Below are 144179 nucleotides of genomic sequence, written 5' to 3' on the forward strand. Positions count from 1 at the left end.
AATGATGGGAGGAAGTTAGGGTTCCCCCAAATGGGGAGATAAGGAGTGACACATGGATCCGACTGTAAATTTTTATGAATAGATACCCAGGCCTTGTAGGTGTCATAGAATAGGATATTGGACCTAATCTCTCTCGGGATATCTCTCAGGCGGGTGTGTAGGAGTGCAGCCGGAGAATATGGGGAGAAAAGAGCTTCCTCCAGGAGGAGGTTGACATAAGATGTTTGGTTGAGGATCCAGTCCGAGGCATATCGGAATAAGGCTGCTCTAGCGAATATTTGGACATTAGGGACACTGAGTCCTCCCCTATGCTTAGGAAGGAATGTGCGAGATTTTGGCATGCGTGGTTTTCCATTCTTCCAAATAAATTTGGAAAAAATTCTGGAGCATGTTAAGGCGTCTGACCTAGGTATTGTTACAGGTAGCATTTGGATTAAATATGCTAATTTTGGGAAGGTCACTGATTTCACCACTGCGGTCCCACCCAGTACGGAGAGGGGGAGGTCAATCCAGTTTTCCAATTGGCGCTTTATTTTCTGGATGATTGGCGTAAAATTACAAGTATAAATTTGAGAGGTTTGTGTGGGGATATTGATTCCTAAATATTTTAATGAAACCATGTTAAGTTTAAGACGAGGTGCAAGGTTCGTGAGATCTAATGAAGTCGATTGGGGACCTATAGGGAGTAAGTCGGATTTGTCAATATTCACTCTGTATCCTGCAAACGATCCGAATTTAGCTATAGTGTTGAATATGGCTGGGATAGATGTTAGTGGGTCTCGCACAAATAAGAGCATATCGTCAGCGAATAAACTTAATTTATTGTGTACATCGCCTACTACAACACCTGAGAAGGAACGAAGATGCCGAAGCGCGATAGCCAGGGGTTCCAGAGCTAGCGCAAATAAGAGGGGGGAAAGTGGGCAACCCTGTCTTGTACCTCTTTGAGTAAGGAAGGAATCGGATAGGAATTTGTTAGCGAAGATTTGAGTGAGGGGTTCGTGATAGAGGGCCTGCAGCGTGGAAATAAAAGTGGGGGGGAATCCAAACCTCCGGAGAGTCTCGAACAAGTGATCCCACGTAACCAAATCAAAGGCCTTTTCGGCATCTAATGAAAGCAGGAAAGCAGGACCATTCACCCGAGAGGACTCCAGGGCCTGCATAATAGTAAGAACTTTCCTAATATTTGTTACCGAATGCCTCCCCCACACAAAGCCAGTTTGATCTTCATGAATAAGCTGTGGGATCATTGTTTTTATCCTATTTGACAAAAGTTTGGTAAATATTTTATAATCTACGTTAAGTAGCGCTATAGGTCTGTATGAGGAAGGCAGCAGCAGGTCTCGCCCTGGTTTGGGCAGTACTCTAATGGAGGCTGAATTAAAATACTGTGGGATCTTGTGAAGGGAGTAAATGGAGTTGTACAGGGATGCTAGGGGGGTGCTAATTCTTGTCTCAAGAATCTTATAGAATTCTGCGGACAATCCGTCAGGACCTGGGGATTTAAGGTTTTTAAGAGAATGGATGGTGTCTTGTACTTCCTGTACGGTGATAGGGGCCACGAGTGAATCTGAGTGTGTGTGGCTGAGTTGGGGCAACTCCATCTCCTTCCAAAAGTTTTGTTTAGCCGTAATGTCGATTGGGTCCTGGGAGTACAGATTTTTATAAAAGGTATGTAGAATGTCAGCTATCTTATTTCCCTGGAAGTGACACTTCCCCTCTTCATCCTTCAAGGCCGTTATGTGGCGTGGGCCAGTATCCGCCCTAAGGAGACTAGACAATAGTTTTCCAGATTTATTGCCAAATCGGAATATATTATGTCTACCTGCCCCCAGAAATTTGTTAGATATTTGCGTAAGGACTTGATCAAAATGTTGTTTAGCCTTAGTGTAAATTAATTTTCTATCCAATGTAGGGGATGCTTTAAATTCTTGAAAGGAGGAAGTAAGCTTGGATTGGGCAGCACGATATGTGGAGTTCATTTCTTTTTTAAATTTAGCGACGAATGCTATAATCTCTCCCCTCAGCACCGCCTTGGCAGTTTGCCAAAACAGAGCCGGGTTCGATTCATGTGCCGAGTTATTAAGGCAATACGAATCCCAGGCGGCAATTAACTTATCTTGAAAGTGTTGGGATCCCGCCAGACGAGCGGGAAACCTCCACTGAGAGGAGGCGCCTAGTACGTACTTAGTTTGGAGCGTAATGGAGATGGGTGCATGGTCTGAGATCAATATTGGTTCTATGCTAGTATCTGTGATTTTGTCTGATAGTGTGTCAGAAACGAAAAAGTAGTCTAAGCGAGAGAAGGAATTGAAGGTAGCGGAGTAGTACGTGTAATCAAGTTCTATAGGGTTATGAAGTCTCCAAATGTCAACCAGACCCAGCTGATTAGACATATATGTCAGATTAGTCTTTGGAAGAGCATATTTGCAAGAGGAAGTTGTTTTCCTATCTAGCACTACAGACGAGACTAGATTCATGTCGCCTCCTAGAATAATAGGCGTGTCCGTGTAAGGTCGCAATAGGTTGATGAGTTTTATGTAGAACGACCTATCATAGTTAGTGGGGGCATAGATGTTACAAAGTATGTATCTAGATCCTTCCAACGTAATGTCTAAAATGATAAATCTGCCTTGTGTGTCAATTTTCTGGCTATGTATCTCATAAGAGATCCCTTTGCGGATAAGGATAGCTACCCCTCTCGCTTTCGATGTGTAAGAAGACGAAGCAACCATCTTCTGGCGAAGCATGGAGAGCTTTAAGTGTTCATCTGGAGTCAGATGTGTCTCCTGTAACAGGATTATATCGGCCTTTACTTTGTTCATGTAAGTAAGTATTCGTCTACGTTTGACAGGGGAATGTATACCTCTTACGTTCCATGAGTAAATTTTTAGATGGTCAGCCATGATCGAAGAAAGGAGGTGGAAGAAGTGTCACAATAATTGAAAGGCCACATTTGTAGTGTACATCATCAATAAGGAACATTGGCATATACATACATAACGGTGTCAATAGTACAACTGTAATGGGTGTATTCCTCCAGCTCCCTAGAGGGAAAAAGACAGGGAAGGGGAAAAAGAAAAGATAGACAGAGTAGAGAACATAGTAAAATATCAAAGAAATGAAACGGCGGTGAGGCAAATACATCACAACCATAACATAACTGTCTGCGGCAACCGTGGACACTCCCCAATTACAGGAGTGGGGGATATAAGATCAAACAGTGTGACCTCACCATCCTCTGATTGTAGTAGGAGCCCCAATATTCGGAGACCTTATTAGGGGAAGGTGTGGACCTATCAAGAATTAACTAGAAAATACACCTACAAGTATTACATAGTAAACTCTATGTGAGCAATCAAATATTCGCAATAGCAAAAGAACATAATATATAAGCCTATAACATAATAATAATAACACAGCCTATGTAAACGGGTATAGGCCAGCAGCATGGGAAAGTGGAGGAGTGTACCCCCAAGACTATACTAACTCGTGGTAGCCAGACAATTGACCCACTCAATGGGCCCTAAAGATCTTCATGAGTTTTGACCTCCTATCTATCTAATACATGTTACGACATATATTAAAAGAGGACAAGACCCTGGGTTATGAGGTGGTAATCAGAGTTTATCGTCCTGAGCAAGTAATCATTCATTGTCGTCCATCGCATTGGATTCCGGGGAATCCATTTCCCTTGATACGAATGCCTTTGCGTCATCCACATTGGTAAAGTCCTTCGGGCCTTGGGGTGAGAATATACGTAGGCGGGCCGGATAGAGTAATGCAAACTTCGTGCCCGATTGTATCAGTTGTGAACAGACAGTAGACATTTCGCGGCGGGCTCTGGATACTTCCGCGGAATAGTCTTGGAAAAGGAATATTCTTTGGTCTTCCCACTTTAGTGTGCCCCTGGATCTTGCCGCGGACCAAATCAGTTCCTTGTGGCGGAAGTTTAAACACCGAAATATTACCGGACGGGGTCGTGCTTGATTGGATTCCCTCGGTGGTCCCAGTCGGTGTGCCCTCTCTATTTCTAAGGAGGATAATTCTTCCGGAATTCCAAGTAGGACGGGCAGATCTGAAAGCAGGAATTTGAGTAGGTCGGGACCTTTAACAGATTCTCTGAGGCCCACTATCCTCAAATTATTTCGTCTCGAACGATTTTCGAGATCATCTAGTTTGGACATCATATGCTGCCGAGACGATGACAAGTGTGACACTTGTTGTTTTAGGTCCGCGATCTCCTGAAAGTTAGCTCCTATGCGGTTTTCATTAATAGAAATTTTCCTCGACATGGAATGTAATTCCGATTTAATATCAGAGACTGCCGACATGAGCTTGTCGGCTTGTGTCTGAAGTAAGGGTTCCACTGTTTCCTTGATAGCCTTCACAATCTCCGCGTAGGAGGGAGGAGTGGGGGGTGCTTTTGGTGGCATGGTGTCCAACACCTCAGATTGTAGTATAGAGATGTCGCAAGGCTCCGGAGGGGAGGGTATAGCCGGAGAATGAGCAAATCTTTTAGCTCCGCCTCTGAGACGTTGAGGTTGAGGGGCCGACAAGGTAATAAATTTGTCCATAACACATCCAAGGAGCTCAATTAATTACAATCTGACAGGACGGAGGACGATCGGTATCACTCCCCGCAAGAGAGGCATCCACGGCTACCGCTAGATGAAAGACATTATTCCATATGTATCACGTCAGGGTGAGGAGAGGGATACATAATGTATACACCACTGCGTGCAGGACCATGCGGTAGAGCGTATATAGCTACAAGGGTAGCGACCCGTCCAGCAGCGCCGCTTCAGACCCAGAGAGACTAATATACTCTTGACTTTGGAGGAAATATAGCACAAAACAGGGTGGGTGGGGGGGGGTGTGAAGGTGGTATCACACTATGGCGTATGGTATACGGCTGGCATCAACTAAAGCCCTACATAAAAGTTGGGAGCAATGCAAATTGCAAAAAGAGATGAAATAAGGTCTTTTATGAGATGGCAGGCTCAGTATAATCTATTTAGGCAGCTCTGTTATTAATATAATTGCCCTGGGGATCAGAGGGCCTGTAGCATCAAATAGAGAAGATGAATGATGTACTTAGCTGAATTTATGTATTTGAGTAGCCAGGAGTTAGGTTAGGTTAGAGGGGAGAACGTCCTGTCAGCCAGACAGAGTCCCCAGATGCTGGGCTTATAATGGCACCTCACACTGCAGTACCCAAGATGGCTGCCTCCTCCATGTACTCACAGCTTGAGGCGGCTCTCGTTATTCCCAGCCACCAGAGGAGTGTCCAGGTAGGGCATAGGCTCAATGCAGGGAGCCCAGATCGTCAGACCGTCCCCACAGGTGGGTTCCGCAGCCCGCATGTGTTCTCGGCGTCCGGTCCGGATGTCTCTAAAATCGAGGCCCCGGCTTCACTCAGAAGGGAGGGCCGCAATCCGCAGACTCGGACAGAGCCTCGTCCCGGTTCCGCGGCGCTCTCCCCTCGACACTGGAGCTCCGGATGATGAGCTGGGGCTCTGATGTTTGTGCTCACCTCCCTCGCCGCCGCAGGATGGAAAGTGCGGCCCCGCGGGTCTCTCCGTCTCCTCTCCGCTCGGGCGCCAGGCAGCAGCAGGGCTTGGACACCGCACCGGTCCTGTCACAGAGGGGGTCCCAGTAGTCTCGCGACACACGAGGGCGAGGTGGATCCACACTCTCCGGCCGTTGTAGGTCGATCCGGTTCTCTCTCCGCCCACGAAGTCTCCCGGCGTGCCCTGGTCAAAAATCTAGCCCGCGGCTCCGGCACCCGGCACAGGCCCCAACCCGCAAAGACCGCAAAAGCGGTCTCCCGGCTCCGCGACCAAGCGCCTAGGTAACCAGAGCACCAGGGGGGATTGCAGGGGCAGGAATGGGGCAGCCAAGAGGATTATAGCAGGGGAATTTGAATGATTTTAGCAGGAGCTCTGCTTCCCTGCTTCCAGCCGTCTCTCCAGTCAGGCCACGCCCCCGTTTTGCTGACCACTTGATTTATTGCCCATTAGCCATCTATATACCTGATGGTGTTCATAATCAAGGGTCACTTTAGATAATTTCTCTCGTTTATATTTCAGCACATCTCTTTTGTAAATGGTAAGTTGATTGCCCAATTTATTCAACCAGTCATTATCAGGGTCAGTTTGCAAGCAAGAGATGAATTTAGACTCAAATGTTGCAATTTTGCTCTGGATATTGGAATGTTCTTTTTTTGACTGTTCCACAACGAGTAACATTAAGTCAAAGGAGCATTTGTTCAGTATATTAATCCATTTTTTGCAAAAGCTGGGGTCAAAGCGCCCGATTGTAGGGCAATTGCGAACTCTGAACCCCCTTGGGATCTGCTTAGCGCGAAAATAATCACTCAATGATACTGCATGTAGATGGAAATCAATCTCCTTCTTTCTCAGGTTAAGTAAATCCCTATAGATTATCTCATTGGGTAAACCTTCAGATTGATCCACCATATGTTCATGATGTAAAATGCACTCTGTTTCTGATTCAGAATAGCTAAAGGTATCATGTAGTGGGACTAGCAGTGGGTTAAAATGTTCCTCATTAAGATCAGCTGACTCTGCCATGATAGTCACCAGTAACCGTTCAATCCACCAACCACAAAACAGTATGTGCAAATAGTGCAATAAATATAAAAAAATGCAGTGTAAAAAACAACAAATAACTTCCTAGAAAGTCAATAGGTCAACAGCAAATGTTCCATAGAAGATAATGATAGTAAATGGCGAGGGTGCCCTGGCTAGTTGGTGTATAAACACACAAACCAATATTCACTGAGCAATGTACCCGGCACTCCACCTTGAAACAATCTGGTTCTGGTGCCCTCATAAAGGGAATATAGGCAAGCAAACGATGCGGCACTCACGAACACTTGATAAGAATCACAGACACCGGCAAAGGTAACTTCAACGTTTCAATCCTTTAAGGATTTTCGTCAGGAGCAAATACAATACAAAATAAGACCAATAAACTCACCTTATATCCCCACCAAACATAAGTGACCCACGTGTGGAAAGCTGCATGCTCCGGCGCGAAGGGCCGCCCGACGAGCACTAGTGAACAACCTGTAACGCGACATTTTCTATTGGCTAAACACCCACTAAATAGCTTGAGATATAGAATGATCGACCACATTCCCCCGCTACGTAGGGGTGGTGATCGTTATGCCCTGCTGCTAAAAAGAGAGGCCGAATGGATTTTTCGCTTAAATGTGATTAGCCCTAAAGGTTTGAACGATGCTATTACCTTCTCTACGTTTTCTTAAAACACTGTGGTTGTTTTATATTACCATGAGGAATTCTGTTGTGTGTTATTTTCTCGACAGTGGCACTTATATATATATATAACTGTTTGCCACACATTGAGATTTCTCCTACTCGATTAGTATACTGTCATCTCTCTGGTCTGATTAACATGGTGTCGATTGAGCGGCACTGCTAGATCGTGCTATAATGCCTAAGATATTAATTTACTCTGTCAATTTGTGTTTAGAACTGCTATACCTGGTTGACGATATATATATATTGCTTTTGTAACCTGTGTATTTTTTGACTCTGTATTCATGGATTGTGTATGTATCTTCACGGCTGTGGGACTACTATGCTCTGTTTGTTTACAGTGACCGGGTTTCTATGACAACACTGACGTGCATCGCGCTGATGCGCGATGACGTCACCACTCTGCGCCAGTGCTCGTCGGGCGGTCCTTCGCGCCGGAGCATGCAGCTTTCCACACGTGGGTCACTTATGTTTGGTGGGGATATAAGGTGAGTTTATTGGTCTTATTTTGTATTGTATTTGCTCCTGACGAAAATCCTTAAAGGATTGAAACGTTGAAGTTACCTTTGCCGGTGTCTGTGATTCTTATCAAGTGTTCGTGAGTGCCGCATCGTTTGCTTGCCTATATTCCCTTTATGAGGGCACCAGAACCAGATTGTTTCAAGGTGGAGTGCCGGGTACATTGCTCAGTGAATATTGGTTTGTGCGTTTATACACCAACTAGCCAGGGCACCCTCGCCATTTACTATCATTATCTTCTATGGAACATTTGCTGTTGACCTATTGACTTTCTAGGAAGTTATTTGTTGTTTTTTACACTGCATTTTTTTATATTTATTGCACTATTTGCACATACTGTTTTGTGGTTGGTGGATTGAACTGTTACTGGTGACTATCATGGCAGAGTCAGCTGATCTTAATGAGGAACATTTTAACCCACTGCTAGTCCCACTACATGATACCTTTAGCTATTCTGAATCAGAAACAGAGTGCATTTTACATCATGAACATATGGTGGATCAATCTGAAGGTTTACCCAATGAGATAATCTATAGGGATTTACTTAACCTGAGAAAGAAGGAGATTGATTTCCATCTACATGCAGTATCATTGAGTGATTATTTTCGCGCTAAGCAGATCCCAAGGGGGTTCAGAGTTCGCAATTGCCCTACAATCGGGCGCTTTGACCCCAGCTTTTGCAAAAAATGGATTAATATACTGAACAAATGCTCCTTTGACTTAATGTTACTCGTTGTGGAACAGTCAAAAAAAGAACATTCCAATATCCAGAGCAAAATTGCAACATTTGAGTCTAAATTCATCTCTTGCTTGCAAACTGACCCTGATAATGACTGGTTGAATAAATTGGGCAATCAACTTACCATTTACAAAAGAGATGTGCTGAAATATAAACGAGAGAAATTATCTAAAGTGACCCTTGATTATGAACACCATCAGGTATATAGATGGCTAATGGGCAATAAATCAAGTGGTCAGCAAAACAAGGAACGCAAACCTTTCTTTCGCAGAAATCGGTATCCGAAAGGCAACTTGGATACAGAATCCTCTCAGGAGGGTAACAGCACGGCGAGTGAGGTTGATAAACCCAAGTCATACCGCAGAAAAAATAAGGAATTCATCCCTTTAGCGGCAGCAACCAGGAACAGGGGAAGAAGAGAGCCAGAAGATTCAATAGGCGAGGGGGCCAGAATAGAAGACAAAAACCTGAGCACCAAACCACCGGCACAATCAAGGAAGAAATAGTCTTCAATCTGTCATCATATGACCTCAGCCCTAGTGAAACAAGCCTTCTTTCAAAGGGACTATCATTCATCCCATCTACTGGCTTTAATGCCTTCAATTGGCAAATGGAAAAATTCTGTTTACAGAAACAATTAAAAATCAAAGAATTTTTCCATAAGAAGGAGGCCTCCTGTACCACATCTACACAAATCCCTATACCACCACAACTTAAATGTTTACAAAAAGGTTCTAGTTTTGATCCACCCTCCAATAATGCCTCAATCAAGACCTTCATTCGTTTACTTGATCATGATGTGATGTCTGATGTTGGGGTGAAGAATTCATCACACCTCAATCTAACGAAATTGGAACGTGAAGCTATTACATCTTTATCTTCCAACCAATCATTGGTGATCCGCCCGGCGGATAAAGGGGGTGGAGTGGTTTTGCAGGATCTACAGGATTATAAGATGGAAATTTACCGACAGCTTGAAGATGATAAAGTCTATCAACCACTCAAGAATAATCCTACTACCGCTTTTTCCACTGAGCTCCGTGAGGTGTTGGTGCATGCTAAAGATATCAAGTTGATTGATGAGCGTATTTTTGATATTTTATTACCTAAATATCCTATCACTCCATTGCTTTATACACCTCCTAAGATCCATAAAAGTTTGACTTTCCCCCCCGGTCGCCCTATTGTATCGGCGAGGGGCTCATTATTCCAACCTATATCGATCTTTTTAGATTCTGTGTTGCAACCAATAGTTCAACAACACCGTAACTTTTTATTGGATACCACCTCATTATTGAATAAATTGGAAGCCCTTGGGCCAATCCCGCCATCTGCATGGCTGGTTACGGCTGATGTATCTAGCCTTTACACTGTGATCCCCCATGTGGAAGGGATTGCTGCAGTTAAAGGCTTGTTATTGCAACACAATGAACACTCTGAGATACATGTTGATTGTTTGTTACAAATGCTGGAATTGGTCTTAAAGAGAAATTTCTTCATGTTTGATAATAAGTTTTTTCTTCAAATAACTGGGTGTGCCATGGGATCTTCTGTGGCCCCCAGTTATGCTAATACCTTTATGTTTGATGTGGAAAAGTCATTATTTTTTGATAATCCTGTTGTTGCTGAGAAAATTATGCTATACACAAGATTTATTGACGACCTGTTGTTGATCTGGTTGGGGTCCGAAATTGAGTTGAGATCACTGTTTGAGGCCCACAATATCTCTGACTCACCGGTTAAATTAACATTTGAGATGAGTCAGGCCGATATTAAATTTCTTGATGTTAAAATCAGTATACAAGAAGGTAATATCACGACCACCCTATTTTCTAAAGATACCGACAGGAATTCTCTCCTTCATTTCCAAAGTTGTCACCCAGTGAACCTAAAAATGGGACTCCCTTTTTCTCAGATGGTCCGCATTATGAGAATTAACAGTGATTTATCAAAAGCATCTGATCAAATTGATTGGTTAATTGATACATTTTTAAATAGGGGTTATCATCTGAAGTCGTTACTTACGGCAAAAAATAAAGCGATGTCTTTAGATAGACATAAACTATTATTGAAACAGACTTCCAAACAGAACCCTAATAGACTACATTGGGTCAATAAATTTAATACCCATTCATCTAAAGTTAATCAAGTCTCCAAAAAATTGTGGCCAATCATTACATCAGATACAGATTTAGGGCTGACAAACACTTCATTAATGACATGTTACTCACGTCCAAAAAATCTGAGAGATTTACTTGTTAAAACAGATATTGCTGTTAATAATATCAGTGAGAGTAGGAATTTTCTGGCTAAGAGACAGAATGGGTGCTTCAAGTGTCCTTGCACTACATGTAGCTTCCTTATCACGGGGGACACGTTTTGTCACCCACATTTGGGCACTAGATATAAGATTCGCTTTCACTTGACCTGTGAAAGCTCTTATGTCGTTTACCAACTACTCTGTCCTTGCGGGTTATCCTATATAGGAAAAACACAGAGGAAATTTAAAGAAAGGATGGGGGCACATCGCTCTGCCATACGCCTTGCCATTAATAGCGGCTCTAGTGAACAACCTGTGGCGCGACATTTTCTATTGGCTAAACACCCACTAAATAGCTTGAGATATAGAATGATCGACCACATTCCCCCGCTACGTAGGGGTGGTGATCGTAATGCCCTGCTGCTAAAAAGAGAGGCCGAATGGATTTTTCGCTTAAATGTGATTAGCCCTAAAGGTTTGAACGATGCTATTACCCTCTCTACGTTTTCTTAAAACACTGTGGTTGTTTTATATTACCATGAGGAATTCTGTTGTGTGTTATTTTCTCGACAGTGGCACTTATATATATATATATAACTGTTTGCCACACATTGAGATTTCTCCTACTCGATTAGTATACTGTCATCTCTCTGGTCTGATTAACATGGTGTCGATTGAGCGGCACTGCTAGATCGTGCTATAATGCCTAAGATATTAATTTACTCTGTCAATTTGTGTTTAGAACTGCTATACCTGGTTGACGATATATATATATTGCTTTTGTAACCTGTGTATTTTTTGACTCTGTATTCATGGATTGTGTATGTATCTTCACGGCTGTGGGACTACTATGCTCTGTTTGTTTACAGTGACCGGGTTTCTATGACAACACTGACGTGCATCGCGCTGATGCGCGATGACGTCACCACTCTGTGCCAGTGCTCGTCGGGCGGTCCTTCGCGCCGGAGCATGCAGCTTTCCACACGTGGGTCACTTATGTTTGGTGGGGATATAAGGTGAGTTTATTGGTCTTATTTTGTATTGTATTTGCTCCTGACGAAAATCCTTAAAGGATTGAAACGTTGAAGTTACCTTTGCCGGTGTCTGTGATTCTTATCAAGTGTTCGTGAGTGCCGCATCGTTTGCTTGCCTATATATATATATATATATATATATATATATATATATATATATATATATATATATATATATATATACATACATACATACATACATACATACATACATACATATATATATATATATATATATATATATATATATATATATATATATATATATATATATATATATAAGAAATATGTCTGGCACTCTCCCGTGGGCTAATAGAGCAAGGCTCACGCTCCGGTGCCCTCCCAAGCAGACCCGATGGTCTGTATATATAGGATGAAAGAACGAGGCGGCACTCTGGAGACTTTGGTGAAGCGGTGAACTTTGTCAGGTGAGACTTTATCAACGTTTCGGGGTGCAAGCCCCCGTCATATACACACACACACTATCTCAGAAATACCATAATATATGATTTCCTTCCTTTCAAATCAAGGGGGCAACGTTGGCGTATCTAAATTTATTTTGGGGTAAAAGGTAAAAAAGTTCCCTGACCCCTGCAGTACAGCATGATTTGAAAGCACGAACAGCAGTAGCTAGCAACAAGTAACATATAATGCATATAGATTGTGCACTAAATCAACTACACAAGCTTCAGAGGCTGGTAGGATAAGTGCTGTATACCCTGGCTCATGGGAGTTACAGATGGAGCCACGCTCATCTATACCATCTATGACATTTGTGCCGTTCACGGAGTGCAGTGTGCCTGGTCACAAGGCAACATGCTGTGAGATGAACTAACAAATTCACACATAAAAGTAAAATGTCCATTGACCATGGGGATAATGAAATAGGCTAATTTCTGCCACTACTTTGCAACACCTTATGACCGAGTTACTGATATATTTGCCAGATTCACGTGTGAGGACTTTGGTATAAAGAAGTGTCCATTATTACCAGCCTTGTGTTCCTATGTTGGGATCCGTATCAATGGTGTCTGAATGCCGCTAGACACCACGCAATAGTAGTTGGTATCCTGGTCCACAGATGGCTTGGAAAGCTTGGAAATGGAACCGGATTGATGTATTACCGGAAAAGTCCTCTCGAATCTTGTAAGAGCAGCAGTAAACTCCAGGTCTTTCTTGGTGTGATGATGTAGGTGGCAGTAAGTTCTCCTGACGCGTTTCGCTACTCTAGGTAGCTTTATACCAACACAAGGCTGGTAATAATGGACACTTCTTTATACCAAAGTCCTCACACGTGAATCTGGCAAATATATCAGTAACTCGGTCATAAGGTGTTGCAAAGTAGTGGCAGAAATTAGCCTATTTCATTATCCCCATGGTCAATGGACATTTTACTTTTATGTGTGATTTTTAGTTCAATTGAATTTTAAAGTTGTCTTTTAACACTAATATATTAACTGTGTTTAGGAATTTGACACTAGCGCTGTTTTTCTGTTTTTTACTTTATGCATATGTAAGGAGACTGACTATCTCTCCATAGAGCAGCTAGAGAAACATCCCATTCTAGCGCCCGACTATATACCTTGGTATATTCCTTTAACATGCTGTGAGATGCCTGGCATGAGTGAGCCGTCGGTTCCCAGGTAGCTCTGTTAACATCTGGTATCTTTTTTTTTTTTTTTTGTGTAAATGTGTCTTATACGCATCACTATGTGAATAGTATGTGTGTAAGAAGCTGCTTCTGCTGATATGTGGCATGCCTATATTGAGTGAGAGACTGTGGCTGTATCTGCTTAAGAAATTCTGTGTTTTCCTGGAAATCACTGAACTGTAGCATACACACTTGTATATCATTATAAAAATTAGCATCCACAGCTTGTGAGACTTGTGATTTCAAGGACTGGGTGTACTGCTAAGTAAATGACAAACACACCACCAGTACACTATTTAAATGAATGGCTCATGCTTGCTTTGGTTGGAGGAAAGGAAACCAAAAGGCACAGAATGCATGTTCATTTGTAGTAAATGCGTCTTATACGCATCGCTATGTGAATAGGATATACAGAAACCTTTTGATGTACATATCCCACTCGTAGGAGGTTAGTCAAAAGGTGCGAACCTTGGAAAAACCGTGGAGTGGAAAAGATTGAAGAATTTTTGGTGATCCAAGAAATTTGAACAGAATTACCAAGACTGAGATCAATCTATATTAGTTGACTAATAACCTGTAGCGCTTGTGAACCACCCCACATTTTGTATAGGATATACAGTACATACAAGCTGCTTCTGCTACATAAAATGATATGCAGCATGCCTATATTGAGTGCGAGACTGTGGCTGTATAGGTTTAAGAAATTCAAAGTTACAGTGTTTTACTCAGCCAGTTTGTAATGAAAACTGATCTTTTCCTGTGTTCATAATTCTATTACTGTAAGGTTCTTAAATGCAGGAATGTAAAAAAACAACAACAACCATGTAGTAAAAAATAAATTAAAAAAATTGGCATTCGCTCTTCCAAGGATTCAAACCCAGGTCTGTGAGGATGGGGCCTGGAACACCTCACCGCTAGGCCACGACACCTGGTGATACATACGCAAATTCGTGTTAATATAAGCAGTTATCCCTTTCAATTGGTTTTGCTTATGCTGTGTTGTCTACGGGACTTGGACGCTCACATAACTCTAACGGACCATTGCTTTAACCATACCTCCCAACATGACCCTCTCCAGGAGGGACAGAATGCTCTGCTCCTGGACTTCAGTCTTAATCTATGATTGCCATCACCTGTGGTGAAACACCTTTCTTATCCATTAACCTGTTCAACACAGGTGCCGGCAATCATACAGTAAGAGGGAAGTCCAGAAGCAGAGCATTGTGTCCCTCCTGGAGAGAGTAATGTTGGGAGCTATGCTTTAACACATAAGTTTGCATCTGTATACACTTTTTTATTTTATTAGTAAATCATGGTATCAAATCTTACAGTACGCTATACTGTACTCTTCAAGTTCATGATTGACTCTCTCAATCTAACTGTTGGGCTGTGTATAACATTACAGTTTTCACTGCCCATTTGCCAGGCCAACCTAAGAGTACATTATTACAGTACGATTATTGTACTGTATATCCATCCGCCGCTATTCTCTCTATAGGACTGGATTAGTGGAGCATTAGCCACCCAGTGGTGAAGATGTGTATTGCATGCTGTGTATGTTGTTGCACCCTAACATGCCTTTCCATGCAACACCTCAACAACCTGAGCTATAGCTAAGGCTCGACAAATACTCCTTTTGGGCGGAGAAACTACAATGATGAGGGAGGCTCTATCTGTATACAGGGAGACTAGATCCGGCTCCTGAGACTTGCTGTGGCAGGCTTGTGCAACAATGGCTGTTGAGCGTCACACTGGGGGAGGAGGGTAGAAGTAACAGCTCAAAAGGCGTGAAAATCGTCAAAGGAATCACACCCTGGGCAGGGGCTAATGGGGAGAGCTCACCTCTCCTATGCTGACATAACCCCCCAGGGCTGTCCCAGCCTTTACAAGTGTCTCCCAAAACCAGACACATATTATAGCCCTGGTGGTCTAGCAAATGAGAGTGAACCAGTCCCCACCATCAATGCCACCGGTGGTCTCAGTCACCAGAGGCTAATGGCCACTGTGGACTGTAGTACACGTGATTCCCTTCAAGCAGGGATTCACCTTACCTGTTCCCCTGTATGTCCAGCTGCGGCCTGGGTCCAGAAGGAGCTGTTTGCTAGGAAGATCCAGCCGGTGCCCGCCGAGATCACTGGCCTAGTCATCAGTGTCACGGTACTAGCAGGGTTTGCTGGAGCAGTAACGCAGGTGCCCTATGGGACGTCCCTGCTACCTGCTCTGACGATCAAATAACTAAAAAGTAAAGAAAATCATAAAAGAAAGCATGGAGCTCCTAACAGCAGCTCCCCTGTGTCTTAAGGTGCATCCTGTTGCTATAATATCTCTTTAACCCGGGACACCTATGATTTACACAGGCTCTGGGGCGGATTAAAACCAGGTGAAATGCAGATTTGAATTTAGCCAGCCACAGAACCTGTGTAATTCGTGTCCTGAATTAAATGGATATTATGGCAACCCTATTTTTAAGTCATATGCAATTTGTGTGATTGTATTGGCCATAGGCATCATAGACCATTCGCCTTATCTTGCTGTGTGAGGCAATAGTCAGGTCCAGTAGCTTATCACCTGGTAGGTTGTCAGGGGAGTGTATGCCAGCCCATGGTCTTGGCTTGCAGTGTTGAATAGTCTGACTAGCCTGGACATTTCTTTCCTCAATGGATTCATGCCCTCAAACTCTCTTCAAAGTTCTTCTCAACATAATGGTACATTATGGTAGTGACCAAGCCACAATCGAGAGCGAAACGCGTTTTCCGAGCAGCAGTGACAGTAGCGGCGGCAGGTCCGGCTCTATTATCCATTCCGAGCAGCAGTGACAGTAGCGTGCCCTCTCCGTGTCCAGGCCGAGATGGCCGCTCCTTTCTGCACGTGCAGCACACTCCATTGAGGCCCTGAGAAGCGGCTATTTCCCGTAGCTCCATTACAAGTTCTCCTATGAGAATACCGGGAGTAGTAACCGTATACTCACCCTGTCTCTTGTCTCAAATATGCCTGATTTTGAATGACTTGTACACAAATGATCATATGTTGACACAACTTTTTTCTGCACTATAGTGCCTTTTTCTTGGTGTACTTTACAGATACCTCTATATCTTCAGTGTATATTTTTACATATGTCACCTGGCTATCACTAATTAGAAACTTGGTTTCAGCTCCACTAGCTGATTACAGCATTCTGTGATAGGACAGTTTAATTATTCTTGATACACAGTATCATTGTAGCACTTTTTTGAACTAGTACTTTGGCCATAATGGCATTCAGATTATTAGCCACATAAGGTCTCAGTGGCAACACTGTTTCTGATTATAGTAATCCTTGTGTATATCTGTTTTGACTACAATTATATCTAGTTCTCTGTCTAAGGGCCTAATTCAGATCTGTTCGCTCGCTAGCTATTTTTTTGCAGCGCTGCGAACAGATAGTCTCCGCCTATAGGGGAGTGTATTTTAGCTTTGCAAGTGTGCGAACGCTTTTGCAGCCGCCCTGTACAAAAACAGCTTGTGCAGTTTCTGAGTAGCTCTGACCTTACTCAGCCGCTGCGATCACTTAAGCCTATTCGAGCCCGGAATTGATGTCAGACACCCGCCGTGCAAACACTTTGACACGCCTGCGTTTTTCCAACCACTCCCAGAAAACGGTCAGTTGCCCCCCACAAAAACACTCTCTACCTGTCAATCTCCTTGCGAACGGCTGTGCGAATGGTTTAGTCGCTAGAACCAGTGCACAACAACGATCCGCTTCGTAACCGCACAGCGCACCTGCGCCTTGCAGTGCATGCGCAGTAGTTACCTGATCGCTGCGCAGCGAAAAATGCTAGCGAGCGAACAGATCTGAATTAGGCCCTACGTGAGACAGAGAACCACTATACGGTTTTGGATTACAGTTAACTATATATTGTGCAACAGTGATCCTTAGGGTAGTTTGTATTTATGCACATGTAAAACAAGCTGTACAGAGTTGTATATAGGTATTGACCTTGAATTCCTCGCCACATATTGCCCAATGAGGGGCGTAAAAATATGATTTTTGCACACTGTGCAATAATGGCTACTATATAGATTTTAAATTCCTTCTACTTTTGTGTGCTTTGCTCATTGTTGGTTTAATCTGTGTACCTGTTACACTATACTCCCACAACACCATTTAAATCTGTATGTGTTTTATGAACAAATTAGTTTAACTCCAGAACTTAATCTACCTATTTATTTCCAATTTCCGGACTCTCATTGGTTATTCAGTGATTATTTCCCACGGCAGTTTTCCAACTGGTGGGAATTATCCTTTCACTGTCTAATGCCAAAAGCAGACCCATCTTTACTGCTTCTTCCTCTATCCTTCTATCTTTCTGAACTCTCCTCAACGATTCAGGAGTGGTGCACATCAGTGACCTACTATCATACCATACTGCATATGCCCAACCCCGTCCAATCTTGGAAGCCATTCAGTATAGGGCCGAGCCAGTGGGTGGTATTCATGTGACCGGCGGTCTGCTGACCGACAGTCACATGACCTCCTCCACCATCCCGCCCGCTCAGTATCCCGATGGTCGGCATGCCGACCAACAGGGACTATTTCCACTCGTGGGTGTCCACGACACCCATAGAGTGGGAATAGAACCTGAGCCCGCAGCGTGGCGAGCCCGCAAGGGGCTTGCTGAACTCGCCCCTCCCCGCCGGGATCCCGGCATCGGTATGCTGCCGGGATCCCGGCGTCGGTAAGCTGACCGGCGGTCAGCCATACTACACCCGAGCCAGTATCTGGTGGGAGACCCCCAGTGAATACTCTGTAGTAGGTTAACATCCAGTCTAATGTTGACAGCAGATTCACTTTTTGGTTCTATTGTTATTCTTCAGCCACTCTAGGCTACACTTACCAGTCACATGTTGTTTGTGAGTTCAGGAGAATTATACATTGTACATTAACTTTTATCAGGACAGCATCATTTGACGTCAAATAAAGCAGGTGTGCAGATTATGGTAGAAGGATCTATCTAGATTCTACTGTTGATTATTGCCCAATGAGGGGCACAAGAATGTGATACATGTTATCCCAATTCTCCGTTTACTGCCTAGATTGATTTTATTCTTTAGGAGACATTATTTTAAAGTAATAAGTAAAAGTTATGCTTTAATATCTTTAATCAGACATATTATATTGTTCTTTTTAAGAGTGCACCAAAAAAGGAGTCTTTTTACTTTTCCCTTTTGATCTTTGTACACAGTAAGCAATTACTGACTTCTTGGTGCACCACCAACAGTGGGAATGTAGGGATTTGTACCCCATTATTTCACAAATGTTGGTTTATACTAATTATTTCCAAAAAAATACTAATAACCAGTGCGGAAGCAAACCTGCTTTTTTCTTAACTTATGGAACTTGCCTGCTGTCTGTCTTATGCCTAAAGCTGGGTACGCACTGGAGTGATGTCAGGCCAATTTGCCATTTCATGATGACAAATCCCCTACATCGCTCAGTGTGTACGGCTGATTGCACGCTCCCTAGCAACGGACGCTAGGTTTGATATGCTGCATATCAAACCTAGCGATATCCATCCTTCATTAAAGTCGTCCCAGTGTGTACACAGAATCTGGGCTCAAGAGCATTTTTTCCAATGTTGGAATGAATGCCCATCTCTCCAATGTGCACCCAGCTTTAGTTCAAGTTCACTACCTACTGAGTCGGCATTATCCAACAAACTTAAATACTGGGGGCTCACTACTGGTTGTCTCTAGTTGGGCCTGGATCAGAAGAAACTGGGTCCGAGAACAAATCCAGGCAGAGTCCTGGCTTTCAACCACAAAATGTCAGTGTGACATCAGTGCTGGTCTCTGCCAACTGCACTGAACGGTTCTAGGAAAATCCTGGTTCGTGATCTGCCTTTTGCAGTATTAAAAACACTGACAGAACAAATAGGCGACTATATTTGTACATACTCATACAGATCAGACAAAGTTTTTGGTAATATATTTATTATAGGCAAAGATAATACATCTGAAGATTCCAGAGGTACAGATTATAAGGACTGAAGGCTTCTGATGGTAGATTTACCCTCCCCACCATCACATTGGAGTGTTTGCTGTAAGGAGCAGGGTGCTTACACACACTCCGTATAGGAAATGAATGAGGCGGAGAAGCCCGACACCGCAAGAGGATGCTGTTTGATCACATCACATTCAAATATAAAATAAATATGAAAAGTTAGGACAGGTGAAGAGGCACAGGCAGGAGGCAGACCCACAGCTGGACACACGCAACCTCTCTACCGGAGCAACATGCAGGTCTTCTCATTAAAAGCTTTTTATATTCCCTGTCCATTGCTCGTATACATGTATAATGTAGTCTCCACAGCAACAGATTCATTTACTTTGGCAGTTATAACATTTTTCACATTTGTTTTTATAATTTATACTTAAATTCATACAAAGACATTGAGTGGTTTGTACCAGTAGAGATGAAGTGCAACAGACAGACCAGTGCTCCGGCAGAGAGGAGATCACTTCTCCAGAATCAATCCCCCCCACAAAAGGCAAATTCTTAAAAGGTGACCTGGGTTATGGCTTTGGGTGCCAGTTCCAACTAGCTGCATGGAACTTGCATGGCTCATATCGGCAGATGGCACAGTTACAGGCTGCCGGTCTGGTAAGTATTCATAGCATGCTAGGCAGTCTCATTGCAACCGGTATAAGCCGATTTTTTAATGTGAAGAAAAATATTTTCTAGAGAAAAATAGCTGGCTAATTATTGTTAGAAAATAAACTATATCATATCTTTCTGGTTATATAACCTGAAGAAATAGACTACAATACAGTATGTAATGCAGCATCTGGCTGATTGGCTGGAGATTGGTTCCACAATGGGACTGACCCACTGAATCTTTTGTTGCTAAATTAAAATGTACAGTTCATTCACCTAAATCACAGACTGGGGTTTCTCCAGAAAGCATCACAGGTACCACAAAGCATCATGGGATAAAAGCAGGGATCTTACTGCAGGTGAAGCCCACAGGAGACACGGGGGAGATACATCTATTTGTGACCCATGCCCTGCAGACCCTTCTTTGGATGAAGGGGGTTACTAGAATGAAAGTAAACCATTTCTTTTTGGCACATTCTGCAGGGTGACAGGATCCGGATATGTCGGCGGTGGCTCTCTGCCAGGACCAACTTCTCATCGCGTTTCCCTCACACACCGGCTGCATGAGTTGGGGTACTGGGTTGTTTTAGGCCCATAGTAGAACAGAGCCATCCAGCAAAATCCACCTCTTCCAACTCTGCGGTCTTAATGAAACTGTGAACCTGAGAGTGGGGAAATGCATAGAATGAAAGGCAAAAATGAACTTTGTTTACGCACAAAATCAATAAAACCTATGACAATAACAATATGGCAAGTAGGAAAGTGAAGCCGTACAATATCAACAAGTGATACATTAATCCACTTATTGTCCTGGATTCTGTTCTTCCCTTTCCTTCATTGTAGTGCAGGTACAAAAGTGCACTGAACATGGGACCTAATTCAGACCTGATCGCAGCAGCAAATTTGTTTGCTAATGGGCAAAACCATGTGCACTGCAGGGGGTCAGATATAACACGTGCAGAGAGAGTTAGATTTGGGTAGGTTATATTGTTTCCGTGCAGGGTAAATACTGGCTGCTTTATTTTGACACTGCAATTTAGATTTCGGTTTTAACACACCCCACCCAAATCTAACTCTCTCTGCACATGTTATATCTGCCCCCCCCCCCCCTTCTTCAGCTGTCAATGAGTGGCCATCAATGCCACTTAGATCCCTTAGAATCCCTAAGAATGTAAGCTCTCACGAGTAGGGCCCTCTTCCCTCATGTGCTTATACTATTCTTACTTTAATAATCCTCAACTGCCCAGATCCCGCAGTTTTTTGGCCACCTGGAACTTATCTCATGTTTACTGGTGTAGTTATGCTTAGTTACCCTGTACTTGTCCTATATTGTCTTCAACTGTAAGTCACTGTTTTCCTGTTTTGATTATGTGCGTATGTACTCTGTAATTGGGCGATGCAGAACCCTTGTGGCGCCATATAAATAAAGGATAATAATAATAATAATAATAATAATAATAATGCAGATGTTCAGTGTAAGGTGAAAAGAAAATTTAGTTTTTATTTTTTTCTGCAGAGAATGGTGGGTTCATATATTTTACACTTGTAACAAATCCCATTGAACTGGTTCTAGCACTTGCTGGAATGTGACATTCTATTACCTGAAGGAAGAGGATCACATGACTGTAATAGGTGCAGATCCCTACATTCAGTTCTGTGGTCCTGCTAACTAGGGGTAGGAGTAAATATTCAGCTAACCAAACCTTTTCTTTCACAAGCTGCTATATTTTTCTATTAAATAAGGATTGTGTAAGCTAGGCAGAGCTGATTATATACACCAGTTTTCAGACATCTCATGTTACTGGTATAAAGCTGCTGCAATGTTGCTTGGATAATGATGGGTATAAAACCAAGCATACAGATGGGAACGCTGCGGCTGTATACACAATGCAAGTCACTGCAATGGCCCCGAAGGTGTTTGAGGTTAGTGTCCCTATAGAAGAATGCACTGCCTTTCAGAAATCAATGGAAAAAAGGTTATTACCATAAGCTGTTTGAGATCCGCTCTATCTGCTGGATTTTTCACCAAGCTGGAAAATTAAAAACAACACCACTGATTACAAGACTGTAAGCTTAAATAAAATGTCCACTAGTTTTAGTTTCATTTGTATCTTGCAAAAGATGAACTTAAACTTCTCTGCAGCCCTATGGCTGGAATTACAGATCGCCCCTAAGCTGCAATGCATCTATCACTATGGGAGTGATGAGGCTCTGCAGATGCCTAGCTGATTGCCCTCTATGCGGACGACCTGCTGCTGTTTTTGCAAGACTATACTGTGTCCATGCCACAACTTCTACAGGTGAAAGAGGAGTTTGGTAGATTTCCTGGCCTTCTCATAAATTGGTCCAAGTCATTTATAATGCCAGTCATTGGCTCCCCTCCTGCTGCTCCAAAAATGTCCTTGCCCTTGTGCTGGACTAGCCAATTTAAATACCTCGGCATACAGATCACTAATGATCCCTCCGATTTCATCCCCTTTAAATCTCGACCCATTAACGCAACAAATTATACGTAAATTTAAATCATGGTGTAAACGTCCATTGGCGGTTACCGGCAGGGTCAACCTTGTTAAAATGATATTGCTGCCCAAGATTCTGTATATACTCTTGCAATCTCTTGTCTATATATTTCCCTCATTCTTTAGGAAACTGAATAGTATTCTCTCTTCACTGATTTGGGACAACGGGTGACCCCGACTGCAGATAGATATTCTCACCAGACCTAGGGCGGAAGGTGGACTAGCGCTCCCCAACTTCCAACTATATTATTATGCTGCTCAGTTTACGCACCTCAGGCTTTGGCTACAGGACACTGATGTGCAGTCCTTGCAGCTACTTCCCTGATTTTTCACCTGTGCATGTTTTGCCGAGCGGGAATTTATCCCCCTTCTCTCCTCCCATTGTTTTTCAGGCTGCAAAAATTTGGCAGGCGTTGCGAGTGCTCACTAAGTTTGATGGTTTTGATCCGGATACTCCCCTCTGGTACTCTCGCTGGCTCCCTGAGCTAAAGTCTCTTGCTGGGCGTGGTGCATGGGCCCCCAAATCTGTGATTTCTTTGTCCCAACTCTATAGTGGTGGTACACTGAAATCCTTCCAGCAATTGTGGGATGAGTTTGGTTTGCCAACTCGTATTTCTACCGTTTCCTCCAGCTTTGTCACGTACTGCGGACTCAGTTCGGGAACTCTCCTCCTGCAATTCTCCCGTTTGTAATTAAGACTTTTGTATTTAATCTTAGCCACAATAGGACAAGTTCCCTCTCCTACCTACATCTCCTTGCCTTGCATCACACTGGCCCACTCTCTCGCTTACGTGCGAAGCTGGAGGTCGACCTGGGCACGGTGGATGAGAAGGAATGGGAACTTGCTATGGCATACCCACGTGCCGTTACCAAATCTCTTAGGTTTCAGCAGATACAGGTTTTCATATTTCATAGGACTTATACGACACCAGTTGGACTTGCTGGGTTTGTAGGTGGGCGCTCTGACGCCTGCCCTAAATGCGCAATTGCCCAGGGTACTTTCTGGCATCTTGTATGGACATGTCCTATTATACAGTCCTTTTGGTCTCAGGTCAGGTCGGTTCTGGAAAATACTGGGATACCCCTGAGAGTATTAACCCCTAAATTGCGTGTACTGGGAATAGTGGGCTCTGTTTCCCTTTCAAGTAGGGAGGAATTATAGGTTCATAATGTCTGTGCTTTGGCCAAGGTGTGTATTACACGACTTTGGATGGATCCTAAAGGACACACTTTTTCCTCCTTCAGGGCACTGGTGAATGACTATCTCTAAGGAACATTTTGTTTACATGCAACATAATGCCAGTTCTAAATTTGGGAAAATATGGTCTCCCTGGCAAGAATCTTTATAACCTTTTTAGCCTTCTTTGAACCTGTAGCAACGTCCTTGGGTTTGGTTCTTTGGAGCTTGTTCTTCCCAATTACTCTCGTTATACTTGCAGTACACTTTTCCCTCTGTACCTTCCATACGTTTGTGTTTCTATATATGTTTTGGTTTTTTTTTCCTTGTAGGCATTTGCCTGCTTTATTTGGTTAGGTTGTGTTTTAAAAGTATATTGCACCCGATGATATATTTGTGTACAGATTTGATATATCATTTATTGTTATTGCAAGTATCCTAGTACTATACATATGTTTCTGACATGCTTTCTATGAAAATGATGACGCACTGTAATGTATGTGTACCACGCGACTTGTAACATGTTTGGTTGTTTATGCCATCTATCATCTGTACCTGACACTTTTCAGTGAATAAAAAAAAAGTTTGCTCTATTAAGGTACTGTATCATGAAACCATATTTTAATGGGCATGCAATACTGATTTTAAGCAGCAGGTGGCACTTACGTAAAAACTACATTATGCATGTGTGTCCTCTGATTAGCAAACATCGTGAACTGCACATACAGCTCATTACATAAACCGTACATACATCAGAAGTTGCACATATATATTCAATTTGAAATGTGTACCATGTAATAAAAATGTATTATAAATGGTCAGCGTGCCCTCTCCCCAAATCCCTAACAAGTCCCAGCAAAAGACAGGTCAAGCAGAATTTTATATTCGGAGACCCCATCAAGCATGAGGTTCCTCTGCTTCAATATAGACCAGTCTAATCACAAATAATGTCCAAGAAGTGTTCTCCCCAGACTACCAGCTCAAACCTAAACCGAGCTGGGTGTCTACCCACCCCTCGTTCCCTGGATGCTGGGGTAATTGCTACTCTGTATTGCTATCCCAGTATTACATGTGTATTCTCACGAACATGCACTAAACTGTACCGGTCTTTGGCTGATTAGCCAGCAAACATCTCACCCCCATCTCTTAGCTAATATTTGTACATGGATCAGTCCCTATAGACCGTTATTCCGTTTTCTGCTTAGAAATAGATGAGCAACATCATTTACACCTCTAGCTAAATGGGTATCTATGATTAGATACTGGAATATGGAGTACCATCTGGATGCTAGAAATAATTCACTTGCATAAGTAACACAGCACAGGGCACACTGCCAGCCCTCCTTCATGCACTCTTGCATAATATGAGCGGCATGTGGTGGTGAAACTCACCATTTATTCACAAAGTCCTGGAACTCTGCTCCAAACACTCTGATAGGCAACTTGGGAGGAGGCTGTAGATGGAGAAATACAAGGCACACGCAATGATCATCATATTGTAACAACACTGCAACATGAAACGACTGTAAAACAAGTACATGAGACTGTAGCACACAGCAATAGAGGGACTGCACCAGATGTCTTCACTCTGACACATCTGAACTTCCATTATTTAGAGAGATGTCAGGTAAAGAAAGTCCTTTTTAGCAGTAACAAATATACACTACATTTTTAAAACACAAGCAGGTGTAGGCAGATAACTAGAAAACGAACTTTATGGTAAGAACTTACCTTTGTTAAAACTTTCTGCGAGGTACACTGGGCTCCACAAGGAAAGACATAGGGGTGTAGAGTAGGATCTTGATCCGAGGCACCAACAGGCTCAAAAGCTTTGACAGTTCCCAGAATGCATAGCGCCGCCTCCTCTATAACCCCGCCTCCCTGCACAGGAGCTCAGTTTTTAGTTAACCAGCCCAATGCAGTAGCAGGCAAAATAGACGACAACGGTTAGTAGCCACATACACCACACTCTCACGACAGGAGAAGTGTCAGCGGCTAATGCCATACCAACCCAAAGACGCTAAGTGCATCAGGGTGGCCGCCTTGTGGAGCCCAGTGTACCTCGCAGAAAGAGTTTTAACAAAGGTAAGTTCTTACCATAAAACTTGTTTTCTGCTGCGGGGTACACTGGGCTCCACAAGGAAAGACATTGGGGATTTCCTAAAGCAGTTCCTTATGGGAGGGGACGCACTGTAGCGGGCACAAGAACCCGGCATCCAAAGGAAGCATCCTGGGAAGCGGCAGTATCGAAGGCATAGAACCTTATGAACGTGTTCACTGAGGACCACGTAGTCGCCTTGCACTATTGTTCAAGGGTCGCACCACGGCGGGCCGCCCAAGAAGGTCAAACAGAGAATGGGCCGTAATGTGAGCAGGAGCTGATAGACCAGCCTTCACATAAGCATGTGCAATCACCATTCTAATCCATCTGGCCAAAGTTTGCTTGTGAGCAGGCCAGCCCCGTTTGTGAAATCCAAACAGCACAAAGAGAGAATCAGATTTCCTAATAGAAGCAGTTCTCTTCACATAGATACGGAGAGCCCGTACCACAACCAAAGACCGCTCTTTGGGAGACAGATCAGGAGAAACAAGTGCCGGAACCACAATCTCCTGGTTAAGGTGGAACGAAGAAACCACCTTAGGCAAATAACCGGGACGAGTCCTAAGAATTGCCCGGTCACGGTGAAATATCAGATATGGGGAACTACAAGACAAGGCACCCAAATCCGACACTCTTCTAGCTGAAGCAATAGCCAGCAGAAACACCACCTTAAGGGAAAGCCACTTAAGATCAGCTGAACCAAGAGGTTCAAACGGAGACTCTTGTAACGGCTCCAAAACCACCAACAAGTCCCAAGGAGCCACAAGCGTGACATAGGGAGGTTGGATACACAAAACACCCTGAGTGAAGGTATGCACATCAGGTAAGGTCGCACTCTCTCTGAAACCACACCGACAAGGCAGATATTTGAACCTTGAGGTAGGCCAGACGCAGGCCTAAGTCCAGGCCCTGCTGAAGAAAGGCCAATAGCTTGGCTATACTAAACTTGGAAGTGTCATAATCGTTAGATGCGCACCAAACAAAGTAAGAATGCCAGACCCTATAGTAAATCCGAGCAGAAGCCAGTTTCCGGGCCCGCAACATAGTTTGAATGACCGCCTCAGAAAACCCTTTAGCCCTCAAGACGGAAGCTTCAAGAGCCACGCCGTCAAAGACAGCCGGGCTAGGTCCTGGTAGACACAGGGGCCTTGAACGAGGAGGTCTGGGCGTTGTGGAAGTAGAATTGGACACTCGGACGATAGGCCCTGCAGGTCTGAGAACCAGTGCCTTCTGGGCCACGCTGGAGCTATGAGAAGCAGAATTCCTCTCTTTCTTGCTTGAACTTCCGAATTACCCTGGGCAGGAGTGACACCGGAGGGAACACGTACGGCAGCCGAAACCTCCACGGCACCGCCAGCGCATCCACGAATGCTGCTTGAGGATCCCTTGTCCTTGCTTCTTAGACCGGAACCTTATGATTGTGTCGAGACGCCATCAGATCTACGTCTGGAAGGCCCCACTTTTCCACTAGGAGTTGAAACACTTCTGGATGGAGGCCCCACTCTCCGGTGTGTACGTCCTGACGACTGAGAAAGTCCGCTTCCCAATTCAGGACCCCCGGAATGAATATTGCCGATATGGCCGGTAGATGGCGTTCCGCCCAATGTAGAATCCGCGAGACTTCCTTCATTGCCAAACGGCTTCGAGTGCCGCCTTGATGATTTATGTAAGCCACTGTGGTGGCGTTGTCCGACTGTACTTGAACAGGACGGTTCTGAATTAAATGCTGGGCCAGGTTAAACGCATTGAAGACCGCCCGCAATTCCAGAATGTTGATCGAGAGGAGATATTCCTCCTTGGTCCACCGACCCTGAAGGGAGTGTTGCTCCAGCACCGCTCCCCAACCTCTTAGACTGGCATCTGTCGTCAACAGGACCCAGTTGGATATCCAGAAGGGACGGCCCCTGCACAATCGTTGGTCCTGGAGCCACCAGTGCAGCGACAGACGGACCTCCGGAGTCAATGAGATCATGTGAGACCTGATCCGGTGAGGCAGGCCGTCCCACTTAGCTAGAATTAGCCTCTGGAGGGGGCGAGAATGGAAATGAGCATACTCCACCATGTCGAATGCTGACACCATGAGGCCCAGCACCTGCATCGCCGAATGTATCGACACTTGTGGACGAGAAAGGAAGCAATGAATCCTGTCCTGAAGCTTCAGGACTTTCTCCTGAGACAAGAACAACCGCTGGTTGTGAGTGTCCAATAGCGCTCACAGGTGCACCATGCTCTGAGCAGGGACCAGGGAGGATTTCTTCCAGTTGATGAGCCACCCGTGGGCTTGTAGAAACGGGACAGTCATATCCAGATGACGTAGGAGAATTTCTGAGGAATTTGCCAGGATTAACAAGTCGTCCAGATACGGCAGTACCCTGACCCCTTGACGGCGGAGTGCCACCGTCATCACCGCCATAACTTTGGTGAAGACTCGCGGAGCCGTAGTTAAACCAAAAGGTAACGCCTGAAACTGGTAATGGAGGTTGCCAATCGCAAATCTCAGGTATTGCTGATGTGACACTGCTATAGGAATATGCAGGTAAGCATCCTGTATGTCCAGGGAGACCATGTAGTCCCCAGGTTCCAAGGCCAGAACTATAGAGCGAAGGGTTTCCATACAGAACTTGGAAACTTTCACAAACCTGTTCAATGCCTTGAGGTTGTACCTCCAGAATACCTCCAGGGTTTTTCTAGAGTCCAGATCCACGGACCAGGATCTGAGCCACAATATCCGGCGTGCCAGGACTGATGTAGTAGAGGCCTTGGCTGCTAGGATACCGGCATCAGAAGCCGCCTCTTTAATATAGTGAGAAGCTGTGACAATATATGACAAGCATTGTCTAGCATGGTCAGAAGAGATTCAGCTTCTAACTCCAGGGCCCATGCTTCAATAGCCTCTGCAGCCCATGTTGCTGAAATAGTGGGCCTTTGTGCAGCACCCGTGAGGGTGTAAATCGCTTTCAAACAACCCCCCACACGTTTATCCGTAGGCTCTTTTAGAGACGTGATGGTAGTGACAGGTAGAGCTGAGGAAACCACCATCCTAGCCACATGTGAGTCTACTGGAGGAGGCGTTTCCCAATTTTTAGAAAGCTCTGGCGCGAGGGGATAGCGAGGCAACATCTTCTTTTGAGGCACAAACTTCTCTCCGGGGTTTCCCCAGGGTTCCTGACGTATATCCACTAGGTGGTCAGAGTGAGGTAAAACTTGTTTAATCACCTTCTGACGCTTGAACCTATCTGGTTTCTTAGGAGGGGCGGATGGCTCGGGATCATCCGTAATCTGTAAAATTAACTTAATAGCCTCCAAAAGATCAGGAACATCCACATGTAAAACTACCCTCCCCATCAGCAGTATCTGTGTCAGAATCTGTGGGGTCAGTGTAAGCGCCATCTTCATCAGACGAGGTGTCAGTGACAGCAGTGGATTGTGAGCAGATAAGAGCTCGCTTAGAGGACCCCTTGGTCTTAGGCGAGCGAGGGTCAGACTTTTTAGTAGTCAAGGACTGGTTCAATGTCTTCAATTGAGCAGATAAATTGTCCACCCACGGCGGGTTAGCTGCAGAGACCACATATGGTTGCACCGGCATAGGAAGTCCCATAGGGGGTGTTAGTTATTAACGAACGTATGTAGAAGCGTGGAGAAAGTAGCCCACGGCGGGTCATTATGTACCCCCGTTGCCACAGTCCCACTGGGGGGCAAGGAGCCCCCAGAACCAGAGCCCACAGCTGCTATAGTCTCCTCATAGGTATCTGTGGCTTCAGCAACACCGGCAGTGTGTTCAGCCACAGAACAATTACCTTCAGAAGCAGACATGATCTAACTTGCAGTATCAGGTAACACAGTACAATTGGCAGCAGCACAATACCTCTTACCCAAACCCCTGCGCAGTGTAGTCAGCACAAGCAGAGATACAGGAGAGATATGGTGACTAAAATCACAGAGAAAAATACGTATTAGAGTATATCTTGTGAAAATCCTATATAATTATCAAACCTGACGCACCAAGCCCCCTCAGGTTATAGAATATAGGGATAGCAATTGAGTGAGAGACACGAAATGGAAACCACTCAGCAAGCTAATGCACACACATATAGTCACAGTTAAACAATGCAGACGTTATTACTAACAATAACACTGCACTGGACCAGCTTATATAGCTATGTAGTCAATAGATATAACACTGCATAGTAAGAACTGGATGTATATCACAGGGTACTTGTACCAGAGAACCCTGACTAAATGCACTCTTTCTTAACTAACACTGTCTAATTGACATGTAGAATACCCAAGGGTCATGTAAAGTCACAGCGCTGACAACCAGGCGGCTTTACACAGGAGGATTTGCCCAAGCAGTCCCAGGAACAGTGTAGCTGAGAGAAATGGCGCCCAAACACTGACAGGGAGTGAGGGAGAGACAGATATGCAGCTCCAGGACGGGAACATTTGGTGGAAATGGCGCCTTGAGGCTGGGGGAGGGGCTCCAGGTCTAAGCCTTAGCCCCCTGCTGGCAAAATCACCGGGTACTGCGGGCTACTAGTAAAACGGTTTTAAGGGAAAACCTGACCTGCACCCATGCCCTGGTGATCTAGAGGGATCGCCTGTACAGCCACAGTGTCCACCGCCAGCGCGTGCGGCCCGCCTCCCACTGACTGCGCCGGATTGCGATAAAGTATGGGTCCCGCGAACGGGACCCACTCACCACCCCCCGAAGTGCGGCCACGCGATCCCGGAGAGCCCCCGTCGTGTCTGCCTGACCTTAGAAGAAAACCGGAGCCTCCTGCTGTAGTTACCCGGCAACCAGGGTTCGGGAGTGTACAGCGCCGCTGGGGAGAGCCGGAGCTGCAGCCGTGAATGTCACTAGACATGTACACACTGCTGCAGCCCTTGAAGTCTTCACTTTTCTTCTCAAAAAGCTCTTCTAAGGGCTGCCCAGATCAGCCCCTCTGTCATGTGCCTGCTATCTGCGGCACCAACTACAAAACTGAGCTCCTGTGTAGGGAGGTGGGGTTATAGAGGTGACGCTCTGCATTCTGGGAACAGACAAAGCTTTTGAGCCTGTTGGTGCCTCGGATCAAGATCCTACTCTACACCCCTATGTCTTTCCTTGTGGAGCCCAGTGTACCCCGCAGCAGAAATATCTGTGACACAAGATAGAAATGAAGTTACATATTGCGGTTTTAAGCAAATCCTTTATAAATGCCCACGTGACTGTCTTACACATGAGCCCTGTCTGACACTGCCATTGTGTTAAGTACAAATACATCTATTAATTTTTGTCCCATATTATATTAGGTGTTTGTGGGGACAGTGCATGAGATCCTGGTGGGAATCTCTGGAGCTTTGGGCCTTTAGAGACATGGGACCCGATTAATGTTTGTAAGCAAAGCAAAAAACGCAAGTACTGGGCAAAACCATGTTGCACTGCAGGTGGGGCAGATGTAACATGTGCAAACAGATTTAGATTGGGGGGGTGTTTCAAATTGAAACTAAAGTGGCAGTGTAAAAATAAAGCAGTCTAACATTTGTGGGCTACGTGCAAAAGCAACCAGTATTTACTCTTCACGGAAAAAAATCTAAATGTATTTAGATTCCACTGCCTGGGCGTCACTCTTGACTCCTCCCTCTCCTTTGCACCCTACATCCTCCAAGCTCTGGCGCAATCTTGTCGTTTCCAGCTACGCAACATTGCTCGCATCAGGCCATTTCTCTTCCAGAGTGCAACTAAACTTATCATCCACTCACTGGTCATCTCGCGACTCGACTACTGCAATGTTCTCCTCACTGGCCTCACTTGCTCCCTCCTCGCGCCCCTCCAATCTGTCCTCAACTCCGCAGCTAGGCTCATCTTCCTCTCCCGCCGCTCCACTTCTGCCACTCCCCTTCGACAAAATCTACAATGGCTCCCATTCCCCTACAGAATCCTCTTCAAACTCCTCACCCTCACATACAAGGCCATCGCTAATTCCACTGCTCTCTACATCTCCAACCTCCTCTCCCTTCATACTCCCTCCCGCCAATTACGGTCAGCTGATGACCATCGCCTCTCCTCTGCCTTGGTCACTGCTTCCCATGCATGAGCTCAGGATTTTGCCCGTGCTGCCCCCCTTCAGTGGAACGCGCTCCCCCGCTCCATTAGACTCTCCCCGACCATGCAAAACCCACCCGTAACCCTCCAATGCATAACCTAGTCCTTAGGCTGCTCCTCCATCCCACTGCCTCATGCCTTGAACATCTCTGCTTTGTTTGCATACTGCCATCAGGCTACCTCCCGCTTGCTTGCACCTCATGTCATCTTTCTGTCGCCCCTTCCCACTAGATTGTTAGCTCTTCAGAGCAGGGCCCTTTTTCCTCTTGTTGTCTAAGCCCTCTTCTTGACACATTTCAGTCAGCGACCATCTTTACCTGCTTTTTCTCCTACTGGTAAAGGCTCCTCTCTATCTATGGCTGCCAGCCCCAAGTAGTACAATGATTACTCCCTCGCTACTTACATCTTAGCTGCATTAAGTATGAGAATTGTGGTGCTCTTTGTTACCTGCACTACATTTTTGTTATTTATTTACTGTTTTGCTAAGTTTTGTCTACCTGTACTGTCCTTTGTATGGCGCTGCGAAACACTTGTGGCGCCCTATAAATAAAATGTAATAATAAGAATAAGAATTTGCTGCCCTTGCATGGTAACATGGTTTGTTCCAGACATAGTTACTTGCTTTTTTTTGCTTTACTTACAAACATGAAGCAGGCCCACGGCCAGGTTACAACTGGAAACCATTTGTCATCACCCCAGACTGCAGTGTACACCTATATGAAATATGTGCATGGTATAGTTCGGGCTAGTGTTGTATGGCAAGTGAGGCTTGGGGAAACAAATACAAATTCATTAAGTCTGACAGTTTATAAATGCTGTGTTTGTGCACCGGGAGGTAGCGAATGTGCACGGGAGACGTTGGCGCACATGTGGATTTTGAAAATTTCTTGTTACTTTACCTCATTCACAATATAATCCAGCAACTCAAAAATGGCCATTGGAGGTCGGCTGTCCGGACCATAGGCTGAAATAATACAAAAAAGGAGGTACTGTATTTAGTGTGTAAGAAAACCACAAGACCCTTCACTTTCCAGCACAGATAAAATGACATGTAAAATTCTAATAGAAAACCTTATATTTAATACCACTGAAAATATTGGTATAAACCTGAAAAGACAGATCAGAACACATTTCTGCCAGCAATAAATCAATATGCTCTAGTTTGTGAAACACTCGCTTTTAATTGGTGAAAGGTAAATGCACTGTACAAAGCGAAAAACACAGGATTTAGGAGACGTCAGAGATTGCATCTAAATTTAAACTGCAACTGATTCAGCCTTTACATTTAACTGCTATATCGCCAAAGACCTGCCGCTTCCGTGAAATCGGAAGCTATTACATAAACCCCATAGTTTTAAACTACAATCATCAACCGGTTAACCCTCTACCCCATATGTACTGTACTGGTAGGAGATCATCTGTCCTCTGCTGCTTCGAGTACCATCTCACTATCCAGGCCAAGGTAAGACTGATTCTGCATATAGGCCCAGTGTCTAACCTGGCCATACAGGTGGTGGCCAAAATGGATTAAATCCATCCCTCCAGCAGTAACTGGATCACTCATAGCTGCACTAAAACAGATATTGGAAGTTGAACACACACAGTTTGATTGCAGTCATCTTTGTGCTTGATTCTAACTCTTAGGGGGCAATACAATTAGCATCAAAGGCACAATGTGTTAAATGGGGGGGGGGAAGGTTTGTGAATTCAATTATTCTACATGGAGAAGAAACATAGCAGGCAGTACAGCGACTCTCAATAGGCAGGGATATTCAACATCAGGTCTGCCAACGGTTGAGGAACTACACATCTCATCATGCCAAAGTTTTGCTATTAAGACATGTTAAAATTATGGACAGACATGCTGAAATGTGAAGTTCCACAACCGCTGGAGTGCCGCATGTGTAATGCCCCTGATCTAAGGTGACACTTACAGCTGATGGGTCGTCCCGGTGGCCTGGGATAAGGAGACAGCTCAGATGATGCAGGGTCTCCCTCTACAGAACAGCCAAAGATCTGCTCCAGCTCCTTGGCATCAGGAGGGGGAATTGGGTACCGCCCAATAGCCATTTCTACCAGCGAGAGTCCCATGCTCCAGATATCAGACTGTACGGAATAGTGTGTGCCCTGTAGCCGCTCCGGCTGTGAGAGGAGATTAAAGCATGATTTTCAGATCGTAGACAGGTCAGAGATGGTGATACAAAAATACTGGATAACAAGCCTTAGGTGGTGTTATTAACATTAACCAATATAGGCTATAAATAAAATCACACCCTGTATTCCTTCCTTTACACAAGACTCCAGCAGATGTCACCACTATACAACTGATAAATGTACATATTCACAGTATGGTATGCGGAACTGCACACCCCAGCAACACAGAGTTAAACGGCTTTTTGCAATAAATCAGAATGTCTCTAAGAGAGACAAAGCAAGTGTACCCCCACCCAGAATGTATCGGAGAGCTGTTATTACACACACACAGCCTCAGTGTGGGAGGACACTCTAACGCTCCATCTGCTGCGTGACACACAACGTGAGCAAATGTGATCCGGTGTGCCGGGAGAATACAGCTTGTATGCCACATAGCAATTTGAGAAAATGACATAACACACGGGTAAAACACAAGGCTCTGTTTAGACTCTGCAGTACTCTGTAACCGTGTCTGCGTGCAAAGTGCAAAGAGGAGAACATGCAGAAACAGAGTGCAAGAATAGGAATCCCTTACATGCTAACGGGCACTAGGACACTCACAGACATGTAGGATCTTGTCCCCACAAAGGAATTGGCCATAGAGTCTATAAGCTGTCCGCTGACTCCAAAGTCACACAGTTTAATTTCACCTCTGGAGTTCACAAGAATATTAGATGGCTTCACATCTGCAACACAGGAAACAAATCACATGTATTAGGGAAACTGAAAGAGAGGAATAGAACTGCTGTGGTGCCTTAACTGATGTTTACCATGGCGCCATTGCTGAAGGGTCAGTTCACTCCATATACATACCTGTGTAAGCCCTGTATTTAGAGAATTCTCTTCTCAAACAATATGTCTCTGTTACTAGGAGACAGATGCTCTAAAAGATTTACCCACGGGAGCAATTACAGCACTTGTGGATTAACGCTGCTGCTGCAATACAGAACAACTCAGTTATCCCATTCTCAGCCTCTCTGGTTTTCCATAGTGAAACACTGAAGGAAGATACATACAAAATACACGGCGATCTAAGTATATTACTCTTATTCCATAGATTGGACCTAGAGCAAATAACTCACAGCAATATGGCTGAGCCTTATTTATGGAAAGGTGTAAAGTACATGTTTCAGATTCTCTCTCTCACAGCCAGAGCCTGTATAAATCAGTATTTTCTTCCCTTCAATCACAAACAGCAAAAGAACATGCCACAGCAGTTATGTAACAGTTCCGCTTCTGTACATATGTATTTCTCTTGACTATTTATTTGAATTGCTAGCCTTTCTTCTGCACACAGCTGCGCTAGGTCTGAGAACTAAGTATACAATATATACCACTATTCTCACAATTTACTAAGCCTTGGATGGAGAGAAAGTGGACGGAGATAAAGTACCAGCCAATGAGCTCCTAACTGTCATTTTTCTAACCCAGCATTTGGCATGGCAGGTAGGAGCTGATTGGCTGGTACTTTATCCCCAGCCAATTTATCTTTATCCAAGGCTTCGTAAATAGACCCCTAAAATCAGTAGTGCTCTGACTACTCCTTTCCTGACATTGTCATACTACTACAAAAGGTTTGGGATCATACTGTGGCACTAGTCAGACCCTCAACACTAAACACTTTTGGGACAGTTTGTGGGGTTTTAGGATTATAATCTTATTATTAATAGGTTTTTATTTGTTTGTTTTTTAAGGATTCAGTTACAGACGTTTTATGGCTGACTGACGTTAGCTGTAATGCAGTAATTCACCCCGCATTGTGTGCAGGGTAAAAAAAAAAGGAGCAAACCTATAACCTGTCCTTTTTGCGTCATATGGTGCAAAATGTATGGCGTGACTAAGATGTTCTGCAACAGGTAGAGATTTGCATCTTATTCACATTGTAGCCACCCAAAAAAGGAGATTTATGTCATGATAGACTTACCATGGTTAAATCTCTTTCTGCGAGGTACATTGGGTCCAAAGGGAAACATCAGGGTGTAGAGATGGATCTTGACCCAGGCACCCACAGGCTAAAGCTTTAGACTGTCCCAAGATGTATTGGTACCTCCTCTATAACCCCACCTTCGGGCACTGTGAGCTAATTTTCGTTAACCAGTCCAATGCAGGAGCAGGTAGAAGAGAAGGTAGATGTTAGTCACATAGAACCACGTTCTCACGATAGGAGAAGGGACTAGCGGCTAATGCCATTCAAACCGATAGAAGCTAGGTGCGTCAGGGCGGGCACCCTGTGGAACCAATGTACCTCGCAGAAAGAGCTTTAACAATGGTAAGTCTACCATAAATCTCCTTTTCTGCAGCAGGGTACATTGGTATTCCACAGGGAATAACATCGGGGATGTCCTAAAGCAGTTTCTCATGGGAAGGGACGCGCCGTAGCGGTTATGAGAACCCGGCGTCCAAAGCAAGCATCCTGGGAGGCGGAAGTATCAAAGGCATAAAACCTAATGAACGTGTTCACTGAGGACTTGCACAATTGTTCAGCGGACGTGCCTCAGCAGGCCGCCCAAGAAGGTCCAACGGACCGAGTAGAATGGGCTTTAATAGCAGCAGGAGCTGGAAGACCAGCCTGTGCATATGCTTGTGCAATCACCATTCTAATCCATCTGGGTAATGTTTGCTTGTTCGCAGGCCAGCCACGTTTGTGAAAACCAAAAAGTACAAAAAGGGTATCTGATCTCCTAATAGAGGCAGTCAAAGACCGTTCTTTGGATGACAAGCCAGAAGGGAGTAAAGCCGGAACCACAATCTCTTGGTTAAGGTGAAAAGATGACACCACCTTAGGCAAATAACCAGGGTCAGTTCTAAGAACTGCCTGGTCATGGTGAAATATCAGAAGGGTGGACGACAGGACAGAGCGCCTAGGTCTGACACTCATCTAGCAGAGGCAACAGCCAGTAGGAACAGTACCTTGACCGTGAGCCATTTAAGGTCCACTGACACAAGAGGTTCAAATGGGGACTGTTGCAGGGCATTCAGACCAACAAACAGATCACATTGAGCCACAGGAGGGACATAGGTAGGATGAATCCGTAAAACACCCTGAGTGAAAGTATGAACGTCAGGAATAGACGCAATTTTTCTCTGAAACCAAACCAACAAGGCAAAGATATGAACCTTGAGGGAGGCCAGACGAAGGCCTAAGTCCAGGCCTTGTTGCAAAAAAGCCAGAAGTCTGGAAATACTGAATTTTTAAGCATCGTAATTCTTAGTAATACACCAGGTGAAGTAAGAATTCCAGACCCTATAATAAATCCACGCAGAAGCCGGTTTGCGGGCCTTCAGCATAGTTTGGGTAACAGCTTCGGAAAATCCTTTGGCCCACAGGAGCGAAGCTTCAAGAGCCACGCCGTCAAAGCCAGTCTGGCCAGGTCCGGGTAGACACAAGGGCCCTGAACAAGGAGGTCTGGGCGTTGAGGAAGTAGAAGAGGACGCTCTATCGATAGACCCTGCAGGTCTGAGAACCAATGCCATCTGGGCCATGCTGGAGCGACTAGAAGTAGTAGTCCTCCTTGTTTGAACTTCTGTAGTACCCTGGGCAGGAGTGACACTGGAGGGAACACGTAGGGCAGCCAAAAGTTCCATGGAATTGCCAGTGCGTCCATGAACGCTGCTTGAGGATCCCTGGTTCTTGATTCGAAGACCAGAACTTTGTGATTGTGTCGAGACGCCATCAGGTCTACATCTGGTATACCCCACTTGTCCACTAGGAGTTGAAAGACTTCCTGATGAAGACTCCACTCTCCGGCGTGCACGTCCTGACGACTGAGGAAATCCGCTTCCCAGTTGAGAACTCCCGGAATGAATACTGCAGACATTGCTGGCAGATGGCGTTCTGCCCAACGAAGGATTTTTTACACTTCCATCATTGCTATGCGGCTTCGAGTGTCGCCTTGATGTTTTATGTACGCCACCGTGGTGGCGTTGTCTGACCGTAGTTAAACAGGCCTGTTCTGTATCAGAGGCAGGGCGAAAGACATCGCATTGAATACTGCCCGCAATTCCAGAATGTTTATCGGGAGGAGCGATTCCTCCTTGGTCCACCGACCCTGGAAAGAATGTTGCTCTAACACCGCACCCCAACCCCTCAGACTGGCGTCCGTAGTCAGTAGGACCCAGTTCGGGATCCAGAAGGGATGGCCCCTGCTCAACTGATGGTCCTGTAGCCACCAGGTCAGTGACAGACGAACCTCCGGAGTCAAGGAGATCATAGGAGACCTGATCCGATGAGGAAGGCCATCCCACTTGGAAAGGATTAACCTCTGTAGAGGGCGGGAATTAAATGAAGCGTACTCTACCATGTTGAAAGCTGACACCATGAGGCCTAGTACTTGCATCGCCGAGTCTATCGACACTCTTGGGCGAGAGAGGAAGTATCTGATCCTGTCTTGAAGTTTCAGAACCTTCTCTGGAGACAGAAACTACCGTTGACTGAGTGTCCAGCAGTGCCCCCAGGTGCACCATGCTCCTAGCAGGGACCAGCGAGGACTTCTTCCAGTTGATGAGCCACCGTGGGCTTGTAGGAAGTTTACAGTCAGTTGTAGATGACTGAGGAGGACATCGTGGGAGTTTGCTAGAATCAGCAAGTCATCCAAATACGGCAGGATCCTGACTCCCTGGCGACGGAGATGAGCCGTCATCACGGCCATAACCTTGGTGAAGATCCGAGGGGCCGTGTCCAGTCCAAGCGGCGGAGCCTGGAATTGATAGTAAAGGTTGCCAATAGCAAACCACAGATATTGCGGATGCGAAAAGGCAATGGGTATATACAGGTAAGCATCTTGTATATCCAGGGATACCATGTAATCTCCGGGTTCCATGGCCATACGGTATTTGGACACGCTCACAAACTTGTTCAGTGATTTGAGGTTGAGTATAAGCCAGAAAGACCCATTGGGTTTTGGGACTAAAAACAGGGTCGAGTAGTATCCTCTGCCTCTCTGGGACAGAGGTACTGGCACTACCACTCCTGTATCCAAGAGGGAAGGCACAACCAGTTGTAGAGCTTGCATCTTCAATGGATCCAAGGGAATAACAGTTGTGCAGAACTGGAGAGGAGGACGTCTCTTGAAAGGAGACTGCATAACCGTGAGAGACAACTTCTCGCACCCATGCGTCTGATGTGGTCTTTAACCAGACCTGGGTGAATCGCAGAAGTTGGCCTCCCACCTTGGGAGGCCCGCCCCGTCATGCGGCGGGCTTATCGTGTTTAGAAGCAGGCTGACGGGCAGCCCAGGATTGATTTGCTTTGGGCTTAGTGGTTTTGGGAGCACGAGATTATCTCGGGTATGCCTGACCTTTTGCTTTCCCTTGAGGCCGAAAGGAGCGAAAAGTGGTACTTTTTGCCTTCAGCGCAGAAGGATTAGTATTCGGGAGAAATGCAGTCTTAGCAGCCGCTAAGTCAGTCACAATCATATGGAGATCTTCCCCAAATAGGATGTCTCCCTTAAAAGGGAGTACCTCCAAGGTCTTTTTGGAGTCCAGGTCCACCTTCCATGACATCAACCACAGAACACGGCGAGCCAGGATGGACGTAGTCGATGCCTTGGCCGCCAACACACCTGCCTCAGAGGACGCCTCCTGAATGTAATAGGTGGTGGTGGTAATAGGAGAAAGGTATTGTCTGGCAGTGTCAGATAAATATTGAGGCAGCTCTTCCTCTAATGCCTGAACCTAAGCTTCAATTCCTTTTGCAGCCCAGGAGGCTGCTGTAGTGGGTCTATGTACAGCACCTGTAAGGGAGTAAAAGGACTTCAGGCAACCCAATACCTGCAAATAAATTCCCTAGTATGTGACAGTGTACACAGTACACAACACCAGCGGATAAATCCGGTATGATGTGACTGAGTACACAGTAGAATACACTTAACGGTAAATACTGTGCAGCACTATATAGGAGACCCTGACGCACCTAATCCCTTAGGGTACAGAATACAGTGATAGATATAGCTGGGATACACTGAAAGTGAAATCCACACAGCAGATACAGACACACACAGTCACAATGCAGATAATTATTTTAGTAAGACAACAAAACTGCACTGGACTAGTAAATGTACATTACACACACACACACACACAATATATATCACACTCCCCTGTTGCGCTGATAATTCAATATAGTGGGTAAAGATGGAATAGCGGGCTGCCTTCTTACACTAAGCTCTCTGTTATACGGAGGCGGGATGAACAATATACAAAACAATAGTGAAAATGGCGCCCTAGGGAACTATTATAGGCTCCCTATTCTGATTAAATAAGTAATATCATTTGACATAACCGTAATACGCTTCATAAAATGAACAATGGGTTCCAAAACATACATTTTATTTTTTAAAATGATGAAACATATGAGCTATCAGCAGTGTACATTATATATATATATATATATATATATATATATATATATATATATATATATCTTCAATATGTCAGCCCTTTAACATATACAGTAGGGGTCTGATTTTGACAAATACATAAACGCTTCTTTCGGGATATCCTCCTTCCAATATTGTAGATTGGAGGTCACGTCAGAATAATATAGAGTACCCGACGCGTTTCGCTCAGAGACATCAGCAGGGGTGTATCTCAATAAATGTATATGTGTGGGATTTAAACCCGTATATGATATTCTCGAACCCTTTTATTTCTGAGCATATCTCACGTTGTCAGACAGATGAGCTTTTGTGCCTCATAGTATCAAGGAAAAGGCATATGATACTTGGAAATTTGAACTCTCAGGTAAGTTTTTTCTTTTCACAGCATAAATCCACCATCCAGTGAAGTGAGTGATGTTTCCCAGTATCCAGTATCTATCTATGTTATATATATTTATAATAATGCATGGTCTGAGACCGGATGTATATATCAGAATAGGCGTACAATATATTTTGGCACAGGTACACTTGTTTTTAACTAACGCTGTCTTTAAAGTGACATGTAGAATACTTAAGTGTCTGTAAAATCGCGGCGCTGATGTACAAGCAGATTTACAGAGGAGACCTTGCCCTGCAGTCCCGGAGACCAGTCGCAGCTATGCTAGAAGATGGCGCCCAGCGTCTCAGTCAGGGACTGAGGGAGAGTGTGAGGCAGCTCCAGGGCGGGAACACCAGCAGTAGATGGCGCCCGGAGCCGGGCGAGGGGCTACAGGTCAAGCGCCTTATCCCCTATGCTGGTCCTCACCACCTGGTACTTTGGAGTCTTAATAAAGAGGATATTTATATATCCGACCTGTACTCCTATGCCCTGGTGGATATAGCATACCCTCCAATTGTACCTTTTTGGCAGGCACAGTACCTTTTTTTTTTTATGGTCTGTACTGATTTTTGGCTCTCCAAACTTCCATTGAAAGTATAGGAAAAGGGATGTGACCACGCCTCCTTTGCCATGGCCACGCCCCTTTTCAAATTTGTACCTTTTTTTGTGTGTAAAATGTTGGAGGGTATGATATAGTGGGGTCCCTGCTCTCTTACAGTGTCCACACCAGCGTCGCAGTCCGTCTCCTGAGACTTCGACCGGAACGCGATTTAATGGCGGGTCCCGTCTGGGGGACTCTTACCTCCTCCCTTCTGTAGCAGCCACGTGAACCAGGAGAGCATCTGCGGCTGTGTGCCTTGATGCAGAGCGTCTCTGCCGCAAGTACCCGGGAACAGAGCCAGCGGGAGTATGCGACGCGGCTGGGGAAGTAACGGAGCCGCAGCACAGAATGTCACCCTGACATGCAAGTGCTGCGGCCCTTGAAGTCTTCTAAAAGCTTTTTCAGGGCTGCCCAGTGCAGCCCCCCTGTTAAGTGACCTGCTTCTGCAGGCACCAACTCGAAACTGAGCTCACAGTGCCTGAAGACAGGGTTATAGAGAAGGCCCTAATGCATCCTGGGACAGTCTAAAGCTTTAGCCTGTTGGTGCATGGATCAAGACTAAGCTTTACACCCTGATGTTTCCGTGAGGAAACCAATGTACTCCGCTGCAGAAAGTCGGTTATAGGAGGTCATTCAGATCTGATCGCTGGGCTGCCTTTTTGTGGTCCTGCGTTCAGATAGTCACCGCCTACAGTGGGAGTGTATATTCACCGTGCAAGTGTGCAATGCTATGTGTACGCCAAGCTGCTACAATTCTGTGTGTGCAGTCTCTGCGCAGCCCGGGACTTACTCTTCCAGTGCAATAGAATCAGGCTGATCGGGACCGGGGCGGACGTCAGACACCCTCCCGGAAAACACTTGGGCACACCTGCGTTTTCCCCGTACACTCCCAGTAAATGGTCCGTTACCACCCACAAACGGCTTCCTCCTGTCAATCACCTTGGGAATGCCTGTGAAAATGGATTTTTTGCACTATCCCCGTCGTTGACCGGTGATCCCGTTGTTGTCAGACACGTGTGCGCATTGCGGTGCATATACATGCGCTGTTATGACCTGATCGCCCGCTGTGCGATAACGCACAGCAGCGATCAGATTTGAATGACTTCCATAGCATACAAGGAACCTAGGAGTAGTATTTTTGTTGCAAATAAAATTGGTATAAAGTAGCAGATTAAGCATAACGATGAGTTAGCCATTTAGCATCTGAGATGCACACAGCAACTGCAACACTGCCAGCACAACTGTCCAGTGTGTCGCATTAGTGATGCAAATCAGTAGCATCAATAGTGTGGGTGTCATCCAGTGCGGCAACTCACCCTGTCACTTCAGTGCAGAACTTCCAACGCGTGCCGAAGGGGCTTCTCAAAGGGGGCATGGCATCGCACCATTGAAGAAAGGCCTACTAGTGTATGCCGTGTTGGGGGCATGGCCACATGTCATGCCTCCCATTTTTCATTATACAGGGAGCTGCTGGACAGCCCTGAGCCTTTCCCCATTCTATGGCGGGATGCATGGTGCAACTTAATGGCAAAGTCGATGGTGGGACATCTGTATGGGTCTCTGTGGTCTGACCTACCCCAATCCGTACACTTTGTTTCATAGCCATCTTCATTGTCAGCGCACGCCTACACCAACACTAGCCGTATTAGAAAAAAAACAGAAGAAAATGCAGGTGCACTGAAACCAGACGTAATTATGTGTATGCACAACTTACCTACTGAAGCATTCCTAAATTGCCATCTCTATGCCCACATAACAGTGCCCAATTATCACCCAGTTATACTCCTTCAACTGTAAGTTGCTTACAACTCAGCATTACCCATATTTACATATGCTCGGTTCCAGAACATGCAATATACTGTACATCCGCAATAGCTACTTGTGCCCAACCCTGCATCCTTCCTATAGTAACTTATTTCAGTAGTTTGATACACTTGACTCATAAACTCTGTTCAATTCTTCTTGTTAGTTATATAAAGGGTGCTTATGTAGGACAGAGATTTCAACTGGCAAAGCACAGCTTTTTGTGACATTACTGGTTATATGTCTCTCTGTCTATTAGTAGAGGACATTCCTGTTAATTTGGGGGTCACCCAGATTCTGGCAATTGCACAACTCAATACTGAGCGTGTTAGATACTCTCCTTATAGAATACTAACTGACTGGCTGGGGACAGACTCTGTGGTGACAGGATATAGTTGGTAATATCTTGCATTATATTTTGCTTCATAATACACAGGTGTTCAATGACTACTTTTAATCCATTCAGTTCCAAAATTTTCAAACAATATCAAAGATTATATGCATCAAATAATATTCTCACCTCGATGCATGATTTTATGTTTCTCCCTCAGGTACGTCAGACCTTTTATCACCTAATTTAAAATTGAGGAAAAACAATAAATAATTGACACAATTCTACAACCACTGCAGCACTATAAATTTCTCTGATCTTCCCAGTGTGGTTTAAAAGGGACACATTTAAAACGGACTTAAAAGGGTCTCACAACTCAAAATGGATTGATGTCTAATAAAAAGTATTATGCTAGGTAGAACAACTTACTGGATTAACATTTGATGCCGGATATTGGCTATTGAAAACTCAGATAAAGACTGTTGACAGTCAGATCAGTTTTCTTACAAACATTGCAAAGGAAGGTCAGTTGTTCGGTACCTGTCAAATATTTAGGTATGTATGCAAGTTTTCAACAGGTGATTTCAGGCAAGATTCTATTTCAAGAGTTGTTTCAGAAAGTTGCATTACTCAGGATAATTAATTTAACTATGCAACATCGTTTTTGTTTGGAGTTACCTTTTCAATAAAAACCAAGTGATTTTGTTGTATTGGTTTCTATAAGACACAGACAGATGCTCAAACTACTGGTCAATACTTACGGCAATGCTGACTTTCCCTAAGATTTTCTCAGGGATTTTCCCGGCTTTCTTCAACACCTGATCCAGCGACCCGCCATCCTGATGCAACAAAGACAAGACTTAAATCAGCAGCCGTCAATCTTCATTATGTCTCATTAGCAGAGTACGTTACCCAGGATAACTGCATGGCACCATCCAAATGGACACTTGTTGTACGACCCTTTGCCAACAAAGCATGAACATACACAATGGATTTATTTTCTGCCTATCTCATATCTGAGCTACACATAAACATCTATGTAAACTGCTGTGGTTATTTAGTGCATACTATTTTTATACTATCTGGTTTCCATTGATACAGAGAAATAAAGTCACTTTTCCAAGGTGATAATGAACAAATACAAGGATTTGAACCAGCACAGCATTCTTTCAGAATTAGGGGGATATCCAATTATAAAAAACCGGCCGTTTTTCTGACTTTTTCCCCCGATGTTTCACAGATTTTTTTTTTGATTTTTTTTTTTACAGGCTACCCAGATGGACCGCCTGTAAAAAAAAAAATACCCCTTCTCCCGAAAACACACAGGGTCAGTGAAACCTGTGTGTTTTCGTGTGAAACAGCCCGTTTTCGTCCGAAAACGGGCTGTTTCCGGGGATTCTGCTTCGCCTACCAGAGGCAGGTGAAACAAAATCCCCAATAAGCCGGCGCGTGCCGTAGTTTATCGGGGCTAATTAGCTAGCCCCCGGCGGGACAATTAGTCCCGGTAATTTACCGGGGCTAATTGGATATCCCCCCATGTGTCCTTGACTACTGAGCGGTTTTTATGGACAGCATATTTTGGGGGTCAATCCAATTAGGTACGAGTTGTGTCCTGTGAGGCATTCTCAAGGAGAACGTGCAATGCAAATTTTATATGCAATTCAATTCCAAACTCGCATTGCTTTTTCAAAAGAAACTGCCATTTTTGTGTGCACCCCCACGAGCAGGTGAGAAGGTAGAAAAAAAAATAAAATAAGATTTTACTTACCGATAAATCTATTTCTCGTACTCCGTAGTGGATGCTGGGGACTCCGTCAGGACCATGGGGATTAGCGGCTCCGCAGGAGACAGGGCACAAAAATAAAGCTTTAGGATCAGGTGGTGTGCACTGGCTCCTCCCCCTATGACCCTCCTCCAAGCCTCAGTTAGGATACTGTGCCCGGACGAGCGTACACAATAAGGAAGGATTTTGAATCCCGGGTAAGACTCATACCAGCCACACCAATCACACCGTACAACTTGTGATCTGAACCCAGTTAACAGTATGACAACGTAGGAGCCTCTGAACAGACGGCTCACAACAAGAACAACCCGATTTTTTTGTAACAATAACTATGTACAAGTATTGCAGACAATCCGCACTTGGGATGGGCGCCCAGCATCCACTACGGACTACGAGAAATAGATTTATCGGTAAGTAAAATCTTATTTTCTCTAAACGTCCTAGTGGATGCTGGGGACTCCGTCAGGACCATGGGGATTATACCAAAGCTCCCAAACGGGCGGGAGAGTGCGGATGACTCTGCAGCACCGAATGAGAGAACTCCAGGTCTTCTTTAGCCAGGGTATCAAATTTGTAGAATTTTACAAACGTGTTCTCCCCCGACCACGTAGCTGCTCGGCAGAGTTGTAATGCCGAGACCCCTCGGGCAGCCGCCCAGGATGAGCCCACCTTCCTTGTGGAATGGGCCTTGACAGATTTAGGCTGTGGCAGGCCTGCCACAGAATGTGCAAGTTGAATTGTGCTACAAATCCAACGAGCAATCGTCTGCTTAGAAGCAGGAGCACCCAACTTGTTGGGTGCATACAGTATAAACAGCGAGTCAGATTTTCTGACTCCAGCCGTCCTTGAAATATATATTTTCAATGCCCTGACAACGTCCAGCAACTTGGAATCCTCCAAATCGCTAGTAGCCGCAGGCACCACAATAGGCTGGTTCAGGTGAAACGCTGACACCACCTTAGGCAGAAAATGAGGACGCGTCCGCAGTTCTGCCCTGTCCGAATGGAAAATCAGATATGGGCTTTTATACGATAAAGCTGCCAATTCTGACACTCTCCTGGCTGAAGCCAGGGCCAGTAGCATGGTTACTTTCCATGTAAGATATTTCAAATCCGCCGATTTGAGTGGCTCAAACCAATGGGATTTGAGAAAATCCAAAACTACATTAAGGTCCCACGGAGCCACTGGGGGCACAATCGGGGGCTGTATATGTAGTACTCCTTTTACAAAAGTCTGGACTTCAGGAACTGAAGCCAATTCTTTCTGGAAGAAAATCGACAGGGCCGAAATTTGAACCTTAATGGACCCCAACTTGAGGCCCATAGACAATCCTGTTTGCAGGAAATGTAGGAATCGACCCAATTGAAATTCCTCCGTGGGGGCCTTCCTGGCCTCGCACCACGCAACATATTTTCTCCAAATGCGGTGATAATGTTGTGCAGTCACCTCCTTCCTGGCTTTAACCAGTGTAGGGATGACCTCTTCCGGAATGCCTTTTTCCCTTAGAATTCGGCGTTCAACCGCCACGCCGTCAAACGCAGCCGCGGTAAGTCTTGGAATAGACACGGTCCCTGCTGAATCAGGTCCCGTCTTAGAGGTAGAGGCCACGGATTTTCCGTGAGCATCTCCTGAAGTTCCGGGTACCAAGTTCTTCTTGGCCAATCCGGAGCCACGAGTATCGTTCTTACTCCCCTTTGCCGTATAATTCTCAGTACTTTGGGTATGAGAGGCAGAGGAGGAAACACATACACTGACTGGAACACCCACGGTGTTACCAGAGCGTCCACAGCTATTGCCTGAGGGTCTCTTGACCTGGCGCAATACCTGTCCAGTTTTTTGTTGAGGCGAGACGCCATCATATCCACCTTTGGTTTTTCCCAACGGTTCACAATCATGTGGAAGACTTCTGGATGAAGTCCCCACTCTCCCGGGTGTAGATCGTGTCTGCTGAGGAAGTCTGCTTCCCAGTTGTCCACTCCCGGAATGAACACTGCTGACAGTGCTATCACATGATCTTCCGCCCAGCGAAGAATCCTTGCAGCTTCTGCCATTGCTCTCCTGCTTCTTGTGCCGCCCTGTCTGTTTACGTGGGCGACTGCCGTGATGTTGTCCGACTGGATCAACACCGGCCGACCCTGAAGCAGGGGTTTTGCCAGGCTTAGAGCATTGTAAATCGCTCTTAGCTCCAGTATATTTATGTGAAGAGACATCTCCAGGCTTGACCATACTCCCTGGAAGTTTCTTCCCTGTGTGACCGCTCCCCAGCCTCTCAGACTGGCATCCGTGGTCACCAGGACCCAGTCCTGTATGCCGAATCTGCGGCCTTGTAACAGATGAGCACTCTGTAACCACCACAGAAGAGACACCCTTGTCCGTGGCGATAAGGTTATCCGCTGATGCATCTGCAGATGCGATCCGGACCATTTGTCCAGCAGATCCCACTGAAAAGTTCGTGCGTGGAATCTGCCGAATGGGATTGCTTCGTAAGAAGCCACCATCTTTCCCAGGACTCTTGTGCATTGATGCACAGACACTTTTCCTGGTTTTAGGAGGTTCCTGACAAGTTCGGATAACTCCCTGGCTTTCTCCTCCGGAAGAAACACCTTTTTCTGAACCGTGTCCAGAATCATTCCCAGGAACAGCAGACGTGTTGTCGGGGTCAACTGAGATTTTGGGAAATTCAGAATCCACCCGTGTTGTTGCAGCACTACTTGGGTTAGTGCTACTCCGTCCTCCAGCTGTTCTCTGGACCTTGCCCTTATCAGGAGATCGTCCAAGTAAGGGATAATTAATACGCCTTTTCTTCGTAGAAGAAACATCATTTCGGCCATTACCTTGGTAAAAACCCGAGGTGCCGTGGACAATCCAAACAGCAGCGTCTGAAACTGATAATGACAGTTTTGCACCACGAACCTGAGGTACCCTTGATGTGAAGGGCAAATTGGGACATGCAGGTAAGCATCCTTGATGTCCAGGGACACCATAAAGTCCCCTTCTTCCAGATTCGCTATCACTGATCTGAGTGATTCCATCTTGAACTTGAATTTTTGTATGTACAGGTTCAAAAGATTTCAGATTTAGAATAGGTCTTACCGAGCCGTCCGGCTTCGGTACCACAAATAGTGTGGAATAATACCCCTTTCCCTGTTGTAGGAGGGGTACCTTGACTATCACCTGCTGAGAATACAGCTTGTGAATGGCTTCCAACACCGTCGCCCTGTCTGAGGGAGACGTTGGCAGAGCAGACTTTAGGAACCGGCGAGGGGGAGACTTCTCGAATTCCAACCTGTAACCCTGAGATATTATCTGCAGGATCCAGGGGTCCACCTGTGAGCAAGCCCACTGCACGCTGAAATTCTTGAGTCGACCCCCCACCGTTTCTGAGTCCGCTTGTAAAGCCCCAGCGTCATGCTGAGGGCTTTGCAGAACCCGCGGAGGGCTTCTGTTCCTGGGAAGGAGCTGCTTGCTGCCCTCTCTTACCCTTTCCTCTGCCTCGGGGCAGATATGACTGTCCTTTTGCCCGCTTGTTCTTATAGGACCGAAAGGACTGCGGCTGAAAAGACGGTGTCTTTTTCTGTTGGGAGGGGGTCTGAGGTAAAAAGGTGGATTTCCCGGCCGTTGCCGTGGCCACCAGATCCGATAGACCGACGCCAAATAATTTCTCCCCTTTATACGGCAATACTTCCATATGCCGTTTGGAATCCGCATCACCTGACCACTGTCGTGTCCATAAACTTCTTCTGGCAGATATGGACATCGCACTTACTCTCGATGCCAGAGTGCAAATATCCCTCTGAGCATCTCGCATATAAAGAAAAGCATCCTTTAATTGCTCTAAAGTCTGTAAAATACTGTCCCTATCCAGGGTATCAATATTTTCAGTCAGGGAATCCGACCAGATCACCCCAGCACTGCACATCCAGGCTGAGGCGATGGCTGGTCGCAGTATAACACCAGTATGTGTGTATATACTTTTTAGGGTAGTTTCCAGCCTCCTATCAGCTGGATCCTTGAGGGCGGCCGTATCAGGAGACGGTAACGCCACTTGTTTTGATAAGCGTGTGAGCGCCTTATCCACCTTAGGGGGTGTTTCCCAGCGCGCCCTAACCTCTGGCGGGAAAGGGTATAATGCCAATAACTTTTTTGAAATTAGCACTTTTCTATCTGGGTTAACCCACGCTTCATCACATACATCATTCAATTCCTCTGATTCAGGAAAAACTACAGGTAGTTTTTTCACCCTCCACATAATACCCCTTTTTGTGGTACTTGCAGTATCAGAGATATGCAAAGCCTCCTTCATTGCCGTGATCATATAACGTGTGGCTCTACTTGAAAATACGTTTGTTTCTTCACCGTCGACACTAGATTCAGTGTCCGTGTCTGGGTCTGTGTCGACCGACTGAGGTAAAGGGCGTTTTACAGCCCCTGACGGTGTCTGAGACGCCTGGGCAGGTACCAACTGGTTTTCCGGCCGTCTCATGTCGTCAACTGATTTTTGTAATGTGCTGACATTATCACGTAATTCCATAAACAAAGCCATCCATTCCGGTGTCGACTCCCTGGGGGGTGACATCACCATTATCGGCAATTGCTCTGCCTCCACACCAACATCGTCCTCATACATGTCGACACACACGTACCGACACACAGCAGACACACAGGGAATGCTCTATTGAAGACAGGACCCCACTAGCCCTTTGGGGAGACAGAGGGAGAGTTTGCCAGCACACACCCAAGCGCTATAATATATATGGGAACAACCTTATATAAGTGTTGTATCCTTATAGCAGCTTAAATATATAAAAATATCGCCAAAATATGCCCCCCCTCTCTGTTTTACCCTGTTTCTGTAGTGCAGTGCAGGGGAGAGTCCTGGGAGCCTTCCTCACAGCGGAGCTGAGCAGGAAAATGGCGCTGTGTGCTGAGGAGAATAAGCCCCGCCCCCTATTCCGGCGGGCCTTTCTCCCGGAGTTTGAGATATCTGGCAGGGGTTAAATACATCCATATAGCCTCAAGGGCTATATGTGATGTATTTTTTAGCCATAAAAAGTATTATACATTGCTGCCCAGGGCGCCCCCAGCAGCGCCCTGCACCCTCCGTGACCTAATGGTGTGAAGTGTGTGACAACAATGGCGCACAGCTGCAGTGCTGTGCGCTACCTTCATGAAGACTGAAAAGCCTTCTGCCGCCGGTTTCTGGACCTTCAATCTTCAGCATCTGCAAGGGGGGTCGGCGGCGCGGCTCCGGGACGAACCCCAGGGTGAGACCTGTGTTCCGACTCCCTCTGGAGCTAATGGTGTCCAGTAGCCTAAGAAGCCAATCCATCCTGCACGCAGGTGAGTTTTCTTCTCTCCCCTAAGTCCCTCGTAGCAGTGAGCCTGTTGCCAGCAGGACTCACTGAAAATAAAAAACCTAACTTAAACTTTTATTCTAAGCAGCTCAGGAGAGCCACCTAGATTGCACCCTTCTCGGCCGGGCACAAAAATCTAACTGAGGCTTGGAGGAGGGTCATAGGGGGAGGAGCCAGTACACACCACCTGATCCTAAAGCTTTATTTTTGTGCCCTGTCTCCTGCAGAGCCGCTAATCCCCATGGTCCTGACGGAGTCCCCAGCATCCACTAGGACGTTTAGAGAAAAATCTCTATTTTGAAAAGGTACAAAGGTCGAGACACAGGGCCTGATTCAGATGTGGTTGGCTTGCGCATCATTGATGCTTACTTGGAAGCAGCAGCAAGCACAGATATGGTATTGCAGCAGGAGGTGCTGGTATAAGTAGAACCTCCTGCATGCATGTGTGATTCAGTCGTGCGAGTACGCAGCATTGGATCACCTGCAACACTATCGGCCGGCTGTATGACCCATGGCTGCCACAGCTCCTACCAAGAGGCCAGGAAATCTCAGGCTTCAGACGGTGACCCTGGCCTTGGCACTTGGTGCTTCTAATGATGCAGCACCCGGGTCCTGCACATGCGCAAAGTACCAGCCATCGGTACTGTGTGTCTCATGCCACAGATACACCAGGACCTGAATCAGGCCCACAGTGCAGAACCTCTGGTATACCCCTCCCAATAAATGCAGTTGAAGAGAGATAAAGGTCATAATTTGGCCAATAACGACATGTCCGTTTTTCAGGTTAATTTCTCTAAAAAGTCTCTCAGTAATGTGTTAAATGAGGTAGGATAGGTAAGTGAAGGTGCATTGATGGGAGGGGGGCTTTAGAACTTGCAGAAGAGAGATAAACGTGTTTATTCCAACTTTTTACAAACTTATATAATAATACTGTAATATTAGCATACAGATATTTTTCTGTACCCCAAAAAGCTGGAAAGAGTTTAACGTGCTGAAAAACACTTGCTGGCTAACATTTTTCCACCTTTAATGACAAGTGCAAAAATCAGCTATTTGACACCTTTTCCAAACCTTCAGTACTTTCCATATGGCTACTAAACCTTCTATATGGTCCTGTTAGGTCAGCTGGCAATTGTTTTGGGTACAGGATGTTTCCCCAATTTTTTATACACTTCTGCCAGGTGACTTTTTATAGGAAAAAGTCGCTCAACCTCTCCACAAGTACAGCAAATTGTCATTTATAATGGATATCAATATGCGCGAGTGTGCGCATTGCCGCAATATGGGGCTAATTCAGGTTGGATCGCAATTCGCGACCCAACCATGCACCTGCCATAACACGCAGCCGCTCCGAACTATAAAATGGCGGCAGGTCTTCTGCTGTCACAGCCAAGCTGTGCTGGCAGGAGACTTCCATAATTTCTGTGATCACGCTGTAATTGCAGCGCAATCGCAATTACAGCGTGATCGCAGTGGGTGGGTGGGCGGCCGACAGCATTCGGGGCGGCTCCCAGCATGCAAAAAAAAGAATGATAAATTCTGCTGTTTAGCAGAATTTACAATCCGTACTGAATGAGTTACCATATGCGAGTTTCATGATAAAAACTCACTTTCACAAACTCGCACCTAAGGCTGGGTGTAATGCTGACAGAGTTCGGCAGCCATGTGGGATGCCAATCAAACTCAGATTTATTTATTTTTTTCTAAAGAAGCAATCACTTACAAGGCAAAACCATGCCGTGTAAATGATTGCCCCACAGAAAAAGTCTGAGCTGGGCCGGTATCCCACATGGTGGACGAACACGGGCAGCATTGCATCTGGCCCCTAATCTGGATTGACACCTACATCTTTAAAGGCCTTTCTGAACATTTGCATATCTAAAAGAAGCAAAAGGAACCCCGACCTGGTCACCCTACTCACCATATGCTCCATGCAAATACTGATCTCTCCGTCACTGTAGAAGGCCCCATAGAAGCCGACAATATACGGCGAGTTACACTCATGCAGGACCTGCAACTCTCTTATAATCTGGTTCCGGATTGCTGGCTTTATTTCCAGATGAATCAACTGCAGGAAGAAACAGTTTATGTCACAATACAGGCGCTAAACACGGGCCCGAGTTATAATCTCTAGTCTGTCTGTACCTCTATATCCACCTTGGTTACCTGTGGAGGGTTACTATGTCCTTCCTGGACGAGGTCCAGGAAAATTATTAAACACCAATACTCCTGACCTTTAATTTGGCATTTACCACAGTAAATATGTATATGGTCCTTACCTTATGGGAAACTTTTATCATTGTGCAATTGTAGTTGCAGCTCTTTTAAAGTGTTCTTGGCATTTTATTTAAAGATGGGATTGAAAATAGAACAGCTTTTTGAATCAATTTAAGACAATCTAATACGGTCTTAATATGATTAATGTGTATATTCAGAAAATGGTTCTGTCAACCAATCCGTATTAAAGTTAACAGAATGACAATGTTTAGGTAGCACAAAGTGCCCATAGTACATGAGCAACTATTCATATTGTAATCTGCTCTGTAAACACAAGAGGGGGCAACTGTCCTCCTGTCCCATCTCTGAATTACCTACTAGCACTGATTCCACCAGAATATGTAGAGCTTTTCAAGGAACAAACGTGGACTTTGCAGACCTCTACTTATCCCTATGGCACTCAAACTGAATTAAAGAGAATGGCAATGTCCCACCTTTCTAGCCATGATTAAACTGGAGGGTTTGTGGGAAACCTTAAAGACCACTCCGCCATTGCCAGCACCAAGCTCTGAAACCTTCTCAAAGTCATCGTCCTTCAGCTCTCCAACTTTCTGCTTCTGAGTGAGGAATGCTTCCAGCCGCTTCCTCTGCTGCTCATCTAGTTCCAACTCCTCTAATTTCTTCTGGAGGGCCTCAAGGTTTGTCCTGAGAGGATGGAAGCATAGGAGAGAATCAGGGAACATCCCTGCGAAGCATATCTGCATCCAGTCATTGCTGACGACACAACATTTGACCCACAAATCCTAAAATAAAGTTATTCTGCATTATAAGGTCATAAAATCTTTCCTCCTATGCACTTCTGAAATGCTATTTAATAGGATTTGTGCCTCAGATTATGTATAGAAGTTAGTACATACATAAAACACATTATATATAGCTTATTATATACCCGAAAAGAACAATTTCTTAATTTTATAAAATGTAAGAAAATATTTAAATGAAAACGTTAATCCCACTTAATCTGATTTACTGTATAAATATGAAAATATGCTCATGCACGGATCATTACATATTATGTAGATTTCAATGTCATTTGTTTTTATGGTGTGTGTATAAGAGATACCTTCCTGTACCTGTCAAAGGGATTTATATAACCTGGTAAACAGAAAACATTTACTGTATTTCATGATAACTAAGGATTGCAAAATACAGTGAAAAAAATCTCATTGATGGAACCTCATACCTGTAGAATGTTAAAAAGTTCATCCAAGGGAGCTGTACAATTGTCTCTAAGGGGGTAATTCAGACCTGATCATACGCTAGATTTTTTTGCCGCGATCAGATCAAAACTGATCATGCACCGCAATGCGCAGGTGCATCGTACGGGTACAAAGCGGATCGTTGCTGAACGATGGATTTAACGAAGAATCCATTCACACAGCCGATTGCAAGGAGATTGACAGGAAGAGGGCGTTTGTGGGTGGCAACTGACCGTTTTCTGGGAGTGTTTGGAAAAACGCAGGCATGTCCAAGCGTTTGCAGGGTGGGTGTCTGACGTCAATTCCGGGCTAGAACAGGCTGAAGTGATTGCATCGGCTGAGTAAGTTCTGGGCAACTCAGAAACTGCACAAATGTTTTTTGTACCGCTCGGCTGCAAATGCGTTCACACACTTGCAAAGCAAAAATACACTCCCCTATAGGCGGCAACTATGTGATCGCAGCGCTGCAAAAAATAGCTAGCGAGCGATCAGGTCTGAATTAGGCCCCATGTGCACTGAAGGTGTAACATTTGCAGAGAGTTAGATTTGGGTGGGTTATATTGTTTCTGTGCAGAGTAAATACTGGCTGCTTTATTTTTACACTGCAATTTAGGATTTCAGTTTGAACACACCACACCCAAATCTAACTCTCTCTGCACATGTTATATCTGCCCCCCTGCAGTGCACATGGTTTTGCCCAACTGCTAACAAATTTGCTGCTACGATCAGGTCTGAATTACGGCCTATGTTTCTAATTACAACATGAGAGGGTGTCACAATGGGCCTTATTCAGAGTGAGAGATAAATGCGATTTGCAGTGTTGTTTTGGCTGCAATTTGCCATTCCCTTAATGGGCCAATGTTTGCAATCCACATCCTTTTTGTTTTATGCATGCGCATGTCCTGTGTCTACATAGGATGAAATAGGGGCTGAGATCTGGGCTGGAATTGGGTGTGCTTAGGCAGCCACAGTATAGTAAGGGCGTGGTGCAGTGCCGGGCCAGGGGAAGGACCACAGGGGCCTGAGGCTGAAAATGATCAAGGCGGTAAGATCAGTGTTATGTGGGTGTGGCCAGAGCCATGTGGGGGTGTAAAGCCCACACACCATCAGAAAAATGTTTAATATCTACTTCTAATATAATCACCTGCAGCGATTCACAAGAAAACGGCGTCAATCTGCAAACCGCTCAACAACTAGGGAAATAAATACACCCATAGGCGGAATGGGATTGTTGGATCGACCCTATTTAGGTTGACACTCATTAGGTCGATACCTGTAAAAGGTCAACATTGTCGTCAGGATGACACAGAAAAGGTCATCATGGTAAAATGGTCGACATGAGGGGGTTTTGTGTCGTTTTCTACATAAAGTGACCAGTAACCCAAATTAGTGCACAATGTCCGCTCGCCATGCATTGAGCACAGGTTACTATTCCCAATTGTAGTCCATGTGGAATATAAAAGTATGAAAAAATTTAAACAAAATAAATAAATATAAATAAATCTATCTATCTATCTATCTATCTATCTATATATATATATATATTTATTGTGAAAAACTTACGTCGACCTTTGCCATGTCAACCTTTTCCAGGTGTCGACCTAATGCACCCTAGTGTGCGTGTACATGTGGTAGATAAAATATAGATGGCAAGCTCCACTGGGGCAGGGACTGATGTGAATGGCCAAATATTCTCTGTAAAGCGCTACGGAATATGTGTGCGCTATATAAATAACTGGTAACAAATAAATGTCGACCAATAGTGGTCGACCTAAGGACCGTATCCCCAACAGGCAGTGGAATATCTATAATGAATGCAGTGTGTGCAGTGCACACAGGCTCCTTGGGACCAGGGGGCCCACACTGCACCCATTTGGTCAGTATTCACCTCTACGGAGTCCCACATCCCCTGCGGCAGCCTTGCAAAATCACCAGCAAAATGGCGCAGCGAGCAGCAGGAGTATAGACAGGTAAGTGTCCACCATTTCCCCAGAGTCATTTTCCCCACCACTTCCCCATGTGTCCTGCGCATGTGCAGTAGACTCTAGCACCGTGCTAGAGTCTACCAGCGCAGTCATTCAGAATGACTACACTGCACGGCTACCAGCAAGAGAGAGTAGGGGCCTGGACAGAGGCTGCACACAGGCCCTCTCCTCTCTTACACTCCTGACAACAGGAATGCGCTGGTGAATAAAAACGCCACTACATCACAATTTAACAAACAAAGTATCACAAATCATTCAACATAAAACCGGTACAGAACAAGAAAAACACATAAAATCAGCAATTTAGCCTCATCGACAAGCATATAAATAGCACCAATGTCAGTAATGTAAAGGTATCACAAGAAGATCTTAGAGTCCCATTTACCAAAGAGACATAGGGGCAGATGTATTAACCTGGAGAAGGCATAAGGAAGTGATAAACCAGTGATAAGTGCAAGGTGATAAATGCACCAACCAGTCAGCTCCTAACTGTCAATTTGCATATTGGAGCTGACTGGCTGGTGCATTTATCACCTTGCACTTATCACTGGTTTATCACTACCTTATGCCTTCTCCAGGTTAATACGTCCTTTACTGTATTTAACAAACATCTATTTGTCTAAATAGATGGTAACAGTGATATGGTCCCTATTGCCGGCACTGGGGACCCAGCAACAGCCTTTCTAGCTTCAGTGAAGCCTTCCAGGCATTGCAGAGTCCCCGCTAGGTGAAAGTGTAATGCTCAGCCTGGCTGTCACACGTGCACATGACACAAAAAACAGACAAACATGGAGGATGCCACAGAGGAGAGGGACATTGCTGGCCCTTGTCGGAGGAGTAAGTAATGTTAGATACAAACGGCATATTCATTAGTGTCACTGTGACACAAAACAAAATATGCCGCTGGTAATAAGCATCATTGCTCAGTGTTTTGTCCAGAGAGTCTCACTATAAATGATCTGGACTGAACTGCAAGAATATTGTAAGAAGTGTTATAGAGTTGCAGTTAATATTCATTGAGGCTCATTGATGCTTTAAATCCAGAACAGGTATACTTTGCAACAAGCTTGTCAATATAAACTGCAACTATGTAACACTCATATTACACAAATAAAGATATCTACATACTCAGATGGGGCAGGGAAGCACATATCTTTAAGTGTTGTCATTTCAGAACTTACTGTGAAACTATGCCTCCAGTCTTATACCAGCTGCATCAGAGCCTGGCACACCAAGGGAAGGAGCCACAGCAGCTACTGACTTGTGTATGCTACTGGAGCTTATACCCCTTTTACACTCGCAGAAAAATCCCGGGATATTGCACGTGAACGCGCATCATCCCGGGATTCTTCTCAGTGTAAATGGGTACAGGGACAATTTCCCGGGACGAGCATCCCGGGATTTCATCCCAGGTCAAAAGCAGGGTTGAACCCGGGACCGTCCCGGGAAGCTGGGTAGTGTGAAAGGGCCCGTCCCAGGATTCACTACCCGGGACTGTTAAAAGGCCTCCGATTGGAGCTTTCATGGGCTCAGAAAAGATGATGTCATCATTCAGAGCCCTGGGGAGCGTCCTTGATGCGTGTGAGGAAGGCAGCATGGCGACCTGGACAGACCAGGAGGTGAGAGAGTTGCTGAGCATTAGGGGAGAGGAGGAAATTATGAGGCAGATCACAGGCAGTCAAAGATGCAGTCATTTATAAAAACATCTCCAAGATGCTGCAAGCCAGGGGAATCATCCGCACCCAGCAGCAAGTGTTAAACAAAATGAAAACTCTTAAAAAGCATTTCCTTAAGGTGCATGACAACAACAGGAAAAAGAGCGGTGTTGGCCGTATCGACTGGCAGTACTATGACATGTGCGCCAATATCTTTGGAAACACAGCTATATGCAGTCCGGTGAGTCTGTCTTCCAGTTCACAGTACACTGCTACAGAAGGCACTCCAGAAGAGACACAGACAAGCAGTGACGTCTGTCCATCATCACCGTTGTTAATTGACGACACACCTGAGGACAGCGACACATCATCCCAGCCGTCCATAAACACATCCAGAAACGACGACAGCATAACTGCAACCATTGAAGACGTCGTGGATGCTCAGACCAGTGACAGTGGGACTGTACAAAGTGCCGTCACCCAAACTTTACAGAAAAACAGTAAGTACATGTTTAGAAATTAACACTCATAGCACAAATCCACAATTGTTAATCATCCGGTTATGTGCGTAGTATGAGTGGCCAGTGTGGCGGCAGCGTGGCGAGCGCTAATGAGCCCCTTGCAGGATCACTGCGCTCAACACGCTGCTGGCACGGTGGCACACTTTGCATTTTCTGCCCCCACGCAGGGGGGCTTTGCATTTTTAAAAAAAGTTCAATGTTGCAGAGTAGCTAGTGTATAGGTGGATTAATGCCACAAACACATGTTTGCTAACGCTGCTATTTTTATATACGCTCATTTTGTATTTCTTCTCTTCACAGTTTACACCGTACCGCCTAGAAGGAAGAAATTGAACAGAGCGGAGCAAGTGGCTAAAGCCATGTCAAATGTCCTTGTCGACCAACTCCGAGAGATGGACGCTACAATGTCCGCACAGGAGGATGCAAGGCTCAACAGGTTTCTAGAGGCAGAACGCCAAATGCATGATGCATTCCTTTCCCAAGTCATGACAATGCAGGAACGCATGAGTAGAGAGCAGTATGACCGCCACAGGGAATTGCACCAAATGAACATGGCGTTCTATGAGCGTATGACCAATACCTCAAGAGCACCAAACCAACACCACAACTCACAATACCCCCCTGAGCAGGGTTTTTCATCATTTAATCCTGGTCCATACTATGCCCCAAATACTGCACCATCTAGTGCGCCAAGCCCAGAGTTCACTGTATTGCGCAATTTGCCGTGAAACACAGTGAATTGCTTTTTTTGGTTGTTATTTGTTGTTAAATAACCACAGTGTGGTCATTGTTTATGCACAACTGTTTGTGCCTTCCTTCATTTTTTTCTATGTTCTGTTTTGTATAGTGTCTACATTAAAGCACTTTTTATTTATTTTTTACACAGTGATAATATACTGCAGGGACACTGTGGTTTATGGTGTTGTATCTACAAACCTACCAGTGTTTTTTTTTTTTTTATGCCAATAAAAACTTGTTTGCAAATCTAGGCATAACATTCCCATTTGTGCGTAAAGTAGACCATGTTTACAGTGTTTTCTACATTGTTTATGCATATATACACAGTTGCTGGCAATGTGTTTTTTTTTGGAAAAACATAAATAATGAACCCAAAGATCAAAGGTGGAATACAAAATAAAAACATTTTCATTCACCAAACATGTTGTGCTGATTCTTAAACACTATTGTACCAGTGCTGCAAGGTTGGACGTAATAGTGTGGCGTATTTGTTCTGCAGCGGAGTTTGAGGCAGTCCCAAACAAAGCACCTTCCACATGTGGGTTTATAACCTCAGGGTCCTGCACAGTCCACTCAGGAAGGAATAGCTCATTTTGCAGTTCACAGATGTTGTGCAGTATACAGCACGCAGCTACTACATTAGGCATATTCATAAGGTCCACATCATTGCGCTTCATCAAACAACGCCATCTTCCTTTTAACCTGCCAAAGGCGTTCTCAACCACCATCCTTGCTGAACTCAGGGTGTGAGTATAGGTTTGTTGCTCTGGGGTTAACTGGACCTGTTGGGTGTAGCCTTTCATAATCCAGGGGCGTAAAGGGTATGCAGCATCCCCGATGATGTGGACAGGGATCTCCACCCCATTCACAATCTTTGCACACTCTTTGGGGTACAGCCAGCCTCCCTGCTTCTCCTCTACGATGTTGTACAGGTCAGAATTGGCAAGAACTCGGGAGTCATGAGATCGGCCTGGCCAGCCAATAAACACATCTAGGAAACTAAAGAACAGTAAAATTGAAAACAATTAGAATGTAAAACTCACACATGCAACTCATCCCACCACCCCAAAAATAAACACTTACCAATATTTGTGGTCCACAACAGCCTGTAATATGATGGAGTGCCAGCCCTTCCTATTAAAATAGTCAGCATGGTTGTCACGTGGGGCAATAATGGGGATGTGTGTCCCATCAATCGCTCCTCCACACTGCGGATAGCCTCGCTTCACAAATCCAATGATGGTATCCTGTAAGCGCTGTCCTTGTGGTAGAGATATGAAGCGCTTGTATAAGGTAGATACAATTGCTTTAGTCACCTGGTGGACTATGACACAGCAGGTGGAGATTGCAACACCGAACAAGCATGAGACTGAGCGGTACTCTCCTGGGGTAGCATACCACCACAATGCAATAGCTAATCTCCTGCGTGCCTCGATGGGTCTCCTAAGCCTGGTGGTCTGCATGTCAAGTGCTGGGGTAAGTAATTCCAGGATGTAGTTAAAGGTTGCACGAGACACACGGAAGTTAGCCATCCACTCCTCATCCTGGTAAGCTTCCACGGTCCTCATAAAGGCTTCTCCGTGCCGGCGATCTCTGGACCAAAATGAGCGGTTAGGGCCCATACTCACGCTCAGTATGATACTCATCCTGGATGATATGAAGGCTCTCCTCCTGCGCAAATATTGGCGGCGACTAGCAGCCCTATCCAGCATAAATTGCGCCCTCCTCCTCCTCATAAAATATATGTGCAGTATACTGCACAGTGTGATAAGTTGCATCATGCTGTCAGTGGCTGTATGAAACATCTGCAAAGCAGAAAGAATCATGAGCTCAGGCATACACACTGGTACTCCGTCGGCCATGACTGCAGCAATGGTGTGAGCAGGCACCACCCCTCCCTTTGTTGACTAGTGTGACCTCATCAATGTGAGCCAGAAAAGGCCATTTCTAATGACACACATGTGCATTTGCAGGGATATCCCGGGATCAGTGTAAATGGGGCTGTCCCGGGTCGATCCCAGGTCTTAGTGCAGTGTGAAAGGGGTCAGTCCCGGGAAGGCATCCCGGGACGCATCCCGGGAAGCATCCCGGGAGTGACCCGGGAGTGCGAGTGTAAAAGTGGTATTATTTGTTTTGTGAATACAAGTTGTGATTCAATTACTTGCACTGCTGAATACCTTCCAATATGAGAATTTAGGAAGGGGAGATAAGAGACCTGCTCGTTAAAGGCATGAAGTTACTAATGGGTAGGACTAGATTTAATCAACTTTCGGTAAATGGTCTTTTGTCCAGCTTGCACAAGTGTCTCCCGTAAATGGAAAATCCTTTAATTCTGTTAAGGGCCGTATTCAGGGACAGATGTGGGAGAGATGTGTGCTGAGCGAACCGCTCAGCACACATCTCACCCCCCGCTCAGCACAGCGCGATGTGTGCTGAGCGTGCGGGGAGGGGGGGAGTGGAATCTAGCACCAGCGATAGCATTGCGCGAGGCTGCACATTGCTATCGCTGGGGGGGGGAACACACAGAGCAATCATGCTTAAAATCTAAGCAATCTAGTCAGATTGCTTAGATTATCGCTCAGTGAGTACCCCCCTTTAGAGTGTATCCGGGACCAGAATGATTTGAAAATAATTTACGAACTAAAGAATTCGGGTAGAATAATCGGATTCACTGCAGCCCCTACTCAGGTGACCTCACTGATATTCCCAGCTTTATCCTGCATTGTTTTAGCCAGAAAGAATTGTATTATTATATTATAGCCAAAAAACATTACATCACTTGAGACACATTATTGTGGATCACATACCAGCTCATACGAGGGGAGGTGACCGTGCTAAAACTTTAGCACAGAGGGAAATTGAATGGATCTATCGCTTATCGTCCTTAGCACCTGAAGGTCTCAATGAGCACATCGCTTGGAGTGTGTTCTTATAAAATACCTTACCAAGTTTTGATCCTTATCACGTACTTTAGTGTATTGGACAATATTCATTTAGTGATCATTGTTCCATCCGATGTCGTTTGATGCATAAATGAATAGAATTTGCCATGACATACTGATTAGGCTATATAAGATATGGTTTAGCATTATGGTCTAAAAAGGGCCTATAACTCCTATTTTTTAGTCCTGTACTGGTGTTGGTTTAAGTACCTATTAGGTTTTTAATACATCACATTTGGTACAACAACCAGATATTTGTCACTATCACTTATATTATGTATTTTTTGGCACAGGGGTAGGCACCTCACAAAGTCTTTTAAGTAAGCAGATTCACTTGGGATTTCACGTTTTAGAGTTAGGCACCAGCGTCATACCGCTGACTGTTTCCAGTTCTTTTTTAGTTATCATGTGTCACTTTTTTCCGCCAGGAACAGCGGGTTACTAGCGGCGGTGGGGACGCCCGTGGTTAACCGATTACCACAGTACGTCACTTCCTGATAACGAGTTACAGGAACTCACCAGAAGTCCAGCCGGACGCCGGCTCCCGCTGTCCCAGCGCGCGGTCTGAACAATTCACAAGCATATAAAAGGTATGTGTCACATTCTGTTTGTTTTTTGGTTCCTGCACTGCATATAGCCTTGAAAAAAGCGTCCTGCGTGGCGCTGAAACGTCGGCAAGATATGCCTTTGTTTATTGCTTTTTGATCTAAGAATACACTTCACTTGAGTTTACAAGTCCCTGGAGTGCCGCCTGGTTTTTACCGATTGGGAGCGGGCCATGGCTAACCCCTCTCTAGAAGACAACAATTTTTATGATAGAGATAGAGATAGAGATAGATAGATAGATAGAGGCAAATGTGGAGTTCCCACATAGACCAGCACACCAAAGCATAGCAGCAAGTTGAGTTAGTACATTTTAATCCATCAAAAATCCATATAAAAAGTGCAATGTGCAAGCATAGCCATAGGCAAATACAAAGAATTGGTACTTAGCAGTTCAGCATATCAGCATCTCAGAACGAGTGGCAGCTCCTACAGCTGTTTCGGTGCCGTAGCACCTTCTTCATGGGAAAAGCCATCAGTATATCATGCCACAGCCAACCATCACATATAAATACCATGCAAATAATCAACAAATTACATACACCTGTGCCATTAGAAAAAGTGCTCACCAATCAGTCATAGGGAAGAGGATCCCCCACTCCACCCCCATCGTCAGCCACGCCATCTCTGCCTGGCTTCCCAGGTGGTACGCGCCGTCGACCGGCACTCACTTCCGGTGTCCGGAACAAAAACACAGGTCAGGCTCTCAGGGACAGTATTGCGAGCTGCGCCAATACTGTCCCTGAGAGCCTGACCTATGACTGATTGGTGAGAGTGGCACTCAATCGGACTTTTTTTCTCAGTTAAACAAATGGGTGCAGGACGCCTCTGCAGATATAGTTAGAGAAATATAGATAGAGATATGATACGGTTCTATGGTTAGGGTTACTTCTCCTGTCCTTGTAGCAAAAGAACCAGGCGGTACTCCAAGATTTTGAAAAAATAAGCAAACGTGTATTGGTCAAAGCAAATTAATTAAACAAGCATAGTGGTGACCAATACACGTTTGCTTATTTTTTCAAAATCCTGGAGTGCCGCCTGGTTCTTTTGCTAGAAGGACAGGAGAAGTAACCCTAACCATAGAACCGTATGAGATAGAGATAGAGAGAAATGTCCTTATAGAGAGGGGTATGCATCCATCCACTCCCAATAGTAAAGTAACAGGCGGCACTCCAAGGGTCTTGTGAAAACAAACTTGTATTCAAAAGTTTTGTTTCACAGCATATTGCCTTGAAAAAAGCACCCTGCGCAGCGCTGAAACGTTGGCCACAATATGCCATTTATTTGATTTATCATTTTGAATACAAGTTTGTTTTCACAAGATCCTTGGAGTGCCGCCTGTTCCTTTACTATTGGGAGTGGATGGATGCATACCCCTCTCTATAAGGACATTTCTTTCTCTGCATTTCTACAAAGGAAGGCAATAATAGATTCAAGGATAAGGGGAAAGGGATATAATCCTCTGCACTGGACTTGTATTTGAGTTGGTAGTACTGATAATCAAATAACAAGAGAAGCCCCAATTTCCATATTATTAATTACTTTATAATATTTTGTGGGGGTGCCGCCATAGACAATAAGTTGAAGAAGAGGTACTGAAAGGAAAAGGATTGTCTCTTTGTTGGCGCACTTATGAGAGAAAGATATGTATACTTAAAATATAACTTTTAATTACGATTTATTAAAAATGCCTGAGAACGTGAAAAATTATAAAAATTATAAGACAACAATCACACACAATACATAAATTGAAACAAAATGTAATAACAGATTGTTGTCTTATAATTTTTCACGTTCTCAGGCATTTTTAATAAATCGTAATTAAAAGTTATATTTTAAGTATACATATCTTTCTCTCATAAGTGCGCCAACAAAGAGACAATCCTTTTCCTTTCAGTACAAAGGAAGGCACCAGGGCAGTTGCATTGTTATCCAGGGAGTGCGACCATACCAACACACACATATATATACATACATATACACACACACATTATATTATATTATATTATATTATATTATATTATATATATATATATATATATATATATATATCCTTTTTTTTGTATTTTTTTATTTATTTATATTTTATTTAAACATTTCCCATTGACCGGTTGCAGGGCCTAATTCTGATTCATACTCCATGCCGATAATCACTCAAACAGCAGCTGTATTCCTCTGCGCATGTATCCGAGTCGCACAGCACATATGTCATGATTTTGTTTGTGCACAGTTGCTGGATAAAATAAGATTTTAAACCTACAGGTAAATCTTTTTCTCCTAGTCCGTAGAGGATGCCTGGGACTCCGTAAGGACCATGGGGTATAGACGGGCTCCGCAGGAGACATGGGCACTCTAAAGACTTTAGATGGGTGTGCACTGGCTCCTCCCTCTATGCCCCTCCTCCAGACCTCAGTTAGAGAACTGTGCCCAGAGGAGACAGACAGTACGAGGAAAGGATTTTTGTTAACGTAAGGGCAAGATACATACCAGCCCACACCAACCACACCGTACAACTTGGAACATACGAACCAGTCAACAGTATGAAACAAAACAGCATCAGCCAGAGACTGATCAAAACTGTAACATAACCCTTATGTAAGCAATAACTATATACAAGTCTTGCAGAATCTAGTCCGCACTGGGACGGGCGCCCAGCATCCTCTACGGACTAGGAGAAAAAGATTTACCGGTAGGTTTAAAATCTTATTTTCTCTTACGTCCTAGAGGATGCTGGGGACTCCGTAAGGACCATGGGGTTTATACCAAAGCTCCAGACCGGGCAGGAGAGTGCGGATGACTCTGCAGCACCGATTGAGCAAACATAAGGTCCTCCTCAGCCAACGTATCAAACTTGTAGAATTTAGCAAAAGTGTTTGAACCCGACCAAGTAGCCACTCGGCAAAGTTGCAATGCCGAGACACCTCGAGCAGCCGCCCAAGAAGAGCCCACCTTCCTAGTGGAATGGGCCTTTACCGAATTTGGTACCGGCAATCCAGCCGTAGAATGAGCCTGCTGGATCGTGTTACAGATCCAGTGAACAATAGTCTGCTTAGAAGCAGGAGCGCCAACTTTGTTGGCCGCATACAGGACAAACAGTGCCTCTGTTTTCCAAACTCGAGCCGTCCTGGCTACCTAAATTTTTAAAGGCCCTGACTACATCAAGGGACTTGGAATCCTCCAAGTCCCCCGTAGCCACAGGCACCACAATAGGTTGGTTCATATGAAATGACGAAACCACCTTAGGCAGAAATTGAGGACGAGTTCTCAACTCTGCTCGATCCACATGGAAAATCAGATAGTGGCTCTTGATGAGACAAAGCCGCCAATTCGGACACCCGCCTTGCAGATGCCAAGGCCAGCAACATGACCACTTTCCAAGTGAAAAATTTTAATTCAACCGTTTGAAGAGGTTCAAACCAGTGTGATTTTAGGAACTGTAACACCACGTTAAGGTCCCATGGCGCCACTGGGGGCACAAAAGGAGGCTGGATGTGCAGTACTCCCTTCACAAAAGTTTGGACTTCTGGGAGAGAAGCCAATTCCTTCTGAAATAATATAGATAGGGCCGAAATCTGTACCTTAATAGAGCCTAACTTTAGGCCCATATCCACTCCTGTTTGCAGAAAGTGGAGAAAACAGCCCAGGTGGAAATCTTCCGTAGGAGCATTCTTGGCTTCACACCAAGATACATACTTCCTCCAGATACGGTGATAGTGTTTCGCCGTCACCTCCTTCCTAGCCTTTATCAGAGTAGGGATGACTTCCTCCGGAATACCTTTCCCAGCTAGGATTCGGTGTTCAACCGCCATGCCGTCAAACGTAACCGCGGTAAGTCTTGGAACACGCAGGGCCCCTGCTGCAACAGGTCCTCCCTGAGAGGAAGAGGCCACGGATCTTCTGTGAGCATGTCCTGAAGATCTGAATACCAGGCCCTTCAAAGCCAATCTGGAACAATGAGTATTGTCTGCACTCTTTTTCGCCTTATGATTCTCAATATTTTTGAGATGAGTGGAAGAGGAGGGAACACATAGACAGACTTAAACACCCATGGTGTCACCAGGGCGTCTACCGCTACTGCCTGAGAGTCCCTTGACCTGGCACAATATTTCCGAAGCTTCTTGTTGAGGCGTGACGCCATCATGTCTATTTGAGAAAGTCCCCAACAACTTGTTATCTCTGCAAAAACTTCTTGATGAAGACCCCACTCTCCTGGATGGAGATCGTGTCTGCTGAGGAAGTCTGCTTCCCAGTTGTCCACTCCCGGAATGAAGACTGCTGACAAAGCGCTTACGTGATTTTCCGCCCAGCGAAGAATCCTGGTGGCTTCCGCCATTGCCACTCTGCTCCTTGTCCCGCCTTGGCGGTTTACATGAGCCACGGCTGTGACGTTGTCTGATTGAATCAGCACCGGTAGGCTGCGAAGAAGATTCTCCGCTTGTCGCAGGCAGTTGTATATGGCCCTCAATTCCAGTACGTTGATGTGTAGACAAGCCTCCTGGCTTGACCATAGTCCCTGAAAATTTCTTCCTTGTGTGACTGCTCCCCATCCTCGGAGGCTCGCGTTCGTGGTCACCAGAACCCAGTCTTGAATGCCGAACCTGTGACCCTCGAGAAGGTGAGTACTCTGCAGCCACCACAGGAGAGACACCCTGGCCCTGGGGGCAGGCTTATTTTCCGATGTAATTTGTAGATGGGACCCCGACCACTTGTCCAGAAGGTCCCACTGAAACGTCCTCGCATGGAACCTGCCGAAGGGGATGGCCTCGTAGGTCGCCACCATTTTTCCCAGTACTCGAGTGCATTGATGGACTGACACTCTTTTTGGTTTTAGCAGGTCCCTGACCATGTTCTGGAGTTCCTGGGCTTTTTCCATTGGGAGAAAAACCCTCTTCTGTTCGGTGTCCAGAATCATGCCTAAGAAAGATAGCCGAGTCGTTGGAATCAACTGTGACTTTGGAAGATTTAGAATCCAGCCATGCTGCTGCAGCACTCTCAGGGAGAGCGACACGCTGTTCAGCAACTGATCTCTCGATCTCGCTTTTATCAGGAGATCGTCCAAGTAGGGGATAATTGTGACTCCCTGCCTGCGCAGGAGTACCATCATTTCCGCCATTACCTTGGTGAAAATCCTCGGGGCCGTGGAAAGCCCAAACGGCAATGTCTGAAACTGGTAATGACAGTCCTGTACAGCGAATCTCAAGTACGCCTGATGAGGGGGATATATGGGGACATGAAGGTATGCATCCTTTATGTCTAGTGACACCATAAAATCCCCCCCTTCCAGGCTGGAGATCACTGCCCGGAGCGATTCCATCTTGAATTTAAAGTTTTTCAAGTACAGGTTTAGGGATTTTAGATTCAGAATGGGTCTGACCGAGCCATCCGGTTTCGGGACCACAAACAGAGTTGAATAGTACCCTTTCCCCTGTTGGACTAGGGGAACCTTGATAATCACTTGCTGTTGACACAGTTTTTGAATTGCAGCTAAAACTATCTCCCTCTCTGGGGGAGAAGCTGGTAAAGCCGATTTGAAAAATCGGCGAGGAGGCACCTCTTCGAATTCCAGCTTGTAGCCTTGGGATACAATTTCCATCGCCCAAGGATTCCCGTCTGACTGAACCCAGACCTGGCTGAAGAGTCTAAGACGTGCCCCCACCGGCGCGGACTCCTGCAGTGGAGCCCCAGCGTCATGCGGTGGATTTAGTATAAGCCGGGAAGGACTTCTGCTCCTGGGAACTAGCCGTAGCAGGCATTCTTTTCCCTCTACCTTTACCTCTGGCGAGGAAGGAAGAGCACCGACCTATTCTGGACTTATGCGACCGAAAGGACTGCATCTGATATTGTGGTGTTTTCTTTTGCTGTGGGGGAACATAAGGTAAAAAAGTAGATTTACCCGCGGTAGCTGTGGAAACCAGGTCCGCGAGACCCTCCCCAAATAAAACCTCACCCTTGTAAGGCAAAACTTCCATAGGTCTCTTTGAGTCGGCATCATCCATTGGCGGGTCCACAGGGCTCGCTTAGCAGAAATTGCCATGGCGTTGGCTCTCGAACCTAACAGCCCAACGTCTCTCATATATAAGGCTGCTTCTTTAATGTGACCCAAGGTCAATAAAATGCTATCCCTATCTAGGGTATCAATGTCAGATGACAAGTTATCTGCCCATGCTGCTACTGCGCTACATACCCAAGCCAACGCTATTGCCGGTCTGAGCAAGGCACCCGTATGTGTATAAATTGATTTTAAGGTAGTTTCCTGCCTGCGATCAGCAGGATCTTTGAGGGCTGCCGTGTCTGGAGACGGTAGCGCCACCTTTTTGGACAAGCGCGTCAAAGCCTTGTCCACCCTGGGCGAGGATTCCCACCGTAACCTGTCCTGTGCGGGGAAAGGATACACCATAAGAATTCTCTTGGGAATCTGCAGTTTGTCAGGAGTTTCCCAAGCCTTTTCAAATAACGCGTTCAGCTCATGAGATGGGGGAAAGGTTACCTTAGGCTTCTTTTCCTTAAACATGCATACCCTCTTGTCAGGGACAGAGGGGTCCTCTGTGATATACAAAACATCTTTTATTGCAATAATCATATAATTAATACTTTTGGCCACCCTTGGGTGTAACCTCGCATCATCGTAGTCGACACTGGAGTCAGAATCCGTGTCGGTATCAGTGTCTGCTACTTGGGACAGGGGACGTTTTTGAGACCCTGGAGGGCCCTGTGATACAGCCAAAGCCATGGATTGACTCTGTTTTTTCTCTGGACTCTGCTTTGTCCATTGTCTTATGTAATAAAGACACATTGCATTTAAAACATTCCACATATCCAACCAATCAGGTGTCGGCGTTGCCGACGGAGACACCACAATCATCTGCTTTACCTGCTCCTTAGATGAGCCTTCCACTTCAGACATGCCGACACACACGTACCAACACCCCCACACACTCAGGGACATATATTATATATATATATATATATATATATATATAGATAGATATATATAGATATATATATATAGATATATAGATATATAGATATATAGATATATAGATATATAGATATATATATATAGATAGAGAGAGATATATATATATATATATATATATATATATATATATATATATATATATATAGAGATATATATATATATATATATATATATAGATAGAGATTATATATATATATATATATATATATATAGAGAGATAGAGATATATATATATATATATATATATAGAGAGAGAGATAGAGAGATAGAGAGATAGAGAGATAGAGAGAGAGAGAGAGAGAGAGAGAGAGAGAGAGATAGAGAGATAGAGAGATAGAGAGATAGAGAGATATATATATGTTCCCCACGGACCGGCACTCCCTCCTCCGATTAGATAAAATGGCTCCGGTGCCCTCCAGAGAGATCCACATAAACTGAAAAAAAGAGGCGGCACTCGGAGGCTTTAGAGTACAAAAGTGTATTCAGCAGAGAAACCAACGTTTCGGGGTCAGTTGTACCCCTTTGTCAAGGTGAATGATAAGTGTACAATGCATTTAACGTACCTTAAATAGAGAAGCAACCCTCCGACACTGGTCACCTATTTTCTTATTTCTGTTCTTTTACACAGCACCGCAGCCCGGCCGCCTGATACGTCTGGTCACCACGGCAACCAGACGCGACCTTGTAAAACCTGTTCACCGGAAGTAAACAGAGAGGACGGACCGCGTCCTAGGTTGCCACGACGACCGTTAAAGTACTTGCTGACGTCAGTCACCAATTCCCGGAAATGACGCGGGTCTCAGCGCGGCCAGGCTAGCGGTAATCACGGAGGGTTGCTTCTCTATTTAAGGTACGTTAAATGCATTGTACACTTATCATTCACCTTGACAAAGGGGTACAACTGACCCCGAAACGTTGGTTTCTCTGCTGAATACACTTTTGTACTCTAAAGCCTCCGAGTGCCGCCTCTTTTTTTCAGTTTATGTGGATCTCTCTGGAGGGCACCGGAGCCATTTTATCTAATCGGAGGAGGGAGTGCCGGTCCATGGGGAACATATGCAATTGATACTGGACCACTAACACTGGTTGGAGTATCAGCTTGGGACAAGGCAACCCCCGCACTCTGTCTAGACCTCGATAGCAGAGGTCATCCTTCCGTCAGGAGTGGATACACTGCACTTTGCACTGCAGCACTTTGGACACACGGCACTTTAAACGGCACGTTCACCTTTTACACACAGCACCTTACCCACATGGAGCTGGGCGATACAGATGACTCACCTGGATGCAAAGGCATGTTCTCCACATTAGGAGAATCCTTTAGCTATACTGATGACGACGCAGAGCGTTTACGTTTTAAGGAGCATCTTAATCCAGAGGAGTCCTCAGGAAACAGAGGATCTCTACCACCAGCTACTTAAGCTTAAGAGAAGGGAGATCGATTTCCTGCTACATGGAATCTCCCTCTCAGATTACCATCGACAAAAAATGGTGCCCAGAGGATTCCGCATCAGAAACGTCCCCACCATAGGACGGTTTAATCCCGACTTTTGCAGAAAATGGGTCGGGATTTTAAACAAATGCAGTTTAGATCTTATGCTTTTGGTGGTGGAGGAAGCGGGCAAGGAATTGGGCATCACCCGGGGAAAAATTTCTACCATAGAAAAGACCCACAAGACTGAACTGCAGAATGATCTCAATCAAGACTGGGTGATCAAATTGCAGCATCAAGTCGACAAATACAGAAGCGATCTAGTCAAGTTTAAGCGAAACAAACAACTAATAGTAAAGGAAGACTACGATTCCAATCGAGTCCAATCGAGTATACAGATGGCTGATGGGGGATAATTCAGCGAATGCAAAACCATACAATTCCCGGAACAAACAGAGTTGGCGTAAGAGGAGGGAGGCACAGCAGAGTGCACCTGGTACATCAAACAGTGACAGCGACTTTGGCCCGGTAGACTCAGAAGGACCATCCCAACGGAGGACGGTCCCTTTAGGGACGGCACCGGACACATCGACAGAAAAAGGAAGAAGAGGACGTCCACCCGCAGGGGTGGCCAATACGCACGGAACCAGAGGAGCCTCCGTAAACAAAAAACCTTAGTCTACAACCTGTCACACAGGAACCTCTCAGAGGAGGAACAAGCGGTGTTGGAAAAAGGATTGTCTTTTGTCCCCACCAACCCCTTCAATGACTTTAACTGGCACATTGAATTACATCAATTTTCTCGTAAACTGAGACGCCAGGAATTTTTCCAGGCCACCGTGAAGGAGCTCCCCTCCCCCTCTTCGCTAGATGTCATTCACCAAAACTTTCTGAACCAACGTTCAAAATCCTCTTTCGATCCGGTCTCCACCAATGCATCTATTAGAGCATTCACAAGACTGCTGGGAGACTCAGTTAAAAGGTACAATGAAGCTCCAAAGCTACCCAAAGCACATTGCAACCTATCGAAAGCAGAATGGGATGCCCTGAAAACGTTGGGGGACTGTCGAGATATAGTGATCCGCCCAGCGGATAAAGGGGGAGGAGTGGTGGTACTTGACTTGGAGTACTACCTTGAAGAGATATATAGCCAACTAGCTGAGGCAACCACCTACGAGGAACTCCCGTATGACCCGACTGCTGAATACCAAAAGGAACTCTTTTCCGTTCTAGATCAAGCTAAAGCGGCCAGCAAGATCACCCCCAGGATGTGCGTAGCATTAAAACAAGAACATCCACTGGTCCCTATCTTCTTCACTGTACCAAAAGTACATAAAAACCCTCAGTCCCCGCCGGGAAGGCCCATTATAGCAGCCCGGGACTCTATCTTTCAACCGGTGTCTGTTTTTCTAGATAGCATTCTGCAACCCCTTATTCTCAAGCACCAGCACTTTATCAAGGACACTACAAGCTTTATTAACCGGTTGGGTGAAATCAAGCAGGTTCCAGACAACACCCTGATCTGTGTAGTCGACGTGGTGAGTTTATACACCAGTATTCCGCACGAGGCAGGTTTAGCAGCTATGGAGGAATTCTTAATAGAAGAGAGGATGGAATCTATTGACCGTATCCTATTCTTGACCCTCCTGCATATGACTCTGGAGAAAAACTACTTTCTTTTTAACGGCAAGTTTTACCGCCAGAAGACAGGGTGCGCGATGGGGAGCAACATCTCCCCCTCGTTCGCCAACATCTTTATGTTTAAGGAGGAGCTTGAGTCATTTTTTAAAGACAAGGCTGTTGCTGACCATATCCTCCTGTTCACACGATACATAGATGATCTCTTTATCTTGTGGACAGGGGGTGAGGACCAATTCAATACATTGATGTCTTCGATCAACTCCAGGGCCTCAAGCATCAAGTACACCTACCAGACACACACAACAACCTTGAATTATCTTGATGTTCAAGTCACTATACGTGATGGAACCTTACATACAAGTCTATTCTGTAAACCCACCGACAGGAACACCCTGCTCAAGGCGAGTAGTCACCACCCTAAGGCTTTAAAAGAGGGATTACCCCGATCTCAGATGATCAGAGTGTCACGGATTACCAGCGACCGCCATACTCTAGAACAAGAATTAGACTGCATGGTTACGAAATTCCTGGAAAGGGGATATGACTATCAACTGCTATTGAAGCACAAAGAAGTAATGCAGATCCCCAGGGAAGCTCTGTTAACCCCTAAGAATCCAGTGCAGAAACCAGTTATCATCTTTCCGACCAAATACAACACGTCCAGCCCTGTGGTTCAGAGGGCCACTAAAGCCCTATGGCCACTGGTGGCTACGGACCAAGCCCTCCATTCTCTGCGTAGCAAAAGACCTATGGTCTGCTACCAACGGGGCAGGAATATAAAAGATAGAGTAGTCCACTCGGATGTGACCGGTTTTCAATCTGAAGCCAATAGACGCAGTCGACCACAAGGAGCTTTTCTAGAAAAGAGACCAGGCTGCTATAAATGCATAAAATGCACGACATGTGAGTACATGATCACGAGCCACAATTTTAAGCATCCTCATAGCGAACGGATCTTCAACATTAAATATGTTCTAACATGCACTACAACCCATATCATTTATATTATCAAATGTCCCTGTAATTTCCATTATGTGGGTAAATCCATCAGATCCTTCCGGGAAAGGATGGCTCTCCATCGTTCGGCCATCAAGCAGGCACTACAAGGTAAAGAATCAGACCAACCAGTAGCAAGACACTTTGCAGCAGCTGGACATTCCATGAAGGATTTGCGTTATCTGATCATTGATCATGTCCCCAATTGTATTAGAGGAGGCGACAGGGATGGAAAATTACTACAATTGGAAACCCGGTGGATCTTTAAGTTGGGGACCACTAGTCCAAATGGCCTCAACGAGAAATTGAGCTTTAACATCTTCTAATGTCACTACTAATACTCTCTCCCCTTGTTACAACTTTGCTGTTTATGTATATTCTTCTACGCTTTGGCCTAGAGTTATCTCCACAGCTTTATTTGACTGCACATTTATTTCATCCAAGTTATAACTAATGTTTGTCCCACGTTTCCTTTGGTTATTACCCATTAAGGGTCCCCACAGATTATCAGTGGGTAGCCAGTGACCCAGACCGGCCCTCTCCTCTTGCTCTCTCCCCCTAGCTGATTGGTGGCACTCCAGCCCCCCTCTTTAGTCCAGCAGCAAGGTCTACAATACAAGTGTTGAGTATTACCCATTGCAGCTAATATTTGTGGAGATTCCATGTAAGGCTGGCTCTACTAGTGGTGATAGGGTACTGTTTTATTAATACACTAACACTGGTCACCTATTTTCTTATTTCTGTTCTTTTACACAGCACCGCAGCCCGGCCGCCTGGTACGTCTGGTCACCACGGCAACCAGACGCGACCTTGTAAAACCTGTTCACCGGAAGTAAACAGAGAGGACGGACCGCGTCCTAGGTTGCCACGACGACCGTTAAAGTACTTGCTGACGTCAGTCACCAATTCCCGGAAATGACGCGGGTCTCAGCGCGGCCAGGCTAGCGGTAATCACGGAGGGTTGCTTCTCTATTTAAGGTACGTTAAATGCATTGTACACTTATCATTCACCTTGACAAAGGGGTACAACTGACCCCGAAACGTTGGTTTCTCTGCTGAATACACTTTTGTACTCTAAAGCCTCCGAGTGCCGCCTCTTTTTTTCAATAGATGATATAGATATATATATATATATATATTATATATTGATATATATATATATATATATATATATATATATATATATATATATAGATATAGATATAGATATATAGATATAGATATATAGATATATATATATATAGATATATAAAGTCCAGAGGTGAAGCGCACACACTTAAAGGATGTTAGAAGGGTGCCGTGTCAATTGTTATTGATACCATAGTTCCCAATGCTTACCCTGAAAGGGTTTAGACAAAAGGAGACCAGCACACCACCATATGAAAAAATATGAAAAACATTTAATGAATCAGTAGCATTATCAGGCCTTTTGAAAAAAGTTTTTAGTACTCATCATGAGGCTTTCAGCAGTATTCAAGCAGAACAGCAATCCCAACGGCCCGTTTCGGTTGTCACACCTTCATCATGGGGTCAGCTATATAGATAGATATATAGATAGATATATAGATAGATATATAGATAGATATATAGATAGATATATAGATAGATATATAGATAGATATATAGATAGATATATAGATAGATAGAGAGAGATAGAGAGAGATAGAGAGAGATAGAGAGAGATAGAGAGAGATAGAGATAGAGATAGAGAGAGATAGAGATACCTGTAGATAGAGATAGATAGAGATAGATAGAGATAGATAGAGATAGATAGAGATAGATAGAGATAGTCCCCCAATAAGGCCCTTTGGAGAGACAGAGAGAGAGTATGCCAGCACACACCCAGCGCCACCGGACACAGGAATAAAATCCCAGTCAGTACAGCGCTTTTATATAAATATACTCACTGCGCCAAATAAATGTGCCTCCCCCCCCTCTTTTTGCCCTCTGTACATGTGTTCAGCAGGGGAGAGTCCGGGGAGCCAGCTTCTCTGCAGCGTGCTGTGGAGAAAATGGCGCTGGTTAGTGCTGAGGGATCAAGCTCTGCCCCCTCAACGGCGGGCTTCGGTCCCGCTCAAATCTTTATACTGGCGGGGGTTTTTGCAATATACTGCCTCCACAGTATATATCTATGCCAGTGTCCCTAGAGGTTTTATAATTGCTGCGCAGGGCGCCCCCCCTTTCCTGCGCCCTGCACCCAAACAGTGCCACCAGTGTGTGTGTAAATGCGGGAGCAATGGCGCGCAGCGGTAACTCACTGAAGATCTGAAGTCTTCTGCTGCCTTTGAAGTCTTCTTTCTTCTCATACTCACCCGGCTTCTATCTTCCGGCTCTGTGAGGAGGACGGCGGCGCGGCTCCGGGACGAACGGCGAGGGTAAGACCTGCGTTCCGCCCCTCTGGAGCTAATGGTGTCCAGTAGCCTAAGAAGCAGAGCCTATCATTTAAGTAGGTCTGCTTCTCTCTCCTCAGTCCCACGATGCAGGGAGCCTGTTGCCAGCAGTGCTCCCTGAAAATAAAAAACCTAACAAAAGTCTTTTACAGAGAAACTCAGTAGAGCTCCCCTGCAGTGCACCCAGTCTCCTTTGGGCACAGGATCTAACTGAGGTCTGGAGGAGGGGCATAGAGGGAGGAGCCAGTGCACACCCATCTAAAGTCTTTAGAGTCCCCATGTCTCCTGCGGAGCCCGTCTATACCCCATGGTCCTTACGGAGTCCCCAGCATCCTCTAGGACATAAGAGAAATTTAGATGCATGGTAGCAGGAATGTAAAGGGTGTTCCTGGACTCTGACTGGGAGGAAACAGATGGGTGGCTAGTATAGACGTGCAGAGATGTTTCATCTTATGGAACGGTTGCTGAGAGCCGTTGCGTTTAGAGACGCACAACCAGAGATGGAGAAACTGCCATGAGGCTGGTGCAAGTTTTATGGCTCATTCAAAAACGTACCAGATGGTAATGCAACGTCTACAGGCGACCAAATGGACATCTCAGTCCAGCACATCCGCACGCACAACTATACACCAGGGAAGGACTTTGTAGTGGGATAAGCACAAAGTCACAGATGCAAATGTGGCAAAAGATGTAGAGAAGACTGCACCTGTGCTATACTCAGAATAAGGCACACAACCTCAGGCACATATTGTCACTCCACCTGTATTTCTTGTAACCTTTTGTGCTATTAGTATTTCCCCTATGTACCCTAAAGAACACTTAAGTAAAAAAAGATTTTAAAAAACCCCAACAATAAACATTTCCATAAGTTTTCCCATTTCACAAAATGAACTAAACTTGCATATATTTAAGCTGCGACTTGTAATGTTCTGCAGAGATCTCAAACGCTTACACCTTGCTCTTGGTCCGGGAGACTAAGAAACCGAACATGTAAAGTATTTCTATAGGTGTTGGAAAGGGCTGGATATGTGTGACCAGCAGTCACAATACCGACGTCATGATCCCGGCTGTTAGACGGCCGGTGGGGTGAAGTGGGGGGGCAGCGCAATGAAGCCCCTTGCGGGCTCACCACACAACAGGCTTAATGGCTCGCTGCGCTCGCCACAGGTTCTATTCCTGCTCTATGGGTGCTGTGGACTTCCATGAGTGGGAACAGTCCCTCTTGGTCGGCATGCTGACCGTCGGGATTTTCAGATGCCAGGATCCCGGCGTTTGTATTGTGACCGATGGTCTCCTGACCGCCGGTCACAAACGCATCCCATTGAAAACATCTACCCAATAAAATGGCTTCATAACAAGCCCCCACCACCACCACCATACCTGCATGGTTACGGGACATTCACACATAAGCTAAGTGTAGTGAGGGCATGGCAACAGTATTCTGGGCTGTGCATACAGTGATGCATCACTTGCACTAGGGATAGGGCTGGTGGCAGGCTTGTGCTGGCAATGATGTCAGATATTTAGCAAGCATATGGATAAGAGCGGTGCGTCACAGAGATACATAGAGCTGCTAAAACAGACATGTGGGGTTGCCAACAGTAACCAATCAGATTCTGTTTATCATTTTCTTGAATGCAATAAAGAAATGATAGCTAGAAACGGATTAGTTGCAATGGGCCACACCACCACTTGTCTGTTTAGAGGCTTTAGTAAATCTACACCACCCCAGAGTCTCTTTCTCCTGCAGTAAAACAGGACAGCTGACCGTTTCCTCCATTTGTGCAGGGATAGATTTACTAACCAGCTTGTTTCCAACGCCTCCGATTATTGGTGACTTTAACTGATGGGTTTAAATCGGCAATGGGAATAAATGCTAAACAAGCCCGTTGCCATTTTTAAACTATCTGTCAAAGCCACCAATAATCAGTGGCTTTGACAAGCCGCTTCTTAATAATATACCCATGGTATTCTATATACAAGACAGCTAGAAATCCTACATCAGAGGCAGCCAAAGGGGTAAGACTTACATTAATGCTCATCAATATACAAGTGGTTTTACTGTATATTGGAGAAAAAAAAAACCCACTGCTTTTCTGTGGACATGGAGCCAAATAATTGCAAACTGACGTACATGTGGAAAGTGCAGGAACATATATTCAGTTAAACTCCTACAAAGCATTTCTGAGAGAGTTTAGCATATCTAAGAATATCTCACAATACAATGAGCTGAAGAAAAGATGCTGTTTATGCTATATGTAAATTAGATTTCTGTGGTAAACAGCTCTTTACTGCAAGGGTTAGTGCTTCAGTATAGGGGTCAAATCAATTAGGAACAATTTCCATAGTGCAAAATTGCACAAATTGTGGCTTATTTAATTGAAGAGTGCAAACCAGTTGCAAATAGCACAGTATGCATCTCTCCAGGCAAGCTTATAAAATTCTAGAACCACCCACTGAACCTCCAGAAGCTACTCTACCCAATTACCTCCCCTCTACAGAGTTCAAACAAAATATACATGTATTCTTCCATACTATTCCAAGCCAAAATTGCTGCATGTCTGGATCATACAGCCCAATAAGCACTTTCTATATGTAGTCTCATACATCAAATTCCCATTTCCCCATAGATTGTAACTAGTGCTGTCTCTAGCGGCGGACCAGCCATGCAATCGCATTGGGCACCCACCGTGGCACTTCTGTGGCTCCCTGCTCTCTCCCCCCCCCCCCCCCCCGCCCTCTTCCAGAGTACTCTGCCCGGAAAGGGGGGGCGTAGAGTTTTGCAAAATGACGCGGTTGTGTCGTGATGTCACGATACAACAACATCATTCCACGAAACTCCGCCCCCCCCTTTCCCGGGCGGACTACTCGGTAAGAGGGCGGAGGGGGAGCAGGAGCAGCAGCACCATAGTAGTGGTGGCATGCTTTTAATGCCCAACAAAGGAGGGGGTTCTTTCACAATAAGGGTAGTAAGGATCTGGAATACCTTACCAGAGAAGGCAGTAATGGCGGACTCCGTAACAGAGCTTAAAAAGTCGGTTGGATAAATTTCTAACTGATAAAAACAGTGGTAGCCAACCCTGGTCCTCGAGAGCTACCAACAGTCCACGTTTTCCAGCTCACCTGGCAGGTGCACATGTGCAGTTATTACTAACTGTCACATTTTAAAAGAGGAGAACTGGAAAACGTGCAACGTTGGTAGCTCTCGAGGACCAGGGTTGGCTACCCCTGCATAAAGATATCCAGGGATATAACATTTAAAAATACTGTATTGGGTTACTACAGGTATACTTTGGTTACATTCGTAACAGTATAGAATCAAAACAAAAGTTGAACTTGATGGACAACTTGTCTTTTTTCAACCTCACTAACTATGTTACTATGTTTACACTACTAGGGAGGCGGGAGGAGGGGGAGCAGGGGAAGCAGGAGCAGCATACGTATGCTATTTACACTAGTAGGGAGGAGGGGGGAGCAGCAGCAGCATAGTAGTGCTGGAAGGTACAAGTATACCGTCACAAAACGGAGGCTTTTAGTGCTACCCAGCCGCGCTCTGTCTTACTTCTGCCGCAAACCCTTGCACGGTCTATCATCAATCTACTGGCGTCCTGCACGGTTATCCGCTACGCTGTGGCTTCCCTGTCAGCACCGATGGATCAAGTGGACATAGCAAATCTCCTAGGCTGCACCACGCCAGTATTCCCGCCAAAGATCTCCATGGACAGCGCCATGACAGTTCCTGGTCAGCTGAACGTCCAAGGCCCAATCCAGAATCACTTCCTCGTCATGTGAGCCGCTCACCCAGTCAGCAGTGAGCACAGGGTATAAGTTCCAAGGGCCTAATTCAGATCTGATCGCAGCAGCAAATCTGTTAGCTAATGGGCAAAACCATGTGCACTGCAGGGGGGGCAGATATAACGTGCAGAGAGATAGATTTGAAAATCTAAATTGCAGTGTAAAAATAAAGCAGCAAGTATTTACCCTGCACAGAAACAAAATAACCTAGCCATATCTAAGGGTGCATACACACGGTGAGATTCGGACTTATCCGATTCTCACCGTGCGACAGGGGGCCGGGTCGGCACTTAGCCAGTATCGCAAGCACATAATGAGTGTGCTTGCGATGCTGGCTATGTGCGATGTCAATCCTGACTATCTCTTCTATAGAGATAGCCAGGATTGACTTGCCTGCACAGCCTATTTTTTCTGCCGATGCCGACCGCGCGGGGCCGCGCATCGGCATCGGATCGGGATCGCAAGGTGACTGTCACCTTGCGATCTGCACTATCTTTTCTTCCGATTCTGACTATATAGTCAGAATCGGAAGAAAATATCTTACCGTGTGTACACACCTTAACCCTCTCTGCACATATTATATCTGCCCCCACCCCCCTCCTGCAGTGAACATGGTTTTGCCCATTAGCTAACAAATTTGCTTCTGCGATCAGATCTGAATTAGGCCCAAAGTCCCAGCACTGTAAGTGCTTTGTTGTCTCTCAGTCTAAAGTGAGCTCCTACATCTCCAGCTGTATTAGACAAAGTGCTATAACCTTCACTGCACAACCCTACTCCCTGGCTGACATTAAAGGGCCATACCGCTATTTACATCTGCCATCCCAGTGCATGCAGAGACTGTTCTGCATTCCACAGTAGCATCTGTGCCTTGCTGGTTCCATCCAGCATTTCGAAAACCTGCATTGCTAATTCCATTTCCGCATCTCAGTAAACTTGCGCTGCTGGTTATGCCCAGCTCTCCGGAAAACCTGCATTGCTGACTCCATTCGGCATTCTTAGAAAACCTGCGCTGCTGGTTCCTTCCAGCACTCCAGAAAACTTGCATTGCTGTCTTCACCCAGCATTCCTAGTAAACCTGAATTGCTGGTTCCATCCAGCACTCCAGAAAACTTGCATTGCTGTCTTCACCCAACATTCCTAGTAACCCTGCATTGCCGACTCCATTCAGCATACTCAGAAAACCTGCGCTGCTGGTTCCATCCAGCTCTCTGGAAAACCTGCATTGCTGACTCCATTCGGCATTCTTAGAAAACCTGCATTGCTGGTTCCTTCCAGCATTCCTAGGAAACCTGCATTGCTGGTTCCATCCAGCACTCCAGAAAATATACGTTATGGTAAGAACTTACCGTTGATAACGGTATTTCTCCTATGTCCACAGGTTTCCACAGGATAACATTGGGATATGATGGCGCGACAGCGGATTGGCACCAAATGATCACAAGCTTTCTGGCCTCCCAGGATGCAACGGGCTCATCCATTTAATCCCACCCACCGACTCGGTCAAATCAGTTGTTTTCCAAAACATTTAGGCAGGAGCATTATGTAGAACCCTATTCAGGCGAGAAGAACACACATGCACACCCTGTCATGCAAGAGGGAAGAGGATAGAGAGTATAAAGATTCTCAAATCAGGTGCGTCAGGGTGTGAACCCTGTGGACATAGGAGAAATACAGTTATCAACGGTAAGTTCTTACCATAACGTATATTTCTCTGGCAGGGTCCACAGGTTATCCACAGGATAACATTGGGACTTCCCAAAGCAATTTTTAGTGGTGGGGACACTCCTGATTAGACAGGAGAACCTTTCGCCCGAATTCAGCGTCATGAGAGGCAAAAGTATACAAGGCATAATGTCTAATGAATGTGTTAATGGAAGACCATGTGGCTGCCTTACATATCTGTTCTGCTGAAGCACCATGTTGTGCTGCCCATGAAGGACCTACATTACGTGTAGAGTGTGCAGAGACATTAGCCTGAACAGGGAGATCAGCTTGAGAATATTCTTCTGAAATCATCATTCAAAGCCATCTAGCTAGCGTCTGTTTAGTAGCAGGACATCCCATCTTGTGAAATACGTAGAGAATGAAGAGAGAATCTGTCTTTCTGATGGCACTGGTACGATCCACGTAGATTCTTAATGCACGGACTACGTCCAGCGACGCTTCTCCCGTAAAAAGTCCTGATACCTGAAAAGCCGGGACTACAATTTCTTCGTTAAGGTGAAACTTCAAGACCACCTTAGGAAGATAACCAGACTTAGTTCTGAGAACTGCTTTATCTGGATAAAAAAAAAAAAAAATTCAGAAAAGGAGACTTACACGACAGCGCTCCTAAATCTGATACTCTTCTAGCTGATGCCATAGTCAGTAGAAAGAGTACTTTAGTTGTCAACCATTTAAGACTCACTTTCTTAAGTGGTTAAAACGGAGCACCTTGAAGGGCTTTGAGGACCAGACTTAAATCCCAAGGTACTGCAGGAGGTGGCTGAATACGCAGCATTCCCTGGAAAAAGTACGCACATCCTGTAAAGTGGCAATTTTCTTTTGAAACCATACAGTCAATGCTGATACATGAACTCTCAAAGAAGCCACCTTCAAACCCTTATCCATTCCTGCCTGAAGGAAATCTAAGATTTTGGATACTCTGAAAGATCTTGGATCCATACTTCTTTCACTGCACCAATCAATCAATATAGGCTTGCCATATTCGGTGATAAATGCGAGCTGAGGAGGGTATCCTTGCTCTGAGCATAGTTTGAATTACCTGTTGTGAGAATCCTCGACTTCAGGATAGAGGTTTCAACAGCCACGCAGTCAAAGACAGCCGATCCAGATGCCTGTGACAACAAGGACCCTGCATTAGTAGATCTGGACGTTGAGGGAGCAGAATTGGAGCATCCATCGACATCCTCTGCAGATCTATGTACCAATGCCTTCTGGGCCAAGCCAGAGATATTAGAATCACGACACCCTTTGCTTGCTTTATTTTTCTCACCACCCTGGGTAGCAGAGTGATCGGAGGAAACAGATATACCTAATGAAAGTCCCATTTCACTGACAGTGCGTCCACAAGGATCGCTCCGGAGTCCTTTGTTCTTGACCCGTATGCTGGAACTTTGTTGTTCAGACGGGACACCATGAGATCTCTCTCTGGCAACCTCCATTTGTCTACTAGAGTCTGAAATACTTCCGGGTGTAGAGCCCATTCGGTTGCTCGAATGGTGTCGACTGAGAAAGTCTGCTTCCCAGTTTAAGACTCCTTGAACAAACAGTGCGGACAATGCTGGAAGATGGAGTTATGCCCACTTTCGTATGCGACTTACCTCCTTCATTGCTTTTTGGCTGCGAGTTCCTCCCTGATGGTTGAGGTACGCTACTGCCGTTGCATTGTCCGAGCGAATCTGGACTGGTTTTCTTTGCAGAATGTCCTTTGCCTGAATCAGTGCCATGTATATGGCCCGAAGTTCTAACAGGTTTATTGGCAGGCAACTTTCTTCTGTGGTCCATTGTCCTTGGAACCATAATTTACCGGATACTGCTCCCCAGCCCTGTAGACTGGCATCTGTTGTCAGGATCTCCCAATCTGATATCCAAAAGGGTCTCCCCTTGTCTAGATAGGATGTCTGTAGCCACCAGGCTAATGACCTTTTTACCTTTACTGGAAGTATCATCATTTGTTACTTTATTGTCTGATGTACTCCATTCCATATGGCCAGAATCAGATGTTGCAAAGGTCTTGAGTGGAATTGTGCATATTCCACCATGTCGAATGTTGACACCATCAACCCCATCACTCGCATTACTGCGTGAATTGATATTATCTGACTGTGTAACATTTCCTGAGTCATTAACTGCACCTTGGATATCTGTTCCAAAGGTAAAAATATTTTCTGCAGACTTGAATCCAATACAGCCCCTAAGTGAATCATCCGTTGTGACGGGATCAGAGACGACTTTGCCCAATTTATGAGCTATCCATGTTTCTGTAGACAAGTTATTGTCTGTTGGAGATGGCTCAAGAGCAATTCCTGGGATTGTGCCAGGATTAAAAGATAGTCGAGGTATAAGAAAATCCTTATCCCCTGCTTGCGGAGATAAGCTGCCATAACCACCATGATCTTGGTAAATACTCTGGGGGCTGTGGCTAACCCAAAGGGTAATGCCTGGAATTGAAAATGTTGTTGGAGGATAGCAAACCTGAGGTAACACTGATGGGACAATGCTATCGGCACATGCAGGTAAGCATCCTGTATATCTAGAGATACCATGTAATCCTCTGGTTCCATGGCCAAAACTATGGAGCGTAATGTCTCCATGTGGAACCCAACCCATATGTATTTGTTTGACATTTTGAGATTCGGAATGGGCCGAAATGACCCATTTGGCTTCTGCACCAAAAATAGGTTGGAGTAAAAACCCTGCCCCCGTTGTGCCGGGGGTACTGGAATGATTACCCCAGACTGAAGCAATTTCTGAACTGCTTCTTGCAGGGCTCTGGCCTTCAGCTCTATATGAGATGGGCTGGTGCAAAAAAAAAAAAACTTCGAGGAGGCTGCTTCTTGAAAGGGAAAACATAACCCAGAGATACCACTTCTTGCACCCAAGCATCTGTTGTCGACTGCTGCCATATGTGTGCAAACTGAAGAAGACAGCCCCCACCTTGGATTCCCCCAGGTGGAGGCCCGCACCATCAGGCTGATGGTTTTTTTTCTGGTTTGGAAGCTGTCCCTCTGGTGGCCCATTGCTTCTTTGCTTTACCAGACTTATTGTACTGGGTTTGCTTTGATTCATTTTTACCTTTTGTTTTACCTTGCCACCGAAATCCCGAACCCTTAGGCTTAGGGTTATAACTGGCAGGAAACCTGACCTTCTTGGATTCAGCTTCTGACTCCAGAATATCTGTCAGTTCCTTCCCAAAAAGAATGTTCCCAACAAACGGCAAAGCTTCCAGAACCTTCTTGGATTCTGAATCAGCTTTCCATGCACGTAGCCAAATTGCTCTGCGAGCAGCTACCGTTAAGGCTGATGCTTTAGAAGCAATCGTACCCATATCCATTGATGCTTCTTCTAAGAATAGCGCAGCCTGTTTCATATGGGCTATATGGGACTCCTGCTCCCTAGTAGGTGCTGAAAGACCATTTTCCAGTTATTCAGCCCATTCAACTACCGCTTTTTCCCATCCAGGCTGAGGCCATAGCCAGCCTTATGACTGCCCCTGACAGAGAAAATATGTTTTTCAAAAAACCATCAACTCTTCTGTCTGTGACATCATTTAATGACGTAGATGGCAAAGGCAAAATAGATTTTCGCACTAATCAAATGACGTGCGTATCTACCTTAGGAGGTACTTCTCTTTTTAAACAGTCCCCAGCTAGAAAAGTGTAGTAAGAATCCCATTTTATTTTATTCTATATTTCCTATTGGGCGTAGCCCAAGGTTCGTCCATAATTTCCGTCAGTTCCTCTGACCCTGGAAATTCAACCCTAACTGTTTTGGGATGTTTAAACACAGGTGCTTTAGTTTTTAATTTAGGCTCAGCTGAATCCTCTAGAGACAGAATAGCCTTCATTGCTCCAATTAACTCAGCTATATCCTCTGAGCTGAAACCTTCCATTTGTTCTTCATATGGTGAAGTAGAGTATATGGAGCTATCGTCATCTGTAGTATCATCCTGTGTAGCCTGTGAATTTGATGATATATTTACCCTTGTTTTATCAGCTTGTTGATTTGTAGAAGCTGTTGGGGCTATACCATAAGATGGGAGCTGCATATATGGTTTAATAGTGTACCCTAAACCTGAGGTTGAAGCTGCAGGTACCAACCTGTCAGCTATACTGGATAAGGTTTGTGCAAACACAGCCCAAGGTGGATCTATCTTGCAATCTGCTGAAACGCAAAACAATTTGCACATAACCCATCGTGTGCCAGATGTTGAGTTGATAACCCCACCTTGCAGGATAAACATGTTATGAGTGTTGGTGTTACTGTAACCTCGTCTCCTTTGCTGCTCTTAGACATGATAAACAATCAGCTTTTCACAATATACTACACAATCTGTGACTGTAATCACTTTACATATATAAAAGTGATATCAATCTGACCCCAAGCACCAGCATTGAGGCTCAGAAGAAAACACTGACAAACATATATAAAGTCAGCAATCACACTAGCAGTCAGTCACATGTTATATATTAGTCATATATTTGTCATTTGAGCATATTATCAACTACAAACACATTTCAAGTATGTAGGAGTACATCTACTGCATTCTGTTCTATACAGTTATTTAACGTATTCAGACGCATTGCGAAGAAAACACACAGTAATGTACACAAACTCATATGCAATAGGCACTAAAGTTAACTATTCGTAGTGACAAAAAGTAGATAGAAATTTAGTGCTGTGTAACCCGTACTCCGTAGAGTGGGATACAGGGAGACTCACCCCACTTCCAGGATCGATCAATACGTTAGCAAACGCTGAGTGGATCCAGACGCTACTAGTGTACACTGCCGCTCCGGTAACTTTTAGTAGACACAGACGCTCAGTGAACGCTAGTACATGCAGACGCTCATGTCTGCGACCCAGTCTCTTAGCGGTAACCTTAGTGTATACAGACGCAGCGGCCTATGCTGCGACCGAGTCCCCTCGTGGTAGCGTCTGAGACGGAAGTGAGGCAATCAGTTCATGGCGGGAGACGCATGGAAACTGGTCATGAACTGGGGGGAGTGGCAACCAGGAGAGCGTCTGACTCCCTACCGCTGACATCAACCCTAGGAATTGCAGCCTCAAACTAATCCTGGTGCCTTATGATCCCTAAAGCCTAGCGCTGGAGCACCTGTGGTGGCGGTGCGTCAGCTACTGTTTGGTAGTCTCCTCCCAAACAGTATGGCTGTGTCCGTATTCCCCTTCTAAGTGGAACCGAAGCATTACCTTCTCCCCGTGCTCCGGCCACAGCCTGGTAACGTCTGCTGGACCTGCTAGTATCCGACACAGACACCCGTCAAGACAGAACTTGTACCGTGGGTAAGCATTGTTGCGACCTGACGGAGAGTTGTTGGAGCAACTCTTTCCAATATGCGTGTAAGACACTGTTAGGTAAGATCACTCAGAAAACATAGTAGGACTATAAAAATAAATTAATGAAGCTTAGGGCTGCCAAAGAACAGCAGCCCTGTGACCATGGTCCGGCTCCTGCTGCACCAAACAAAAAACTGATTTGACTGAGTCGGTGGGTGGGATTATATGGACGAGCCGGTTGCATCCTGGGAGACCAGAAAGCTTGTGATCGTTTGGTGCCAATTCGCTGTCGCTCCATCATATCCCAATGTTATCCTGTGGATAACCTGTGGACCCTGCCGGAGAAACCTACATTGCGGTCCTCTAACAGCATTCCTAGTAATCCTGCATTGCTGGGTCTGTCCAGCTTCCCAACTACTAGTCTACATTAAGACTTCCATTCCCGATGACATTCCAGCTACCCTTTGCATTGGTGGTCCACGTCACTAGTGTATCAGTACCCGTATAGCTGGTCACCTCCACTCCTACGTTCCTCAACCAACTGAGGAGATCATACTTAAAGCCTGCACAATTCTGTCCGCAGCTCTAAAGCCCAGATTTAGTAATCCTATCTAGTCTGGTTTCACAAATACCCACAGCAGTGCATATACACTACTAGCAATGAGCATGAAACCCCTAGCAACGAGCATTACCCTTGAGAACGAGCATACATCCAATAGCATGAAACCCCTGGAAACGAGCATTACCCTTGGCAACAAGCATGGATCCCAGAGCACGAAACCCCTGGCAACGAGCATGCATCCCAGCTCATGAAACCCCTGGCAACAAGCAGGTAATTAAAAGTAATTAGAAGCTTTACTGTAGGGCATAATGTATCACAGGCATTGCGGTGTGGGGCATAATATGGTATATGGTGCAGGGGGCATTACTGTGTGGGGCTTAATATGGTAGATTTTTTTTTTTACCCGTGGTGGCCTAGGTCTGTTGTTGCAGGGTCAAAAACTGGGGTGTAAGGTAGTCTTTTCCAGCAAGGCCACGCCCATTTTAGGGAGACAACATCAATTAAGGTAAATTAGTTGGAACTGATGAGATACTTCATCCAACTGGTTGTTGAAATTCCCCAAGGTTAGTAAAAATAGAAACAAACAGTGAACCAATTTGGGGTTCAATTCAAAATATATATGTCAAAGCCGCCTCAGTTTTGCATAGCTAAGCATATAGATAAAATTATCAACCAGTGTAAGACATGGATCTCCTCCAGCTTAGGAGCAGCATTAGCCTTTTATTATGATAGACAGAAAGACAGACAGACACACAGAGGTGAGGAACAGCATTAGCCTTTTATTCTATGAGGGGAATTCAAGTGTTTTGCGCCCTGGAGGCCACTAAATGGCGCCCCACAGAGCAATTCAAGTATTGCTCCATTCGGGAACGCACAGTCTCCAGCGTGCTGACATTACTGTTAAGTTGCTACTATTGCATGACCCGGAGCTGGAGGGCCTTGGGAGTTTAAGAGGAGAGCCAATATGGTCTGAAATAAAAAGTACGGCGTCATCAAGCAATAATATAGACATGTCTCAAGGTCATGCAGAATCTTTCACACGCTGTAACTATCAAACATCTGGAGTTTAGAACTTGCCACACTGTCCAGCAACCATTCACAGGAGACCAATAGATCAGGGTGCTTCTCCACATATCTGTACACAGTCTGGGTTGTTAATGAGAAAAATATATTACTAAATTAATCCCGGTATTTAGAGGGCATGTCCAGTGGAGCCTCTGTGGTATCTTCGGAGGGGGCATGGCTAACCTGTATGAAGTTTAAATAGTAGAGTGTGTGGAGTGCAAATAACCCTCTATGCATTTTAGGTTTGAGTCGTCTAACTGGTGATCCTGTATGCCTGGGGCCCCCTGAGAGAAATGGGCTCAGGGCATCTGCCGCCCACTCCCCTTAAACCAGCTCTGGTTTGACCTGTTTAACTGTAAACGGTTATGGTAACTGATTACTGGTGTGGAGCTGACGGGCAGTGTAAGGTGTGTTCAGCAGAATAATGCTGTGTATACTGTATAAACCTCCTCAGAATCTCTATCTCCACTTCTCCAATTAACTCTGATGTGTATGGATAAATGGTACAGTGTGGGTAATATTAACCCACGGAAACACTCAAGTGTGTTAACTCTTTATATGCACCTGGCTTTCAAGACAGAACATGAAATTATGTAGAAAGCGAATTTCTAACTACTTAACGTCTATTTCATGACATATCTGAATGCATAGATTTGTTTTATTAAATATAATTGCATGAATACTTTTGCAGAGCATAAAGACATGCTAATGTTGTTATGAAGAGAGGAGTGTTAATGTGTTCTGTAGGTGGAAAGACGTTTTGAGAGTAGTATTTATAAGGATTCTGGTCTTTTGAAATGGCTCAGTTGCTAAGCAACCGGAAATAACAGGCACATCCACACACACCATAGCCCCCTAGTCAACTGCACCTCCCCCCTCCCTACTTTTATGGATAGAAATATATTTCTTGTTGCTCTTACAGTCTCATGTCTACAGAAAAAAAAAACACCCATGCAACACATGGAGCCAATTAGATTGCACAAGTTACTAAGCTCTATCACAAAATATAAATAAAAAATAAACATAACATTTAATAGTCCCAACAATGCAAGAGCCATTCAGCAGAGTCAGTGAAGGACTTTTATAGAAATATGGCAGCATTTAGTGAACAACTTCTGGATGAATGAAGATGGTAGACAGAATAATGGCAGTATTTTTACGCCAACTACAGCTATAGAAGTGAGCAAATAGCTAGACAGGCGCTCAAAGCAAAAACACGTCCTACAGAGACATTTCCATAATAGTAATAATTAAATGTCTTTTAATTAGATGGCAATCTTGTTGCACCCCTCTCCTCTCAGGAGTCAGGATCCTGAGGGACTAGCTAAGGGGAGGAACATGACACAGGTGCTAAGAAAGGAAGAAATGAAAACAGATTATATATCTAGTTCCAAACTCCTAAGAGGATCAAATCTATGAAAGTACCGTCTCCACCATGTTACGCAAGACAATACAACAATGCGAGGAAACAGTCCAAATCAGTAGCTTTAGGAAGCCATGTGATCATACCATCAGTGCAGTGTTGGCATAGTATGCCTGCAGGGTGCAATAAATGGGCTGGCCAGTAAAGGAGGAAAGGATCGGCTAATAAGTACTTGCTGCTGAATCCTCCATCAGCTACTGCATGTTTACACATTGCAAATTCAATCACTCTCATCAAGGTACACAGCTATGGGTCCAGATCTAGAACCCGGCAAGGTTACTACACAATTAGGTTGAAAGGACACAAATTGCAAAGATTCTTACAGCAATTTCCGTCTTAGAGACTTGTCCTAGCATGATGGGCACAACCCCACTGTATGAAAAGAAATAACCAGGAAACTGAGTTTCTGGGATATTTGACCTGGTCAGGCGTGATTAGCGGCACGCTCACTGCACCATTGGTATGACAGAGGGTCCCAGCACTGCATGTCTGAACACTTAGAAACCTGTAGCGGAGACGGCAGGAGAGACACAGCACTCTGCACATTCCTGTCATGTCCCAGAGATTGCTCACTCCACACCTTCCAGGCCAGACACACCCAGGTAGGAGGGAGCGCCGTTATATCCCATACTACCAAGCACCACAGTGCACTGGACCAATTCATCCTTTTATGTGACCTCAGGGCTTCACAGAGGTTATAGGGATTGTTTTTCCCTATATCCTGCAGTAATGCTATCTTCTGTATTCCTGGACTTAGCCATCAAATAGTCAATACTACAGCTGTTTATCCAGTACAACCATCTGGAACATTTTACATGAAAAATAAATGCATTCAAAGGAATTAAGTTACATCCTCAGAGAATGTGCAACAAATACACAGTGAGGGGTCACTATACTATGAGACTATTCCCATGCATAAGTGCACTGTTCAGGCAAATGAGACAGCTCCCTGCCTGAGTGGCCAGGCAAGAGCTCCATAGCTTGGTATAAACCGACAGTCCTATAGACACATGAGAGAGTATGAGGAAGCACACAATCACAATGCGTTACCCAGTATCTCCATAGCTACACCTCTGCTAATTAAGCCTAGCATAATCACAGTGATTTGTGCCTATGCCCTGAAGAGCTCCTGACCTGTAATCTGCAGAAATGGAATTTGCGGTCAGCTGCATCTGTCACTGTCCTGCAGTAAGAAAGGTCCCTGCCAGCAGCATCTGCAGGGTAAGAACATGCTCCAGGGTCACTGTGTGGCCCCAGGGTCTCTGTCACCCACCCACTGGCAAGCAAAGTAGCAGTACTGGCAGAGACGGGACATGCAACAGGACAGTGACACTTGCTACTGGATGTTCATATGTGACATGGGGCAATCAAAGAGGTTTCTATCACCCACTGAAGTTACATTACCATCTTGCTCCCCCCTCCTCCTTGGCATCGGGTGCAAGGCTGCATAACCCACACCGATGGGTTACTTACTCTGCAGTTGGGGTCCCGTTCACAGCAGTGCCATCAGGGGTGGGGTTGAGCTGGATGGGCATAGGCTTCTTCTTGGGCATGGTTGCTGCGGGCCTGGTGCTGCTGTGCTGAGCGATATCCAGGAGTCCTGGTCCCCGGCGGCTGATGCAGGAGGAGGAGAGCTGGCGGGTGTACCCGGGCTGCTGCTGCTGCTGTCACTCTCTTTCCCTGCGCTACTGCTGCTGCTGCATCCGGGGGGCGGGGACACTTGTTGTTACATTGTTTCCCTTCTGCTATCAGCAGCCAATGGGAGGAGCCACCGCACATATAGCGGGACCACGGAAGCGCGTCACCGTGTGCTGGCAGAGGAGAGGGAGAGCGCCCCCTAGTAGCTAACATGCGCACTGCTGCTGCTTACATTTAAGGGTAATTTTACTAAGGCTTCTAAATGAGAGAATTGGTGATGTTGCCCATAGCAACCGGTCAGATGCTGTCAATCATTTCTCTATATTGCCTTTTAGAAAATGATAGACAGCATCTGGTTGATTGCTATGTACAATATCACCAATTCTCTGTTTTAAAAGCTTTAGTAAATTTACCTCTTAGAAGTTATAATGCTGGGTACACACCAGAACGAGTCGCAAGCGAGCAATGTGGCCGGTCTATACATGCAGTTTTGGATGATAAATCCAAATTGAGCTACATGTACAGACGACAGAGGGGGTCTATAACGACCCGCAGCAGCACGCATAGTCCATCGGTCGTAGCGTACACACTGAGCGAAATTCTGAACGATATAGCTCAAGAGGATGAAAATGAGCGATTTCATCTAAAATATCACCTAGTGTGCACACACCTATAGGGGATGTAGTTAAAATGCCGCAGGACGGGATCCCAGCGATCGAAATACCAACGCTGGAATCCCAACAGCAGCATAATGCCGGCATTACAATCCCGACGGAGCACGGGATCCTGGCATCAAAATACCGGTGCCTGGGATTCCGAACATTCTGTAAGCGGGACGCGCGCGTGTCCTGCCGTGGGGGCTGGGAGGTTAGGTTTAGGCACTAGTAGTGGGGCTAGGGTGCAGGGTTGGGATGGGGACGGTTAGGTACCAGGGAGGGGGGGTTAGCCACTTACAAGGGGAGGTTAGGGTTAGGCACCAAGCAGGGAAAGTTAGGTTTAGGCAGCAGGGAAGGGACAGTTAGGGTTAGGCACCACTGGGGAGGGTTAGGGTTACGCACCCACAAGAAAGGGTTAGGGTAGCAGGCAGGGGAGGGTTAGGGTACTTTCTGAGGGGGCTGTCAGGATTTTGACGGTTGGGATGCCGCTGTCGGTGTTATGACTGTCGCCGTCGGCATCCTGTCCATCGGTATATCATACCGTATCCACCTATAGATCAGAATCTTCTTTATTGGCCAGGAGTACTCACGTACACTAGAATTTTTTTGCGATACAGGGCAGCGCCAAGCAGCAATATGAAGGGGGAACACATAGCATAAGAAGGGGGGAAAACGTAGCATACATTACAAACATTACACGTATGAGTTCATATTGCACATTGCAACTGTATGATAGACTAGACATATTAGACATATTATACACGTTAGACTTTTTATATATTGTTCAGCTGGTGGACAGCTAGTGTGAAGAAGCTTTTAATGGATCTGGTTGACTTCGCGGGGAATGGACCTGTAGCGTCTGCCTGATGGAAGCGGTTCAAACACTTTGTGACCTATGTGCTGCATATCTACCACGATTTTCTGCTTCCTGACCCTTGACTGGTATAATTCCTGAACGTGAGGGAGGTCAGCCCCAACAATATTTTTAGCTGTCCTCACCACCCTTTGCAGCCTCCGTCTGTCACTCTCATTGGCAGCTCCATACCAGACTGTGATCAAGGAACATAGGACTGATACAACGATCGCTGTGTAGAAGATGAGCAGCAGCTTCTGCGGGAGGTTGAATTTCCTGAGTTGCCTCATAAAGAACATCCGCTGCTGGGCATTCTCTATGACAGTGTTTATGTTGGGTCCCCATTTGAGGTCTTGGGAAAATTTTGACCCTAGGAATTTAAAGGCGTCGACCCACGAAACCACACTGTCGGAAATTACGAGTGGTTGCATGGCATTGGGTTTCCTTCTGAAGTCCACCACCATCTCAACTGTTTTGAGGGGATTTAGGTCAAGGTTGTTTCTGTCACTCCACTGCGTTAGCCATTCCATTTCGCATCCGTATGCAGATTCGTCTTCGTCCTTGATTAAGCCGATGACGGTGGTGTCGTCTGCGAATTTTATAATTTTTACTGATTGCTCGGCCAAGGTGCAGTCGTTGGTATATAGGGGGTCATTCTGACCCGATCACTCGCTGCAGTTTATCGCAGCACAGCGATCGGGTCGGAACTGCACATGCGCCAGCGCCGCAGTGCACCGGCACATGCCAGCCGTCATTGCCTAGCGATTGAGGCAGAGGCGGTCGCTGGGCGGGAGGGGGATGGACGGCGGCGTTAAGCCGCCGTTTCGGGGGTGCGGTCCGGCCAATGCAGGCATGGCCGGACCGTTGGGGGGCGGGCCACAGCAGCTGCGAGATGTCACACGCAGCTGCTGCGACCCGCGGCAGCGAAGAGGTTCTCCCGGCCAGCCGCAGGAGCTGCGCTGGCCGGGAGTAACTCCTGAGATGCGAAAGCATCGCCGCTGTGTGATGCTTTTGCATTTATGTCTGAGTGCCTGATCGTAGCTGTGCTAAATTTAGCACAGCTACGATCAACTCGGAATGACCCCCATAGAGAGAAGAGCAGGGGGAGAGGACACATCATGCTGATCGTGCACCCACTAGACGTGAATGACCCGGCTTTAACTACCTGTTTCCTTGCTGTCAGGAAGTCGACGATCCTGAAGCATGTTGATTCTGGGACCCCTAAGGAGAGGAGTTTGGCTTGCAGGATACTGGGGACGATTGTGTTGAATGCCGAACAGAAGTCGACAAATAGGACCCTCACATAAGAGCCCGGTTGGTCTAGGTGCTGTAGGATGTCGACACTCCTGTTCGCTCGGTATGCAAACTGCAAGGGGTCTAGGTGGGTGTTAGTCGCTTCTCTCAGGTGGTTTAGCACCAGCCGTTCAAACACTTTCATTGCCACAGATGTTAGTGCGATCGACCTGTAGTCGTTTAGGTCTTATGCAGCTGCACTCTTTGGAACCGGGACGATTGTTGAACATCTAAAGCAGGAGGGAACCTTGCACTATAGATCTTAAAAGACCTTGCAAAAGATCTAGGAGCAGTCTCATCCAGGAGCATGCTGTAGTTAACAATAGCTTCAGATCTTCCGTGTAGCAGGGAAGATCTAAAGATACGACAAATGACCCGCGGGGCCGCACATCGGATCATTATCGTTATTGAACGGTACATGATTTGCACATTTACTAACGATATATCGATCTCATGTGTTGAAATCATGCAATCGTCCATAGAATCGCCCTGGTGTACACCCAGCATAAGAGGTCTATTTACTAAGCATTGGAGAGCCTTGCCTACACTCGCCTCACACACTTTCTTAACTCACACAGCCTACTGGACCCACTTCAGTCAGGATTTCGTGCCCAACACTCCACAGAGACAGCAGTGACTAAGGTAGTGTATGATTTGGTCACTGCTAAATCTAAAGGCCATTACTCACTGCTTATTCTCCTTGATCTCTCTGCTGCTTTTGACACTGTTGACCACTCTCTTCTCATACAAACACTACAATCCCTAGGTATTCAGGACACAGCCCTTTCGTAGTTCTCCTCCTACCTATCTAATCGCTCCTTCAGTGTTCGTTTTTCTGATTCCACCTCCTCTTCACTACCTCTCACAGTTGGAGTACCACAAGGCTCACTCTTAGGTCCTCTGCTTTTATCTATACCACATCTCTTGGCAAACTAATCAGCTCTTTCGGATTTCAGTATCATCTGTATGCAGATAATACTCAAATCTACCTATCCTCCCCAGATTTGTCACCATCTGTATTGGGCCGTGTCACTGAATGCCTTTCTGCCATTTCATCTTGGATGACATCTCGCCACCTCAAACTTAATATTTCCAAAACAGAATTAATTATATTTCCACCGGCCAATAGTAGTTCCCAACCTGATATCTCTATCACTGTTGATAACTCAGCAATCATCCCTACCCCACAAGCTCGCTGCCTAGGTGTCATTCTTGCTATAAAATAAACTGTAAATAAATTAAATAAATAAATAAATAAATAAATAACGTGGACAGAGTTAAATTACCAGCAAATCAGCTCCTAACTGCCATGTTACAGACAATGGGCCCCATTTATTAAAGAAAAATAACACCAGTGGCATTTTTCGTTTAGTATCACTGTGCTACAAACGAAAATGCAGCTGGTATTCAGCAATACTTCTCCAGCGAGGTCCAGCGAGGTCTCTCCCTCAGCACAGTTCTCTGCTCTCATGCTGGCAGCCTAAAGCTGCTAGCAACGTTCTGCTGACTTATGTGTGTGCGCGATGTCCAGTTTGCACATGTGCATGACTCCTTCACAATGTGGGGACCCAGCAATGCCCGGAAGGCTTCGCTGAAGCCGAAAAAGCAATGCAGGTCCCCATTGCTGGCAAGACTGGTACAGTGGCAAACAAGTTTACCACTGTTTGATGAATACTGAAAGGATGATGTAACCCTTTTAGTGAGTGCCAAATGAGTTATGCATCGTTTATAGGGGGTCAGTCCGAGTTGATCGTTCGCTCACTAGCAGTTTTTAGCAGCCGTGCAGACGCTATGCCGCCTCCCGCTGGGAGTGTATTTTAGCTTAGCAGAAGTGCGAACAAAAGGATTGCAGAGCGGCTACAAAAAAAAATTGTGCAGTTTCAGAGTAGGTCCAGACCTACTCAGCGCTTGCGATCACTTCACACTGTTCAGTTCCAGATTTGACGTCACAAACACGCCCTGCGTTCTCCCAGCCACGCCTGCATTTTTCCTGGCACGTCTGCGTTTTTCCGAACACTCCCTGAAAACGGTCAGTTGACACCCAGAAACGCCCACTTCATGTCAATCACTCTGCGGCAGACATTGCGAATTAAAAGCCTCGCTAGATCTTGTGTAAAACTACATCGGCTGTTGTGAAAGTACGTTGCGCGTGCGCATTGCGCCGCATACGCATAAGTGCCGCTTTTTCACTTAATCGCTGCGCTGCAAAATTTTTATCTAGCGAACAACTCGGAATGACCCCCATAGATGTGGGCCTGTGTTTGGAAAAAGGAGCTAGTTGGCTGGTACTTTAGCTCCGTCCACTTTATCTCCATCCAAGACTTAATAAACAGAACCCTAAGATACCACTAATGGTGCCCACACATGGTGTTATTTGTGCAAGGTGCGATTTGAGCCTATACTATGTGTGCTATGCGATTTGGACTAAGTGGGGTATGCTATTTGAACTATATGCTATTTGAACTACATCCGATTTTGAATACACTGCAATGTACTATGGGGGTCATTCCGAGTTGATCACTCGCTAGCAACTATTTGCAGCTCTGCGATCAGGTTAAAACTCGGCAAAACTGCGCATGCATATGCACCGCAGTGCGCAGGCACGTTGTACGGGTACAAAGAGGATCGGTGCTGGGTGATGGATTTAACGAAGAATCCATTTGCACAGCGATCGCAAGGTGATTGACAGAAAGAGGGCATTTATGGGTATCAACTAACCATTTTATGGGAGTGTTTGCAAAAACGCAGGTGTGTCCAAGCGTTTGCATTGCAGGGCGGGTGTCTGACGTCAATTCCGGGACCAAAGGGACTGAAGTGATCACAGCGGCTGAGTAAGTCCAGAGCTACTTAGAAACTGCACAAACTGTTTTTGTACTGCTCAGCTGCAAAGGCGTTCGCACACTTGCAAAGCGAAACTACACTCCCCCATAGGCGGTGACTATCTGAACGCATCGCTGCAAAAAGTTGCTAGCGAGCGATCAAATCGGAATGACCCCCTATGGGGTTCATTCCGACCTGATCGCTCACTGCAGTTTGTTGCAGCGCAGCGATCGGGTCGGAACTGAGCATGCGCCAGCGCCGCAGTGCGCCAGCGCATGGCAGCCGTCGCCTAGCGCTGGGCGGGAGGGGGCTGGAAAGCCGCGTTAAGCCGACGTTTAGGGGGCGCGGTCCGGCCAACGCAGGCGTGGCTGGACCTTTGGGTGGCAGGGCCGCGGCGGCTGCCAGTGGCAGCAACAATCAACTCCTGGCCAGCCGCAGGAGCTGAGCTGGCTGGGTGTTGCTCCACAAATACTAAAGCATCGCCGCTGTGCGATTCTTTTGTATTTGTGCGGGGGGGGGGGGGGGAGGACTGACATGAGGGGCGGACTAGCCCTGTGCTGGGCGTCCCCCCGCATGTCAGGGAAGATGATCGTAGCTGTGCTAAATTTAGATCAACTCGGAATTACCCCATATATGTGATGTAGTACAAAAATACCTGCCTGCACATACTATTTTGCCTTGAGATATGGACTAGAAGAGAGCGCACATCGCATCGCAAGGGACAATAATACACACGGTGCGATTTGAACTAGACGCGATGCGATTTGAACTAAAAAGATCAAATAGCATGCGAGAATTGCACCGTGTGTGGGCACCATCACTCCTATTTGGATTTATAGCTACAGATTTAGCCTCTATTTACTAAACATTAAATTTTTTATTCTCAAGCATTTTAGCTGGGGAATGATTTTTTTTCTCTTCTTCCTGTCTATAGAAGAAAAAACTGCAGTGAAAGCGACAATTTCAGTGAGTTTTCTTTTCTCTTAGCGGCATATTTATCATGATGTACAATTTAAATCCGCAATATGAAAATAATAAGAATTTACTTACCGATAATTCTATTTCTCATAGTCCGTAGTGGATGCTGGGGACTCCGAAAGGACCATGGGGAATAGCGGCTCCGCAGGAGACTGGGCACAAAAGTAAAAGCTTTAGGACTACCTGGTGTGCACTGGCTCCTCCCCCTATGACCCTCCTCCAAGCCTCAGTTAGGATACTGTGCCCGGACGAGCGTACACAATAAGGAAGGATTTTGAATCCCGGGTAAGACTCATACCAGCCACACCAATCACACCGTACAACTTGTGATCTGAACCCAGTTAACAGCATGATAACAGAGGAGCCTCTGAAAAGATGGCTCACAACAAATAATAACCCGATTTTTGTAACAATAACTATGTACAAGTATTGCAGACAATCCGCACTTGGGATGGGCGCCCAGCATCCACTACGGACTATGAGAAATAGAATTATCGGTAAGTAAATTCTTATTTTCTCTGACGTCCTAGTGGATGCTGGGGACTCCGAAAGGACCATGGGGATTATACCAAAGCTCCCAAACGGGCGGGAGAGTGCGGATGACTCTGCAGCACCGAATGAGAGAACTCCAGGTCCTCCTCAGCCAGGGTATCAAATTTGTAGAACTTAGCAAACGTGTTTGCCCCTGACCAAGTAGCTGCTCGGCAAAGTTGTAAAGCCGAGACCCCTCGGGCAGCCGCCCAAGATGAGCCCACTTTCCGTGTGGAATGGGCTTTTACAGATTTTGGCTGTGGCAGGCCTGCCACAGAATGTGCAAGCTGAATTGTACTACAAATCCAACGAGCAATAGTCTGCTTAGAAGCAGGAGCACCCAGCTTGTTGGGTGCATACAGGATAAACAGCGAGTCAGATTTTCTGACTCCAGCCGTCCTGGAAACATATATTTTCAGGGCCCTGACTACGTCCAGCAACTTGGAATCCTCCAAGTCCCTAGTAGCCGCAGGTACCACAATAGGCTGGTTTAAGTGAAACGCTGAAACCACCTTAGGGAGAAATTGAGGACGAGTCCTCAATTCTGCCCTGTCCGTATGAAAAATTAGGTAAGGGCTTTTATAGGATAAAGCCGCCAATTCTGAGACACGCCTGGCTGAAGCCAGGGCTAACAGCATTACCACTTTCCATGTGAGATATTTTAAGTCCACAGTGGTGAGTGGTTCAAACCAATGTGATTTTAGGAACCCCAAAACTACATTGAGATCCCAAGGTGCCACTGGAGGCACAAAAGGAGGCTGTATATGCAGTACCCCCTTGACAAACGTCTGAACTTCAGGAACTGAAGCTAGTTCTTTTTGGAAGAATATCGACAGGGCCGAAATTTGAACCTTAATGGACCCTAATTTTAGGCCCATAGACAGTCCTGTTTGCAGGAAATGCAGGAAACGACCCAGTTGAAATTCCTCTGTAGGGGCCTTCCTGGCCTCGCACCACGCAACATATTTACGCCAAATACGGTGATAATGCTGCACAGTTACATCCTTCCTGGCTTTGATCAGGGTAGGGATGACTTCATCCGGAATGCCTTTTTCCTTCAGGATCCGGCGTTCAACCGCCATGCCGTCAAACGCAGCCGCGGTAAGTCTTGGAACAGACAGGGTCCCTGCTGGAGCAGGTCCTTTCTTAGAGGTAGAGGCCACGGGTCTTCCGTGAGCATCTCTTGAAGTTCCGGGTACCAAGTCCTTCTTGGCCAATCCGGAGCCACGAGTATAGTCCTTACTCCTCTCCTTCTTATGATTCTCAGTACCTTGGGTATGAGAGGCAGAGGAGGGAACACATACACTGACTGGTACACCCACGGTGTTACCAGAGCGTCCACAGCTATTGCCTGAGGGTCCCTTGACCTGGCGCAATATCTGTCCAGTTTTTTGTTGAGGCGGGACGCCATCATGTCCACCTTTGGTTTTTCCCAACGGTTCATGTGGAAGACTTCTGGGTGAAGTCCCCACTCCCCCGGGTGGAGGTCGTGTCTGCTGAGGAAGTCTGCTTCCCAGTTGTCCACTCCCGGAATGAACACTGCTGACAGTGCTATCACATGATTTTCCGCCCAGCGAAGAATCCTTGCAACTTCCGTCATTGCCCTCCTGCTTCTTGTGCCGCCCTGTCTGTTTACGTGGGCGACTGCCGTGATGTTGTCCGACTGGATCAACACCGGCTGACCCTGAAGCAGAGGCCTTGCCTGACTTAGGGCATTGTAAATGGCCCTTAGTTCCAGGATATTTATGTGAAGTGACGTTTCCATGCTTGACCACAAGCCCTGGAAATTTCTTCCCTGTGTGACTGCTCCCCAGCCTCTCAGGCTGGCATCCGCGGTCACCAGGACCCAGTCCTGAATGCCGAATCTGCGGCCCTCTAGAAGATGAGCACTCTGTAACCACCACAGGAGAGACACCCTTGTCCTTGGAGACAGGGTTATCCGCTGATGCATTTGAAGATGCGATCCGGACCATTTGTCCAGCAGATCCCACTGAAAAGTTCTTGCGTGGAATCTGCCGAATGGAATCGCTTCGTAAGAAGCCACCATTTTTCCCAGGACCCTTGTGCATTGATGCACTGACACTTGGCCTGGTTTTAGGAGGTTCCTGACTAGGTCGGATAACTCCCTGGCTTTCTCCTCCGGGAGAAACACCTTTTTCTGGACTGTGTCCAGAATCATCCCTAGGAACAGCAGACGTGTCGTCGGAATCAGCTGCGATTTTGGAATATTTAGAATCCACCCGTGCTGTCGTAGTACTACTTGAGATAGTGCTACTCCGACCTCTAACTGTTCTCTGGACCTTGCCCTTATCAGGAGATCGTCCAAGTAAGGGATAATTAAGACGCCTTTTCTTCGAAGAAGAATCATCATTTCGGCCATTACCTTGGTAAAGACCCGGGGTGCCGTGGACAATCCAAACGGCAGCGTCTGAAACTGATAGTGACAGTTCTGTACCACAAACCTGAGGTACCCTTGGTGAGAAGGGCAAATTGGGACATGGAGGTAAGCATCCTTGATGTCCAGAGACACCATATAGTCCCCTTCTTCCAGGTTCGCTATCACTGCTCTGAGTGACTCCATCTTGAATTTGAACCTTTGTATGTAAGTGTTCAAGGATTTCAGATTTAAAATAGGTCTCACCGAGCCGTCCGGCTTCGGTACCACAAACAGCGTGGAATAATACCCCTTTCCCTGTTGTAGGAGGGGTACCTTGATTATCACCTGCTGGGAATACAGCTTGTGAATGGCTTCCAATACCGCCTCCCTGTCGGAGGGAGACGTTGGTAAAGCAGACTTCAGGAACCGGCGAGGGGGAGACGTCTCGAATTCCAATTTGTACCCCTGAGATACTACCTGCAGGATCCAGGGGTCCACTTGCGAGTGAGCCCACTGCGCGCTGAAAATCTTGAGACGGGCCCCCACCGTGCCTGAGTCCGCTTGTAAGGCCCCAGCGTCATGCTGAGGACTTGGCAGAAGCGGGGGAGGGCTTCTGTTCCTGGGAAGAGGCTGCCTGCTGCAGTCTTTTTCCCCTTCCTCTGCCCCGGGGCAGATATGAGTGGCCTTTTGCCCGCTTGCCCTTATGGGGACGAAAGGACTGAGCCTGAAAAGACGGTGTCTTTTTCTGCTGAGAGGTGACCTGGGGTAAAAAGGTGGATTTCCCAGCCGTTGCCGTGGCCACCAGGTCCGATAGACCGACCCCAAATAACTCCTCCCCTTTATACGGCAATACTTCCATATGCCGTTTGGAATCCGCATCACCTGACCACTGTCGCGTCCATAACCCTCTTCTGGCAGAAATGGACAGCGCACTTACTCTTGATGCCAGAGTGCAAATATCCCTCTGTGCATCTCGCATATATAGAAATGCATCCTTTAAATGCTCTATAGTCAATAATATACTGTCCCTGTCCAGGGTATCAATATTTTCAGTCAGGGAATCTGACCAAGCCACCCCAGCACTGCACATCCAGGCTGAGGCGATTGCTGGTCGCAGTATAATACCAGTATGTGTGTATATACTTTTTAGGATATTTTCCAGCTTCCTATCAGCTGGTTCCTTGAGGGCGGCCGTATCAGGAGACGGTAACGCCACTTGTTTTGATAAGCGTGTGAGCGCCTTATCTACCCTAGGGGGTGTTTCCCAACGCGCCCTAACCTCTGGCGGGAAAGGGTATAATGCCAATAATTTTTTAGAAATTAGCAGTTTTTTATCGGGGGAAACCCACGCTTCATCACACACCTCATTTAATTCATCTGATTCAGGAAAAACTACGGGTAGTTTTTTCACACCCCACATAATACCCTTTTTTGTGGTACTTGTAGTATCAGAAATGTTCAAAACCTCCTTCATTGCCGTGATCATGTAACGTGTGGCCCTACTGGAAAATACGTTTGTTTCCTCACCGTCGACACTGGAGTCAGTGTCCGTGTCTGGGTCTGTGTCGACCATCTGAGGTAACGGGCGCTTTAGAGCCCCTGACGGTGTTTGAGACGCCTGTACAGGTAATAACTGATTTGCCGGCTGTCTCATGTCGTCAACAGTCTTTTGTAAAGTGCTGACACTATCACGTAATTCCTTCCATAAGACCATCCAGTCAGGTGTCGACTCCCTAGGGGGTGACATCACTATTACCGGCAATTGCTCCGCCTCCATACCATTTTCCTCCTCATACATGTCGACACAACGTACCGACACACAGCACACACACAGGGAATGCTCTGATAGAGGACAGGACCCCACTAGCCCTTTGGGGAGACAGAGGGAGAGTTTGCCAGCACACACCAGAGCGCTATATATATACAGGGATAACCTTATATAAGTGTTTTTCCCTTATATAGCTGCTGTATAGATTTATCTGCCAAATTAGTGCCCCCCCTCTCTTGTTTTACCCTGTTTCTGTAGTGCAGGACTGCAGGGGAGAGTCAGGGAGCTTCCCTCCAACGGAGCTGTGAGGAAAAATGGCGCCAGTGTGCTGAGGAGATAGGCTCCGCCCCCTTCTCGGCGGCCTTTATCCCGCTTTTTTAAGGAAAAATAGGCAGGGGTTAAATGCATCCATATAGCCCAGGAGCTATATGTGATGTATTTTTTGCCATATAAGGTGTTTTTATTGCGTCTCAGGGCGCCCCCCCCAGCGCCCTGCACCCTCAGTGACCGGAGTGTGAAGTGTGCTGAGAGCAATGGCGCACAGCTGCGGTGCTGTGCGCTACCTTATTGAAGACAGGACGTCTTCTGCCGCCGATTTTCCGGACCTCTTCAGTCTTCTGGCTCTGTAAGGGGGCCGGCGGCGCGGTTCTGGGACCCATCCATGGCTGGGCCTGTGATCGTCCCTCTGGAGCTAATGTCCAGTAGCCTAAGAAGCCCAATCCACTCTGCACGCAGGTGAGTTCGCTTCTTCTCCCCTTAGTGCCTCGGTGCAGTGAACCTGTTGCCAGCAAGATTCACTGAAAATAAAAAACCTATACTTAAACTTTTTACTAAGCAGCTCAGGAGAGCCACCTAGTGAGCACCCTTCTCGTTCGGGCACAAAAATCTAACTGAGGCTTGGAGGAGGGTCATAGGGGGAGGAGCCAGTGCACACCAGGTAGTCCTAAAGCTTTTACTTTTGTGCCCAGTCTCCTGCGGAGCCGCTATTCCCCATGGTCCTTTCGGAGTCCCCAGCATCCACTAGGACGTCAGAGAAAAATATTTTTATGTACATTTATCACTTTTCTCTGGCAGGAGACAGGCTCTGATACAAGCCTTTCCTGATGAACAGCTGGAAGCAGTATGATAGCTTCCTGGTACGAGTCCTCGGGGGAAACACTGCACATGAGTGGACATCGTTTAGAATGTAAGATACACGAGCAGGGCCTTCTTCCCCCATGTGCTTTTCCATCTCTTAACCTATCTTCTTTTCAATACTTCCTTTGTTGGCACCAAATCCCTCTGTTTTCTGCCGCCCTTATACTTACGCAGGCGGATCATGATGGTTTGGCCGAGAGACACAGTTGTGAGATGATTATGTGGCTGAGAGATGACACAGTTGTGAGGGAGATGATGGTATGCCGACAGATGATGCAGGGGGGAGATGATGATGTGGCTGAGAGACAGGGCCGATGCAAGGACTCTCTGCACCCTAGGCAAATCTTCAGCCTAGCGCCCCCTTACCTGCAAACTCCCCCACCTCCACCACAACCTTCCGGAGGAGAGATGCAGGTGGCCAATAGGTGGACTGGGGTGAATGGCATCATTATATATATATATCTACAGAGAAAATGGACAGCACTAAGGGACTTCCATAGTGATAAAATATATTGTAAACAAGTCCCAAAAATTTTGTGACTTTGTTCACAATATACTTTCACTTTATAAGTCCTTGAGTGCCGTTTATTCTTTATATACTGTATAATACTGTAGGTATTTAATTAGGGCTGGGTACGGGATACCGCTGGTCAGAATACCGACAGCAGCCTCCCAACCACCATAATACCGACATTTTTAATGAAATCAATTAACCTTACCCTAACACTTCACGTCATACTAACGTTCAGGATGCCAGCTGTCCCTTTAATTACAGTATATGTGCGTATACATAAAATAAGAATTTACTTACCGATAATTCTATTTCTCGGAGTCCGTAGTGGATGCTGGGGTTCCTGAAAGGACCATGGGGAATAGCGGCTCCGCAGGAGACAGGGCACAAAAAGTAAAGCTTTAGGATCAGGTGGTGTGCACTGGCTCCTCCCCCTATGACCCTCCTCCAAGCCAGTTAGGTACTGTGCCCGGACGAGCGTACACAATAAGGGAGGAATTTTGAATCCCGGGTAAGACTCATACCAGCCACACCAATCACACCGTACAACTTGTGATCTAAACCCAGTTAACAGTATGATAACAGCGGAGCCTCTGAAAAGATGGCTCACAACAATAATAACCCGATTTTTGTAACTATGTACAAGTATTGCAGATAATCCGCACTTGGGATGGGCGCCCAGCATCCACTACGGACTCCGAGAAATAGAATTATCGGTAAGTAAATTCTTATTTTCTCTATCGTCCTAGTGGATGCTGGGGTTCCTGAAAGGACCATGGGGATTATACCAAAGCTCCCAAACGGGCGGGAGAGTGCGGATGACTCTGCAGCACCGAATGAGAGAACTCCAGGTCCTCTTTTGCCAGGATATCAAATTTGTAGAATTTTACAAACGTGTTCTCCCCTGACCACGTAGCTGCTCGGCAGAGTTGTAATGCCGAGACCTCTCGGGCAGCCGCCCAAGATGAGCCCACCTTCCTTGTGGAATGGGCCTTAACCGATTTAGACTGTGGCAGGCCTGCCTCAGAATGTGCAAGTTGAATTGTGTTACAAATCCAACGAGCAATCGACTGCTTAGAAGCAGGCGCACCCAACTTGTTGGGTGCATACAGTATAAACAGCGAGTCAGATTTTCTGACTCCAGCTGTCCTGGAATATATTTTCAGGGCCCTGACAACTTCTAGCAACTTGGAGTCCTCCAAGTCCCTAGTAGGGGCAAGGCACCACAATAAGCTGGTTCAGGTGAAACACTGACACCACCTTAGGGAGAGAACTGGGGACGAGTCCGCAGCTCTGCCCTGTCCGAATGGACAAACAGATATGGGCTTTTTTGAGAAAAAACCACCAATTTGACACTCGCCTGGTCCAGGCCAGGGCCAAGAGCATGGTCACTTTTTATGTGAGATGCTGCAAATCCACATATTTGACTGGTTTTAAACCAATGTGATTTGAGAAATCCCAGAACTATGTTGAGATCCCACAGTGCCACTGGAGGCACAAAAAAGGGGTTTGTATATGCAATACTCCCTTGACAAACTTCTGGACTTCAGGAACTGAAGCCAATTCTTTCTGGAAGAAAATTTACAGGGCCGAATTTGAACCTTAATGGACCCCAATTTGAGGCCCATAGACACTCCTGTTTGCAGGAAATGCAGGAAACGACCGAGTTGAAATTTCTTTGTGGGGCCTTCCTGGCCTCACACCACGCAACAAATTTTCGCCACACGTGGTGATAATGTTGTGCGGTCACCTCCTTTCTGGCTTTGACCAGGGTAGGAATGACCTCTTCCGGAATGCCTTTTTTCCCTTAGGATCCGGCTTTCCATCGCCATGCCGACAAACGCAGCTGCGGTAAGTCTTGGAACAGACATGGTACTTGCTGAAGCAAGTCCCTTCTTAGCGGCAGAGGCCATAAGACCTCTGTAAGCATCTCTTGAAGTTCCGGGTACCAAGTCCTTCTTGGCCAATCCGGAGCCATGAGTATAGTTCTTACTCCTCTACGTCTTATAATTCTCAGCACCTTAGGTATGAGAAGCAGAGGAGGGAACACATACACCGACTGGTACACCCACGGTGTTACCAGAACGTCCACATCTATTGCCTGAGGGTCCCTTGACCTGGCGCAATACCTGTCCCGTTTTTTGTTCAGACGGGACGCCATCATGTCCACCTTTGGTATTTCCCAACGGTTTACAATCATGTGGAAAAAACTTCTCAATGAAGTTTCCACTCTCCCGGGTGGAGGTCGTGCTGAGGAAGTCTGCTTCCCAGTTTCCATTCCCGGGATGAAAAACTGCTGACAGTGTTATCACATGATTTTCCGCCCAGCGAAAAGTCCTTGCAGTTTCTGCCATTGCCCTCCTGCTTCTTGTGTCGCCCTGTCTGTTTACGTGGGCGACTGCCGTGATGTTTTTCCCACTGGATCAATACCGGCTGACCTTGAAGCAGAGGTCTTGCTAAGCTTAGAGCATTATAAATTTACCCTTAGCTCCAGTATATTTATGTGGAGAAAAGTCTCCATACTTGATCACACTCCCTGGAAATTTTTCCCTTGTGTGACTGCTCCCCAGCCTCTCAGGCTGGGCTCCGTGGTTACCAGCATCCAATCCTGAATGCCGAATCTGCGGCCCTCTAGAAGATGAGCACTCTATAACCACCACAGGAGAGACACCCTTGTCCTTGGATATTGGGTTATCCGCTGATGCATCTGAAGATGCGATCCGGACCATTTGTCCAGCAGATCCCACTGAAAAGTTCTTACGTGAAATCTGCCGAATGGAATTGCTTCGTAGGAAGCCACCATTTTTACCAGGACCCTTGTGCAATGATGCACTGTTTTTAGGAGGTTCCTGACTTGCTCGGATAACTCCCTGGCTTTCTCTTCCGGGAGAAACACCTTTTTCTGGACTGTGTCCAGAATCATCCCTAGGCACAGCAGACGTGTCGTCGGGATCAGCTGCGATTTTGGAATATTTAGAATCCACCCGTGCTGATTGTAGCAGTATCCGAGATAGTGCTACTCCGACCTCCAACTGTTCCCTGGACTATGCCCCTATCAGGAGATCGTCCAAGTAAGGGATAATTAAGACGCCTTTTCTTCGAAGAAGAATCATCAATTCGGCCATTACCTTGGTAAAGACCCCGGGGTGCCGTGGACAATCCAAACGGCAGCGTCTGAAACTGATAGTGACAGTTCTGCACCACGAACCTGAGGTACCCTTAGTGAGAAGGGCAAATTTGGGACATAGAGGTAAGCATCCCTGATGTCCCGGGACACTATATAGTCCCCTTCTTCCTGGTTCGTTATCACTGCTCTGAGTGACTTCATCTTAATTTGAACCTTTGTAAGTGTTCAAAAAAAATTTTTTTTTTAGAATAAGTCTCACCTAGCCTTCTGGCTTCAGTACCACAATATAGTGTGGAATAATACCCCTTTTCTGTAGTAGGAGGGGTAATTTAATTGTCACCTGCTGGGAACACAGCTTGTGAATTTTTTCCCATACTACCTCCTTGTCGGAGGGAGACTTGGTAAAGCAGACTTCAGGAGCCTGCGAAGGGGAAACGTCTCGACATTCCCATCTGTACCCCCGGGATACTACTTGTAGGATCCAGGGGTCCTGTACGGTCTCAGCGCCATGCTGAGAACTTGTCAGACGCGGTGGAACGCTTCTGTTCCTGGGAATAGGCTGCCTGTTGCAGTCTTCTTCCCTTTCCTCTATCCCTGGGCAGATATGATCTTATAGGGACGAGAGGACTGAGGCTGAAAAGACGGTGTCTTTTTCTGCAGAGATGTGACTTAGGGTAAAAAACGGTGGATTTTCCAGCAGTTGCCGTGACCACCAGGTCCGATGGACCGACCCCAAACAAGTCCTCTTCCTTTATACGGCCATACTGTGCCGTTTGGAATCTGCATCACCTGACCACTGTCGTGTCCATAACATCTTCTGGCAGTTATGGACATCGCGTTTATTCATGATGCCAGAGTGCAAATATCCCTCTGTGCATCTCGCATATATAGAAATGCTCTATAGTCAATAAAATACTGTCCCTGTCAAGGGTATCAATATTTTTAGTCAGGGAATCCGACCAAGCCACCCTAGCTCTGCACATCCAGGCTGAGGCGATCGCTGGCCGCAGTATAACACCAGTATGTGTGTATATACTTTTTATTATATTTTCCAGCCTTGTCAGCTGGTCCTTGAGGACGGCCCTATCTATAGACGGTACCGCCACTTGTTTTGATAAGCGTGTGAGCGCCTTATCCACCTTAAGGGGTGTTTCCAACGCGCCCTAACTTCTGGCGGGAAAGGGTATACCGCCCATAATTTTCTATCGGGGGGAACCCACGCATCATCACACACTTTATTTAATTTATCTGATTCAGGAAAAACTATGGTAGTTTTTTCACATCCCACATAATACTCTCTTTTGTGGTACTTGTAGTATCAGAAATACGTAACACCTCCTTCATTGCCTTTAACGTGTGGCCCTAATAAGGAATACGTTTGTTTATTCACCGTCGACACTGGATTCAGTGTCCCTGTCTGTGTCTGTGTCGACCGACTAAAGTAAACGGGCGTTTTAAAACCCTTGACGGTGTTTTTGAGACGTCTGGACCGTACTAATTGTTTGTCGGCCGTCTCATGTCGTCAACCGACCTTGCAGCGTGTTGACATTATCACGTAATTTCCTAAATAAGCCATCCATTCCGGTGTCGACTCCCTAGAGAGTGACATCACCATTACAGGCAATTGCTCCGCCTCCTCACCAACATCGTCCTCCTACCTGTCGACACACACGTACCGACACACAGCACACACACAGGGAATGCTCTGATAGAGGACAGGACCCACTAGCCCTTTGGAGAGACAGAGGGAGAGTTTGCCAGCACACACCAAAAACGCTATAATTATATAGGGACAACCTTATATAAGTGTTTTCCCTTATAGCATCTTAATATATATATAAGCATATCGCCAAATTAGTGCCCCCCCTCTCTGTTTTAACCCTGTTTCTGTAGTGCAGTGCAGGGGAGAGCCTGGGAGCCTTCCCTCCAGCCTTTCTGTGAGGGAAAATGGCGCTGTGTGCTGAAGAGATAGGCCCCGCCCCTTTTTCGGCGGCCTCGTCTCCCGCTCTTAACGGATTCTGGCAGGGGTTAAATATCTCCATATAGCCTCCGGAGGCTATATGTGAGGTATTTTTAGCCAAAATAGGTATTCATTTGCCTCCCAGGGCGCCCCCCTCCCAGCGCCCTGCACCCTCAGTGACTGCCGTGTGAAGTGTGCTGAGAGGAAAATGGCGCACAGCTGCAGTGCTGTGCGCTACCTTTAGAAGACTGAGGAGTCTTCTGCCGCCGATTCTGGACCTCTTCTTACTTCAGCATCTGCAAGGGGGCCGGCGGCAAGGCTCCGGTGACCATCCAGGCTGTACCTGTGATCGTCCCTCTGGAGCTGAAGTCCAGTAGCCAAGAAGCCAATCCATCCTGCACGCAGGTGAGTTCACTTCTTCTCCCCTAAGTCCCTCGTTGCAGTGATCCTGTTGCCAGCAGGACTCACTGTAAAATAAAAAACCTAAGCTAAACTTTCCTAAGCAGCTCTTTAGGAGAGCCACCTAGATTGCACCCTTCTCGGCCGGGCACAAAATCTAACTGGCTTGGAGGAGGGTCATAGGGGGAGGAGCCAGTGCACACCACCTGATCCTAAAGCTTTACTTTTTGTGCCCTGTCTCCTGCGGAGCCGCTATTCCCCATGGTCCTTTCAGGAACCCCAGCATCCACTAGGACGATAGAGAAATATATACGCACATACATATATTTGTATGCTCCTTATTGTGTTCCAACCCCCCCATCTGTAAGTTCATTACTAACCCGCATACAGACACATCCTTAATTTTTTTGTTAGATAAATTCAGTGGTGCCCCCCCAGTGACTGGCGCCCCTAGGCAGCCGCCTAAAGCTGCCTAATGGTAGAGCCGGCCCTGCTGAGAGACGACACGTGGGGGGCGGTGATGGTGTGGATAAGAGATGAAGGGGGGAGATGGTATGGCTGAGAAGCAATGCAGGGAGGAGATTATAGTGTGGCTGAGAGACGCAAGGGGGGGCTCATACTTTGTGGCGTAATGTGAATTTCGGCTAATACTGTGTGGCATATTGTGATTTTCGGCTCAGACTATGTGGCATATTGTGAATTTTGGCTCATATCATGTGGCATATCGTGAATTTTGTCTCATACTGTGTGGCATATTGTGAGTTTCAGCTCATACTGTGTGGCGTAATGTGAATTTTGTCTAATACTGTGTGGCATATTGTGATTGTCGGCTCAGACTATGTGGCATATTGTGAATTTTGGCTCATACTGTGTGGCATAATGTGAGTTTCAGCTCATACTGTGTGGCGTAATGTGAATTTCGGCTCATACTCTGTGCCATAATGAACAAAAGGGGCACTACTGTCAGTAGCTGGTGAGCATGGGGACATGTGTGACAAATGCTGGTGTCCTGCATATACAGAGAATCTGATGGCATAGAAAGAGGCAAATGTGACCCGGACGGCATATGAGTAAAATTTAAACTTTACTTCTGTTATATTAAAACTCAAATGCATATGCACCTCGGCCCACCACTCTCTAGTCCTGCCACTGGCTCAGGGATAGGTTGGAGAAGTGTAAGCAGTGATAGGGTGCAGCAGCGGCAGCTAGGACTAGAGGTTATATGCCGTAGCGACCAGTCAGTACCAGCCGGTGGTCGCATCATTATGGTTTTTTTTATTTCTCTGAGGTGTATTATATCTACTTGTATTATAAGGAATTAGGGAGAAATTAGATTAACTCATGTGATTTTACTGAGACATTGAAAAATAGTGATAGACGCGCCCAAAAGGCGGTGCACCCCCTAATAAAATTAGCTGCGCATGCCTATGGTCGCATCTCAATGTGTTTGCACGTGCAGTGCGGCTTCTGCGCGTGTGCACACTGTAAAAGGGCTCAGCATGCTGAATCGGGACCTTCAGCATGCTGAATCGGGACCTATGTATCATTGGCTACTCAGGGGCAACTGTAGCTGCCATTATGTGCCGCAGTGATATGTAATAATGTAGCGCTTCTGTTTACCATCCCACGGTTATTCTGGGAGCCCCAATAAAAATCTTGTAACTGTGAAATTATTGTTTACATTCCAAAGGCAGTCTAATGCAGCCAGTGACAGGAAGTAGTGATATCCACTATTGACTAACAGTTACTAAGTCGACACACAAAATAGGTTGACACAAAGCATTAGGCTGACATAAGCTATTTTTTGGGTGTCGTTTTCTTCGTAGAGTGACCGGGAACCCCAATTAGTGCACCGTGTCCCCTCGCATGGCTCACTTTCCTCACCATGTTTTGGGCAAGGTGCCTCGCTCTGTTACCGCTGCGTTCGGCACAGGTTCCCGTTCCCAATTGTAGTCCACGTGGAGCGTAAAGTATGAAAAAGTTCAGCAAATGAAAAAAAATTGTGAAAAGCTCATGTCGACCTTTTGTCATGTTGACCTAGTACATGTTGACCTAGTGACCATGTCGACCTACAAACCCTGTCGACATTGTCAAAGTCGAAAAAAATATTGCAGTACACACATCAAGTACAAACTACACACAGATGGCCACCGCGCGTGTACTTGTTCTGACGTGCGTGCACTTATCCGCAATTTGCGTATGGTCGCTCCCGTGGTCCTGCGCATTAGAGCATGGTATGGGTATTTACGGTACAGTTTGTGAACGCATGGAAAGCTATCAAAACACATTACATATTTAATCCAAATAGTGCACAATGTACACATAGTCTCCCTGAACCACATCAGTAAGTTACAGCAGTTAATATGGTAACAGAACAAAGGGATTCACCTTTACAGGATAGGAGGGGACAGAACAAGGTTATAAGGTGGTGTTTGGTATCCAGCCGTAGGGTATTGTAAGGGTAATATTCCGGTGTTGGTTTGAAGAAGATCGCATGTTCCTGCGAATAGTTATGTGCAGGAGCAGAATATAGATATAAACTGTATTTACTGTACATTATGTATGCGGCGGGAATCCAGAGGAGACCACCCACAAGAGCAGTTGGAACAGACATCACCCACCTATTCAAACCGACCTATGACCTCTCCTGTACTGTAAATGACCATCCCTGTGTCCAATGGACAAAGAGATTACAGTATCCATTGTGTTAGGTTTTGGAAGAATTGTATAAAGAGAGCCTGCTGCAGGCCTGGTCAGACACAAGACTCACAAAGTTATCTATCTAGATGACGGAGGACCAGACTGGGTAGCGCGGCAAAATCCAAACAAGTATGTAACATTGACTGTAGCCATTATTCTGTTGTATTGTAATCTGGTGTCGTGTCTTCCTTTCCCTGCTAAGGTTTAAAGTGTATTATTATCGCATTGCATAGCTGTTAAGGGTTTGCGGTGTATCTCTGGGTGTGTACGCGCTGTGTGTACTTTGTACCATCAGCACGGCGTTTGTACGCAAAGTCCGTACACAGTACGGGACTCTTTACGCTAATAGCGTAAAGAGTACGTAGAGTGTGTATTAAGTATAGCGGCCGCAGCGGCTCCATGGTAAAGTGTATTTAAAGTGTGTTTAAGGTATAGCTTTCATCCCTGTATATAAATCAGCATTATCAATTGGGGGCTCGTCCGGGATTCCACGTACTCACAACCTAACAGGTCACAGCAGACTTAATCTATCAGTAAAAGGGTGGACAGAAAGTATCCTATGTAACCTTTTCTTGGTCGGTGGATACACTAAAAACCCTACTTGTGTGCTGATTAGATGACGTCTGCTCTGTATGGTTTGTAGAGATGCTGGTAGAACCCGTAAAACAAACAGGAAAAAAAGCTATTTAAAAATCTGTGGTTTTTTTTGGGCGCCAAAAGCGTACACAACAAAAGGCACCCATACCCTTTGTATACCCTCTCACATTGTTGCCATAAGACTCAAATCGTTAGATTTATTTAGATCTGTGTGAAACCGGTTACATTTTGTTGCTATATAGTTAAAACTAAAATAAATGTTTAAGGAAGTAAGTGTAAAGCACAAACGCAGTCTGGCCTGGTTGTAAAGGTTTATACAGAAAGAAACTGTGTTGTGTTAAGTGAGCGATTATAGATAGTATTGCTCACATTTATAGAAGTTGTGTGATTTGTTTTATTGCGTACGCACATTGGTACACGTGGTACGGAACGTGAGGACAGCGTACAAAAACGTGCACGTGGCGCTATGACGCACATGTGGCATAGAGGTACGCACGGTTGCGTAATTACGCAAGCTTGCGTAGGGTTGTGTGCGCATAATAAAACCACACAATAGTTCGTTTAGTTTAAAGGTGGGACAGTAGCCATGCTACAATAGCACAAAACTGCCCGGTTTCTAAAGCAGATTAGTATAAAAAAAACAGTTTTTTAAATTGCCTCTGGGGTAAAGCTGCCAACCTGAATGAATCCAAATTTTCTGTACAGAAAAACAAAGTGTATTTGAGTGAGTGAACGTAGGAGTGAGTGGATATTTGAACCCAGGGAATTCGGAATCCCGTCGTGTGGTACATAAAGTAAGAGGAGGCTTGGTGGCGTGAAGTGGCTAACTCACGTTAGTATAAGGTTTAATACGCAAATCGTGAGGTGATTTGCAAAGGAGCGTGATAGTGCATAAGTATTGAAGTAAAAAGGTTTTTGTATTACGCTCCGGGCTGAGGGTCACAGTTTGTACATTGACCCGTGGTTGTACGGCAGATAGGTAACAAGTACCTATACGCTGTGCAATTGGACCGCGCGTTTGTGGGTGCGATATATACAGCGCAACTTGATACCCCTTTACGAACTTTTGCGTAAAATCGCAGTATCATTAGCGCTGTATAGAGCATACGCAAGCGTGATTTGTGTATAAGTGTATAGGGAGTTTTCGCTGGTCTCTCTCAGGAAAATCTCCAGCGGTGTATATTCACTGGAATAGGTAAGTCACTCCTAAACACTTCCAGTGAATAGAAAAAAGATAGGGGCCTCACTGGGTTCGCGGTGGTCACTATTGGAGTGAGTCGTGGTACTCAGCGGAGAAGGAGTGGGTGAAAGCGCTCTAAGAACTTTCACCGTCTATTCGTATTGTGCATTGGGGATTGTGTAAAAAGGAAAAAGTCAGCGATGGGATCCAATTGCACAAACGGTGGACGTTTTGTAGCCAGGGTTCAGGTTGAAGAGCCGTGGCCCAAGGGTTCAGCGAGGTTTGTTATGTGTGGTAAATATGGATCACACACGGAATACTTTTTGTCTGAATGGGTACGTATGACTGACAAAGATAGGGTACCATTCCCTAGGGTGGGCAGCTTTGAACCAGAGGTATTACAGAACTTAACGATAAGGATATGTCTGATAAAATCCAAGAAACAAAGGATTAGACATACAGATTGTTTAAATTTATGGCAACAGGAGGGGGATGTGCAAAGGGAATTAGCTCGCGCAGCAGGTTCCAAACCTAGCGGGAAAACAATGGCAACCGCACCAAGACCACCATATATTGTGGGGGAGAAAGTGGCTACAGACAATGGTACATTGGTACAGGATAGGAGAGTAATTGATAAATGTACTAACGCTAACCCTTGCCAGTTGTATCCCATTTAAAATTTTCCCCAGGACTGCGAGCAGGAAGATGAGCCCAGCACGATATCGGCACTCTCTCTAGCAGCCACCATACAGGACACTCAGGTGGGCACGGCCCAACCAACAAGAGCAGTAGTCAGGCCCCCTAGCAGAGGGATAAGTGAGGTCATGTCCACAGGTAAGTACGGTACCATACATTATGCAGAGACAATAGCTCCCCACATTGTAGAATCAAACCAGAATGATGTAATTGAATTAAATCCTGTCAGGGTGATTGCAGTCCCCAATGGGAAGACTGACGCTCAGGAAATCACTCCCATCAGGAACATTGTCATGCACTGTCCCTGGTCCCGAGCAGAGTTAAGGTAAATTATGTCAGAATTTCCCGATCCCAGAAAAGATCTAGTCGCATGCCAGAGGTTAATTAAAGAGTTAGGTAACGCCAACAAACCCACGAACAAAGATTGGCGAACGGTGCTATGGGTATGTTTACCCTCAAATATTGACCCCGCAAAATTCATAACTGATTGTAAGTTAGACGCAGAAGTACCTCTCACTGATGAATACAATCAGGAGAATGTACGGCAAATCAATCTGCAATTAGGAGTATATTTCCCTACTGTTGTCAAATGGAATAAAATCTTTTCCATAAGACAAAAGGAAGGTGAAATGGCATCCGAATATTTCCATCGAGCACTGCAGGAAATGTCTAGATACACTGGGATCGAGGACATAAAAGATAATGCGCATCACAGGGAGGTAGCTGTTTCTGTATTAATGGACGGGTTAAAAGAGGCATTAAGAGCAAGGGTACAGACCTCTCTACCAAACTGGAGAGGTATCTCGGTGGCTGCATTGAGAGAGTCCGCTATCGAGCACGACAGGAACATCAGTAAGCACAGGGAGTCTCAGGGGGAAAAGCTGATGACAGTGAGTATAGACGCACTTACCAAAAAGCCATATCAGCCAAAACCCCAGACCCCTGATGGTAAGTCACGTATAGTAACATGCTATGCTTGTCACCAGGTAGGACATTACTCGAGGGAATGTAAGAATAAAGGTACACATAATGTATACCGACCCCCTAGACCAGGATATGAACCACACTATAATGCACATAATTGGGATCAGGGACCACTTAGGAGAAATTACGAGCCACATGCAGGGGAAACAAGGAGGTACCCACCAAGGAGAGACTGGCAGGCCTCCGAAAATTCTCAGCTACCCCCCTCACATATTGTAGCTGCCAATGCGCTGCGAGAGGGTCTCAACACACAATAGGGGTTGGGCCACACCTATAGTCTGCAGCCAGTGAAGTTGATTGTTAGCCTTGGTAGTGAACCTGAGGTAACGGTTGATGTAGCTGGTGTACCATTACCTTTTCTCGTAGATACAGGGGCGGCCAGGTCAGTGTTAAATTCAACGATAGGTATAAAAACCACGGGTAAAACAATTTCGGCAATGGGAGTAACAGGAACTGTGCAACAATACCCTTTGAGTAGACCGGCAGAGATTATGATAGGGCCTTTGCAAACCAAACATTCTTTTCTGCTGGCTGCATCGGCTCCGACTAATCTACTCGGCAGAGATTTATTGTGTAAAATGCGGTGTGTCATATACTGTACTCCTGAGGGTATCTTCTTGAATATACCTGGGAACCACACTCAAGAAGTACAAGATATATTAGACACCCCTCAAAGGCTAATGTTGCATTCTACTGTTATAGACAAGTGTCCATCAAAGGTAGAGGAAATGATCTCACAAATACCGGGTTCCCTTTGGACCAAAGATGGACAAGACACTGGATTGATGGCGAATGTAGCTCCAGTAGTAGTACAAGTAAAAGGTAGGATAGCTCCAAAGTAGTACAAGTAAAAGGTACGATAGCTCCAAAAATCCCTCAGTATCCTCTGAAGCCAGAGATAGAATTAGGAGTGTACCCTGTCATAGAGCGGCTGCTACTGCAGGGCATCCTAGTCAGGACGTCCAGCACCGCCAATAGTCCCATCTTCCCTGTGAAAAAGAGTGGGGGGTTATAGGCTAGTGCAGGATCTAAGGGGGATAAACAAGATAGTTGAGAGCCAATTCCCCGTAGTGCCCAATCCAGCAGTCATCCTCATGCAAATTCGCTCTACGGCAAAATTTTTCACTGTCATTGACCTCTGTTCTGCTTTCTTTTCTGTCCTTCTTCACCCTGACAGCCAGTACCTCTTTGCCTTTACATACAGGGGAGTACAGTACACCTGGACTTGTCTTCCCCAAGGTTTAATTGACAGCCCGAGTATTTTCTCTGAGGCCTTGTATGACTGTTTACAATCCTTTCAACCTGAGAGTGGATCAGTGCTAATACAGTATGTTGATGACTTATTGTTATGTTCTGACCCACTCGAATCGTCCTTGAAAGACACGAAACAGCTTCTGTTTCATCTTTCCCAAACGGGACACAAGGTTTCAAAGGATAAGTTGCAGTTGTGCCAGACCAGGGTAAAATATTTGGGACATTGCTAGACTCAAGGACTTAGACACCTCACCGCTGACAGAATACAGGCGATTCGCGACATGACTCTGCCACAAACTCAGCAACAGATCCGCACTTTCCTTGGAATGTGTGGGTACTGCCGAAACTGGATGCCAGGGTTTTCTATACTGACTTAACCTTTGCAAGAAATGGTCTCTTCAAACAAACCAGAACGGGTCTCGCACACAGATGAGTCCGAACTGGCATTTGAGAGACTCAAACAGTGCCTATCACAGGCACCTGCATTAGGTATGCCAGATTATGAGAAGCCCTTTGAATTGTACGGTACAGAAAGTGCAGGGTGCGCGGCAGGCATTTTAACTCAGAGACATGGTGATGCCAGTAGATCGGTAGCATACTACAGTGCACAGTTGGACACGGTAGCGCGGTCTCTCCCCACTTGCTTGCGAAGTGTTGCAGCGATAGCTTTGCTGGTAAGTAAAAGCGAGGACGTAGTGTTAGGACATGACGTGACCATTCATACACCTCATGCAGTATCAGCCTTACTGAACTCAGCCCAAACCAGACATGTCTCATCTGCTCGGTTTACAAAGTGGGAATTATCACTGATGGCCCCGGTAAACATCACCATTAAGAGATGCAGCTCACTAAATCCTGCAACTTACTTGCCAAGTGTGCCTGGACAGGCACAAAGGGTGGAGGATGAGAATAATGGTGAAGGAGGATTTAGTGCAGATACTGATACGCATGATTGTATGGAATACCTGAATCAGACTTTCACAGCGAGACCTGACATCAGTGACAACCCACTGGAAGGAGTAGACTTTACCTTCTACACTGAGGGTAGTTGCCAGAGAGAGACAGAATCGGGAGACTTGTGTACTGGATATGCAGTTGTAGACGACAGAGGTATCATAGAAGCTGAACCCCTGGGCCCACCGCACTCAGCACAAGTTGCTGAGTTGGTCGCCCTAACCAGAGCGTGTGAATTGGCCAAGGGTAAGTCAGCTAATATATACACGGATACAAAATGTTTATGTGAATGTATTTTATATATGTGTCTTATCTTCATCTCTACAACCTCCAGTTAATGGCACACATAGTCGACAGGTGATATGCACATATACTAGCACTCACATATGTTTCCCCCTCCATGTATCATCCACTAAATGTGCACCCCATTTGTTGGAACAAGAAGCCGAAAAGAGCTCGGTAGTGTCAGACCCTTAATACGGGATGAGAAGGATTTAATGTATACTTCGCAATACCTCGAAGCTTATTACATATACGTCACGATGATACATGCCCCTCAGACATGGATTCATACATACATGCTTTTTACTATCCCACTAGGTCATAGATTTCCCTCCTACGGGTTCACTACGATATGCCGGCGGTCGGGCTCCCGGTGACCAGCATACCGGCGGCGGGAGCCCGACTGCCGGCTTACCGACAGTGTGGCGAGCGCAAATGAGCCCCTTGCGGGCTCGCCACGCTACGGGCACGGTGGCGCGCTACGCGCGTCACACTATTTTATTCTCCCTCCAGGGGGGTCGTGGACCCCCACGAGGGAGAATAAGTGTCGGTATGCCGGCTGTCGGGCTCACGGCGCCGGTATGCTGGTCGCCGGGAGCCCGACCGCCGGCATACTGAAGACCACCCCCAGCTACAACTCTTCCCCGACCATCCAAACTTCTGTAGATATTGTGTAGATATTTTTCTGTTTATTGATTAGATAGTGGCAGTTATTGGTGACTGCCAAAGAGTGGACTGACAAAGTCGAAAAATATTGCAGTACACACATCAAGTACAAAGTACACACAGATGGCCTTCGCGCGTGTACTTGTTCTGCCATGCGTGCACATATCCGCAATTTGCGTATGGTCGCTCCCGCGGTCCTGCGCATTAGCGCGTGGTATGGGTATTTACGGTAGAGTTTGTGAACGCATGGAAAGCTATCAAAACACATTACATAGTAACATAGTATCTGAGGTTGAAAAAAGACAATTGTCCATCGAGTTCAACCTATTTGTGGTCTCCTATGCATGATGATTTGACTAAAATTTCTGACTGATGCTGATGTCAGCCGTTGCATTTTATCCCTATTTATAGTAACTATAATGCATGACTATGCACCATACCCCTGGATATCCTTATCCATTAGGAATTTATCTAACCCATTCTTAAAGGTGTTGACAGATTCCGCCATTACAACTCCCTCAGGCAGGGAATTCCAAACACGTATCGTCCTTACCGTGAAAAAGCCTTTACGCCGTATTGTGCGGAATCTCTTCTCCTCTAACCTGAGCGAGTGTCCACGAGTCCTCTGTGTTGATCTAACCAAAAACAGGTCCTGCGCAAGCTCTTTGTATTGTCCCCTTATATATTTGTAGATGTTGATCATATCCCCTCTTAGTCTCCGCTTTTCCAATGTAAACATGCCTAGTCTTTCAAGCCTTTCCTTGTATTCCATCGTCTCCATGCCCTTAATTAGTTTGGTCGCCCTCCTCTGAACCTTTTCTAACTCCAGGATATCCTTTTTGTAGTACGGTGCCCAGAATTGTACACAGTATTCAAGGTGTGGCCTCACTAGTGATTTATATAACGGGAGTATAATACTCTCGTCCCTAGCATCAATACCCCATTTTATGCATGCTAATATCTTATTAGCCTTCTTTGCTGCAGTCCTACTTTGGGTACTACTGCTTAGTTTGCTATCTATGAGGACACCTAAGTCCTTTTCCAGTACAGAATCCCCTAATTTGACCCCATTTAGTAGGTAGGTGTAATTTTTGTTCTTGTTACCACAGTGCATTACCTTACACTTGTCTGTGTTGAAGCGCATTCTCCATTTGGCTGCCCATGCTTCTAATTTAACTAAGTCGTTCTGTAGAGACTCGGCATCCTCCTCTGTATTTATAGCCTTACACAATTTGGTATCATCTGCAAAAATTGACACCATGCTCTCTAGACCTTCTGTTAGGTCGTTAATGAAAATGTTGAACAATAGCGGTCCTAATACTGAGCCTTGCGGCACACCACTTAGCTCCAAGTTGAAAAAGATCCATTAACCACAACGCGCTGCTCCCTATTATCTAACCAGTTTTTGACCCAAGTGCATATTGTGCTTCCTAGCCCTGATTCTTGTAGCTTGTAGATAAGTCTCATGTGTGGTACAGTATCGAACGCTTTGGCAAAGTCTAAAAAGATTACATCCACCTCTTTACCCTGATCTAGGTTTGCGCTTACTGTTTCATAAAAGCCAAGTAAGTTGGTTTGACAGGATCTGTCCTTCATAAACCCATGTTGATTCCTTTTAATGACCTTATTGACTTCAAGGAACTTCTGAATACTATCTCTTAGAATACCTTCCAATACTTTCCCCACTATAGATGTAAGACTAACTGGTCTATAATTACCTGGTTCAGCTTTACTTCCCTTTTTGAATATAGGCACTACTTCCGCTATACGCCAGTCTTTGGGAACCATACCTGATATAACTGAATCCTTAAAGATCAAAAATAGCGGTTTTGCCAGTTCAGAGTGAAGCTCCATTAGAACCCTTGGGTGAATACCATCGGGACCTAGTGACTTATTAATCTTTAAATGTTTTAATCGGTCACAGACTACTTCCTCGCTTAAATAAGTACCTATCAGTGGGATATTCTCATTATTGAGATTGTGTGTCAGTCCCTGAATTGGATCCTCTCTAGTAAATACTGTTGAAAAAAACTCATTTAGTGTGTCCGCTATGTCATCATCATTTCTCTGACGTCCTAGTGGATGCTGGGAACTCCGAAAGGACCATGGGAATAGCGGCTCCGCAGGAGACAATGCACAACTAAAGAAAGCTTTTAGGTCACCTGGTGTGCACTGGCTCCTCCCACTATGACCCTCCTCCAAGCCTCAGTTAGATTTTGTGCCCGGCCGAGGTTGGATGCACACTAGGGGCTCTCCTGAGCTTCTAAAAAGAAAGTATATAATTAGGTTTTTTATTTTACAGTGAGACCTGCTGGCAACAGGCTCACTGCAGCGAGGGACTAAGGGGAGAAGAAGCGAACCTACCTGCTTGCAGCTAGCTTGGGCTTCTTAGGCTACTGGACACCATTAGCTCCAGAGGGATCGACCGCATGGAACTGGCCTTGGTGTTCGGTCCCGGAGCCGCGCCGCCGTCCCCCTTACAGAGCCAGAAGCAAGAAGAGGTCCGGAAAATCGGCGGCAGAAGACATCAGTCTTCACCAAGGTAGCGCACAGCACTGCAGCTGTGCGCCATTGCTCCTCATACACACTTCACACTCCGGTCACTGAGGGTGCAGGGCGCTAGGGGGGGGGGCGCCCTGAGCAGCAATAAAAACACCTTGGCTGGCAAAAATACCACAATATATAGCCCCAGAGGCTATATATGTGATAATTACCCCTGCCAGAATCCATAAAAAAGCGGGAGAATAGTCCGCGAAAAAGGGGCGGAGCTATCTCCTTCAGCACACTGGCGCCATTTCTCCCTCACAGCTCCGCTGGAAGGAAGCTCCCTGGCTCTCCCCTGCAGTCTACACTACAGAAAAGGGTAAAAAAGAGAGGGGGGGGCACTAAATTTAGGCGCAGTATATATAACAGCAGCTATAGGGGACATAATTCAGTTAGTCCCTGCATTATATAGCGCTCTGGTGTGTGCTGGCATACTCTCACTCTGTCTCCCCAAAGGGCTTTTGTGGGTCCTGTCCTCTGTTAGAGCATTCCCTGTGGGTGTGCGGTGTGTCGGTACGGCTGTGTCGACATGTTTGATGAGGATAATGATGTGGAGGCGGAGCAGATGCCTATAGAAGGGATGTCACCCCCTGCGGGGCAGACACCTGAGTGGATGGACTTATGGAAGGAATTGCGTGCACGTGTCGACTCCTTACACAAAAAATTTGACGACATGCCAAATGCGGGACAGCCGGCTTCTCAGCTCGTGCCTGTCCAGGCGTCTCAAAGGCCATCGGGGGCTCTAAAACGCCCGCTACCTCAGATGGCAGACGCGGATGTCGACACGGATACTGACACCAGTGTCGACGACGATGAGTCTAGTCTAATGTCCACTAAGGCCATTCGTTGCATGATTGAAGCAATGAAAGAGGTGTTACAAATTTCTGATATAAACCCAGGTACCACTAAAAAGGGTATTATGTTTGGGGAGAAAAAACTACCCGTAGTTTTTCCCCCATCAGAAGAATTAAATGAAGTGTGTGAAGAAGCGTGGGCTTTCCCTGATAAAAGATTGGTAATCTCTAAGAAGTTACTAATGGCGTTCCCTTTCCCGCCAGAGGATAGGTCACGTTGGGAGACACCCCCTAGGGTGGAAAAAGCGCTCACACGTTTGTCTAAAAAGGTGGCACTACCGTCTCCGGATACGGCCGCCCTCAAGGAACCTGCTGATAGAAAGCAGGAGGCGATCCTGAAGTCTGTATATACACACTCAGGCATTATACTTAGACCAGCTATTGCGTCAGCATGGATGTGCAGTGCTGCCGCTGCGTGGTCAGATTCCCTGTCAGAAAATATTGACACCCTAGACAGGGACACTATTCTGCTAACCATAGAGCATATAAAAGACTCAGTCTTATACATGAGAGATGCACAGAGGGAGATCTGCCGGCTGGCATCTAAAATAAGTGCATTGTCCATTTCTGCTAGGAGAGGCTTATGGACTCGCCAGTGGACAGGGGATGCAGATTCAAAAAGGCACATGGAAGTTTTGCCTTATAAGGGTGAGGAGTTATTTGGGGATGGTCTCTTGGACCTAGTTTCCACAGCAACTGCTGGGAAGTCAGCATTTTTACCCCATGTTCCCTCACAGCCTAAAAAGGCGCCGTTTTATCAGGTACAGTCCTTTCGGACTCAGAAAAACAGGCGTGGAAAAGGCGGGTCCTTTCTGTCCAGAGGCAGAGGTAGGGGAAAAAGGCTGCAACAAACAGCAGGTTCCCAGGAGCAAAAGTCCTCCCCCGCTTCTTCCAAGTCCGCCGCATGACGGTGGGGCTCCACAGGCGGAGCCAGGTACGGTGGGGGGCCGCCTCAAAAATTTCAGCGATCAGTGGGCTCGCTCACAGGTGGATCCCTGGATCCTGCAAATAGTATCTCAAGGGTACAAACTGGAATTCGAGGCGTCTCCACCCCACCGGTTCCTAAAATCTGCCTTGCCGATTACTCCTTCAGACAGGGAGGCTGTGCTAGCGGCAGTTCACAAGCTGTATTCCCAGCAGGTGATAATCAAGGTGCCCCTACTTCAACAAGGACGGGGTTACTATTCCACACTGTTGGTGGTACCGAAACCGGACGGTTCGGTGAGACCCATTTTAAATTTGAAATCCTTGAACACATACATAAAAAAATTCAAGTTCAAGATGGAATCGCTCAGGGCGGTTATTGCAAGCCTGGACGAGGGGGATTACATGGTATCCCTGGACATCAAGGATGCTTACCTGCATGTCCCCATTTACTATCCTCACCAGGAGTACCTCAGATTTGTGGTACAGGATTGCCATTACCAATTCCAGACGCTGCCGTTTGGACTCTCCACGGCACCGAGGGTGTTTACCAAGGTAATGGCGGAAATGATGATACTCCTTCGAAGAAAGGGAGTTTTAATTATCCCGTACTTGGACGATCTCCTAATAAAGGCGAGGTCCAAGGAGCAGTTGTTGGTGGGAGTAGCACTATCTCAGGAGGTGCTACACCAGCACGGTTGGATTCTGAATATTCCAAAATCACAGCTGGTTCCGACGACGTCTAGTCAGAGACCTCCTGAGACCAAAACAGGTATCGGTGCATCACTGCACGCGGGTCCTGGGAAAGATGGTGGCTTCTTACGAAGCAATTCCTTTCGGCAGGTTCCATGCCAGAATCTTTCAGTGGGACCTGTTGGACCAATGGTCCGGATCGCATCTTCAGATGCATCGCCTAATAACCCTGTCTCCAAGAACCAGGGTGTCTCTGCTGTGGTGGCTGCAGAGTGCTCATCTTCTAGAGGGCCGCAGATTCGGCTTACAGGACTGGGTCCTGGTGACCACAGATGCCAGCCTTCGAGGCTGGGGGGCAGTCACACAGGGAAGAAACTTCCAAGGACTATGGTCGAGTCAGGAGACTTCCCTACACATAAATATTCTGGAACTAAGGGCCATTTACAATGCCCTAACTATGGGAAAATCCCTGCTTCTACACCAGCCGGTACTGATCCAGTCAGACAACATCACGGCAGTCGCCCATGTAAATCGACAGGGCGGCACAAGAAGCAGGATGGCAATGGCAGAAGCCACAAGGATTCTCCGATGGGCGGAAAATCACGTACTAGCACTGTCAGCAGTGTTCATTCCGGGAGTGGACAACTGGGAAGCAGACTTTCTCAGCAGGCACGACCTCCACCCGGGAGAGTGGGGACTTCATCCAGAAGTCTTCACGCTGATTGTAAATCGATGGGAACGACCACAGGTGGACATGATGGCGTCCCGCCTCAACAAAAAACTAGAGAGATATTGCGCCAGGTCAAGGGACCCTCAGGCGATAGCTGTGGACGCTCTAGTGACACCGTGGGTGTACCAGTCAGTTTATGTGTTCCCTCCTCTGCCTCTCATACCAAGGGTACTGAGAATAATAAGAAAACGAGGAGTAAGAACAATACTCGTGGTTCCGGATTGGCCAAGACGAGCGTGGTACCCGGAACTTCAAGAGATGATCTCAGAGGACCCATGGCCTCTGCCGCTCAGACAGGACCTGCTGCAGCAGGGGCCCTGTCTGTTCCAAGACTTACCGCGGCTGCGTTTGACGGCATGGCGGTTGAACGCCGGATCCTGAAGGAAAAGGGCATTCCGGAGGAAGTCATTCCTACGCTGATTAAAGCCAGGAAAGATGTAACTGCAAAGCATTATCACCGCATATGGCGGAAATATGTTGCTTGGTGTGAGGCCAAAAAGGCCCCAACAGAGGAATTTCAACTAGGTCGATTTCTGCATTTCCTACAAGCAGGAGTGACTATGGGCCTGAAATTAGGCTCCATTAAGGTACAGATCTCGGCTCTGTCGATTTTCTTCCAGAAAGAACTAGCTTCACTACCTGAAGTTCAGACGTTTGTGAAAGGAGTGCTGCATATTCAGCCCCCGTTTGTGCCTCCAGTGGCACCTTGGGATCTCAACGTGGTGTTGAGTTTTTTAAAATCACATTGGTTTGAGCCACTTAAAACCGTGGATCTAAAATATCTCACGTGGAAAGTGGTCATGTTATTGGCCTTGGCTTCAGCCAGGCGTGTGTCAGAATTGGCAGCTTTGTCATGTAAAAGCCCTTATCTGATTTTCCATATGGATAGGGCGGAATTGAGGACTCGTCCCCAGTTTCTCCCTAAGGTGGTATCAGCTTTTCACTTGAACCAACCTATTGTGGTGCCTGCGGCTACTAGGGACTTGGAGGATTCCAAGTTACTGGACGTAGTCAGGGCCTTGAAAATTTATGTTTCCAGGACGGCTAGAGTCAGGAAAACTGACTCGCTATTTATCCTGTATGCACCCAACAAACTGGGTGCTCCTGCTTCTAAGCAGACTATTACTCGCTGAATTTGTAGCACAATTCAGCTGGCGCATTCTGCGGCTGGACTGCCGCATCCTAAATCAGTAAAAGCCCATTCCACAAGGAAGGTGGGCTCATCTAGGGCGGCTGCCCGAGGGGTCTCGGCTTTACAACTTTGCCGAGCTGCTACTTGGTCAGGGGCAAACACGTTTGCAAAATTCTACAAATTTGATACCCTGGCTGAGGAGGACCTTGAGTTCTCTCATTCGGTGCTGCAGAGTCATCCGCACTCTCCCGCCCGTTTGGGAGCTTTGGTATAATCCCCATGGTCCTTTCGAAGTTCCCAGCATCCACTAGGACGTCAGAGAAAATAAGATTTTACTCACCGGTAAATCTATTTCTCGTAGTCCGTAGTGGATGCTGGGCGCCCATCCCAAGTGCGGATTGTCTGCAATACTTGTACATAGTTATTGTTAACTAAAGGGTTATTGTTGAGCCATCTGTTGAGAGGCTCAGTTGTTTTCATACTGTTAAACTGGGTATAGTATCACGAGTTATACGGTGTGATTGGTGTGGCTGGTAGGAGTCTTACCCGGGATTCAAAATCCTTCCTTATTATGTCAGCTCGTCCGGGCACAGTGTCCTAACTGAGGCTTGGAGGAGGGTCATAGTGGGAGGAGCCAGTGCACACCAGGTGACCTAAAAGCTTTCTTTAGTTGTGCCCAGTCTCCTGCGGAGCCGCTATTCCCATGGTCCTTTTGGAGTTCCCAGCATCCACTACGGACTACGAGAAATAGATTTACCGGTGAGTAAAATCTTATTTTTTGCTTAAGACTCCCAACTTGTCTTTTAAAGGGCCTATACTCTCCTTCTTTAATCTCTTACTATTAATGTATTTAAAGAATTTTTTGGGATTCACTTTGCTTTCCTTTGCTACTAGTTTTTCAGTTTCTACTTTAGCCGCTCTTATTTCCTTTTTGCAAATTTTGTTACATTCCTTATAGTGCTGAAATGACTCTGCTTCCCCGTCAGATTTGTATTTTTTAAATGCTCGCCTTTTCTTGCCCATAAGTTCCTTAATCTTTTTGTTAAGCCACATCGGTTTATGATTTTTATTACTTTTTTTGCTGCTCATAGGAATAAATTTGAGTGTATTTTTAGCTAGCAGGAATTTTAGTACCTCCCATTTCTCCGTAGTATTTTTTCCTAAAAACAAACCTTCCCATTCAATATCCCTGAAAAATACCCTCATCTTTTCAAAATTTGCTTTGCTAAAATTTAGAGTCCTAGTTGAGCCAGTATAGGGCTGTTTATGGAAACTGATATTGAATGTGACCATATTGTGGTCGCTGTTTCCTATGGGTTCCCCTACTATAATACCTGATACCAAATCCCCATTGTTTGTTAATACCAGGTCTAAGATTGCATTGTACCTAGTTGGTTCCTCAATTAGTTGGACTAAGTAGTTATCATTAAGTGTGTTTAAAAACATATTGCCCCTAGCAGTATCACATGAATCGTTTTTCCAGTTTATCTCTGGATAGTTAAAATCTCCCATCGCTACTATGTCTCCTACTCCTGCTGCTCTTTCAATTTGCTTTAGTAACAATTCCTCATCAGATGCGTTGATACCAGGCGGCCTATAGCATACACCCAATACTAACTTTTTTATTCCTTTTTCCCCGCATGCAATTTCTACCCATAATGTCTCAACAGTGTCTACAGTCCCCTCCTGAATATCTTCCCGTGTATCAGGTTTTAAAAACGGCTTTACGTAAAGACACACCCCTCCACCCTTTTTATTTAGTCTGTCTATCCTAAACAGTGTATAGCCCTCTAGATTGACTGTCCAATCATGAGATTCGTCCCACCAAGTTTCAGTAATGCCTATAATATCATACTGTTTGCTTGCTGCAAGTATTTCTAGTTCACCCTTTTTACCAGTAATGCTTCTGGCGTTTACATACATACAACTAAGATAAGTATTTTCCTTGCGTTAGGGACATCTTTCACCTTATGTAGCAATGGTGACCTGTAATCGTCATTGGTTAGTGCTTTGGTAAAATCTCTGTTAGTAACCTTACCGCCTGCTCTTACCCTCCCCCCAACTTCTCCCCCATTTCGTTTACTACCGCCATCCCCACTATTCTCACTGCATGACCCATATTTAATCCAAATAGTGCACAATGTACACATAGTCTCCCTGAACCACATCAGTAAGTTACAGCAGTTTAAATGGTAACAGAACAAAGGGATTCACCTTTACAGGATAGGAGGGGACAGAACAAGGTTATAAGGTGGTGTTTGGTATCCAGCCGTAGGGTATTGTAAGGGTAATATTCCGGTGTTGGTTTGAAGAAGATCGCATGTTCCTGCGAATAGTTATGTGCAGGAGCAGAATATAGATATAAACTGTACTGTACATTATGTATGCGGCGGGAATCCAGAGGAGACCACCCACAAGAGCAGTTGGAACAGACATTTCCCACCTATTCAAACCGACCTATGACCTCTCCTGTACTGTAAATGACCATCCCTGTGTCCAATGGACAAAGAGATTACAGTATCCATTGTGTTAGGTTTTGGAAGAATTGTATAAAGAGAGCCTGCTGCAGGCCTGGTCAGACACAAGACTCACAAAGTTATCTATCTAGATGACGGAGGACCAGACTGTGTAGCGCGGCAAAATCCAAACAAGTATGTAACATTGACTGTAGCCATTATTCTGTTGTATTGTATTGTATTGTATATATTGTAACCCCCTTTCAGTAATAATATGCTGTGGTGTCGGAACCCAGCAGTTTAATTACAATCTGGTGTCGTGTCTTCCTTTCCCTGCTAAGGTTTAAAGTGTATTATTATTGCATTGCATAGCTGTTAAGGGTTTGCGGTGTATCTCTGGGTGTGTACGCGCTGTGTGTACTTTGTACCGTCAGCGCGGCGTTTGTACGCAAAGTCCGTACACAGTATGGGACTCTTTACGCTAATAGCGTAAAGAGTATGTAGAGTGTGTATTAAGTATAGCGTCCGCAGCGGCTCCATGGTAAAGTGTATTTAAAATAGGATTTTGGTACCTACCGGTAAATCCTTTTTTTCTCTCAGTCCGTAGAGGATGCTGGGGACTCCAAAAGGACCATGGGGTATAGACGGATCCGCAGGAGCCTGGGCACACTATAAAGACTTAAACTGGGTGTGAACTGGCTCCTCCCTCTATGCCCCTCCTCCAGACCTCAGTTAGAAAACTGTGTCCAGGAGAGATGGACATTTCAAGGAAAGAATTTATTGTTATAAACACGGTGAGTGTCCTATCAGCTCACACCTCAAACACACCGTAGAACGTGGCATTCAGTAGAATACCAGCCCACAGCATGAACAAAACACAGCCATATGCTGAGAGAATATGCAACACAAACCATGTGTCCACATAAGCAAAAATAAGACCCCGCATGCCATGGCATGAAAAAAACGGTAGCAACCGCCCTGACAGAGAAGACACACCACCAGGGTGTAACCAAAAACACTAACTGCAGACACCGTACGCACTGGGGCGCCCAGCATTCTCTACGGACTAAGAGAAAAGGATTTACCGGTAGGTACCAAAATCCTATTTTCTCATACGTCCCAGAGGATGCTGGGGACTCCAAAAGGACCATGGGGTTTATACCAAAGCTCCAAAACGGGCGGGAGAGTGCGGACGACTCTGCAGCACCGAATGAGCAAACAAAAGGTCCCCAACAATCATGGTATCAAACTCGTAGAGCATAGCAAAAGCGTTTGATCCCGACCAATAATCCGCTCGGCAAAGTTGAACCGCCTAGACGCCTCGGGCATCCGCCCAAGATAAGCCCATCTTCCCAGAAGAATGGACCTCCACCTACTTCGGTCACGGCAATCCAACCATCGAACAACATGCCAAATCGTATCACAAATTCAGCGTGTAACAGACTGCATACTGCAGTCGCCCCAAGCATGTTGGGAGCATACCGGAGAAACAGAGCCTCTATTTCTCCAAACTGAGCCAAATTGGCAACCTGTTAGGCGCCGAGGGTCCGCCCGTCAGTGCGGCCCGGCGCCTAGCAACTAGGGACGCCGCATGCGGACAGCCGCCGGCTCACTAGCAACGCTAGACGCCGGGCGCACGGAGCCGCTCAGACCCTAGCAACGGGGACGCCACTGTCGGACCGCGTTCCCCGTTGCTGGGTCTAGATTAATCACCTCATTGGTATCCTGGCCGTGCAGCATGCAGCTGCACGGCATGATTGTTAATTACCCTGTCTGGCTCCTGATTGGAGAGCTCCCAGTTAAAAGCACTCTCTGGACTTCTCACAGACGCCGGTAATAGCTTCCTGTTTGCTGTGTCTGTTGCAGAGAGTTTTCCAGTCCTGTCTATCCGGTCGTTCCTGTCCTCAGTGGTCCAATACTCGGAAGTTGTCATCTTTTCCTGGAGTCCTGACCGAGCACCTTTAACATCCTGTGGTGTTCGTGAGTCGCGGCGTAGCCGTGTGTTGCGGCTTGACCGCTTACTATTTATTATTTGGTTATATTGTGTTTCGGAGCTTTTGCGGAGGATTCCGCTCCCACAAATCCACTCTGGTATCCAGCGGTGCTGGATAGGAGTAACGGATTCGTGGATTTTTGGTTGTCCTTTTCCCTGGCGGTTTGTCCGCACATACTTCTGGTTTAAGTTAGTTAGCTTGTAGCCCCTGGCCTGGTTGCTTAGTCAGAGGGCCCCTTGTTATCACCCTGTCTCGGATTTCCCTTTGTCTCCCATTAAGACCTGAGGGGGCATCGGAGTTGGGCAGACATAATCCGCCCTTCAAACGCGGCTGCCATGGGCTCAAGCAACCATAGTCTCGCAGGGGATTTCTGATAACACGGGCGAGACAACGGAGTTAGGGTGCCAGGGGTTACTAGGCTTTCCTGCTCCCGTAACCAGCATTCCATTCCAGTACTCTGACCTCCGTCATAAGATCACCTCTGGTCAGACGTACTGGTATCATAACATTATTACCGGCCAGACTAAAATTTAAAATTAAACAGGGTTTGATTTTTTCCCTTATTTCAGTTTGGAAGATTTGTCGGCCTCATGAATCCCACTGGTGTAGGGCCAAATCCTGGCCAGCTTCTAGTTAGTCAGATTCAAGAACTTACTCAGATGGTTCAGGATCTATCCCTTCGGGTGAGGTCACAGGAAGATCTGTTACGGACTTCCCCGAGGGTCGTTCCTGAACCAAAAATGCATTTGCCTGACCGTTTTTCTGGGGATAGAAAGCAGTTTTTTAATTTTAAAGAGTCTTGTAAACTTTATTTTCGTTTAAGACCAGTCTCCTCAGGTACGGAATCTCAGCGGGTCGGAATTATTATTTCTTTACTTCAGGGGGATCCCCAGACCTGGGCTTTTGGTTTAAGAACTGACGATCCGGCATTGTTGTCTGTAGACGCCTTTCTGGGGTCTTTAGGGCTATTGTATGATGACCCTGATAGAGAGGCATCCGCCGAGAGTCATTTGCGTGCTCTCAGACAGGGTAAGAATCCCGCAGAGATTTATTGTACGGAGTTTCGCCGTTGGTCGAACGACTGTGGATGGAATGACCCAGCCCTGCGCAGTCAGTTTCGCCTCGGCTTATCTGAGTCTATAAAAGACAGTCTCCTTCAGTATCCCGCTCCTGAGACTCTTGATAAACTCATGGAGCTTTCTATTAAGATTGATCGTCGTCTCAGAGAGCGGAGGGCTGAAAAAGGAGCATCTGTCGGGTCTACTCCTGGTGTTTTTTCCATTCCTGTGGACATAGAGGAGCCCATGCAGATAGGTCTCTCCAAGCTGTCTCCTGAAGAAAGAACCAGAAGGCAAAATTCTGGTCTTTGTTTGTACTGTGGGAGTAAGGGACATTTTGCCCGTAATTGTCCGAACAAGTCGGGAAACGCCTCGACCAAGTGAATTGTGAGGGGGTTCACTTTGGTCTGCAGCTTATCTCCTCAAATAATTCACTGTTAGTCCCAGCTAAAGTTTCCTTTGGCAGCCTCTGTTCCTCAGTGTCGGCTTTTGTTGACAGTGGAGCTGCAGGGAACTTTATGGACTTAACGTGGGCCAAGGCCTTAGGTATTCCTCAGTTAGCCTTGGGTAGGTGTATCACCATGCATGGTTTAGATGGGAGTCCCTTGTCCAATGGGGTTATTTCTCTCTGTACACCTCCTGTACTATTTTCGGTAGGAGCTCTTCATTCCGAAAAAATTGAATTTTTCCTTACCCATTGCCCAGCAGTTCCAGTGGTTCTGGGTCACCCTTGGCTGGCCTTTCATAATCCCATCATTGATTGGCAGTCGGGGGAGATCTCACAGTGGGGTACCATCTGTAATAAGGAATGTATTACGCTTCCCATCAGAATAGCTGCTGTCATTCCCGCACCCATTCCTGTGGAATACCAGGATTTTGTTGATGTATTTTCCAAGGGCAATGCGGACATTCTGCCTCCCCATCGGCCTTATGATTGTGCTATTGAGCTAATTCCTGGTGCCACTTTGCCTAAGGGAAGGTTATATGCATTGTCCGGACCAGAAACTGTGGCCATGAATGAATATGTTAAAGAAAGCCTAGGGAAAGGATTTATCAGGCCGTCTAAATCCCCTTTAAGTGCAGGCTTCTTCTTTGTGGAGAAGAAGGATGGATCACTCAGACCTTGCATTGACTTTAGAGCCTTGAATAAAATCTCAGTAAAAAATACTTACCCTTTGCCGCTGATTTCTGTCCTTTTTGATCAGCTACGTTCGGCTGTGATTTTTTCTAAGATTGACCTGAGAGGAGCATATAACCTCATCCGAATCAAGTCAGGGGATGAGTGGAAAACGGCATTCAGTACTCAGTCGGGTCACTATGAGTATCTGGTTATGCCATTCGGCCTGTCTAACGCTCCGGCAGTTTTCCAGGATCTCATTAACGATGTGCTCCGTGATTTTCTTGGAAGATTCGTAGTAGTCTATTTAGACGATATCTTGATATATTCTGACTCTATTGAACAACACGTTACCCAGGTGCGTCAGGTTCTAAAAAAATTACGTGAAAATCACCTATATGCCAAGCTGGAGAAGTGTGAATTTCATGTCACGGAGGTATCCTTTTTAGGGTACATTATTTCCCCTCGGGGATTCTGTATGGAACCGAAGAAGCTCCAAGCCATCCTTAGTTGGGCGCAACCCACCAACTTAAAAGCAATTCAGCGCTTTTTAGGGTTTGCGAATTATTATAGAAGATTTATTCACTCTTTCTCCGACCTAGTTGCTCCCATTGTGGCACTGACTAAGAAGGGAGCGGATCCAACCAACTGGTCACGTGAAGCTGAGTTATCTTTTCAGGCCTTGAAACAAGCCTTTGTCTCAGCCCCGGTCCTCAGACATCCCAACCCAGAATTGCCTTTCGTTGTTGAGGTTGATGCCTCGGAGGTTGGAGTAGGGGCTATCCTATCTCAGAAGGATCCGGATTCTCTAGAATTACATCCTTGTGCCTTTATGTCCAGGAAATTCTCATCTGCTGAATCCAACTACGATGTTGGTAACCGGGAATTACTGGCTATTAAATGGGCTTTCGAGGAGTGGAGGCATTGGCTTGAGGGAGCAACACATACCATTTCAGTTTTGACTGATCACAAAAATCTTCAGTACATGGGCCCTCATTCCGAGTTGTTCGCTCGGTATTTTTCATCGCATCGCAGTGAGAATTCTCTTAGTGCGCATGCGTAATGTTCGCACTGCGCATGCGTCAAGTAACTTTACTAAGAAGAAAGTAATTTTACTCACGGCTTTTTCGTCGCTCCGGAGAACGCATTGTGATTGACAGGAAATGGGTGTTACTGGGCGGATGTACGGCGTTTTAGGGGCGTGTGGCAGGAAACGCTACCGTTTCCGGAAAAAACGCAGGCGTGTCTGGAGAAACGGTGGGAGTGCTTGGGCGAACGCTGGGTGTGTTTATGACGTCAGCCGGGACCGAAAAGCACTGAATTGATCGCACAGGCAGAGTAAGTCTGGAGTTACTCAGAAACTGCTAACTCGGTTTTGATCGCAATATTGCGAATACATCGGTCGCACATTTAAGATGTTTAGATTCACTCCCAGTAGGCGGCGGCTTAGCGTGTGTAACTCTGCTATAATCGCCTTGCGAGCGAACAACTCGGAATGAGGGCCCTTGAATCAGCTAAACGGCTGAATGCCCGGCAAGCTCGTTGGGCTTTATTTTTTACTCGTTTCAAGTTTATTATCACCTTCAGGCCAGGTTCCAAGAATGCCAAGGCGGATGCCCTGTCACGCAGTTTTCTTCCAGTTCATGATAACAGTCCTGTTACTCCCATACTTCCGTCTTCAGTCATTCGGGCAGGCCTCACACAAGATTTATTTACCCAGTTAAAGCAGCTTCAACATCAAGCTCCTGGAAATACTCCTGCTGGTCGTCTTTATGTCCCTGAGTTTTTGAGAGCAACTGTTTTGACGGAGTTTCATGATAGCAAAGTTGCCGGGCATCCGGGGATCGCTAAGACTTTGGAATTAGTCTCCCGCTCAGTATGGTGGCCTGGTCTTTCCAAAGACATTAAGGAGTTTGTTTTTTCGTGTCAGGTCTGTGCACAGCATAAAGTTCCCCGTTCCTTGCCTATCGGTCAACTTATGCCCTTGAATGTTCCTCTCAGGCCATGGTCTCATATTTCCATGGATTTTGTGGTGGACCTCCCTCTGTCAGCCGGATGCCGAGTCATATGGGTGGTAGTTGACCGTTTTAGCAAGATGGCCCATTTCATTGCTCTTCCCCGATTGCCATCTGCCCAGGGATTGGCAGTTTTATTCCTCCGCCATGTTTTCAGACTCCATGGGTTACCCACTGATATTGTTTCTGATCGGGGTCCACAATTCATTGCACAATTTTGGAAGTCTTTTTGTGCCTCTTTAAAGATGAAATTGTCTTTAACGTCTGGCTACCATCCCCAATCCAACGGGCAGACTGAGCGAGTTAATCAATCATTAAAACAATATTTGCGTTTGTACTCGGCCAAACTCCAAAATGACTGGTCCGAGTTTCTTCCATTGGCGGAGTTTGCTTACAATAATGCCTGTCATTCCTCCACCAATGTGTCTCCATTTTTTACAGTTTTTGGTTTTCACCCCAGAGCTAATTCCTTTTTTCAACATTCCTCTGTCTCCTCACTGACCTTGACCGCTCATCTCAGACTCATTTGGAGAAAAGTGCACCTTGCTCTCAGAAAAGCGGCATTTCAGGAGAAAAAAATTTCTGACAGGCTCCGGCGGCCGTGCACTTTTAAAGTTGGAGATAGGGTGTGGTTGTCGACTCGCAACATTAGACTTCGACAAACCTCAGCCAGATTGGGCCCTAAATTTATTGGACCATTTCATATTATAAAAAAAATCAATCCAGTTGCTTTCCGGTTACGTTTACCAAGAACTCTCCGGATCGGAAATACTTTCCATTGCTCCCTGTTGAAACCATACGTTTCTTCCAGTAGATTTCCTCGGAAGATCTCTCAGGGGAAATCACCAATAGATGTACAGGGTCAGAAGGAGTTCTTGGTGGAGAAGGTTCTCGATTCCAAGTTGTCCCGGGGTCGGCTTTATTTTTTGGTACATTGGAGAGGTTATGGTCCAGAAGAAAGGTCTTGGGTCCTGGATGAGGATCTCCATGCCCCGAGGCTCAAAAAGGCATTTTTTCGAGAATTTCCTCAGAAACCTGGCCTTAGGGGTTCCTTGACCCCTCCTCAAGGGGGGGGTACTGTTAGGCGCCGAGGGTCCGCCCGTCAGTGCGGCCCGGCGCCTAGCAACTAGGGACGCCGCATGCGGACAGCCGCCGGCTCCCTAGCAACGCTAGACGCCGGGCGCACGGAGCCGCTCAGACCCTAGCAACGGGGACGCCACTGTCGGACCGCGTTCCCCGTTGCTGGGTCTAGATTAATCACCTCATTGGTATCCTGGCCGTGCAGCATGCAGCTGCACGGCATGATTGTTAATTACCCTGTCTGGCTCCTGATTGGAGAGCTCCCAGTTAAAAGCACTCTCTGGACTTCTCACAGACGCCAGTAATAGCTTCCTGTTTGCTGTGTCTGTTGCAGAGAGTTTTCCAGTCCTGTCTATCCGGTCGTTCCTGTCCTCAGTGGTCCAATACTCGGAAGTTGTCATCTTTTCCTGGAGTCCTGACCGAGCACCTTTAACATCCTGTGGTGTTCGTGAGTCGCGGCGTAGCCGTGTGTTGCGGCTTGACCGCTTACTATTTATTATTTGGTTATATTGTGTTTCGGAGCTTTTGCGGAGGATTCCGCTCCCACAAATCCACTCTGGTATCCAGCGGTGCTGGATAGGAGTAACGGATTCGTGGATTTTTGGTTGTCCTTTTCCCTGGCGGTTTGTCCGCACATACTTCTGGTTTAAGTTAGTTAGCTTGTAGCCCCTGGCCTGGTTGCTTAGTCAGAGGGCCCCTTGTTATCACCCTGTCTCGGATTTCCCTTTGTCTCCCATTAAGACCTGAGGGGGCATCGGAGTTGGGCAGACATAATCCGCCCTTCAAACGCGGCTGCCATGGGCTCAAGCAACCATAGTCTCGCAGGGGATTTCTGATAACACGGGCGAGACAACGGAGTTAGGGTGCCAGGGGTTACTAGGCTTTCCTGCTCCCGTAACCAGCATTCCATTCCAGTACTCTGACCTCCGTCATAAGATCACCTCTGGTCAGACGTACTGGTATCATAACACAACCTAAATATTCAAATCTCCGGTAACACCGAAAGACTTTGAATCAGCTAATGCCGAAGGAACCACCGGCATCAAAAATAGACTGTTTTCTGCGAAACCCAGAAACCACTCTTTGGTAGAACTACAATCCGAGTTCACAAGTCCTCTCTGTCTACCTGGAAGATCAAACAAGGCTCTTGTGAGACAAACCCACCACGTCCGACACCCACCATACGGACGCCAAAGCCAATAGCATGACCACTTTCCAAGAGAGAATTTTTTTTTTTTTAAAGAAAATAATAAGGCCATACTGCACCGAAATGGAGCCTAACTGTAGGCCTGCATCCACAATGGCTTGTAAGTATGGATAAGAACGACCTAGCAGAAAGTCTTCCGTAGGAACCATCCTGGATTCACACCAAGACACAGAAATATGCCAACCACGGCGGAAAGGCTTTGCCGTTACTTCTGTCCTAGCCTGAAACATTGAGGAAACTGCTTCACTGAGAACATCCTTCCGGCTTAGAATATGGCATTCAACCACCACGCCGTCAGACGCAGTCGCGGTAAGTCTTGATACACGCCCTGATCTAGTTGTAACAGTTCCTCACGTAAAGGAAGAGGGCAGGAAACTCCCATGAGCAAATCATGAAAAACTGGATAGCAAAAACTCCTTGGCTAAATCAGATCCGAGAGGATCGCCTGAACCTATGTTCTTCTTACGTTTATCACCTTCCGAAAAAATGAAATAGGAGAGGCCACATAGACCGACTAAAAAACACCCACGGTGTCACGAGGGTGTCCCTTGACCTGAAACAATATCCCTGAGGCCTCTCGTTGAAGCGAGACACCAACATGACCAATTGCGACCCTCCACAAAAGTTGTCACGTCTGTGAAAACTTCTCGACGACGACTGAATTTTTCCCCCGGATGAAGATCGCGTCAGCAGAGGAAATCTATTTCTCCTTCGCTAACCACCGGACGAATACTACCAGACTTTGCTCCTTGTTCCGTCATAGCGGCTTACTCACACCATTGCTGATAAGTGGTCTGGCAGAACTAACATGGGCCGAACACGAAGAATACGTTTGTCGAAATATCTCTTAAATCAAGAAAGCTTATTGCAGACAAGCTTTCCAACTTAACCTTAACCTCTGGAAATACGTCCCTTGCAAGGCCTGCTCCCCAGCCTCGGAGATCCTTATGCACGGATACCAAGATCTAACCTTGGATCCCGAACCTTCATCCCTCTAGAAGGAGAGAACCGAGCAGACACCACAGGAGTGATGTCCTGGCCTTTAGGATTATATTCCGGTGCATGTGCAGGTGAAACGCGGACCACAATTTCAACTGGCCCCTTGAAAGCCACTCTGGCAGTAGACCTGCTCACCAAAACAGGCCTCGTAGGCCGCACCCATCTGTTTTAGTAACAGAACATATTGATGAAGTGTCCCAGCAAAGCTGATCCAACTATGTATCCTCAGACCTCTTTCCACAGGAAAAAACCCTGAACATTAACCGGGCAGTATCTACTCTGAAACCCACCTCCGACAACTGTGTCGGTGGGAACAACAGCCAATCCCTGTGTCGAAGAACAGTCAGAGAGAAACAACGATTTGCACCTTTATACAGGGACAACCGGACAATGTCCTGAACCTGACGCACCTCTGTATGACGTAGCGTACTACCTCCCCAACCAGAGGGGAACGGCAAGGTCCATTAGAAAAAACAGTAAGGGGAACAGCCGTAACTCAGAATGCTCCCCCTTTTGATTCTATAAATAACTCACAAGTCTTAGTCTATTCCTGGACTAACTGAAATTATTAGACGAGCGCTCACCGGAGTGGGAACTAGCCAGATAGACTCAGAGACAAGTTGTGGATGTGTTGGAACAGAAAACGACATCCACTTCTGCGAACCTACCAAGGCTGCAGAACTCTTACCTTCCAACCTTCCACTGTCTGCACAGAAAAGGAAAAAAGAACGGTATCGAACCGGTTAAAACGACTGCATCCCACAAAAGAATGCGTCACCAACCGTTGTGAAGGAGGCTAACTCACGAAGGTAGACTTACCAGGTGTATCCGCCGAGAGTGATTGAACAGAGGGCTCACCAAACTGCTGTCTACCTCCCCCGAGTATCTCTCGGAGACAACCTCAGCATTTTCCCGGCTACACCTCCTGCTGTCACGCGGCAGCCTGCTGTAATGTTATAAGTAGAATCAACATAAGCAAGCCTACACACTCTGGGTAGGGTAATTCTATCTGATGCCTACCCGAATACAACCCTCCCTCATGTGCATGCAATGCAAATAAGGCCAAAGTATAGAAATAAAATATCACTTAGCTTCCTGTGCATGATCCTTTGCGACCGGGCTCTGCGTCGACCAGGAGTTGACTGCCGTAATGTTCTCTCCGCGTCGGGAAGAGAATAATATTCGGACTCCTTGAGAGGATCGAAAACCAACTCGTCACGGCCAATCTAGAGCTTAATCAACAGAGCGATCAGCACATGAGAAGAATACCATTATTTCAGCATTCATGGATATACATAATGTAATACACAATAAAACACACATATCCTAACCATGCATATATAACCTATATCTACATATATACACATAAAGATATAACCTATATGCAAGTGGATTGTCCAGACCCGTCAGGTCCCAGCAATGTGTTGTGAATGTGTATGACCATGTACTGACGTGCCCCCGATGTGGATCTACCAGGAACGTTATGGTCGACAGAAACTGAGTAAATGTCGACAGCAAGGAGTAGTAAGCGGGCAAAAAATAATAATAATCTTAGAACCCCGAGGGGTCTGAGGGAAGTATACATATACAATATCAATAACACTCCCCCCACATATACCTATAAATATATACATATACATATATATTATATATATATATATACCAATACAGGTACAAGGCAATAACAGCCTGTTAATTTTTCTTCCCCGGAAATACCGTTGATGCCGACAGGGCATCCACCAACAACTGTGTCTCCCCTAGCGCGTTGACTTGTTTTCAAGCACACAAAACCAACCTGCTAATACTTAATTTTTTTGACTCAAGTACCGCCAAGCGTCGGCGAGCCGACAGTTATCCCCACAGCAGCTTGTGACAAAGCCCTAACACCTGTCGACATATGTCGACTAACCGATAGTGGGTAAAAAACAGGGAAACAGTGAATTTATGTATCACAACAAGGATTATGCGTCCATTATTAAACATAATGCTATATGACACCCATATAGCATTAAACACTCTGTGCCCCCCCTCCTTCTTACTATACAGTAAATCCTGGTGGGGACCTGAGGAAAATGGCGCTGACTCCTCTGTGAGGACTAAGCTCCGCCCCCTCCCGGCGCGCTTAAGCCCGCTCAATTAAATATATAAATATATAACCCCCTAAAAACTAGCTGGGGACCCTATATACAGTGGGTAACCCCCTGTATAACTTACTTTTTTGTCCCAACGCAGCCCAGGGCGCCCCTCCTGCGCCCTGCACCCACAGAAGCCGCTGGTGTGTGGGAGCTATGGACCGCAGCGTGCACGCTGCGGTCTCCCGGCGGGGCGAAGACACCCGGTGTCCGGGTATGTTCCCCCGCCCGGGATCCTTTTATCAATGCCGCCCAGGGCGCTCCCCCCCAGCGCCCTGCACCCTGGAGGCCGACGGGGAGCGGGAGCAGAGAGCGCAGTGCTACCGCTGCCTCTCCCTCCCGTTCACGGCGCACTGGCGGGGCGGGCGCCAAAGCATGTCCCCCCCGTCAGTGATCACATTTTTTAAATGTTGCCAAGGGCGCTCCCCCCCAGCGCCCTGCACCCTGCAGGCCCGGTGGAGTGCGGGAGCCGGGAGTGCAGCGCTACCGCTGCTGTTCCCTCCCGTTCACGGCGCACTGGCGGGGTCGGCACCGAAGTATGTCCCCCCGCCAGTGATATTACAGATTTTATTATATGCTGCCCAGGGCGCTCCCCCCCCTGCGCCCTGCACCCTGCAGGTGATGGAAAGCGCGGTAGCTGGGAGCGCAGCGCTACCGCTGTCTCTCCCCCCTGCGACACGCTGGCGGGGTGAACATACGCCCAGGCACCGTAATATGTCCCCTGCCAGCATTGTAGACCGTCAGCAACATGCCCCCAGGGCGCTCCCCCCCAGCACCCTGCCAGAGACGTTGGTGTATGGGAGCCTGGAACGCAGCCCTACTGCTGCTGTTACCTCCGTTACTGAAGTCTTCTGCCGTCACTGAAGTCTTCTTTTCTTCCAATACTCACCCGGCTTCTTTCTTCTGGCTTCTGTGAGGGGGTGACGGCGTGGCTTCGGGAACAAGCAGCTAGGCGCACCAAGTGATCGAACCCTCTGGAGCTAATGGTGTCCAGTAGCCGAGAAGCAGAGCCTTTAAAATAAGAAGAAGTAGGTCTGACTTCTCTCTCCTCACTCCCACGATGCAGGGAGCCTGTAGCCAGCAGGTCTCCCTGAAAATAAAAAAAACTAACAATAAAGTCTTTAGAGAAATTCAGGAGAGCTCCCCTAGTGTGTGACCCATCACTCCTGGGCACAAAGTCTAACTGAGGTCTGGAGGAGGGGCATAGAGGGAGGAGCCAGTTCACACCCAGTTTAAGTCTTTATAGTGTGCCCAGGCTCCTGCGGATCCGTCTATACCCCATGGTCCTTTTGGAGTCCCCAGCATCCTCTAGGACGTATGAGAAATTGTGTTTAAGGTATAGCTTTCATCCCTGTATATAAATCAGCATTATCAACATAATGCATGTCGACCAATAGTGGTCGACCTAATGACTGTCGACCTAAGTGTGGTCGACCTAGAGACCGGATACCGCGTGGTTAATGTCCACGCCCTCGCTGGACCCCACTGACAGATAAAAGCTTATCTTTTTGCCACTTGATTAGTTGTCTATTTCCAGCATGCCAATAGATGTCTTTAGCGGGGTACACGAGGAGAAATCTGTGCTTAATTTCTAAGCAATCTGACTAGATTGCTTTGAAATTAAGCACGGATCTCTCCATGTGTATGCCCCATAGAGATAGCGATGTGGTGCCCCGCGCGTCGCTATCGCCGGTACTAGATTGGCACAATCTAGTAGATTGCGCACTTCACCGCTGTGTGAAGTGAGCGCCCCCCCCCCCCCTCGCTTAGCTCACATCGCGCTGTGCTGGGCAGGGGGAGAGAAGTGTGCTCAGCGGTCTGTGCTAGAACGCTCAGCACACATCTCCACGTGTGTACCGCCCCTTTGGTTACGGTCATATAAATCTCTTATTAAGAGCACTTTTAATAAAGTGAAATTAGTCCTGTGCTCGTTTTCTGTGGGGTTTTAATTAATTGCAGGATAATAAATAGACCCCATAGTCTTTAAGGTGCCCATACACTAGTGCGATTTTGCCTTTCATCCGATTCCGACATTTCGGGCCAATAAATCTGATGAAAACGGGCAAATGTTTTACCTCCGATACGATCCGATGCGCGGTCCTGTGAGCATCGGATCGGAGCCCCTAGATCGGAAGTACTGCACTATAGATATGTTGGATCCCGCAGGCATGACTAGGATTGCATACGATACATCGTATGCAAAAGGGCCGCATGCGATGTATCGTATGCGATCCTGCTGCCCGGGAAGCTGCCGGGTGATTCAAGAGAAATCTTATGCGACTTCTCCCTCGGAGAAGTCGCATAAGTGTATGGCCACCTTTACACTATGGTCTGCTCCTGTATTGCCAGGAGGATGGCACATTTTACTGTTCTCTACATTTTTCTAACGTTTGATGCATAAAAATATTGCCAGTAAATTTTCTGACCATTTGTTAAGAACTGATTCCAACCCATATTTCTGATCACAGAACCTCCAGCTTTGAAAGTGATGAATACATACGCTGCCTTGGCTGTAATAATTCAAGTAGGTACCGCTCAGCACATTTTTCACAGTGGCAGCTAGTTAGGGATGGATGAATTGCCAGAAAGTGTTTACCCATGTGATGTTATTGTGACTGCGATAAATGCAGCTTCTCTTTCCCAACAGAAGAGAGAATAAGGAATGCTGTACGCTTGGCAATATGGGGCGTGTCTCAGCCTGCGACTGCAATCTACTTAAAATTACTATGGCATCTTTCTTCCTAGGGCCATACTGCGCCACTATAGGGCTAATCAAAGCTTGACAATCAACTGATCTGCAAGCGACGTTGTGTCTCTTTACGCAGCCGCTAGTATTTACAAAAGCCGCCGGTTGGCGTCTCAATACAAACCCAGGCGTCTGTGCCATTTCATTATTTTCACACATTCATTACATACACATTCGTAGCTGCTGCAACATTAGCGTCCATCTCTGAATCACGACCTTAATTACTTGAAATAATCCCTTTCCATAAATATTACAGTAAATTACAAATAATAGGATTTTAATTACCTACCGGTAAATCCTTTTCTCGTAGTCCGTAGAGGATGCTGGGGTCCATTTTAGTACCATGGAGTATAGACGGTTCCGCAGGAGCCTTCGACACTTTAAGACTTTTCAACCGTGTGAACTGGCTCCTCCCTCTATGCCCCTCCTCCAGACCTCAGTATAGGAACTGTGCCCGAGGAGACGGACAACTTCGAGAGAAGAATTTACATTAAACTAGTGGCGAGATTCACACCAGCTCACACCATACAAAACATGCCGCCTAACATGGCTTTCAACATAACCCATGCTAACGTGCATGCATAATGCAACAGCAACAGCTGTGAACATCTTAACACATGAGAACCTGTGTAAAAAGATAAAACGTAATTCTGCAGGAAAAATTAGCACTGGGCGGGCGCCCAGCATCCTCTACGGACTACTAGAAAAATCATATTTTCTCTTACGTCCTAGAGGATGCTGGGATCCATTTTAGTACCATGGGGATGTACCAAAGCTCCCAGTACGGGCGGGAAAGTGCTAATGTTCCTGTAGAACTGACTGACCAAACTGAAGGTCGTCAGCAGCCAAGATGTCAAACCTGTAAAACTTAGCAAACGTGTTTGCCCCTGACAAGTAGCTGCTCGGCAAATTTGCAACGCCGAGACACCCCAGGCAGCCGCCCAGGAAGAACCCACTTTCCTTGTAGAGTGGGCCTTTACCGAACTCGGTAACGGCAATCCTGCTGTGGAATAAGCGTGTTGAATGGTACCTCTGATCCAGCGCGCAATAGTCTGCTTAGAAGCAGG

At 46.1% G+C, this 144179-nt stretch overlaps 1 protein-coding gene across 1 annotated transcript; it reads right to left on the bottom strand.

The window, feature by feature from the left end:
* Positions 1–19463: 19463 nt before the first annotated feature.
* MAP2K1 (mitogen-activated protein kinase kinase 1) lies at positions 19464–91829 on the bottom strand. Its single transcript, XM_063925572.1, has 11 exons — positions 91544–91829; positions 53559–53769; positions 52769–52915; positions 44472–44549; positions 43900–43951; positions 34781–34905; positions 33961–34168; positions 32926–32990; positions 25233–25294; positions 22129–22174; positions 19464–20806 (listed from the first exon to the last, which is right to left on the bottom strand). The coding sequence occupies exons 1-11, from the start codon at positions 91621–91623 to the stop codon at positions 20693–20695; spliced, it is 1188 nt and encodes a 395-aa protein (XP_063781642.1). The 5' UTR covers positions 91624–91829; the 3' UTR covers positions 19464–20692.
* Positions 91830–144179: the final 52350 nt, after the last annotated feature.

Source organism: Pseudophryne corroboree, chromosome 6, assembly GCF_028390025.1.
Source record: "Pseudophryne corroboree isolate aPseCor3 chromosome 6, aPseCor3.hap2, whole genome shotgun sequence".
NCBI classification, from domain to species: domain Eukaryota; kingdom Metazoa; phylum Chordata; class Amphibia; order Anura; family Myobatrachidae; genus Pseudophryne; species Pseudophryne corroboree.

Bases quoted from the DNA above. Each gene is read 5' to 3' on its own strand.
- MAP2K1 (XM_063925572.1), bottom strand. From the start codon at position 91,623: ATGCCCAAGAAGAAGCCTATGCCCATCCAGCTCAACCCCACCCCTGAT. The intron at 53,770-91,543 runs GTAAGTAACCCA...CCATCCTCTCAG, and splicing joins AACGGGACCCCAACTGCAGA to GACAAACCTTGAGGCCCTCC. The intron at 25,295-32,925 runs GTAAAGTAACAA...CTCCATCTACAG, and splicing joins TGGATTATATTGTGAATGAG to CCTCCTCCCAAGTTGCCTAT.